Genomic DNA, 144,179 nt, shown 5'->3' with positions numbered 1-144,179 from the left:
TTTCAGCTCCTTGTCTTTGATAGGCTGAAATTCAAGAATATTCTGAAAGTTACCAGTCAAGTCAACTTTGGGGAAAAGAGCTGTTACCGGCTTTCAGCCCTGTTGTTTTAGAGCTTTCTAACCATGCCAGTCACATGCCTGCCTCAACACCAGGGCAAAGCACGGCAATGTCCAGGAAGCCAGGAAGAGTGCACTATTCTTGTCGGCCAAGCTGGCAAGAAGACCATTTGTTTCCCCTCAGTTTCTGGTGCAATTTTATATGCCAGATACAGTTGGGGGATAGGATAATCTAGCATTGCTGTTGACACACACAGTGGCTCACCTGTATCACAAAACATTGCCCATGAGAACAATTTTTGTCCTTGATCCCCATCAGTGGTAACTGCTCTCAATATCTTTCAGAAATGCCAGAGCTGACACTTTATTTTTTTTTAATCTTTTAAAATAACTTTATTGTGGTCTAATTTCTGTACAGTAAACTACACATATTTAGATGTACAATTTGATGAATTTTGATAGATGTAGACACCTATGAAACCACCAGCACAATCAAGATACCTAACATTTCCATCACTCCCCAAGAGGTGCAAATTTTGAACTCCCAATTTACCCCTTTCCACCCTCTTTACTCCCTGGTAAACATAAGTTTGTTCTCTATGTCTGTGAGTGTGTTGTGTTTTGTAAATAAGTTCATTTATGTCCTTTTCTTTCAGATTTTACATATAAATGATATCATATGGTATTTTTCTTTTTCTTTCTGGCATATTTCACTTAAAATGATGATCCCCAGGCCCATCCATGTTGCTGAAAATGGCATTATTTTATTCTTTTTTATGGCTGAGTAGTATTCCATTGTAAATATATACCGTAAATTCTTTATCCAGTCATCTGTCAAGGGACATTTAGGTTGTTTCCATGTCTTGGCTATTGTAAATGGTGCTGCTGTGAACACTGGGATGCGTGTGTCTTTTCAAATTTTATAGAAAGCCCAGAAATAAACCTACACAGTTATGTCATATTGATCTGTGACAAAGGAGGCAAGAATATACAAGGGAGAAAAGACAGTCTCTTCAATAAGTGGTGCTGGGAAAATTGGACAGCTACATGTAAAAGACTGAAATTAGAGCATCACATACAAAAATAAACTCAAAATGGACTAAAGACCTAAATGTAAGACCAGATACTATAAACTCCTAGAGGAAAACATAGGCAGGGCACTCTGACATAAATCACAGCAGTTTTTTTTTTTTCGAACCAGCTCCTGAAGTAATGGAAATAAAAGCAAAAATAAACAAATAGGACCTAATTAAACTTAAAAACTTTTGCACAGCTAAGGATACCATCAACAAAATGAAAAGACAACCTACAGAATGGGAGAAAATATTTGCTGATGATGCAACTGACAAGGGACTTATTTTCAAAATATGCACACAGCTCATACAGCTTAATGTATTAAAAAAAAAAAAGCAAGCCAATAAAAAAACGGGAAGAAAACATCTCTCCAAAGAAGACATCCAAATGGCCAAAACAGGCACATGAAAAGATGCTCAACATTGCTGATTCTTAGAGAAATGCAAGTCAAAACTACAATAAGGTATCACCTCACACCAGTCAGAATGGCCATCATTAAAAAGACCACAAACGATAAATGCTGGAGAGGGTGTGAAGAAAAGGGAAGCCTCCTACACTGTTAGTGGGAATGTAAATTGGTGCAGCCACTATGGAGGACTGTATGGAGGTTCCTGGAAACAAAACTGAAAATAGACTCACCATATGATCCAGCAATCCCACTCCTGGGCATATATCCAGAGCTGACACTTTAGCTACATTAAATTCAGATTAATTATGCAATAACTGATGTTTCTGATCTTAATTCAGTGATTTTTAAAGCAGAATTTATAATGATAGTATGATAAAATGTAACTCAACTTGTGGAATTTTCTGAAGTATTCTGAAAGGTGAAAGATACATCAAATGCAAACAGAAACAGAATTGTCAGCACACTTTTACCAACAGAGGAAACTTCTCTTCTGTGATTTTTCTTGGTCATAAAATATGCTATTCTTCATCTGTTGAGGATAACGAAAGTTATCAGTAGGTAGTAGAACGTGAACTTCTGTCTTGCTGTTACAGTGATGGTAAAAGACCCCATAACTTCAGAGACGCTCTCAGTGACCTCTGTAAGGCAGCTGAACCATAGCCGTGGACTTGAAGGAAGCTCATCAGGCTCAGGAATGATCAAAATTTCAACCTTGGCCCTAATACATGCCGTACTGTATATACTTAACCAGATCAGTTATGGAATCCAAGTTAAGCAACTGTTATTTATCACCATTAAACTGATTGCTATTTTAAAATGGCAATCAATTATAAATAGACATTAGCGGTGGGGTAGAAAGATAACCCTACAGAAAGTCACAAAGAGGAAAATAATAAAGAGCAGAAATCATTGGAAACAAATGTATAGAGAGAGAATCAATAAAGCCACAAGTTACTTCTTCAAAACAAATTATAACATTGACAATCCCCTGTGATTAAAAATAGAGAGCGAATTCACAAATAACCAATACCAGGAATTAAAAAAAGAAAAACTATCAGTGTCATAGACATTAAATAGAAAATAAGATATGATAAAGAATTATATGGCAAACTACCAGTTATAAAATGAGTCATGGGGAGGTAAGGTACACCCCAGGAAATATAGTCAGTATTTTAAAAAGATTTTGTGCGGTATGTAATCTATGAAAATATTGAACCACTATCTTTCACACTTAAAACTAATATAATATTGTAAGTCAACTATACTTCAATAATTTTTTTAAAAGAAGAAGAAATATAGCACCTGACAATTTCTCTAACCATTGAAAAATTGAATTGGGAGTAAAAAAATTTTTTTCCGTTAAAAATTCCAGAGTCAGATGACTTTCCTGGTAACTTTCACCAAACGTTCATACAAGACATTATTCTAATCTCACACAAACTCTTTTACAGAAAAGAGAGGATTCTCCACCCCTATACTGTGAGACCAGCATAACTTCAATACTACACCCAGAGAAGATAGCCAAGAAAGAAAGACAATAAGCCAATCTAACTCATGACCATAGAGGCAAAAATCCTATTTCAAAAAATTAGGCAATGAACTCTAGCATTGTATAAAATGGATAAAATCAGATGACCATGATGGGTTTGTACCACGAATTCCAGGTTGGTTTATCCTTTCAAGAAATTAATTAATGCATTCACAACATTCAAAGAGGAAAAGAAAAACATCATATGGTTGGTTCAATAGATGCAAAAAAGCATTTAATAAAATTAAACATATAGTTATGGTAAAACTTAAACTGAAAACCTGCGTTTTTAGTGACGTGGCAAAAGGTCTTCCTTTGCTATCAGGGACAAGACAAGGATATCTGCTGTCATCACAACTACTCAACATGGAAAGTGAGTCCAGGAAAACGCAGTAAGACAAGAAGAACACAGGGAATCAGGAAAAAATAAATATGGAACAGAGGAAGAGAAAAAGGCCCCGTGGTGTCGGACTGAGGGTGTAATGGTGACTTCTTTCGAAAATATATAAACGCTCATTGCATCACACGTAAACGTTCCCATGTAAAATTGTAACATAAAAAGAGGGTCTGGCTCTCTAGCTCTGTTCTTCAAGGAGAACTTTAACTACACAAATTTGGGGACTGATACTTTTATTAAATTGCCTTTGTCTTTAAAATCTCTAGCCAAAATAAAAAAAAAACCAAACCCCACTATTTATAAGATTCAAGAATAATAAAAATCAGTTTATGTCTTGGAAATGATAATGAAGTCAGAAAACTCTAGTGTTGAAAGAGACTTTAAAGATGGTCTCATCCAAAAGGAGCTCTCTTGGATTTGTAAGAGCAGCTGTGGAGGCGGCAGGCTTGGAAGACCCGATTCCTCCACGCCGATAACGCCAGCCAGTGGAAATGACAGGGCATGACGTCAAACAAAGAGGAACCACCCACTCAGGGTGCCTGATCGTGGCTGAGTGCAAGTACCTGCCTGCTTACTAAGTGGGATCCTAGCACCAGCTAGTGGCAAGAATTAATTAAGACATTATTTGCCAGGAAATGAATAGAATATTTGGCATAAGGGAATCTTCCAGCTCGATTTCTCAACCTCTTTTTAGGTGACTTCCATAGTATGTAATTTCTATCCTCTTGACTAAATAATACAGACATCTTTATTTTAAATGCTGAGGGGTGCTGTTTAGCCAAAAAAAAAAAAAAAGAGCAACTTGCATGGCACGGTTATCAGAATCCCAGGAGGAATTCTGGGAGAGAAGGACGGCAATGAAAAAATCTCTGTATTTGGCGGGGGAGGAAAAAACCACCCTTGAATGTGTAGAGCTGCACGGAGCTTTGAGTACGTAGCAGTTTCTTGGTATTATTTCGCCCTAATTCAGCCTGAAGGATATTCTGGCTGTCCTTGAGAGCAGTTATTAACCATCAGAACCCAGCTCATTCATCACCTCCAGTAGCCTGTGATGGAAAATCTGGAATTTCAAACAGGCTCACCAATCATATTCTGAGCCAGCACTGACACCGTCTTTCTGGGTCTATACAGAGAGGTAAGGACTTGAGCAGCAAGGTTGACGTTGGTAGCTAGCCTGCCTTGCCACGGTCCAGAAGCCCACTTTTGGGACCGTTTACACACCCAGAAAATCTATGGCGTCCACACAACAGCATACAGCTTTAATTCATGATGGTCGTGAGGCAGGATTAAATTGGATGCGATGTGCCTATAAAGAAAAGAACTGGAAAATGCACCTTTGTTATTCAAGGAAGGTCCCTTTCAGTCTAAAACCCTGAGAGTAAGAATTAACCTTGCTGAAGTTAAAACACAGCTGAAAGCATCGTTGTTGAAGAAATGCCGTTTGTGACGGACCTAGAGGTTATCATACTCTGTGAAGTAAGTCAGACAGAGAAAGACAACTATCATATATCACTTGTATATGGACGCTTAAAAAAAATGACACAAATGAACTTATTTAGAAAACAGAAACAGACTCACACACATAGGAAACAAACTTACGGTCACCAGAGGGGAAAGGGGGTGGGAAGGGGTAAATTGGAAGCTGGGGATTTGCAGATACCAACTACTATACATAAAATAGAGAAACAATAAGTTCATACTGTAGAGCACAGGGAACTATATTCAGTATCTTGTAGTCGCCTATAATGAAAAAGAATATATATATATATATATATATATATGTATGCGTGTGTAAGTGAATCATTACGTTGTATACCAGAGACTAACACAACATTGCAAATCAACTATATTTCAATTTTTTTTAAAAAAAAAAGATTGTTATTGAAGAGAAAAACTTCATTGGTAAAACATTCTGTTCTATAGTGGTCCCAGGATTTAATATACATTTCAAAAAAATATATAAAGAAACTCACTATGTAGTTTTTTTGTACCGAGAAGTTATGTATTTGTGTCTACAACTATGTTTATAAAATCCAAACACACAAGGGAGTTCCTATTGGTGTGCGTTTGGCTTCTGAAAGGTAACTGGCTCAACGTACTTTCTAAACAATGTCCTTTAATGACTGTGGCTTGTAGGACCTTCCGATGTTAAGGGTCCCCTTCTTTTTGAGTTCCCTTGTGACCTTAAGCTCTCCCGCGGCTCCTCTGATCCTCACGGGTGGAAGGAGGCGGCTCCCAGACTCTGCTTCTCCAACAGTCAGGCAGGTCTCGGCACCCTGCACGCCTCCCTCAACACAGAAATAGGAGAATTGCTAAGCACCGTCACACCCCAACCCAGCACGTCCTCCTAATCTAATTAGAGTCCTACACGGGTTGCCGCCTCCCCACCCACCTCAACCCGGGCGCTCAGGACTCCTGGCTCATTGACCCCAGAGTGTGCAGTCAGTGGGGCCCCAGTTCTGATCACGTTCCCACCTCCCTTCACTCATCGATTCACTCATTTGTTCAACACATGCTTATTTAAAACCACTACATGATGGGGGGAAGGGAGGGCTCAGTGGTAGACCGTGTGCCTAAGCATGCACAGGGTACTGGGTTCAATCCCCAGTACTTCCATTAAAACATAAATAAATAAATAAACCTAATTACCTCCCCTGCCAAAATAAATAAATAAACAAACAAATATTTTAAAAGTAAAAAAATTAAAATAGCCAAGGGTGGAGAGGGTATAGCTCAGTGGAGCATGTGCTCAGCATGCATGAAGTTGTGGATTCAATCCCCAAGACCTCTGTTACAAATAAATACATAATTACCTCCCCTCCCCACCAAAAAGAGTAACAACTACAGTCGGTGCTAAAATTCAGGAATTCATAATCATACTCAAAATAAACAAATGTTTATAAATAAATTAAAAAATAGATAAAGCCGCTACTGGTGGCTGCTGACGTTTCAGGGATAAAACGCGTGGCCCCTGCCCTTACTGGCTTCACAGTTTCGTGGTGAGAAAGACACATCAACCAGCAAATAATACAGAGAGAAGAGGAAAGCTCTTTAATTCCCCAATTATGCTGGCACCAGGCTAAGAGATTTGCAGGGTTTATCCCATTTAATTCTTGCACAACAATGAGGTGGATCCCATGACTATTTTCATTTCACATATGCAAAAAAAAAAAATGAGGCTCCAGAGAGATGAGCAATTCGCCCCGGATGACAAAGAGATATAAAAGAGGAAATCATACAACTCAGGTCTGTGTTAACACATCTCTAGCAGACATCTTAAAAAAAATAATAAATTTAAAAAGCCTTCTTTTCCTCTAACCCAAAATAGATTTATTTATTCTTCCCCATTTATTTATATTTGCATGGCTCACAGATCATTATTTTATCCTTTGGTTTATAATCCAGTACTTCCTTATTTATTTTGTTGCTCAAATTGTTCCTTCTGGCTTTGGCCATTGGGAGATCTCGAGGCTGGCTCCCATATCCCCTTGGCATATCCCTGTCATTGTATTTTTTATTTATTCGAGCACTGTCTTAACTTTCTGGCATTATAAGATGCTTCAGTCTCATCTGTATTTCCTTGTTGGCCATGTTTAAAAACTAAGTTAATACTATTTGAGCAGATGAACTGTAAGCTACCACCATGTGTAAATTAACACAGAGTTGCGGCTACACGTTGAGTTTTCATATTTCCACCTGTATTTCCACCTTCCTTTTAGATGGAGTCGACAGTCCTCTGGATTTGACCACAAAGCTATGATCCTGGATTTGAACTCTGGACCTAAGAGACGCACTGATTTAACAATAACAGAGTTAGCGCAGTTCTTTCCATTGCTCCCAATAAATTGATGAAATTACCAGTTTCATCATATCACACTCACTATATTTTATATTCTGCTTTTGTTGAACATTTCTGGGAAAGTGTGGACGCCATTCCATTGCAGCAACATGAACATTTAAATCAGCTGTTCTTCTCCACTCTGGAGAAAAATGAGCCCAGAAGAACGTGGCAGTGATACGCCACCTTGCAGGGTTCCTGAACTTCAGCCCCGTGGACATTTGGGGCTGGATACCTCCCTGTTGTGGGGGCTGTCTTGTCACCATGGAGTATTGAGCGGCACCCCTGGTCCCACACGCTAGGTGCCCGGAGCCCTCGCCCACTTGTGAAAACCACAGTGCCTCCAGACATTGTCACATGTATCCATGAGGGCAAAATCACACCCAGTTGAAAACCACTGTTAATAACAATAACCTAAGAGGTTTCTATGTGCAGCATTACCACAGAAAGGAGACTCAAACGTCTTGGAGTAAACAGCTGGGTCCTTTACCATGCAATAAAGCATCAACTTTAATTCACTGGGAAGGACTGAACTGGGCTTGGTCTTGGCAAAGGCAACCTCCAGACTGACAGGGGTGACGTTTGGGTAATTTGAAAAGTGATTTAAAGGCTGGAAAGTCGCTCTGGTTCACTGGTTAAGAAACCCGCACCTAGGTGGTGGCAGTTGACTCCGATTTCCAGCCTACGTGACATTATCTTCTTAGTTTTCTCTCCAATTTCCGCCATGCGTGGGTGCCTTTCCTTATTTCTGTTCTATGCTGCGTGACTAAACCCTAATTATTCTCTTAGCTTCCAGAGATGAGTTAGAGGATATTAATTTCTGATTTGTTTATAATGCTTAAGTTGGCAGAGCACTGGAGGATGAAAAGGACAACCTGAATTTCCCATTTTGGCTCTGTGGGGTGCAATGGTGGAGAAAGAAATCTCCTTTAAGAAGTCTTGCCAAAAGAGGAAAATTAGCCAATAGTTCATAAATCTGCACAGGGCTTCGCTGGATGAAGACCGATCCTAGAGGAATTGAGGAAAAGCCGTATCACAGGGTCCAGCACTTTGCTGTTTAGACACATTTGAAGGACCTAGTGTCCTTGTGTTAATTACTTCCCCCAAATGGCCTCTGATTGGGTGCCCTGCTTGAGCCTGCCCTTTCAGGAAATTGCACCATTCTCCAGACTTTTTTCAATTTTGTTCCCATTGAAACCGCCAGCCCTGTATTTTAACCCCGGCAGAGGCCTGGTCTCCGTGCAGCAGCCGTGAATGGGATAAACCTAGGGCGGCTAGCATGTCCTGGTTTGTCCGGGACTTGCCAGATTTTTAGCACTGAAAGTCTGAGTCCCAAGAAATCCTTCAGTCCTGGACAAATCAGGACAGCTGGTGACCTTACCTCCTCGAAGTCAGCCTCCGTATCTCATCTCCTGTGACCTCAACCCTCTCCTAACACATCTGCTAGCATCTAGGTCAGGAAGTGATTTTGCATCTTAAAAAAAAAAAAAAAAGAGCCTGAATGAGAGAAACGGAAATTAGCTGCAACACCTCATCTGGCCACGAGGGGGTGCGTCGCCCCACATATACAGGGAGGTGAGTAAAGAAAGGAAGAAATGTTCCAGCTTAGGAGGGGTCAAATTTGAAGTGGCTTGGCAGTCAGTGAGGGCATAAGGGGTAGAAATTTTAAAAACCGGCCAAGTCAGTGTCATTTCTGTCTCTTAGAAGAACAAAGCAAAAGCAAAACTCAGTGCTTTTGACGCTGACCTGTCCCTCCGTTCTGAGTACCAGGTCCCAGGGGGCCTCTTTCTTTGCACTGTCTACGAAGATCTCACGAAGTGGGAACCGCCATCAAGTAGCCTAAAGTCACAAAATTGGGTGAAATTTCAAAGGCAACCGCCTTTCCGCTATACATCACCATATTATTTTAAAGAGCCATGAAATGGGAGAATTGAAACTGTTCTCTTGGCTTAAGACTAGGGGGTGGGTGACGGAAGGAAATGTGCATGATGGCGGAAGGCAGCCTTGATCCATAACCACCGCGGGGAACAGGGATGGGGGTGTCGGGCGTCACTTCGCAGCGTGCACCCCAACAAAGGGCTCGGTGGGAAATGGGGGCACCCCAGCCCCAGAGTGATGGAAGGCAAGGATCCCCAGCCCCTGTCATTCTCCGTTTCCAAGACAGCTGAGAGCAGAGGCCTGCAGGGCTGCACCCTGTTAGGGAGCTCAGAGAGCAACGCAAACGTGATTTACGCAGAAAGTTCGAGACTATTCAGCATGAGAACTAAACAGTCCTTAACTCCCTGGGGAACCCAGGGAGGAGGGCCAGGCGGGGCCGCACGTGCGCCAGGCACCGAGCCACCTGTGACTGCCGCCTGCCAAAAGGAACTGGCAAAGCCAAGGCAAACTCACTTCAGAACTGAAATACCAAGAATCCTCGTAGGGAAGAGAGCGGCTGATGGTCGTTAATGCAAAGACAACAGAGGAGCAGGCAGGCCTGCTCATCAGCAATCAGACGTCTTAACCCGGGGTTGGTAGCGTGGTTGCGGGAGGGCTTCTCTCAGAAATCTTTAAATTCTGTTTGATTTAGGTTCCTTACTGCTTTTCACACTTCACGGATGTGTTCAGGGCTCCTGGGGTTGACTTGTTCTTTCCTCTTTCTTTTTTTTAATGAAAAACCTCAGCAAGAAGTTTCACTGTGACAGAATCGATTTTTTTGTTCGTCTCTACCACTTTGACAATCACAGCTTGGGAGACCTGCTGAGCTGTCAGGAGAAGGACTCATCTCTGCATTACTTGAACCAAAACAATTATGGTTTTTCTAAAACTATAAATTATATTACTATAACAGTCCCAACTTCTTTGGCTGCCACCAAAAGCACGAGGCTAACGTTTCTGAACTGCAAATAATCTTTCTCCAAGGATATATTTTTAGCCGGGGCGATATCCCTTTAACTCAAGGCTCGAGAAATAAAGCCCACGTGATTTTAAGAAGAGGAGCACTTTAAAGCTGTGAAGCATGTTGTAGCCTAAAAAAGAAAATTATTCTCTTCCAAGAGCATCATCCATCCAGTAACCAAAGAGGGGGGGAAATTCCTGACTGACAGCTCTTTTCAAGTGCAAATGAGGCTGAAAGCAAGAAGAGGTTTAAGATCTGATTAAGGGTGAAGGTACTTTTGTTCTCTTAATGTAAATATTGATAGGCAATCTGGTTTTCCCCGTCAAAGATCACTCAGGCATACAAATATGCTCACAATTTAATACACGTGTTCTCTGTTCCCTTCCTAAGTCCCGTCGTTTTTTGTTGTTTTTTTTCCTTTATAAAGCCCTTCTCAGAGGAGCAGAAAGTGTGATTTATGGCGAATTTCAAGATGGCAGCACTGAAGAGCAACCAAAAAATCTGCCCATAAACCAGCAAAAGGGCCAAAGTGTTTACACAAGTGGCAGTCTCATCATTTCCCAGTAAAAAGTTTTTTCAGCAGGTGTCTGCAAAAGGGGTCCAAAGATATACTTCCGTATAGGACGGGAATGATGTAAATCCACCGTGGAAGGAAGGAAGGGGATGTGAGGAGGAAGCCCATCGGATTTCTCAAACTAGCAGCATCTATAGAATGTTTAATGGCTGTTGGGTGTACAGACAGCTCTCCAAATTAATTTTAAAATTCAACCTATTTTTTAAGTTCGTTTTAGCTCTTTGCTCTATAAACAAAATAAAGCACATTTTAAAATTAAGAATACTAGTTTCTGATTTCAGTGAACGGGATCGTGCTGTTCCTTCTCTTTTAGGAAGGTATCCAGAGTTTGTTCATGATGGATAGGTTCAGCCAGAAGTCTGGTTCCAAATCCAGTTGGTTTTTTGTTTTTTTGTTCCACTAGTTGCTTTATTGGTCAGTGATTTCTCTTGCCAGTGATAAATCTCAGCGATGACCCCAAACTGCTCCAGACTTACATAACTCATTGCCTGTTTCCGAAAGGGCAGAGAGGGTCTCTTTCAACAAAAACCTTGCAAAAATCTCTGAAAGGGCAGATTGATTACAGACCCATCCTCCCAGATCTAAACTGATCACTGTGCCCAGGAAAGGCTGGACCCACTGGGCAGGCCTGGATTTGTCCCCATCCTTCAAGCTTAGGGTGGCATCCACATGAACGACGCAGTCTGGGAGCAGAGAAAGGCAATTTCCCACAGAAAATTTAGGATGCCATTGTCAAAAGTGGGGTATTATGTCTGGGAGGGGAAAACAACCCTTGCCCTCTCCATGTGCTAAATTAGAAATTCCTCACTAACAGTTTGTCATTGAAAATGGCAGTGAATACTTGGTGGCTGTCTCACATAGTCATGAACAAGTTCGAAGAAGGACCAGACATTACAGGCAGATCTCCCAGGATGTCTCTTTCCAGTGCTCACTTTCCAGGCTACCCCAGCCTCCTCCTGGAAGATTCCATTTCCGCTTGGGAAGGAGCGGAGTGTGAATTCCTGTTTCCTCTTCAGTTGCTGTTGGCACGGGAAGCATTTCTTCTTGTTGTGCTAAGCATATGGGTGTGATATTAATATCATTTCTAACAACACGTCATTGAGTTATTTCTTCACCGAGTATAGAAAAGTATTGATTTTCAAGGAACAACAACAAAAAAAAACTCTTAATGATTGAACCGTGTGCACCAGAGTTTGGCCTCCTAAAAAATCCAGCTCCCTTCTGGATTCAATGTTAAAAATCATGCAATTTCACCCTTAAGTAAGAGGTTCCATCTTGTAAGCTGTGCCGCGTAAACACAGCAGCATTCATGACAGAAGTGGTCTTTATTGGATTGTCACCATTATGAAGAAATGTTTTTTTATTACCCAGTCCTAAGAATTTCTTAATTTCCCTTTTTCATTTCCTCTGCAACCTATAGGTTGTTTCTTAATGTATAGATTTCCAGGCATGTGGCATTTTTGTGGTCATCCTTTATTGTTAAATTCTAATTTTCTTGCATTATAGCTAAAGAATGTGGTCAATATGGTGTATATGATCCTGGCTCCTTTGGAATTTACTGAGGCTTCTTTTATGGCCTAATTCAGGGTCTGCATTTTTTTTCCCATCTGTACTCAGAAATGTGCAGAAAAAGATGGTGTGTTCTGCGTTTTGGTGCACAGTTTGTTCCCTCTCTCTGTATGTTATACACAGCAAAGATCTGACAAGTACAATTAATAAATTCAAGATGTTTATGGATATACTACACGTAGAGACACATATAAATCTGTATATGTATAAATTATATATGCACGTGTGCACACACATGCACGTAATGTACATCGACTCCCACACCAGTGCCTCAGCCCAGCTGGGACTTGTGACGCTCTCAGACACCAGTGGTCTAGGATTTCCATGGTGAAGGGGGAGGTAATCGTTGTTGCAGGGCGTTTGCGGGGAGAAGCAAAGGCAGAACTTGAGGTCTTTCCTCCACCCTGACCTCTGGGTACCACTGCCAGCTGCTACCACCCAGGCTAGAATCACTAATATTCCTACAACCACATCAAGACAGGTTTTAGCTAAAGTTTCTGTTTGTCATTATTCTCTGTTCTTCTTAGTTTCTGCAAGCCACATTCCTGTGAGGTTTTTTTTTTTTTCCTTTTTTTTTTCCCCCAAATAGTTTCTCCAAGATTGGTTTTTGGGAGAAAAGAAACAACAACCTGTATTGTCTTGCCATTTTGATGGGAATCAGAAGATTCTCTTCCAAACCAAGAAATGTATTCAGTATAAAACATTCGCAGTTAAGATATTTCAGAGTCCTTCCTGCTCATTTTATTGCAAATTATTCACGGAATTCAGTGACAGAGATTTGGCTGCCTTTGCAATTTAAAAAATTAAGGTATAATCCACATAAGATTCACTTTTTAAAAGTATACAATTCAGTGATTTTTAGCATATTTGCAACATTGTGCAACCATCACCACTGTCGAATTCCAAAAATTTTTCATCACCCCCTAAAGAAACCCCATCTTTATATGCAATCACTCCCCATTCCTCTCTCCCCCACGACATGGCAACCGCTAATCTGCTTTCTGTGTTATAGATTTGATTCACCTATTCTGGGTACTTATTATAAATGAAACCGCACAAATATGGTCTTTTGTGTCTAGCTTCTTTCACCCAGCATGTTTTCAAGATTCATTCTTGTTGAAGCATGTCTCAGTGCTTATCAGTGCATCATTCTGTTTTATGACTAAAGGATGTTCCGATGTATGAATGTAGCACATTTTATTTACTCATTCATCAGTTGATGGGTTGTTTGCACGTTTGGATATTATCAGTAATGCCATATTGAATATTTGTGTACAAGTTTTTGAGTGGAAATATGTTTTCAATTCTCTTGGAAAACAAAAGTGGAATTGCCAGGTTCTGTGGTAACTCTGATGTTTCATTTTTCGAAGACTTGCCAAACTGTTTCCTAAGCTGCTGCACCATTTTATATTCCCACCAGCAATGTATGAGGGTTCCAGCTGTTGTAACTGTTCCTCGCCAACATTTGTTATTGTCTGCCTTTTGACGATAGCCATCCTGATGAATACGAAGCGCTATCTCACTGTGGTTTGATTCACATTTCCCTATGACCAATGACATAGAACATCTTTTCATGGCTCACTGGCCATTTGCATGTCTTGTTTGGAGAAAAGTCTATTCAAATCCTTTGCCCTTTTGAAAAAATTGAGCTTTTTCTTTTTATTGTTGAGTTACAAGAGGATATATTCAGGATACTAGACCCTAATCAGATATATGATTTGCAAATATTTTCTCCCATTGTCTGAGTTGCCTTGCACTTTCTTGACAGTGACTCTTGGGTACACAAAAGTTTTCAGTTTTGATCTAGTCCAAGTTATCTTTTTTCTTCTTTAGTTGCTTTTGTTGTCACAGATAAGAAATCATCTACTCAAGGTCCATGAAGGTTTACTCCTATGTGGTTAGTTTTCTAAAGAGCTTTACATAAAAAAAAATATTAAAAAATATTAAAAAAATATTTAAAAAATAATAAAAAATATAAAAAAATAAAAAATAAATAATAAAAATAAAAAAATAAAAAATAAATAAAATAAAAAAATAATAAAAATAAAAATAATAAATAATAAAAAAATAAAGAGCTTTACAGTTTTAGTTCTTGCATGGAAGTGTCTGATCCATTTTGAGTTAATTTTTGTGTATGGAGGGAGAAGTAGTGATTTGACTTCTCTCTTTTGTCCACGGCTACCCAGTTGTCCCTGTACCATTTTTTGAAAAGACTGTTCTTTCCCTATTGAATTGTCTGGCACTTTTGTCAGAAATCAATTGATCATAAATATATGGGTTTATTTCTGGACCCTTGGTTCTATTCTATTGATCTGTGTCTGTCCTTACGGCAGTACCACACTCTATAATGTTGTAGCTTCATAGCAAGTTTTGAAGTTGGGATAGATGAGTCAAATTTTGTTCTTGTTTTGAGATTGTTGTGTGTTTATTTGAATATTTCATGCAGACAGCATGAGTTACAACAATGCTTTTTACTCTTTTTTAAGGAACTACTAGAAAATTCTAAATTATATACATAACTTGCTTTATATTTTTATTGGACAGTGCTGATCCGAGATAAGGCAGGTTCCCGACATGCAGGGTCAGACACATGCTCTTTCCTCACCCTCTTGGTCCTTCTCTCTTTCCATATGTAAGCATTCTGTTTAAGCTGTTTTCACTTATGGTCTCAATGACTGCCAGGGAAAATTGGGGTGGCAAGATTTTTTGTTCACGTCTAGCAAGAGCAAAGAAGAGGGAAGGGGACAGAAAGAAGAGACTCTATCAGCCATGGGATTTGCATCTTGCCCTTAACTCCGTTTGTTTCCATAAATGATCCTGTGCCTGACCCCAGTCCAATAACCAGTCTCCAGGAGAATGACACACACTAATTGGCTTAATTCTGGCTTCTCCACCAATTACAGAAAAAGGAATGGGATTCTCCTGATTGGATTAGCCTAATCCAGCTCCACCTCCAAGACTGGACATCCTCTTGGGGAGGATGCCTGAACATAATCTGGCTCCTATTAAGATAAAGAGGAATAGATTCTGGGTAGGCAAATAACAGAGTTTATTCCACCAAACTTTAAACTTCTATCTTTCTGTTGGTCTTTCTCTATTTAAAGACGGCAAAGTTATTCATTCAATTCATCTTCAAATCCCTAGCAACAAGGACAGAATGCTGATGGTGGGACGTGAATAAACGGATGCTTGCCTATTAAATTAATGGCAAAGATCATCTGATTCTGGTGGTGACAAAGCTTCAGTGATGAGTTTGGGGGTTCCTAAGGACCACAGGTGGATCTCACATAACAAGATCTTAATTCCTGTTTTTTTGTGGGTGGTAATTCCCAGGGTAGCCAGGCAGTAGAATGGGTAGTTTCACAAAGCCTCCTGGAACCTTCCAAACCTAAAGTGCTGTGTAGAAATGGAATGGACCAGAGTCCACTCAGAGCCCACCACCCACTTCATTTTTTACATTTGGATTTTGGAAATGCAGCAGTTGGAGCCAGCAGGAATTCCCAACCCATTGCTGGTCTCCAAATCAGACTATCCACATAACTTTTGATATTCAAGAGTAGAAACCTATGTCGAATGAGCAACAGTAATTGAATCTGTCTCAGTGAAATTCTGAGCCAGCTACCATAAGATACATGATGATAATAGCTATCATTTCTATAAATCAAGGGATCTGCACATATTATCTCATTTAATCCTACCCCTGATTTAGGAATTGAGGCTTAGAGAAAATGTGTAACTTACTCGGGGTCACATAACTGCCAATAGTGATGCCAGGACATATGTCTTCTGACGCAGAGCACCTAACCCCCAACAGCACACTGCGTTCGTTTGAATTTCCTTCATCGACAAAGCAAAAATAACCATCGTGTCAGAGCTATCTAAACTGATAACTGCAATGAGCTTTAAAGGAATAAAATCTGTTGTGGGGAGGAGGGTATAGCTCAGTGGCAGAGCGCATGCTTAGCATGCACGAGGTCGTGGGTTCAATCCCCAGTACCTTCATTAAAGAAAAAATAATAATGATAATAAATAAAATAAATAAATATTACCTCTCCCCCCAAAGAAAGAAATAAAATCCATTTTAAGCAGGAACTATTCATGTTACTTTTTGTGGTTTGCTTCTTTGGTACCTATCCCCACCTCCCCACCCTCCCCACACTACCCTGCTCTTCCTTTGGGGAATTTATTCCTCCCACATTCTGAGCCACGTGGATTAAATCAGATAACGCCTATACACGGCACACAATAAATGCTCCAAAATGCTACCGATTATTACTGTTCTTTCTGCTCTCCCGGCAGATATTACTGATATTTCACTTATTTCCTATGTATGTTTAGAATTATCATTATTATTATTATAAATATATCCTTAGGATAATAAACTTCTTGAAGCTACCGGATCTCTGAACATCTTGCAGTTACCAGCACAGCACTTTAATTGAATTACAATTTAAGTAGTTTTTAAAAGTCATGTGTCAAAATATGAACTGAATTACCAAAAGTGTTTAAACAGGCTAAAACTGATTTTAAACGAAAATGAAAACATTACACTAATACTTTAATGCGCCTACTGCAAAGACATTAAAATATTAACTAATGAATATAATATTTATGAATGTCATACAATAAAAATGAATACTGGACCAACTTGCAAAATACTATTTATTGATAAAATAGATAAATAGCAAGACATCATTAAAAATGTGGATATGATCCACACATGCAGTGACAGCCTTCTTTAAGAAAAACCTAAACTAGTATAAGTAGTGCCATAGATCCTGAAAATCCTGACTGTTTTTTGGGGGGCCAGTAATTAAGTTTAATATTTTTGTTTATTTATTTAGGAGGTACTGGGGATTGAACCCCGGGCCTCGTACATGCTAAACACAGGCTCTACCACTGAGCTGTACTCTCCCTCTCCAATCCTGACTTTGTTTTAAGATTTCCTACAAGAATTGTCATGGAATTTAATGCCTAAGGCTGACAAGAAAGTGGAATCAAGACACTAAGACTGAATTTTAAGTGGCTTCACGTTGTAGCCTGTTTGGTGTTTCTATCTGGATCTGTAGTTTTAACAGTTAAATCATTGGTCACTGGGCAACCACGTGACACGGGTGCTTTCTGCAAGTTGACGGCCTTTCTATCCTGCAGCCATGTTCCCGTAACTGCTTTCTTCTCAACTTTAGGGCCAAATTGGGAATAAGATTCACCTCAGTTTCCTCGAGTTAGAAAAGCAGTTTCTGCAGAAGTCATTTTCTCAGCCAAGGATGCCATCAGATGCCTTTCTGATAGCCAGGGCGGCCTCAGCCTCATTTTTCTGCACCCTTCCCAGAAGTTTGCCAGAACTGCACACTGCCTACCCCTTCCATCTTGGGCTCTCCCGCTTTCTGCACCTGAGAAGTCTTGGCTATAACGTGATCCACTGAAAAGCAAGACCACTTCTGTTCTGTGAATTGCTATTCAGAAATTGCCACCGTTGCATGAGATTACCCTGCCTGGATTCTAAAGGAAAGTAACCATATTAGAGGTAACAAATGAGCAATTTGATTTTGATTCTTAAGTTTTTTTTTAAAAGAGGTTTACCTTAAAATAGTTTTCTCTCTGAAATGCTAAGAGAATAAACATTAAATATGTTCGTCTATATTTAGGACCTTGGTGAGGTCCATCCCAGCCTCAGCTTCCTGGGGTTTCTTGCTCTGTGCCTGAGTGAGGGACATGCTCCCGGTTCACGTTCAAAGAGATGCTGTCTTTACAGTACACTGAACTCATCGTCTCATCTTCCGTTTATTCACTCTACAAACATGCTTGAGTACCTGCTACGGGTAAGGCTCAGTGACAGATAAAGAGGAGATAGAAATGGTGTCTCTGTTTAATGAGCATCTTGCTACTCTATGTGATAGACGCCGTGATAAATGTTTCATACGCATTATCTCTAACTTCACGACCTGCTGCTGAGGCAAGATGATGATGAAGAAGATGATGATGATGATTATACTTTTGGTATAATTATTGTTATTCACTGAGGCCTGGAAAGGTTTAGTGAACTTGTCCAAGGTCATACAGCTAGTAAGTAGTAGAGGTAGGATTTGAACCCAGCACTAACTAGGCACAGAGTCCAAATACAGACTTGAGAAGCTTGTTTTGCACCCTTTCAGGTCAAGGTTTTGGATCCAGACTTCCCTACGTGCTTGAGATATGGTTAATTAGATCTTTAAATATGTATGGGAAAACAGGACGAAAGTTGTCACTGAAAACATTTACAGAACTGGAATGTTGGAATGCTGGTGTTTGTATCCCAACTCACTTTTCAAATCAGACCAAATAAGGGTAATTTACTTATCTCATCAGCATCATGTATTGTTTGTGTGGCCTGGTGACAGGTGTGACAAGAATAAACCTAGCCTTGGACTCTGTCCAGAGGTAATTAATAATCTAGTGGGAGAGATATTTTATGTATGCAAATAATGAGGATTACAAGGTAGAAAGTTCTAAATATGATACGAGCAGACCATGAGAGTAGGAAGTACAGAGAGTTTAGAGATAAGCCAACAGAGGGGATTTCTCTCCACTGTGGGACAAGGAAGGACCAGGGAATGGCTCATAAAGAGACAGGTGAATAGGATGTGAACACATGGATTCATGGGAGAAGGGCTTCCTGGAAGAGGAGGATCTGGGAAGAGAACCAGCAATGTGATGGGGACAAAGGGCTGAGTGATGGGGAATAAATGAGATGAAGCTGCAAGGTTAGTTAGTGATGGCACACAAGACCTGACTTTCAGACCAGGCAGCCTGTCCCTTAATCCACTGACTGAATCCCAATCCCGTGGAGGTAGGGCCAGGGTCTGCTTTGCTCTCACTAAGTCTATGCTGAGTGAATGAACGGCTCTGGACTAACTAAACCTCACTTTGACACTTAGCTTAAGTGATGCAGATGGCAACTCGGTCACAACTCTGGCTCAATTAATCTAAATGTGGACATTAGGGTATAATCAGGTAAAGAATGCAAAGCCAAAGGAAAAATATGAAGATAAAGTACATCAGATTCTGTTCCTATAGAATTTCAAGAGAAAAGGGATATTTAAGAGAAAAAAATGTTTATGCTTGATGTTCTATTTATTTGTTTTCTTATTTTTGCTTTTAGATGTCATCTCATATAATATTTTTCCTAATAAATGCTCTGTGTGTGTGTACGCATGCTGGAACAAAAATGAATTTTCCTCTAGGAATTTGAAAGTGTTTTACTGGAAATATATTTCTTTCTACTGGTTGATAATATTTTTTAAAGATGTTTATATAAAAAATAAATCGTGTATGTTATAAATAGTCTGAAGCAGTGACAAATTCTCTCAGACCTCACGTCACGACTTGTCTGAATGCCACATGTTAATCAGCAGCTAAAGAAACGCTAGAAGATCTATAAACATGATGAAGCTTGTCTTTTCTTTGATTTAATACATTTTTTCCCTTTCCGTAGGAATAATCTTCACTAAGAAGTTCACATGCACAGAAGAACAAAGTGTAATCAAATGCAGAAGATTCAGCAGCAAGTATTTAATGCTCCCCTTTAAGGAGAAACATGGTAGATCTGTGAAAAACCAAGTTTATCTGCAAGCATGGCCTCCAATACAGAAATTACTGACAGGAAAGAAAAAAGAATTCTGACTGTACCATTATCTAATTTAATATTACTACAAAATACTTAAGTACCAATGCTACATTTCCATTAATATTAGGAACAATCAGATTTTATTGTATTACTGTATCTTTGTGATGGTTAATTGTATTATCAACTGGGAGGGTGTTTCTGGATGAGATTAACATTTAAACCCATAAACTTTGCATAAAACAGATTGCTGTCCATAATGTGGGTGGGCCTCATCCAATCAGTTGAAGGCACGAATAGACCAAAAAGATTGGCCTCCATAAGCAAGAAGGAATTCTTTAGCAGACTTCCTTCAGGCTTCCTCTGGACTATTGTCTCTCCTGGGTCTCCAGCCCACACTGCAGGTCTACATAAATTGATGTTATTTTAATCTTAGCCCTTTGCAGAATTGCTTTCTCTTATCTATACTTTACTGTTATGTCCCAGCTTGGGGACATTATATGAAGCAGGTGTATCATACAAATCAGGAAAAACATTGCTCAGAGCATGTGGCTTTCTCATGCTTTGGTCTCTCTCTCTCTGAAAGTAGACATAACCCTGACTGGTATAAAAGGATATTAAGGGGCTTCAGTCTTGCTAGTAACTTTTTTTTGACATTTGTTCTCAGATATTATTAATATTAAACTTTTCATATTGCCATCTTTACAGACTGCATATCTAGAAAGAGGCAAGTTCCCTCTCCTGCCCAAATGGAGTCCTAGTTTGCTGATATTTTTAGCTTAGGCAATCACAGTATGAGGAATGAGAGCTTCAGTTTTCTCATTGTTAGGGGTCCTAGTTGGTTTGGGGCAGGCTGCCTCTTTGGCTCTGCTAAGCATAGTCCTGATCTTAAAATGTAGACACATTTGGCATGAATAGAGTTCATTATTAAAAAATAATTGGAGGAAAAATATGCTGCAGATACAACATCCCTATTTTGACAATGTATTCAACCTTTGTACTAATCTTTTTTTTTTTCTCCCTTAATCAGAATGATACTGATTAGGGTTCATGCTTTCTTAACAGGGGCAAAAATTGGTTTCTTGGGGGATACAAAATTCAAGCCATAAAACATTTTAAAATTCTTGGCCATAAATTCTTAAAAGCAAAACAAAATACCAAAAACTTTTCAAAGACTGAAACATATTTTAAGTAGAAACAGGCCATTTTTAAGCCCAGAAATAAACCCTTGTGTATAAAGTCATATGATTTACAAGAAGGGTGATAAGATCATTCAATAGTGAAAAGGTAGTATTTTCAACAAAGAAAAGACCATTCTTTTTTTGGGAAAACTGGATATCCACATGCAAAAAGATAAAGTTGAATCTTTACCTTACACCATATGCAGAAGTTAACTCAAAATGAAACAAAGTCCTAAATATAAGAGCTAAAACTATAGAAGAAAACACAGGGGGAAATCTCCATGACATTGGATTTGGCAAAGATTTCTTGGATATAACACCAAAAGCACAGGCAACAAAAGTGAAAATAGATTAAAAAAAAATAAGAAACAAAAAACAAAAAAACAAAGCAAAAAAAAGTGAAAATAGATAAATTGGACTGCATCAAGATTAAAAACTCTTGTGCATCAAAATACACAATGAACAGAGTCAAAAGGCAATCCAAGAATGGGAAAATATTTGCAAATCATACATCTGATAAAGGGTTTATACCTAAAATATATATATATTTAGAAACAAAAAACCTCTTACCATTCAACAACAAAAAAACAACCAACGCGGTTAAAAAAAAATGAACAACAAACTTGAATAGACATCTCTCCAAAGAATATATACAAATGGCCAATAAGCATATGACAAAATGATTAACATCAATAATCATTAAGGAAATGCAAATCAAAACCACAATAAGATATCACCTCCCTCCCACTAGGATGACTGCTATCAGAGAGACAGAAAGTAATAAATGTTGATGAGGGTGTGGGAAAATAGGGACCCTTGTGTCCTGTTGGTGGGAATGTCAAATTGTACTGCAACTATGGAAAACTTACGGCAGTTCCTCCAAAAATTAAAAGTAAAAGTAAAATTACCAACTGATTCAGCAACCACACTTCTGGGTATACCCCCAAAAGAATTGAAAGCACGATCTTAGATCTTTGTACACCTCTGTTCACAGCAGTATTTCACTAAAAGGTGGACACAACCCAAGCATTTATTGACGGATGAATGGATAAACAAAATGTGGTGAAAACATGCAATGGGATATTATTTGGCCTTAAAAAGGAAGGACATTCTCTCACATGCTACAGTGTGGATGAACCTTGAGGACATTATGCTGAGTGAAATAAGCCAGTCACAGAAAGACAAATACTGTATGATTCATTCCACTTATGTAAGGTAACTAGTGTAGTCAAAGCCATAGAGCCAGAAAGTAGAATGGTGGTCACCAGGGACTGGCTTGCAGGCTGGAGTGGGGAGTTACATTTTAATCAGTGCAGAGTTTTAGTTTTACAAGATGAAAAAGAGTTCTGGAGGTGGATGGTGGTGATGGTTGCACAAAAATGTGAATGTACTTAACACCACCGAACTGTACCCTTAAAAATGACTTGGATGATAAATGTTATGTGTATTTTACAATTTTTTTAGAAAAGCTATTTATAATCTTACCTAGAAGATTAATTTATTCCCTGCTAAAATATTTGTTTGCTCTTAAGTAACTATAGCCATAGAATCTCACTAGAGTGTAAAAACCAGGTGTACATACAGAACATAAACAGATATACAGTATATTTGTGGTATTAAAATGTCATGGTAGGGGAAGGGCATTAGGGAAAAAAATGTCTAAAAAGGCTTCTGGGATAGGGGAAGTAAGGGAAGAAAAAGGCTGAGGAATACTCCTTTTCCTTCTTTTTTTTTTACACTTTATTTTAAAATTTTTTTATTGAAGTGTAGTTGATTTACAATGTTAGTTTTAGGTGTACAGCAAAGCGATTCAGTTATACATGTACATACATGTATATTTTTTTCAGATTCTTTTCCATTATATGTTGAGAAATACTCTAATGAATTCCTGATTCGTACTCCAAGTCAGCAGACAAATGTCTAATGGTGAGACTGGAAAACAGACGCAGAATAATCTACAATAGAGCTTCTCAATATTCTGACATTTGGGGCCAAATAATTCTCTGTTGGAGAAGGGGCTATCCTGTGTGTGGCAGAATGTTTTGCTGCCTACCTGGCTTCTACCACTAGAGGCCGCTAGCACCCCCAACCCAGCTGTGACAATCCAATTCGTCTCTAGACATTGTGAAGTGTCCACTTGGGGGCAAAACCACTGCTCTACAATTAGAGTTAATCATAACTTGGACAATGGATAGGTTTTGACTAGAGCCTCACACAGGTTGATGTGCTTATGAATCTAGTTCAGGTGTCTCCGCCCTGGCAGGTATTGGCAGGTGCTGTCTTGGCTTTGATATGTGTATGGTTGCCTAATATTAAACAATGATGTCTGTGACAAAGGAATGCCATGCCTTCTGAACCTGTCTGGGAGGCTCTGGACAGGTATCATTATTTCTATTGTTAGCCAAAGAATCTGGTGATGACAACAAAGTTTGAATGTTTGGGAGGGGTGGAGGAGGGAAACAATCAAGTTAAATTGGATGAAAAGTGAATTCAGAGTGCAGGCCTATAGTTCTCGCTAAGCTACGGCCAATATGCTTCTGTTTCACAGGCTGCATTTAAATTATAAATCTACAAGATCTTTATCAATCTGTAATATTGATTGAGGGAACACTTGTACTTAACCACTGTTCGGATAATTCGGGCAAGGACAACTGTGTTTTCACTCTCAAGGGGCATAGAATATGTTTGGGACTTAAAATATACATATGCGGTCCCACCATAGTGGGCCAGAGCATTTGATTAATTGCTGATGGTGTTTATGTAGGAATTCATATAAAAATGAAACCACCAATTTGGGCGCTACTCCTGTATTGGGTGAAATAGTGTCACCCCCTCAAATTCATGTCTACCAGGAACCTCAGAACGTGATCTTATTCGGAAATACTGTCTTTGCAGATGTAATTAGTTAAGATGAGGTTGTACTGGATTTAAATCCAATGACTGGTATTCCCATTAGAAGACCATGTGAGGCACAGATAGACTCAGGGAAGATGGCCATGTGAAGACAGTTTGGAGAGATGTGTCCCCAAGTCCCCAAGGAAGGTCAAGGTGACCACCAGCATCTGGGACAGAGCCGTGGAACAGATTGCCCTTTAGAGCCCCCACAAGGAACCCTGTGATTTCAGAATTATGAGAGAATAAATTTCTGTTGTCTTAAGCCATCCAGTTTGTGGTACTTTTTTAAAGCAGCCCTACGAATCTAATATAAGCCCTCAGGGAAGATTTCATCAAAATGCTTGCTTCTGAGAGGCAAAATGTCGATAGAGGAGAGAAAGGGTGATGAGTGAATTCTAGACAAAAATCAAGGAAGAGAAAAACAGAGAGCAAAGCTTTTCCAGAACGTAGGTGTAGCTGGTGAGAAGTGGGGACTTGTGTCACACACGGCTCACGTTGATGCTGAATGAGTGCTGTCTGGGTAGGGAGGATGGGCCATCCTGTCCACAGATGCCCAGTGAAGGGACAGGAGCTTCGGATCTGGGGAAGCAAATGCAGACTGAGACTTCACCACCTCTGCTCTATCTGCATATTTCTCTACCTGATTTATGTTCTGTTCCTTCTCAGGCTGCTTGCTGTTTCCCGCTGAAAAATATTTTCACTTTATGTCTTTGTTGCCAACCTATATGTTTTATTCATGCTCTCATGGCGGTGTGTTAGTGAATTAATTCTGCCTTCAAGGAAGATGAAGTCTTTAATAAACTTCCCTTTGTATTCTCCAGAACAGAACTGCACTGGCCTTTGAGCTTGTTCCACCAGTGGTTCTGAAATAGGAGTGAATGCTGCTCCTTAGGGACATATGTGTGGGAAATTCCGAACTTTTAAACAGATTTATTAATGTGCTTGGTTCTAAAAATGTAGTATTAGAAGTGTGATGGAAAAAACCCGAGAAACAGTGCTCTGATTATTCTTACGGGTTGGAATAAGAATGGAATTTATTTTGGGGGTCATAAATTTGAATTGGTTAGAATGTTAGCATCTTAGAGCAAGTTTTCTTTCTCTTCCTTCTTTCTACATGCTTCTTTATTTGTTGTTGTTCCAATGCAGAAAAGGCTGCTAGACAAACCATAACTGTATAAAATGCTAATCCATTCACTTTTGTCCAGACTCTCCCCAACACCTCTCCTTTTTAAAAAAATAATAATTCTTCCTGTTTCTCTCTCTCTCTCTCTATACATATATATATATATGATCACCACAATAACTCTGGTTAACATCCATCACTATACATACAGAGTTTTTTTCCTTGTGATGAGAATTTTCAGGTTTTACTCTTAGCAACTTTCAAATATGGAATATAGTATAATTAACTATAGTTGTCATGCTGTACATTACATCCCAATGACTTACTTATTTAATAACTGGAAGTTTGTACCTTTGACCTCCTTCACCCATTTCATCCATCCCTTATCACCTCACTTCTGACACCACCAGTCTGTTTTCTGGATCCTTGAGCTTGGCTTTTGTTTGTTTGTTTGTTTAGATTCCACAGATAAGTGAGATCATACACTATTTGCTTTTTTTTTCAGACTTATTTCACTTCATATAATGCCCTCAAGGTCCATCCATGTTGTTGCAACTGAAAGATTTCATTCTTTTTTATGACTGAATAGTATTTAATTATATATATACCAATTACATATATTATATGTGCATATATAAATACACATATATATTTTATGTAATGTATATGTCCACTATCCATTCATCCATTAATGCACACTTAGGTTGTTTTCATATCCTGGTGATTGTAAATAATGCTGCCATGAACATGGGGATGCATATATCTTTTTGAGTTAGTGTTTTAATTTTCTTAGATAAATATCCAGAAGTGGAATTGCTGGATCACATATATGATAGTATTATTTTTAATTTCTGAGGGACCTCCATATGGTTTTCCATAGTGGCTGCATTAATTTACATCCCTACCAACAGTGCACTTTTCTCCACATCCTTGCCAACACTTGTTCTTTCTTTCTTCCTTTCTTCCTTCCTTCCTTCCTTTCTTTCTTTCTTATAATGGCCATTCTAACAGATGTGAAGTGATATTTCATTATGGCTTTGATTTGCATTTCCCTACTGAGTAATGATGTTGAGCATCTTTTCATGTGCCTGTTGTCCATCTGCATGTCTTCTTTGGAAAAATATCTATTCAGATCCTCTGCCCTTTTAAAAACTGGATTGTTTGGGGGTTTTTTTGCTATTGAGTTGTATGAGTTCTTTATATATTTTGAATACTAACCCTTTATCAAATATATTTTCTCCTATTCAGGAGGTTGTCTTGAGGTTAATATTAAAAAAAAAATGAAGTAGGGAGCAAACGCTCATGGAGCACATGGGGACACAAGGGACTTAAGGATGCCGCTCTTGTCTAACCGTGTGCTCTGCTGTGCTTTTGTGAGCAAGTCCAGTCGGCTCCACTAGACCCTAAGCTCTTAGAGTGCAGCTGGTGTCTTTTGTCCCTTTGTGTTCTCCCTGGTGCCTGGAGAGTATAGTGCTAAAAACACACTGATGACTGGGAAGCAGTGTGGCCAGTAGACAGATCACGTGCTTTGACATTGGTGGTGTTCTCGAATCCTGCCTCTGGCACTCACCAGATGTGCCCTCACAATCTGAGCTTCTGCTTCTCCATGGAAAACAGCAGCCACGGTTGTTGCTGTTGTGAGGATTACGTGAGAACATGGGATAAAGTGCCGGGGCAGACTGGTGCTCAGTAAAGGGTCCCTCCTTTCCCCTTCTTATCATTCAGTCTCGCTACTGCTAAGATTCCTCCATAGATTTGGAGGTTGCAGAAGTTTTTGTGAAACTAGGCCATGTCCTCAAAAGTGTTCATCATGTAATAAGTTGTATCTTCAGTCCCAGAGTTTGAGTCTTTGAATTTCTTTATCTTTAATCAGAACCCAGAATCCAAGTGTCAAATCTTCTGCTTGCTGGTGTGCTCACTCAGATGTCATTCTTTGCTTGGGTCAATGATGTGGCAGAGTGACAGCGAGTGGGGTGGGGGACGAGGTGGAGAAACTGGAAGAAGAGTCCCTGGACCTCAGTCAAAACAACTTGCAGTCGCGAGGAAAGGGGGGTTCAGTATTTTTTTTTTAAGTGATGTGTTATTTGAACAAAACAGGATTTCATTTGATGTGGTTGCCCTTAGATACTCATCCCTTTCCCCCAACCATGAGATGTTCTTGCCTGAGGGTCCAGGGAGAGTATTTAGAATGTTTGCTTTACGCAGATATTTAAAAAAAATCCTTCCCAGTTCCTACCCTAGTTATCTCGATTGAGGAATAACTAGTTGAGAGCAGGTAGTGGCAGTTTTCTGTACCAGTTCTCAGGCCTTTTCTCTGTGTGTGTGAGTGTGTGTGTATGTGTGTGTGTGTGTGTGTTAGTTGGGAGAGGGACCGCAAGGTGGGGGTTGGGGGGTCAGGAGGAGTGTACTTGTTAAGCCTGCAGCTTACCAGGGAGCTAAACTGTCTAGGTTCAAAGCCCGGTTGTGTTACTAACTAAGCTTTCCCAGCCTCCATTTCTTCATCTGTAAAATGCGGGCAGTGCCTGTCACAGGAGGCTGCTAAGAGGGTGAATGAGACAGTCCATGTAAACCGCCTAGAATGGAAGCCCGTGGAAAGTCAGTATCATTATCATTCCGGGAATTTTGAGTCGACTTGCTTTTCTATTGACAGTGTGTTGTAAATTCTTTCATCTTGGTTGTAAAATCTTTCATCTTTCTAGGGGCAATGCTGTAGGTCTCCTGGCTGAATGCTCTGTGGTTCCTATTGTAACCATACTCTGTCTTTGGAATGTATAGTATCTTTGGTCCACACATATTTGCTCAAATCCAGCCACATCAGAAGAGGCAGGGAGACTTTGCTCACATTAAAAATATCTATCTAGTCTTTGTTCTATGCCAGACACTGCTCTGGGTCCTGTGATGATGAATGATGAAGATGGCCCTCTGTAATGGTACCGTATGCCAAGGTATGAAACCGGTCGGGACCTGCGTGAGAGGTATCTGTGTAGAGAGGAGTTTCACTCATGTTGTAGCTCTAGACGAAGAGTGCTACTTATAGGTCCCTCCCCTAATACAGAAAATGACCCATGAGATGTGACGAAATGTCTCAAATTCCTTCCCTCATCCTTTAGCAATATATTTCGCCTTTTCAAAGAGACAAAAGAGTAATATTTAGCAGATCAGACAGATAATAAACACTCATGAAGTTACACTGTATTATCAGTAGGTCATACCTTTTTTGGATTAAATTGATAAATATATATAATTATTCATCCTGAGAAGTGGCACAGCTTGAAACATAGAAGAAAATTAAGGAAAATATGCAGCCTAAAAAACACATGATGGCGGATTAAGGGGGATGGATTTAGGAGTGCTGAGGATATACCCAGGCAGGCTAAATAATGGCCCACAAAGATACGTCCTTGTCCTAGTCCCCATACTGAGAAAGGTCTTTGCAGACATGATTAAGGGAAGGATCTTGAGATGAGGAGATGAACTTGGATTACCTGGGTGGGTCCCAAATGCAATCACATGTATCCTTAGAAGAGGAAGGCAGAGGGAAATCTGACCACACACAGCGGAGAAGGTGATGGAGCAGAGAGAGACTTACAGATGCTGACCTTGAAGACTGAGGTAGCCACAAGCCTAGGAAAGCTGGCAGCCACCAGAAGCTGGAAGAGGCAAGGAGTGATGCTCTTCCAGAATCTCCAGAGGGAGTGTGGTCCTGCTGATGCCTTGATTTTGGCCCAGTGATACTGATTTTGGACCCTGGGCCTCTAGAACTGTGGGAGAATACATTTCTGGCATTCTAAGCCACCCAGTTTGCAGTAATTTGTTGTGAGAGCCACAGGAAACTAAAACACCCAGTCATTTTGGATTAATGACGGGGAGCATCACCACTGACCCATCTGCCAACCACCTCCGCATGATACTATCTAGTGTATGTTCTGATTCACTGTGTTACTTCCAACTTAATGTTCCTTTATTTTCCTTTGCAGTCTATTGAATGTCAGATAGCAGATAGCTTTTCTTTAATTTTTTTTACTTGTATGTTGATGTTTTGATTGTGGATGGAACGGTGGAGTCTCTTTCACTTTTTTTTTCCAGATACTCCGGATTATTTTGAAGCACGGATTACACTGGGAGGCACTGATCTAGGTAAGAGATGGGAAAGTCTGATGTCTGCTCTGACCCACAGCTGAGTACACTATTTTAGTGACATGCACACAAGTATCTCTTAGATCTAGGGCCCCTCTCCCTTGAATATCAGTGGAAGAAATAAGCAAATGCTTGAGGTTTGATTTCTTTCTTTCTTAGGCTCTGCGCTGACCCTGTCACTTTTTAAGAACGTGATAAAATTCACTCTAAGGAGGTTACCTTCATTTGTTCACTATACCTATAGGTGGTTAGCTAAAGCATCATCCCTTTACAAGAAGATTATTATACCCTACTTACATAAACGGATTTGTGTGCTATTTCAAAAGTTTCCAAAGCGTCCCTGCCTCTAATTTAGTATGTCTCCTCCTTAGGGTGGGTCCTTTCAACATAGCCTAACGTCATTTCATTTAGATTCTTCCTGATTTCATTCTCATGGCTTTATCTTGAAGTGGTCATGTCTTTAAATTCTACCCATATGCGGTAACTCCCAACTTTCTATCCCATCTCCAGCCTGCGCCGCTCTCCCCGACTTCGGACTCCTTGCCGACTGCCTGCTGGATCCTGATAGACGTTGCTCCTTGCATGTCTACTAGACATCTCCAACACATGTTCTGTGAGCGCATTTATTCCTCGTCACCTAAGCTGTTTGCTTTCTCGTTTGTAAATAGTAAGTTCCACGAGGCCAAGGCCAATGTCATGTTCCGTGCCGTAGCCTCCGCATGTAGCACAGTGCGAGATACTTGGCCGGCAGGCCGGAGATACTCATTTGTAATGAAGGAGCAAAAACAAACTCCCAGCTGCATCTTGGAGCTTGATCTTTTGGGGGTGAGGCTGGACTGGTCCCTCAGAGACGAGCAAAGGACTGGGTCTATGTTTACCACTTTGACAGAGACCTAGTGATGAACCCATTTTCCCTCCCCTCTCCGCCTTTTATTAAAGGCTCTGCATTTCTGTAGTAACTTTCGATTGCGCAGAATTGCAACCCTTTGGTGTGGACAGACTGGTGGTGGCGGACCGCGGGCGCTGGCCGCGGGGTCCGCTGGGTCCCTGCGAGGGCGGCGGGGCCAGCGCGAGCCGTTCCGGCGGCCGCGCGTCGGGGCGCGAGCGGCCTGGGGTCGTCGGAGCCCGCGAGAACCGAGGGCGGGGCCCCGGGACGAACGCGCGTCCGAGGCAGCGCAGCCCGGGTCGTCGGGCGTGTGCGGCCCGGGTCGGGGCCCTGGGGCGGCGACGCGTCGGGATCTGCGCGGCCGGGGGTCGCGGCCCTCGGCGACGGCGCGGGCGGTGCGGGTCCCGGAGGCTCCGCGGCCGGCGCCGCCCGACGTCACTTCCGACCGGAGCCAAGATGGCGGCGGCGCGGCCGCGGGCGCCGGTGCGGGCGGAGCGGCGGCGGAGGCTCGGGCGGCGGCTCTCGGAGCTCTGAGGCGCGGGGCGTGGCGGGCGCAGGTGAGGGGCGGGTGGCTTCTGGGACGGCGGCGGGCTCGGCGCCGGGACGCCCGTCCCTGCCCGCGAGGAGCGAGGAGACGGCGGCGGCGGAGGCGCCGCGCCGGGCACCGGCGCTAAGGGCCAGGCGGGCCGGCGGGCGCGCCCCCTCCGAGGTCTCGGCGTCCCGCGCCCGCGGGGGCCCCGGAACGAGGCGCGGACCGCCGGCGGCCGGGAGGTGGCCCGGGGTCCGTCCCTCCGGCGCTCAGCACCCCGGCCCGGCCTTGGGGCCCGGCGCCGTGAAGTTGTCGGGTCCGCTTTGTCGCCTTTGGTTTGCCGCGCGCTCCGCGGGGAGGGCGCGTGTGGGCTGCGGGGCGGCTGCGACCCCGGCGGGACCCGGGTCCCGGGACAGCGAGGGCGCCCGCGGGGCCCCGGGGCCGTTCCAATTTCAGGTCGTTTGGCTTTTCTTTTTTTGTGTGTTCCAACTGAATGTGTCTTTCACACTTGCATTCTTAATTTGTTTTGTGTCTCGCGTCTTTGTGTTTCCTAAATAGTTTCTGTGCGGTTTAAACCTGGAAATGGTCTCCCTCGATAATCCCATCATAGACCCACCGGTGTTTTTGTTTTTAACAGACGTACACTTATCTGTTACTCATTTTGTAACCAAGGATATCCACGAATCTATTTTTGATGGTGGTTAAGTGAGCCACGGAGTGGACCTCACAGGTCAGTGTCATCCCCACGCATCCCTGGCTCCTCCCGACCCACGCGTGAACCACCGAGCGGCGACTGGCCGCCCTCTGTCGGGGCCCTGAGCTGCGGGAACAATCCCACATCCAACCCGGGAGCCCAGATCCCCTCCCCTACGCAGCTGTAAACCCCCCCTCCTCCCCCGACCAGGACATTATGCTGGCCCCTCTTCCGTTAGGCGTTGTACTGATGTTTTGGGTTTATTTCAGAAGTGAAGCACCTTTTGGTGAATCCCAGCAGGTCTTTAGATGCCTCTGATCAGACCCTAAAAATGGTTCCACCAGAGGGCCGTTAAAATATTTCGTAAAGTTTTTGTTTACTACAGGTTCATTGGTAAAAGCAACCTTAGTGTTTAACAACAAACGAAACCTCCCATTGATTCTCTTAGTTAAGAAAACAGACTTCACTTCATCTTGGTTTGATCAGCTGCGTGAAGTACTGGGGGAAATGTAGGCCTTTACAATTTTTTCTTTTTTTAGCATGTTAGAAATTTGCCGGCCGAATGTAAAGGAGGAGGAACTGACATAATCGTATGTTCCGTTTTAGTAGGGTTTTGTTTCTGAAATAGCATGAAGCTGCCTTTTCATTCTCTAGAAGCTTCCTCAAAAACACTCACTTGACCCCATTCTTTTACACGCAGAATCTCAGTATAGCCTTGAGAAGACCTTTAAAAACCATCCAGCTCCCTCATTTCAAGCGATGGAAACTGAGATTGAAATTCATAGTGGGACTGACATTTGTTCCCAGCTTCTGGTATTCCAGTTTTGTTTTTTTTTTTCTTTTTTTACACGTTTTTTTGTTTGGTTTAAATAAGTTAATACATTTGAAGTGCTTAGGAAAGTGCCAGGCACGTCGTCATAACGCCCAATAGAGATTTGCTTTTGTTGATTCTGCAGGTGGTATCTTTAATTAAAAAGTTGGCATATTCACTTTTGTTTGTCCCTCATTTTATGGACAGTCCCTGAAACAATACAGTTTAAATTTATAATAATGTGTTAGTCTCTGTAAGTATGGAACCTAACAAGAGGTTCTCACGGTAAGACAATTTGAAAAGAGAGGAAAAAACACAAGGAGTAGAAATCAGCCGTACCCTTCCCACTGCTCAGACAACCACTGCGAACGTTTTGACAGACCTCCTCTTCCTTCCTGCCTCTCTCCGTGTATGTGTTTCTTCCCTTGTGTATTTTTATTCAGTTCTATATATGTACATTTTCTACAGGCTTGATATCTATATATGGTTTGTAATTTGTCTTCCCTTATGATATTGTGAACATATATCCATGCCATGGAATCTTGGTCAGTATGATTTTTAATGGCCTTGTCATATATGGATGGGTCATGATTTATTTATCAATTCCGTATTGATCAGTAAGGTTTCTATAGCGTGAGCTTTTTTTTTCACTGAGATTTGTTTAAAAGGCTTGTCTATCGTGAATTGTGAAATTCTCTCGTCTTCTAAGATGTGTGGAAATGTAAATTCTGTTTTTTAGCCTCTAAATACACATTTTTCCTGCTGATGCAGTTTTGAGAAGCAGCACTCAGTTTCAGCTCCCTTTTATTCACCTCCTTCAGCCGAGTCTGTGCAGTTACATACATACATCTGCACGAATATTCTTTTGATGATTATTTTACGTTAGATGTTTATTTATTCATTGGTATGTTTCTTTAAGCTGTCAATCTCTTTTTAAGTTCCAGATCTGATTTACAAACCTTTTAAGTCTTGTTAAATCATAGACTTTCCAGGATGGAAAGCACCTTAGGTTATTTACTATTTTCATGTTTTCTGACTTGCTTTTCATGCTATTTTTAATACCAGTGCAAAAGATAAAAAGCCCGTGGGCTGCACTAGAAAACTCCGTAGTGGGGAGTGAGAAGGGAGGTGATGGGCAGTGGGGGGAAATTGTCAGACTTACGTGGCAGATGTGTAGATCCAGGGAGTTTCCCGATGGCGGGGACGTAACCCGGCAGTGACTTGTGCTGACTGTACTGCCCGTGTCCAGGGCTGTGCGGTTTACCTGGAGCCCATCAGTTATGCTGTCAGTCTTCCTAGCACTTGGTTAGAGGTTTGGGGTACTATTCTAGTGCTCTCTTTTTGAAGTTAGAAGTTTATAGTTAGAGCCGATAAAATCATCTTTGTAGAGCGACTGAAAGCAGTACTTGGGTTCCATTAAAGCAGGGTTTCTTAACCTTATCATGATTGACGTTTGGGGCTGGATAATCCTTGGTTGTGGGAGCTGTTCTGTACATTGTAGGATATTTGGCAGCATCCATGGCCTCTACCCACCGTATACCAGTAGTGCTTCCCCCATGTTGTGACAAACGATGAAGTCTCCAGACATTGCCAGATGTCCCTTGGGGGGCAAAATTTCCCCAGTTCTCAGCCGCTACATTAAAGGAAGGTCCATTTGACTCGATGATTGAATCATTGAAGCAGTTTATGGAATCTCTTTAGTCAAAAAAGTGTAAGAGTGTACTGTAGGGTTTATGTGAGGTCCCCCTTGAAGCCAGGCACCGGACTTACTAGCCCGTGGAAGTTCTTTCCCAAGTGTGGTTTTATGACGTTATTAAATGGTCACTTTCAGCAATTTTGCATTGGCATCCATCCCTTCCGTGGCAGGAGATAAAGCACGCAGGTAACTGGAGACTGGAGGAATTTTTCATGACGTAAGATCAACATTCCCAGTGTGTAGATTAAATTATTATGAACTTTAAATAAATTTGCATAGAGTTGATGCATGGTGAATAATTTAAGCTTGTGGTCTATTACACTGAATAGCACAGAAACAGTGGTCTTTTCTCCCAGAAAATGAGACTAAGTGAGTCAACCCCTTGAAGACTGATGGTGGCAGCCTAATTAATTTTTCTAAAATCCTCCCCCCCCCTTTTTTAAACAACCAATTCAAGGTTATGCACTGAAAGTGATAAATTTGTCCTGAGGAAATAAAGTTTACTTTTGAAGTGCTTAGCTAACTTTAACTTACTACTTTATAATTTAAAGTAGGTTATTGATCTTCATGGCAAACATGCAACTTCCCCTGGAGGAAAAAATATAGGTTGTCAAATCTTTATTTGAATTCTTTAAAAGAATAGATAATACAGATTGAATTTTTATTGTGGCACAAGTAATCTTTAATAGATAAGTTAGAACCTACTGATAAAACATGAAAAAAGAGATGAGCTGTCGGACCACATTTGGTAACGGGGTGGTTTTCTGAACTGCAGGATATCTGAATGTACAGAATCACATTCATTCACTGGAATGAATGCATGTGTCATTTAAGTATTCTTTCTTAAAGAGAATGCCTTTCATTCTCCACCCTACTTCCCTGAAGCATGAGTTAAGAGTTATTGTATGTAATAAATCTGGTCCATTTGGAGTGAAATATTCTTACAATATTTCTCGCAGTACCACATAGTATTTATTCTTAGAGTCTTGGTTCATGTCAGACCTCTGCTGTGTTTTCATTTATTAGTCCTTTGGAACATGCAATAAAGGAGGTTTCACTGAATACTCATATATTTGCCAGCCATTTTGCTGAAAAGAATATTTTGTAGCTCTTGCAATAGATCATGTGATAGGTTTTGCTGTGAAAGAGCTAAATTACTTCTTGGCACAGCAGTGCCTGAAATACGTAAAGCGAAGTGCAACTGTTAGTTTGATTACGGAGGGCAGCCTGTCTGGAAATTGGTAAAACCTACAGATTTTACATGTGTTTAAAAGTAGTTCTACAAAGACTACTTTAAACTCTGGTGGGAAAATTCTGTGGCATTTCTGAGTAATTTAAATAATGCCATCAAAATTTGAAAAGTATTGTGAGATTCACCAAACCCTTAAGTACTCAAGTAGGCATCCCATGATTTACACAAGACCTTCTAAGACAGGATAAATTAAGCATAACTTGGAGTATCAGTATAAAAATGGGATTCTAAATATTTCCCCTTCTGAGAGGCTTATTTTAGGGAGACTTTGCTATAATTCTGAAAAGGCCTAATTTTAAAGTACATCTAAAAGTAGAATTTTAAAAAAGAAGGACTCAGGATAAATTAGATTCTTCGTTGGGAAGCTCTGTTACCTCTTGTTAGAGGTATTGAGCTGGCCAGTTCTCTTGTTTTGGGAGGTAAATACTGTGTCGGTGCGATCCCCTGGTAATTATACTTGAGTGCTGCCTCAATATGCAGAATAAACTCCATCACAGATCAGGTGCAGAGACCTCCTTATTTCCGGTAGTGGTTGGGGTAGGACAGCTGTCCTCTCTCTCTTCCCATTTGAAAAATGGGGACAGTGATTACTTACGTCTTACACTGCAATGTTTTAAGCAGACAGATGAACATATGAGCCATTTGAGATACTTCAGGTTTTTCACAAACATTAATAGCATTTTTCTTAGATATTTTTCTTAATGTAATAGGTATGGAGGGATAACATGGCGTATGTATTGTCAAGGGAAGCCCTTCCAAGTTACCTCAGAGTCCTGCAGGTTTTTGGCCTGCCCCATCCTCCCTGCACTGAGCTTGGCGGAAGGGGTGACTCCTTTCTACTTTCTTCCATGGCTTTCACAAAGCCACATCCTTCGGCTTCTCCTCTTCTCTCTGGGTGTTTTTTCCCTTGGAGATTTCCTCTGTCCGTAGGCACCCCCTTGTGGCTGGAGATTTCTAAATCTTTATCCCCTGCCTTGAAGACAGTCTGTGTTGGGGCCTTTCCCCCCCCATTTGATGGGTGCTGCTTTCCAGGGATGTCTGGTCTCTCCTCAGAGTCTCTAACATGGAGCTCACCGCCCTGCACTTGAATACCACCCCTACTCCCGGCTGCTTTGTCTTTAAAATGCACTCATTTTTCTTGTCAGTCACATTCCAAATTTTGAACTCATCTTCACCATCTCTTTTTACCTCCTGTTCGGTTAGAAAACACATTCTGTTCATTCTTCCTCTGCAGTGCTGGTCGTATTTTTTGTTTCTTTTTAGCTTTCATCAGTGTTTCAAACCTTTATCGCTTATCATCCAGATTCTTAACTAGCTTGCCTGGCCCCAGTCTTTTCTGGCTGCCCTTTCCTCTCCTACCTCCTCACTCATTCCTGCTAGTTTAATCTTCCTAAACTATTAGACATTGTTTTGTTTGTGGCACTTCTCAGTCAGAAGCTCCTTGTGGGGACGTTGCCCACCCCAGGTGGCCGACACTGCCTTCCTGATGGGCAGTCCTGAGAGCAGGCTCTTTCCGCGGCCTCCTGCCTGCATGTGTTCTCGGGCTCTGCTTTTAAGTGTTCCGTCTTGTCTTCCATCTTTCTCTAAAGATCCTCGGGGCTTTTGGAGTGGGTCCGGAGGGAGGCTGGGTGGGATGGTAACTCCTCCTTCACTACTATCTGGGGAACATTACCCACAGGTCAAGGCTACTTTTGACCTGGAACTCACCACCCCCTAGAACTGTCCCATCTAGTCTATGACTGCTCTGCACAGACCCTCATTTGAGTCACACTCTTGGGCTTAACTACAGCGGCTAGCACCAGGGGCTAGTCCTTCATCCTTTATATCATCAATGGGGAGGCATTTCTCTTTATCTTGAAACAAGAACCACAAATAGTTTATTTTGAGGAAACATACTTTAAACAATAAAGACTCATGTACGTACAAGGGCTTCTTAAACTGTAGAGAGGACACAAACATTGCTCTGCAAACAGTAGGTGTTGCTGTTATTTTAAAATGCTCTTAAGGACAGAAGTAGTTACGTATCTAGAGGATAGACTCCAAACTTCAGATTTTATTTAGACTAGAAGAGTCGCTCCCTACCAAATTAACTCTTGGGAGAAGACCTCTAGAATCCGGTAGTGATGTATGTGCCCGGTGCATCTTAGCGAAATAGTTCACTGGTTGCTCCATCTGATGTAACTTGTTTTGCTTTAGGTTGTTCACTTCTGAATTTCAGAAACCTCCTTGTCATTTACGTGTAGTTTGTGGAAGATGAGTTTTCCTGTGTATTTCGTCATATAGGAGAAACCAATAAAGCTGTGAGCCTGTAGGAGCCTGTAAGGTGACTATATTAATGCTCAGGATGTGAGAAAATGAGAGGACTGGTGTGTCACCTTACTGAAGTTTTCTGCTCCTTTACAGGAAATTCAGAAGTATTTTGCAGGGTTCCAGAAAATCTCTTCAATTTTAAATGTTTAAACACAGAAGCAACCTCTGCATTTGCAACTCCAGTGGAAAAACAATAACTCACAGGGGTCAACTGAGAATTCATTTTATTTTGGGAATTGTGGAATGAACTATCATGTGGCACCTTGCTTTAGAAATTTTGTGTTTGAGTCGGAAGCTTGCCGTTTGAGTGTTAGGAAAGAGTTGACTTAATTTTCCTTTTATAATAATTAAAAGTTTTTACACATCTAACAGGGAAAAGTTAGAAAAAGCATCGTTTTATAGGAACTTTTATAATTTTAATGCTGTTTTGCAGAATATACAGTCAATAGTTGGTTAAGTTGTATTTTTCCTGGGAGAGATGGGAGTTGTAGTAATAACCTTCAGTCTGCACAGTTCTCATCAGACAGAAAGGACTGGCTGGAAAGCATTTGTGTTCTTACCCACCTACTTTTTCATGTGGACTTTTATATCTATATTTTTTGGCAATTAGTCTTGAATATAAGGAAATTAACTTTTTTTTTTTTTAAGGAAATTGACTTTAAATTCAAGGGTATTTTGACTGGATGGAGTTAACTTTATCCAGGAAAATTGACAATGATTCCTTGTTTTTAGTACCATGGGGAGGAATATCCTACTGTTACAGTGAGAGTAATAATGTTTTAATTTCTTTAGAGGAACTGGGTATTTTTAATTGTAGGGTTAGTGGGAATTATTATAGAAACCCTAAACAAAACCTGAGATTTGTGATTAATAAATTACATGTTCAGTGTAATATAATGACATAGATATATACATTTAGTCAAAAGAATAAGAGGACGTGTTATAGTAGCCGTCCATAATGTGAACCACATACATGATACGTGATCAGCAATTCCTACACATTTATTGCTAAACTAACTCTTTATTAGTGGATGCTTGGAGCAATATTTTTGAAAAATTCCTCTTTAATCTCCTCCCCACCCCAGTAAAGGAGAGAGAGTCTAGGGGAGGGAAAACCCTAGAGGGCCATAATCTACATTTGGATTTATATTACTCTCCTAGTTTATCTGCTGGTCTCTTGTTTAACGTTCTCCTGTGGTGTATGTTTAACTTAGATATTTCAAACATAAGCTCTAATCAGCTTCATTGTCTTATTGGAGCCCTGTGGCTTTAAAGCCATTCACAACAGCAGACCGTCTGGTTTTCCCCTCACTTCTGTGGAAACTGTGTTGTCAATGTCGAATTCGCCCACCTGGGGTAAATTCTCTAAACTCTTCTTCCTTGTTTAACGTTGGTGTCAGGACATTCTGCTCTATGAATTTGGGGAATGAGGCCCTGGGATATTATCTGGTATTCTGGGCCTCATTGAAGAAACTGATTTATGGCAATGGGAGAAATTACTGATTTATTTATGAGCATTCTATTCTTTGTATCTCTTTATACACTTTAGGTAGGGAAATTCCTCTGTGTGATACTCTGTGTTATATCATTGGCCGGTAGAAATGGTTCTAGAGGGTGAGAGACATGAACAGTTTGAAGCCGTAAGAGTACACACCCTACCATTTACCAAAGAATTATCAAATCTTTGCTATATTCTCAACCTCTTTCTCTACACACACACACACACACACCAAAGAATTATCAAATCTTTGCTGTATTCTCAGCCTCTTTCTCTACACACACACACACCAAAGAATTATCAAATCTTTGCTGTATTCTCAGCCTTTCTCTACACATACACACACACACACACACATACACACTTACTCTCTCTCTCTCTCTCACACTCTCCTTATTCTTAAAATGATAAATATACCAGGCTTGATTTTTTCACTTTAGCTTATTTAATTGGCTAATGTAGTCTGCCTTTTAAAAGGAAAATTGGGGATATATTTTTTAGTGTGAAGCTAGCTGTTCTGGATGATTATTCTTGTGGAATTGTGTTTATTATTTTAGAAAAGGAAAATGAATGGTTTTTCATTTAGCAAATTCCTAGGCAGAGTCAATATTTATGTGTTATGTGCTTTTGCTTACTCCGAGTAGATACTAAATGTTTTCATATTGATATCTAGAATTTATAGATTGTAACTTGGTGATTCCATTCTTCTGGCAGGAATTATGAGTGGTAGTTTTATATGGTGAGTACATTAGCTGTGTTTGTTAGTAAAAACTGCTTTTAAAAAGTTGGCATAGTTTAGATATTTTTTTTTCTAGAAGTTTCTGGATTTGCAGGAATATTTTGGTCAGAGAAAGTTAAGATCAGTGCTAAACACTATATCTACTCCTCTAAAAGCTTAATCATCTCTGTGTTTGCTACACTGATGTTCATTTACAACGAAAGACCTACTTTATATAGTGATTAGTTTTAGAATAACTTTTTATGTAGGCCATGAACTGTCCAGGATTCCTTTTACAAAATGGTATTTTTTAAACTTTTTTTTTTGCATCTAATCCGTGTTTTCAGTGTATTTATGACCTTTTAAATTTTGATACAACCTTGCTAATTCTTACTTCTGTTTTATTTTTTGTTCATAAGCTATATGTTGCTTTCTAAGTCTTAAAAGTTCGTTTCTGGGTGGAGAGTAGAGCTCAGTGGTAGAGACATGCATAGCATGCATGAGGTCCTGGGTTCGATCCCCAGTAACTCCATTTAAAAAAATGATAAATAAATAAATAAAACTAATTACCTCCCCCACCAAAAAAAAAAAAAAAAGAAAGTTAGTTTCTTCTGAGTCTTGATTTTACAACATGGCATTTGTTTGTAATCTAAGAAAATAATTATAAAATAATATCAATGACTTCTAAGTGAATGTTACAAATTTGATTATTTTCCAAGACCAGAAACATCTCAACTGATCTGAAAGAATAATTATAAAATAATGTCAATGACTTTTAGGTGAACATGCAAATCAGATCAAATAATTATTTTCCTAATCCTTTCCCCTTCCTCCCAGACTTAAACTAATCTCCTCTTGCTTTTTCTTCAAAGGTTTTTCATATAGCTTTGTAGGCTTAACAGGTCTACAAAGGGCTGACACGACAGTTTAGACAATTTAACATGTTGTATATATTGCATTAATGTTAGTTTGTGTCTGTCTTTATTAATCTGTCTTATTGCAGAGGATGGGTCATAGAGGTATGGCTGGGGCTGTAGGGCTGGTCTGACCCAGAGACTGAGGTTTCCTGCATGTCTCTAGATTTTCTGGTCTCTGGTCTTCATGTCAGATGACAGCAGCTTAACCCTTGTTGAGATTGTCTTGACATTCTGAGGGACCAGTGTTTGAATAAAGGCTGTAATTATTTTATTGTTGCTGTATTTATACTGATTTATGTGTGTAACCAAATCATCTTTATGTTATTAAGTTAAATATTTATCAGGATGATTGTCTTAGAATTTGGAAGTAGTATCTTGAAAAGTTAAGTACATGTATATTATTAAAATGTTGGATCTGTAAAATAAAGGTCAAGCTCTTTTTAGTTTTCTGAGAGTGTGCCATTAGTAAAGTATAGTTGGTGATAAAAATTCACACACTCTAAATTTGTATATCTGCCTAATGTACTTTATCTGAAAAATAACAACAAGGTGGAATGGGAGGGAAATAGACATATTCAAGAATGTTTAGTCAGGCATAGAAATCCAAAAAAGAAGCTAAGACATAAGCCTGGGTTAGAGAAATCCAAGGATTTTACAATTTTCATGACTTACCATTGGAAAACTGGAGGCACTTAATTATTAAACACTTCTTTTCAGTTTGATAAAATTGTTAAGTTTCAGTGATAGGTGTGGAGAGATTCTTCTCTGCCTATACACTGATAGAATCAATACGTCATGTTCTCACATTTGATAAAACTCAAACCTTGCGATATCTGTGTTAGACAACGGGGTATGTAAGTCAGTGCTGTTGAAGTCAATGCGGAATGTGAAAGTTGTGAAATATGAAAGCACTCCCACGGGGGTTTGCAGCCTTGTAGGAACCTTAAGGAAGTTACTCCAGTAACAACTTTTTAGAGTCTATAGTTGCTCTAGAATATATTATTATTGCAGCTATGATTACTGCAGTTCAGAGATTCTGCACTGGGAGGGTATCTGGGAATGTGTGTAGTGTTTTCGATTGTCAAAATCATCAGAGAGAATAGCTGGCTTTGATTACACAAGGCGGCGCTAAGTGGCCTTAAGGGAAGGGACAGTCCTGCATGAGAGTTGTCCAGCTCAAAATGCAGTGGTTTTCTGTTGAGAGGGATGGCCAAAATCTCAGTCTTTTTTGTAGCATCCCTTGTTTTCAATATAGTTTAATAAATCTAATTTAAAAATATAATTTGAGAAGTCAGTGTCAGATTTGCAGTGTTTTTGATATTGTAAAAATATTTCAGAGATATAACTTGACAATGTGAGTAAAGAGGGACAGAGAAAAAAATAAGGGTCTGATTTTTAGCAATTAGGATTAGAAGTGATAGAGAGGAAGGTCCAAGCTTGTAGGCGCCTAGTGAACTCTTAAAAAAAATAGTGCTAAGATACATCTGTTCTCTGGAAAGAAATGACGTGTGCATGGGTGAACAAAGGAGGAACAGACAGTGTAGAAAGTCACAGATTATTAGTCTTGTAACAATCTGAATTGTATTTGTAAGTTTTTTATTAAGAAGAAGTTGAGATTCCTTGAGATAAATGAAAGAATAAAATGTCTTAAGTACTTTGATATTTTATGCATCTGTAGATATCATAGTATCCCGGTTGTGTGATTTGTTCCTGTGAGCTAACACCTAAAAAGGGAGGAAAAGGAAGGGAAATGTGTTAAAGAGGGAAAAACAAGTGAAGAGCAGATGGAAAGAACAAGGCAGCATCTCAGAAAATGGCAGCTCCATGCTTCATGTCCTTAGGATAAAAACCCTGGTGTCATCCATGACTTCCTCTCTTTATTTTTTTCATACATAGCATTGAATCTGGTAGCAAACCTGAGGGCTCTGTTTTAAAAATCGATCCAGAATCCAGTGTCTTCTCTCATCTCTTCTACTACCTGGGCCAAGCCATCATCATCTCTTGCCTCCAGGGGGATGTTAGCCTCCGAAGAGGCTGCTCAGCCCCACCTTTCTCCCTTACAGTCTCCTTAACAAGGCACACGAGGTCACTTCTGCCACCTTGAACCTCCCAAGTGGCTTTCCATCTCTGGATGGAAAAGCTAGAGCCACTGGGGTGAAACAGTGCTTACTTTGCAAAGCTTGTGCTTGAATCTGCCTCGCCTGTTCCCGGACCCCGCCCCCCACCCTGTGCCTTTCTGACATCTGCCTGCACTTTCCCTCATCTGCTGCGCGCAGGTCTTGCTGCCTTACAGTGCTGCCCCCCACCTCCCCGACTTTCCTGACTCTCAGCTCTTCTCCTTCCAGCTTTTAGCAGATGTCCCTTTCTCAGGGAGGCCTCCTCTGACCGTGCTGTCGGATTCACAGGCGTTTGGCATAGAGGCAGATTGTAATCCCCGTCTCCCTCTCCTCCCTCTCCTTCTCCTGTTTTTCTCTAAAGCGCTTTCATTATCTGACATACTACCCATTTTATGGACTTACTTGTTTATCATGGTCACCTCCCTTAGAGGGCAGGGATCGGTCTGCTCACTGCTCAGAAATAGTGCTTGGCTTATAGTAGGTGCTTGAAGGGAGGCAAGAATAAAAAGTTGGTGATTGTGGTGTACGCCAGAAATCGACACATGGTAACTGACTGTACTTCAATTTAAAAAAAAAGCAGTAGCAGAAATCAAAATCATGATTCCCTGGATGAGTTATTTTAACCTCCTTGAATCTGTGCTGTTAGTTGAAAAACTAACTTTGTGAAAATTCGCCGAGCTGATTTATGTGAAGGAAGCTCAGTGCCTGCTAGTCTTAGAAGAGCTTCGTAAGTGATACCAGTGATTCTTATGAGAAGGAAAAGACAAACCAAAAGAAATGGTAAAGCATCTTTCCAAAGATCTTTCTCATTAAAGCATTTGCATTTTACTGCAGGTTTTTTGTTCTGTTACTCAGAGAGAACTCCCTGTGGCCAGCATTAGTACATCCACCTCTAAAAGCTTAGTGAGGGCAGTGAGACCCCAGCCATTTCCTCCATTCCCGGGGGCCTGAGGTGTCACACAGGGTCCTCCCGGTGGAGGCTTGTGTGGTGGAGGAAGTCCGGCATGCACGCCTTAGGGTCCACTAACCTCACCACTGCTGGACACCTAAATACACATTTTTAACATTATAAACATTTCAAGTGTCATAGAAAATGATTGATTATATTCAATAAAGGGTGTATACTAAGGAAGGACATGTTAAATATATGTGAGAAAGATGCTCAGTATTAAAATTTAAAGGATTGGACTTCATGGGTTAACCGCCAGATTCTGAAATCGTATTCACTGAGTATTGTATGTATTACATTGGTGTGGCTAGTACCAAGCTCTCTAGCAAGTTGCACGGTATTGAATACATTCCCTGTGCCAGTTATGAGTAGAAACAAGTTCAGGTGGCCAGACCCTCACTAAAACATGGTGCCTTTGTTGATTAAAGGCGATCAGGTGAGTGTGGTTAAAGAGCTCAAGGGAGAAAACTCAACACAAGCCTCATTAATGAAATGGAGTGAAATGTCAAAGCGCTGTTCTTTATGATAGTGGGCAGGCAGTATATTCTGGGATGGAGAATGTTCTTATACGTTCCTTGGTTTATTAGCCGTTAGAACATGAAGTTATAACGTGAGCCGACTCTTGTGGGTCTAGGAAGGAAACATAAATAAAAGTTCATGAAGAAACAGAATTATGCTTAATGGTGTGTGAATGTATACATGCTGAAAATGCTAGGAATATTACAGTGGAAGTGATACTCTCATGATTTTCTTGTATTATGAATGATGTCAAATGACTCCTAAGACATTGCAGAAAAGACCATCTTCATATAGATTGTTGTTTAGAAACAAATATTTCATTTGCATTTACAGGAAATGATTTTGTCTTCTCGTTATGATACTATGAATATACTTAGGAAAAATTGTAAAGGAATGATTGTAGTTCTTTTCAAACAGATTTTATTAAGATACTTGCATTTTACTGCAAGGTTTTTGTTCTGTTCCTCAAAGAACTCTCCATGGATGTTAGTAAATGCAAAATGTTAGTAAATCTACCTTTCTACTTCAAGAACTTGAAAAAAATGAAATAATGTAAAGGGGCCTGATTGTGTTTGTATCCAGCACAGTATTGATATACATAAAAGAACATTTACATTGTGTAAGTTACTCAGCACTGCTTTGTGTTTCTGACTATTAACAAAGCTAAATTATTTCTTTGTAGGCATGATTCAATTCCAAAGCAAAAATTTGATGTCATTCTGATGAGTCTGCTTTCAATTGCAGAGTACAGTGAAGCCCCAGTAAAGAATAGTAAGAAGTCTATTTTATTGTAGATAATAAATCTGCAAAGTAAGTTCTCAGCATAGACTGAAGTTGATCTGGCACGGAGTTGCTTTATGAATAGCCCTTTGAGCAAACTCTACCGTTCTTTATGTGGTTTTAAATCACTGTAAATTTGTAGGCAGGTACATATCACAATTGTCTGTTTTTCTTTTTAGGGCTCATGTAATCAAAGAAGTTTCTTTGTTGTGTGTATCTTTTCAGAACACAACAGGAATTGAAAATGAATCAGGTGAGTTTAAAAATAAGAATTTATACAAATACAATACCTAGATGTTAGACCAGTTCTTGATTTTTAAGATAGTAACACACACATTCATTCGTCCCAGATTTTCCTTCCTGTTTCTTAATACCATTCATTAGTTCATCACTTTCATAGTGTCCGTTTGTTCATGGAATGGAGTGTGCATTGTTTTGGCATGAATTGGCATTTCTGTGGAACCCTGAATAGAGGACTCATTCTTAGGGACCTTAGTTCAGACTTTCTTTTTTTTTACCTTCCCTTGTTGCACTCTAGAGTTAATTTTGTTTGTTTGTTTTGAAGCTTATTAAGCCTTCATTTTTAGTACTTTTTATTTTGTAATAACTCATTTGTTGCAAAGGGAAAAATCGGAACTTATTTTTGGAGACTGAAAATGATCAAATGGGAAACTTTAAGCATTCTGTCCTTGAAAAACTCGTTCTTAGAATAAAAACAAGAGGGCAGATACTGAAATGTAAGATGTGTTTCTTCTTACAGGAGGGTGTGGGGTTACCTGGAGATTAGACAATTCTGCTATGAATATTTCTGCGGCCTCAAGGGTGTAGAACCAGTTATGTGGATTTGATATTCTAAAGTAGGATTCTTATTTTTTGGTCTTAATATCATTTCACTCACATTTATGGATATATATAGAGATATCAAAAACCTCTTTTGAAATCTTTATAAAAACATTTTTTAAAAATATGAAGGACAAAACTTAAAAATGTGAAGTCTGTAATTTTTATTGCTTTGCATAAAACTGTCACACTTGAAAACATTTTGTACCCTCATCAACTGAAGCTTTGGACATCTTTTTATCATTTACAGGTGCCTCTAACTGGAAATCACAAGTCCCCTTTCATTAGGTGACCAAGTTTAATAAACTCATTCCTGTGTTGCATTGAGAGATGTGAAATTTTTGGAATGGATTCTTTTGATTTCTTTTCATTACTTTCTTTATCAAAAATACGTTTATTTTAAGGCCGAGGACCATACATCATAAAAAATCAATCTGGCAAACGTATGGGGCACATGGTTTCTATTATTTTAAAACTTGCAGATTTACTGACATGCTTTTGAAGGCAAATTATTTTTGAAATGCTAAGATGGGGGAGGGAAAAGAGAACAGTGGATTTTCACAGTCATTGTCCATCAAAGTTGTATGCATAGATGTTGTAGATTTCATTTATTCTCCCATTTTAAGCTTGATTCTTAATGCTGGTCTCCCCATGGAACTTGCTTTTCTGTTGCCTTGAAACTGTTGGAGGAGTCTCGATTCTGGATTAGAATAATGGGGAATGCTTCCAAAGTGGAATCTAAATATTGACTTTGCTTAGGTTGCATCATTCTTCAACAGTCATTTATTTCAGGTGGCTAATCGTATTAAGCTAGTAATATTTTATTTCAAACGTATTTAGATCTATTTGACACATCACACTGTCGCTTTAATATTCCATTTATATCAAAAGAACTTGTGTTTAAAGAAAGTCCACATGCCACTCAAAAGAGTTGTAGCAATAACCGTTTTATTTTTTTGGCTCTTTTACAATTCGTTTTGACAAGTTTTAACATCAGGTCTGCAGAGGACTGCCTTTGATGCCAAATGCCGAGTATCGATGGAAAAGTGTATCTTACGTGTCTAATGGTTAGCACATTTCTGATTTGGGTGTAATTTAAGTGTTCTGGTAGTAATGGAACTTTTATTTGGATTATAAAAATTGTCCACTCTTTATAAGTAAAATTTTCAGCCTCTTCAGTTACAGTTTTATTATTTGAGAAGTATTAGTCCCATGATACTGAAACCAGATTATTATGTCATGACATACAATCAGTGAGTGTTTTTCAACAATTGTCTCAGTGATTTTTTAGAACTAAGAATTGTTTCGGGACATTTTATGTTTTTCTGTCTTGTATTTATTTTTACTTCCAGCCAGTGAAATTGTATAGTAAGTGCTTGAAAAGCTTCAAAACAACTATTCAAAAATTCAGATATTAGAAAAGCTTTAACTGGAACCAGACTGATTTTTAATTAAAAATCTTGATGATGAGTTTAGGGTTAGATTTTTCTCTCCAGGGACTGACCAGCATTGTTTTGATGAATTTTAGCTGTCAGATCTGTTGTTTGTAATTAGTGTAGTCTAAGAAAATAGCACAGAGTCATTCATTCATACATACCCAACAGTTGAGTTTTAGGGACTGAAGGATCCTAGGAGTGAGTAATAGTGTATTGTTTACAAGTGAGTCCTTCAGAAACAACAGCAGAGTCCCAAGCCTCCTGGCATTTTAAGCACTGATTATTGAAGCAGCGTTGTCAGCTGCTCAGGCTTATCAGTATGTTCCAAGTCCTTCCTGGTGTAGCTCGCCAGACTCTCCCTCTGTGCTCAGCTCTGGGCTCCATGAAGCTCCAGACCCACATGCTGTTTGTCCTTCTTTCTCTTCCAGTCTCTTCTCAACATTTGCCCCTTACTGTCTCTTATCTTCCCAATGTGAAACCCAGCGTTCGCAGCCACTGTACCTCCTCCCCTCACTCTGCGTTTTCTTTTCTCTCCATTTTCAAATCACAGATACATCCTTTGCTTGCTTCATTATTATTCCACACTCATCTCAATTAACTTTTGAGATGTTCCACTATTTTTCTTATCTTTTCCTAGATTTATCTAAGAGAATCCAGAGATTGGCTGTCTCATTGGATAAAAAATTTAGAATGCTTTGCTTTACAGAGCATCCAAGGTGAACGAAGTTCCGTAAGGCAGATATCCTCATAGGAGTTTAAGTAGATATGCTGAGGTTTGCTTGCTGTCTAGGCAGTTCTTAATCAACGTGCCGGGCACTGCAATGTGTATTACATACACGTTCTCATTAATTCAGTCTTTGCAACCCTTCTGTGAAGAGTAGGTGTTAGAACTGTTTTATGGCTGAAGACATGAAGGTCCAGAGGCCCATGGTCACTTACGCAGTAAGTGATTGTGCTCTGATTCACACCCAGGCCGTCAGATTCCAAAGCCAGGCTCTTGTTCAGCTTGCTGTATCAGTCAGGATAAGCTGTGTTTTGCTGCACACACGAAAAGGCACTCCAAAAGCTCAGGGTGTTACAGGGCAGCCATTATTTCTGGATGCACATTCAGTACGGATCTGCTCTGGTAGTTGTTTAAGAACCAAGGATGGTGGAGACTTTGTCTCAATACACATTAATTCTATGTATATTTAATTGGCCAAAGTTAGTCATGTGGCTGCATCTAACTTAAAACTCAGGTGAGGAGAGCAGTGCAAACCCATCCAGTGCTTGGGAGGAGAGAACTGTCATCTTTGGGTACAGCCTGCTTTTTTCCTGCTTTACTGAGATATAATTGACATAGAACAGTATGTAATTTTAAGCCCTAATGATTTAATACAGCTGTCTTGATTACTAATTTTTTGAGTCACTTTTTTTTAAAGAATCTCCATAGAGCTCAAATTGCTATTAATATATGAAACTATGAAACTTTCTATCAATACAGTAGTGTTATGATTGCAGTGTCTGCATACCGATCAGTCGTCTCTGATTTGCCAGTAACATGTAGCAAAGAAATTCTGCAAGTTAGCCTTTCAAACTAGCTTTAAGTTTTATGTAATAAAATAACAGAAGACGCTTTTAATCACAGATCCTGCAAAACCAACCTGAGAATGGTGGTCAGCCATTCAGAGGTGCATTGTTTTAGCTGTTCTGAGTGTTCTCTCATTCCCTCGTTCATCCTGCATAGACTGCATCCCTGCGTGTTGTGGATTCTGCCTGCAGTGACCCAAACACGCAAGGGCTCTGCTTTGCAACTTACTTACTCATAGAGGGAGACAGTGAAAAAGCAGGACGGCAAACAAGATAATTCCAGACAGTGAAAAGTGCTGTGAAGACAGCGAACTAAGGTAATGTGCTGAAGATGGCGGGTGAAGGTGCGGGGACGTGCTCTGGATTCCAGGGCCAGAGAAGGCTGTTCTGAAGAAGTGATAATAATAGAACAGAGACTCAAGCAATAACCAAGAACCAGATATATGAAGATCCAGGGAAAGAGAATTCTAGGCAGAGTGTGCAGTGAGTGCTGAGGCTCTGAGGTGAGAATGAGCTGCAGGTCCAAGGAACAGAGAGCAGGCCAGAGGCTGGAGCCTGGCAAGCATCGGGGACTCCAGGACAAGATGGAGTTGGTGTGAGAGGCGGGGGCCAGGTTTCTAGGGCCTTAAGGACCATGAGAAGAAGCTTCTCTTTTTATACGAGTGCAGTGAAAAGCCACCGGAGAGAGACATACTCTGGTTTCCATTTGTAGAGTAGCACCCCCACGGTGCTGCACAGGCTGTGTTTGTTAGGAGGCAAGGTGTAGTCATATGTTTGTTCACCATTGAGATTAACACCGTATCTGAGGACTGTTTCTTCAGTTGGGCGACTTAATGGACCTGCCAGGTTTTGAAGGAGGGGACTTTTTTAATGTGTCTCAGATCTGTTTGATTGCTGTCCTTTTCCAAAGACGGTGTATAACGTTTTCTTGTCCTGTGTCCCCGTCTTACTGTTATTGCAGTCATACTCTCCGTTTTGCCCCACTGCTTGCCACCAGAATGGTGACTAGGAGTATTGTTTGCAAGTCTAAACAAAGAGGAGTTGTACATGGAATTTCAGTGTCTTAATACTCTTTGATTCTTGGGTGTCTTTTGCTGGTGACAACAGTTACTATGGTTGTTATTAGTAGTCTGTTGTAGCAGTTCTGTGTGGCATAGTGTGACTATACTCTGATGTGCCTAATATTAAGGGGTGTTGACTCTGATCTCTCCTGTCACCTACTGTTATTGCTCTCCAGTGTTGGGTTGATCAAGTCGATACTTAAGAAATGAGGTACTTTAATTAAATAGGCTAAAACAGATAAAGTAATTTACGGTCAGTCTCTGGGTGAAGTGTATAAAAGGAGTTACTGATACAAACTTAAATGAAATACCAGTAAAGCTTGCTTATTCTTATATTTTTAAAAATAAAGTCCTGAGTGCGCGTTGCCTCCGTGAGATGGCACTGGCGGCCTGTGCAACAGCAGCCAGTGCCAGTGCTCTGCTGTGTCGGAAGTCACCTTCCTAACCCCAGTGACTGTTCATCTGAGAGTGTGAGGAGAGCGGAGTGGGAGGAGGAGTGGGAGCAGCCTGGCTCCGAGGCCACCGTGCCTGGAGCAGAGCAGACCAGGTCAGAGAGGGGTCGAGTCAGACCTGTGGTCACTGTAGGGACTAGAGTAGACTTTGCTCGCGGAGGTGGGACACCTTTGGAGGTTTTTGAGCAGAATGCTTAACTTGGGTTGAAGAAAAATCTTGATCTAAAAAAATTGTTTTATCAAGAGGTCCCCGGTTCACATCCGGGTGCCCCCTCCAAAAAAAAAAAAAATAAAATAAAATAAAAAATAAAATAATTGTTTTTCTCTTATGGCATTGGTATTTTTGTTCTTTTTTCCCTTTGGGACACGAAAGTTTCATTTTAATAAGATATAAAGAGGAGAGTGTAGGATTCATTTACTTATTTTACTTGAAAAATCAACTTTGAGTTATTTGTAGTAAATATACTCATTTGAAGTGCTGAGTTTTGGCAGATATCTGTACTCATGTACCTACCACTACTGTCAAGGTGCAGGGCACTGCCATCCGCCCAAAAAGTTCCTTCTTGCTGCTCTGTAGTTAGTCCTCCCCCTCCCACTCCCACCGCAGGCAACCACCCAGCCGCTTTCTGTTTTTGTGGTTTGGGTTTTCCCGTTCTAGGATTCCATGTATAGTATGTGCTCTTTTGTGTTTGTCTCCTTCTGGTCAGAAGATTGTTTTTGAGATCCTCCATTTGTTGTGCATATTAGTGCTTTATTCCTCTTACAGGAAATATTTTATCAGAGACCATCTGACCATCTAAATAAATCTGTTCGTAATCATATTTCTAAAGATTTGGTGAAACTGTGGGACGGCTACTGTCTTTCATTTTAGGTGTTGTCCCTGCTTTTTTTCTAATCCTAAAAATATATGGTGTAGAAAAATCAAAATCACTTTTGCTGTTGTAGTATAATTAATATAGAATTGTATTCTTTATAGGTAATTATAAACACAAATTTTATATTAAAGACTTTTTTAAAAAAGACTTCCAAGTTAGGTGATTCCAATCTGTTGTTATAACTTAGACCTCAATTATTGAATGTACAGTTTAAAAAACTAATGCATCGAATAATGAAGGCACTTAAATCTCATTTTGAATCATGTATTCTACTAGGTAGATTAGCAGTTTTTATAAAATTGGGACATTGTCTTTCTGAATGAAAATACTAGATTATTTCTGAAATTTGAAAAAAGAAATTAGCGACTTGAATAGCCTTTCCTTACATAACTGTGGGAAGGAACTGTGGCAAGAAGGCTTACCTTTTTTTTTTTTCTATTTTTTTTTATTGAGTAATAGTTATTTTACAAGAAGGCTTACCTTTTTTGTTGTTCTGGTATTAATGCTTTGGTAGAGAAGTAGGTTATAGGGTGGTTTAGCTCTGCCTCACCTTTGCTGTCTGGTGACTGGCTTTGCACCTCCAGCCATGTGGTCTTCGGCACGTCACGGCACGTCACTCCCCTTCTCGGGATTTGCTTCCTTACCTGTTCAGTAGGGGTAGCAGTGTGCCCGCCCACTGCGCTTGTGGGCAGGAGTTAAGTAAGCAGGAAACATAAGGCAGTGAGGCTAGTACCTGGCATATAGGAAGCACTGTAAGTACTATTGTTACTGTTTTCAGCCAGTAACCAAGTCTGGATTCTGCCCTGTAAAATACGTTCTAATCACTGTCGCTGCTTGAGTGCAGACCCAGACATCCCTTGTTTGGACCAAACCTCCTAAGTGATGGAGCAACGGCCTTTCTCTCCTCGTAGAGCCATTCTCCACGTGCCTTGAGCACTCTGTGTGTATGGTGTGAAGCTGACCATACAGGAAATCAGAAAAGTGGACCGTTGTGCGTTGTTTGGAATGTCTTCATGGAGGACGTTAAAGTCACTGGGATGTGAACCGGACTCGGAAGGATGTAGAGGGTATTGAGGGTCAGAAGGACCAGTGGCTGGGGTCCTTGAAGGCTGGAAACCTGGACTGTGAGAGACCCAGAGGAGTAAGGTCCCCAGCCGGTGAGGGCGGGAGGAGCCAGAGGGTAGTGCCTGTAGGGCCGGGGTGGGGGAGCTTTTAAAAGTAAAATGGGGATTTTTCTTCCAATAGCATTTTTTTTTTTTTAATCTGTGGGTAGACCAAGCAAACTACCTGACTTGAGAGGCCGTATGCAGCTCCAGTTCACTGCGTTGGACAAAGGTAGTTGGAGAAGCCGCAGTGTAGTCTCACCACCAGCAGACTCACGGGGAGGCGGCAGCAGGTTCCTTTTCCCGCTCACCCCCGCCCCACGCGCACCCTGCGCTGGCATCTTCCGGACAAGGGGAACGGGTGTGTCAGGGTGAGAAAGCTCTCACCTTGTTTTCTTTGCTTCCCTTGAACCCTGAAAGTTTCTAAAACCAGTAGAGGAGCTACAGGATTTTGTGCAGAACGTTCTTAAAGAGTTTTGAACCAGATGCTTTACAGGAGGCAGAGTGTTTGGAGAAGTTAAATGTGGAATAGCCTGGAAGCCAAAGACTTCATCACATCTTGTCACTCCCCTGCCCCGGACCCTGTAGTGGTGTCCCCCTGCTCTCCAGAGGCCGTCTGGTCTCTGTGCCTTGGCCGTCCAGGCTTGGCAGGTGCTGGTGGTGGCCGCCTCCGCGTCCTCCCTGGCTCCCTCTGGCCTGGCCGCACTCTCCTCTCGTTCTCTGCTCTCTGGTCTCATCCACTCCCCCTGGACTCCAGGACCAGGTGAGTCCGTATCCTCTTACAGCCAGCTCTGTGCACCCAGACCTCTTGGCACTGGACTGCCAGATGCTTGTCTGCTTGTTTGTTCCCAGTGACCACTGCTCCGAGGTCGGCGTCCTGTGCCAGGCTCTGGGTGCGGTGGCCAGTGAAATGGAACTGTCCCGGGTGTCTGCGACCTCACCTTGCCTCTAGTGGAGAGGCCGTTAACCAGGCCAGCTCGGAAGTGCTTTGGAGAGCAGGTGCAGGGAGAGCGGAGAGTGCAGGAAGCGGGCTGAGGGGGACCATGCTGGAGGGCTGTGGGGACAGGCTTCTGCTGGGTGGGGCAGCGGCCTAGCATGCGAACCAGACTGGCTCCCTTAGACGATCCTCAGGCCTTGATACGGTCCCAGCCCCACCATCTGGGCCTAAAAGCAGAGGGTAGGAACTCTCTTTGTTCTTCTTGTCCATCCATGCAGGAGCCCAAACAGGCGTCAATAAGTTGTTGCCTATAATATTAATAGTGTATTTTCCTTGTTCTCCTCTAGTGATTGTCAGTGAAACCCTTACAACAAGGCAACCAACCCTCATGCCTGTAGGGAGAGCAGCCTCTCTAGCCGTACTCAAGAAGCTGGGGCGGGGGCCAGGGGTGGCACAGATGCGAGGGTCCACATTCAGCTTCCCCTAGTGGTAGGTAATGTCTTACTTAACTCTAGCGTGGTATTAGCACCAGGGATCAGCTTGGTACAGCGATGTTAGTTAGACTGTAGGCCTTATTCATAAGTCAGAAAATTTAAAATATAAGATTCAACAATCACACATTGAATTAGCCCGTGGAATGATGACACCGTCACATGTCACAGCCTCCAGATTAAGGTGATACAAAGAGCGCTTGAAATAGTGTCTGACTTTCCTGAACTCTCCATCAGTGTTAGCTACGATTATGGTGTGTGGAAGTGCTCATTAGCACAGAGCACAGCCCAGAGGAAGAGTTGAGTGTCCTGCTCCCAAAGCTCCTGGCATCCAGCATGGAAGGTCATCCTGGGCCAAAGAAGAGTGTCAGAGGAAAGCACAGAAGGACCTTTAAGAGGCTCTGCAGCCAGGTCGAAACCGGAGACTCAACATACCACTAAGGCTTCTTGTGTCAGGAAGCAGAGTCAGCCGTTCCTTTAGCCGGTGAGCCTGTTGAGGAGGGGGCCTGCATCAGCTTCATTAACCATGTGTCTTCACCACCAGCCCAGCGCCAGCCCAGAGCACACCGGCACGCAGGAAGTGTTTGTGAGTGACTGAGCGATGGACTGAGTGCAGGTGGGACGCTGTGGCCAGTGACTGGGGGAGAGAGGGAAATTGACTCTCTTTAAATTTGAGGTGGGAATTAACGAGACCAATTAACAGTTAATAACTAACTTATTGACTTAAACTTACTGCATTAAATTTCCAGGTCAGTTGATTGATAGGTTTGGAGACTGTACTTCACCAAGTAGGGAATTAAAGCGTTCTTATGTTTTCTGTTACATCACAGGAGAGTTCTCCTAACCTCCTCCAAGCTTATCTGAGTGGTCAGTGTTAGGGAGGCTGTTCTTCCCCCGGAAGGAGGAGCAGCCTGGGCCCCATGCAGCCTTGCCTCCGGTTGGTTCCTGTCTTCCCCTCTCGTTCTGTGTCTACCTAACCCTGCCTCCCTCCCTCCCTCACCCCCCAACCCAGCTCCTGCTACTTTTCTGCCCCCTGATCTGCTCTGGACACAGTGGTCTCTGCCTGTCTGTTCTCTGAACACACCAAACTTACTCCTAACTCATCAAGGTCCTTTCCTGGCATAGTTTCCCCACATATCATCACACGATTCCCTTCCTGTTCCTAGAGAGATCTTCCTTAAGCACTCTGTCTAAAATAGCACCCTCCTCCTCCTCTCGTCACTGTGTCCCCTTCTTGGACTTGATTTTTCCTCAGAGCATCAGTAACTACCAAGCACTGTATGCCTTTGCTTGATTTTGTCTGTCTTCCTCGCTGGAATGACACATTGTTAAGGCAAACGTGATGCTTAAAACATTGCCTGGCCCATAGAAGGGACTCAGAGATATTTTAATGAAAGGATTCTTATATTGACCCAGAAATACCTACTTCAGATTGAGGAAATCCAGGCCCACAAAGAGGAAATGCTTTCTGATAGGTGACCCTGCTGTTTTATTTGTTCCTAGCCCTCTTTTTTTCTAAAATAGGTTTAAGTTAGCTTACAAGAATCATGATTTTATTCAAGTACTTAAGTGACAACAAACATTTCATGTCTGCTGCCGAGCACTGGGAATGCAACATCAAGTAAGATGGACACTGTCTTCACTGCAGTCTGGCAGGGGGTACATCAAACACATAATTATACAAGTAATTATTTTGAAAGGTGATAAGACCTCTGAAGGAAAAATAAGGGAGGGGAGAGGGTAGTTCTGTTTAGGCAAGCCATCCCACCACCACCTTCTCCTTCTCAAATCACTGATTTTCTGAAAACGTTCCACACCGTTTCCAGCCGTAGCCACTGCCATGGGGATTCCAACAGCCGGAGATGGGGAGGGTGGCCCTGGGGCTGGCCAGTGTCTGGATGGCGGTCCTCCTCATTGAGCTGAGGCCCATTATAGTGTGAAGGATACTAAAATAAACAGGAAAAAAGCTTTCTTCTACTAGGTAAAGGGGCCGAAATGAAAAATAATGGGTTTGCTGAAAGTAACTAAATACGTGCATGGGGATTTTCCTTCTTTCGTCTTGTGGCAGCCCTGCTGAGGTCCCTTATAGTCACAGGCATCTCAGAAATTTTAACATAACGTGGTCTCCAACTTACACTCGTTGCAAATTTCCTATGGGAATGACCATTCCTGCCTTAGGTGCTGTCTCCTGTTGACATTTCTATGAAAGTTTGGAGGTTTTAGGGCAGAGGTTCTCACATTATGTTCCAGCAGAATCTTTTCTTTTTCCCCCTCCCAGCTTTCTTGAGGTATAGTTGGCGAATAAAATGATAAGATATTTAAAGTGTATGTACGTTGTGATGGTTTGATACACCTATACGTTGTGGAAGGATTTCTGCCATCTAGTTAATGAACACATCCATCACCTTGCATGTTTATCTTTTTCTTTCTGTCTTTTTTTTTTTTAACTTTGGTGGAAATACTGAAGTTTTGCTCTCTTAGCAAATTGCAATTCTATAATCCAGTGCTGTCAACCATAGTCACCATGGTTTACGTGAGAGCCTCAGACCTGATCGAGCAGAATCTTAACTGGAGACGCCGCAGTGGTATGGACTCGGACTCTGGGGATTGACAGACAAAGGCTCAAATCCTGTCCCTGCCTCTTGGGCTCTTTGGAGTAAACTCATACACAAACACAAGACATCCTTTTAAGTCTTCATCTGTGTCCCATCTGGGAAGAGAGGAAAACTCCCGTTTCCGGTGCTAAATGGCCGTGTGCTGATAGGACTCGTCACTGCGGCCAGTACTTGTTGACACTGTTTAGTTTATCCATGCTAAAAATAATGATTATATAGCCTAGGATACCAGCTGCCAGTTTAACACCTTTTCTCCCTTTGGAAAAATTTATTCACTTTCAAAATTTCAGTTTATAGATTAAAAATTTTTAAGTGGGGGCATTGTATTTAGAAGTGAGAAATTTGTGTGCTAAATTTATTCACCCTTTAGCTAATGAAAAATACCATATGACCATGTTCTGGGCAGTTTTACTATTCCCATATGTTGGAAAGCATCTAAAGTGTGCTTGGTGATACTGTCAGGACCGAGGTGTGAATCGAACTGGATTGAAGCATTTGTGCTTCTGAAGTGTGTGTGCACTGTGGGCTTTGCCCATCCAGGGAATGAATGCCAGTTCCTTGATGCCCACTTCTGTGCATTCCAACTCAAACTAGCAGAGAGTTGACCTTCATAGTGACTTGTTTGTTGCCGTGGGGTTTATTTCTCTCGAAGCAGCCTATTGATATTTTTTAAAAAATGAAACGCTGAGAGTATGAAAATTTAGATGATATTTTCTTGGCATAAAACAGTCTTAAAAACTACAAGAACTTCATTGTTGTAGGAAAATTAATCTTTTTAGCTTGGAGTTTTGCTTTTTGCCCATGTTGGTTTCTTTGAAAGTCCTTGAGAAATGTTTCCCTTTGCAGTGAACTGAAAAACATTCAGACTACAAAACCCATCATTCTTGGTGGTGTCATGATCTGCACATCAGTTCTTTAGAGTATATGTGGAGCCAGTTAATAGCCACTTGGTTTTCCTTTGATTTGAAAGTTATTTTTAAAATGACAGTCATGTTTTATGGGTTGGCTCCATTCCTTTTCATACATAGCTAATAGTAGTCTTATTTCTCAAGATTACAGTGAATATATGGCATATACTTTGGTTAGTAATTGTGTAAAATTCTCTATTTTTTAGAAACTTTGTGATATTGTGGGGACTTTGCTCTATAATTACTTGGTATACGGTGCAAATTACTGTTTCCTGGAAAGGTCGCACTTCCATGGAGGGCCCAGAATAAGTTGTAGTGTTGTCGCTTGGACGCATCAAGTCCCTGTCAAGGGGGTTTTGTTGCTGGAGAGATGAGTCCTGTTTGGGATGGGGTCTGATTGACTGGCACGGCCTTTATAGCATGTGCCTGAAAGTGTTCGTTTTAGTGGGGAGTGGGTTTTTTTTTTAGTGTTCTAAAATGCTGATAGTAGCCTTTGACTTTAAAGTAAGCTTAAGCTATATTTTGTTGCCAGATTTTGTGGGAGTTTAAAACAATATGGTGCCCGAGATTTACATATTTTTAAAATGGCCACAGGTGGCGGGAACAAAATAGATTAACACAGACACGCTGGAAGGTTACAGCGGTTTCCTTTGGAGACTCAAAAACAAGCCTCAGAGCAACTCCTGAATTGCTTGACATCATCGTCTGAGTCTGACTTGCCAGCTTCGGGTTTCAGTTACAGTTTTGCATATTTGCTTATTGGACCAGAAAAAAGTCAAAACGTGAGCTGGGTTTTCTTCCCTTTGCTGTTATCCTTCTGTTTCTTAACTTGCAGAGCGCAGCTGAGCCTGTGGCGGCCGCCGAGAGCCTGGCCGAGGTACCCGAACATGTGCTTCGAGGCCTTCCGGAGGAAGTGAGGCTTTTCCCATCTGCTGTTGACAAGACTCGCATTGGTGAGTACTGGGTCACAGGAGGGGACGGGAAGGGAGAGCAGGCTGCAGCGAGGCTTCCTTTGGGGCCTTTCAGGTAAGGAGCTCACGGTAAAGCCAACAGACTTTGAAGGTTATGTTTTCCAGTTAAGAATCTGGGGTGGACATAGATTATAAAATTAAACCAGAAACACCTCCAGTCCCATCCACCATCCTCCATGACTCAGCCTGAGCAGCCCCTTCCTCCGTGTCTCCCCAGCTCTTCCTCCTGCAGAATGTATCACTCCCTCCTCTCTGATTCACCCTGGTTTGAGTGTGATTATGCGTTTATATTTATTTCATTATTTTGTATTTGTTTTCACATCTGTCCCTGTCACTGACTGTGAGTTTCTTCATTTCTTATTTATCTGTATGTCTCTAGTACCTGATGCTTCATGGACCTCAGTAGATACTTGAATGAATTACAACCTGAGTGTATTTGAATGCTTCTAGCTGAAATTTCTTGTTGAATGCAGCCAAGCTTTTTTGTAATTGATCTTGCTTTTGTGTCCTAATCTTTAGAAAGAAGGCTAAGGAAGTAAATTAAAAACTTAATCAGAGTACAGTCTTGAAATATATCATGTTTACATCCTGTTTCCTTTTTTAAAGATGTATTTCTCATATTCTGGTTTATGTATATATGTGTGTGAATAAATCTTTAGTAAATACTTTTTCTAATTCTCATTGAAAATTATTCAGTGAGTAATTTGACCATTTATATCGTTCATAAAAGTGGTTTGATTTATTTATCTCCACTAATTGATTATGAGCTGTGATATCAAGTGGGATTCATGACAGACTACGGTAAGTGGAATTAATGCATCAGAGCTGGGCAGGACTGGCCAAGACCACAGCCTCCTTCTGTACAGGAGGAAACTGAGGCCAGAAGGTGGGGGAACCTGTTGAAAGTGATGCTGTCAGTGGGAGTCACCTTGACGCTGGTTCCCTGGACTCCAGGGCATCTCCTGCTGCTTTACCCACTGCTTCTTCATCTTGTTTGTTTTCCTTGTGGTCAGTGTAGAGAAAGTAGAAGCACCCCTGAGAATGCCAGAGAGCAGCATAACTCTTGGTTGTCTGAAACTCTGAAAAGTGGAAATGTAGAGAGGAGAGGGTTTTCCACTTTGAGTAAATGAATTTCAAAAATATTTATTCATAAAACTGTATTTCTAACCCTTTTTAAAAGCAACTTATGTTCATTTGGGACAGTTTGAAATCTGTAGAAAAGTAGAAAGAGGAGTTTAAAAATTATTTTTAGTTTTATTAGATTCTAATATCTTTTTCTTTTGATTGTGATTGTGCTGTCTGGGTAATTTTAATTAAAAATTAATAAAAAATATGAAATATTCTTTCGTATTTATAAAACAATATAGGTTCTTTACAGGCTTTTAGGAAAATACAGCAGAATATAAATAAGAAAAATAAAAATCCCATTGAATGCTTGATTTAATTTGACTGCAGTTGATTTAACATTACCTTGCTTTTAGGCTCTCTAGTCTTTTAAATATTTCGTGGAACTGATTTGATTTTAATGCTTTAATCTTTAAATAACCACGTACATTATAACAATATTGATTTTATTTTCTAGGTGTCTGGGCCACTAAACCAATTTTAAAAGGCAAAAAGTTTGGGCCATTTGTTGGTGATAAGAAAAAGAGATCTCAGGTTAAGAATAATGTATACATGTGGGAGGTAAGAAATAATTCTGGTCCTTTGTTTATCAGATTCTATACGTTTTGTAAAGAAATCATTCTATGCTTTCAGAATTTGACTTGTTGAAATTGAAATAATCATCTTAATGTGTTCTTTAAAAATCAAGATTATTTTTATTAAAGAGAAAAATGTGTTTCCTTGGATACAGACTGCTGTTTACATGTGTATTTTGGAAGTGCTTGGCTGTCCTTAACAGTAAATGTCACGTCGACTTTTTACTTGCCTTGTTCAGGGTGCTCTGTTTTGCAGCCAAGACTTAGGTCTGCCACTTTACTAGCTTGCAGACAGACACCGTGAAGGACACTCCAAAGTGGCGCAAATACCACACTGTAGGGTCTTCTCTGTATTTTACAAAGTAATCTATGTGTTGCTGGAACATTCAGAGTTGGATATATTTAGCACATGGTATATTTATATAGTGCTTTGAACTTTTAGGAAGGCTTTCGTTCTGTTCTTTTCACATTCTCGTAACGATCCTGGAAGACGGGGAGCGTTCACACACTCCTGAGGGAAAGCCATCCGGGACAGAGGGAGACGGCTCCTCCCCGTGGGGTCCACGTGTTGAGTGTTGTCAGTGCAGAACCAGAACCCACGTCCCCTGTGTGACAGTGAGGTCGTTAAAACTGTTTCATTGGATTACCTGGGTTCAAATCCTGCCTTTGTGACTCTGGGCAGGGTACATAATCTCTGGGCCTTAAAAATGGGGAGAATGAAAAAACAATAGTCTCATTAAGAAAGCTCTGAAGATAAAATACCTTGTTATGATTTCCTGACGTGCTGCACGTGAACTGGGCGTCTCCACTAAAGTTAGTCCTCATCGTGTGATCTGGGGAGCTCCTCCCTGCCCCGTAGAAGGAACTCGGTGGTGTGACTCCTTTTTAAAACAAGTGAAGGTTTTCGGTGGTGAGGAAAAGCGTTCCTATCAGGATGTCTTAAATTCCATCTTAATTTACATCTGTTTCACGTGTAAACATATAAAAGCCTGAAAATAAAATGCGCCTGGGAAATGTATGGACACTTTGCATCAGGAAGTTCCCTGGCGTTTGTATATCTGAGGTGTGCTGCTGTTTTTCTCAGTGCTACGAGTTAGTGTTTCTTACCTTGAAAATTCTGACGACTTCTCTCATTTTGAATCCCTTATGACAATTAACCCAAGGAGACTTGGGAAATGAGGATTTACCACGGGAGTAATTGTTCTATGCTTTTTAAGAATTTTTGAGTTAAAAGAGGGCTGTTTGTGTAGAAAAACTGCCCAGCCCCCCCCCAAATTCCTCAAGACGATGCCTGAACAATTAAAAATGTCTTGACCACAAAATTATATTCCAAAATAAACTGCGTTTTTAATTTTAGAAGTTTCCCAAGGGAAACCAACAAATTTGGTCTACCAGGTTAGCATTCATCCTAGTGAGGATAATATCAGGGGACCAGAAAATTCTTACTCTAATTCTGGGTATATTAATGCTGGGATTGAACGAATGTCATTAATATTAAACCTAAGTTTATGGTTCTTGTTTTACTCAACATAACAATTTGATATCGTTGGGTATATTGTATAAATTATTAAGGATGCCTTTTGTAAATTAAGCTTCATTTGTACTGAAATTCATGCATAGTATGAATCCATGGGAGTTTGATGCAAATGGTAACTTGGAGCCATGACGTATTAGAGATTCCATTTTTACTATAGACTTGTTAACATCCCATTGCTAATTTAAGACACTTCTACTTATATGCTGTTTGTGAATCCTTATGACGTTGCCAGCTCTTTTAGTTAGGTTTAAAAATTTAGTTCTTGTTAAGGCTGGCTTTTCCTTCCTGCAACTAGAAAAAGTCTGGATGTCATTCAGATAGTTTGGACTACGAGGTATGTATTCCACACAGAAAACTTTAAACCTTTTGTTCTGTTAAAATAAAAGTAGATACACACATATGACATACACATGTAGAAGTATGTATTTGGCAAAGCATAGGAAGCATAAATTATAATGGTCATATTTCTTCTAAAGAAGATAATAAAAATCCAGGTAAAATTAAGTGTTTCCTCATTAACTGATTCCAATCTTGGTCCTGTCCTGGCATCAGAATGCTTCTTATTAATGTAACAGAAACTGCTTATCATTCAAATCTCCTCTTGGCATTTGTTCTTTCATTAAAGCCCCTTAAGGCCAGTTTATCTTCTAGCAGCCTGGTCTTTTGCCTCAACTAAAACTCCATTTTAAAGCTAATCTAAGACAAAGTGGTAGCTTGCTTTTCTTGAGCCCTTGACTATCTAACGCGGTCTTAAGTCCTCTAAGCTGTCACAGAGGACATTCTGATAAATCAGAAATAACAAAGAGAAACAGTGCGGTATCCTCAGGGTGGGGGCACAAAACAGATTCTGGAAAGAGGAGAGCACTCTTTGATCAGTTCCTGGTGGGGACTGCTGGCCACCTTAATGCTGGGCTTCATGTAATACTTCCCTTGTCACCCCCCCCCCGACACACACACTGAGCAATGGGCAGAATTCTGACACCACTTCTGATAAAACACTTTTACATTCACATCTGTGGGGCTTACATTGTTTCTGATGAACAAAACTTTTGAATTGTTTGCCTGTGAATTATTTTAATAAGTCTTTTTTTTATTCTTTATTTTTAAAGAGCAGTTTCAGGTTCACAGCAGAACTGAGCAGAAAGTACAGAGTTCTTATCTCCCCCTCACCTCCACCCAGCCCTACACACACAGCTTCCCCCACTACCCACATCCCCACTGAAGTGGGACATTTGTTAAAACTGATGACCCTGCACTGACACCCAGGGTCCATGGTTTACATTAAGGTTCGCTCTTAGTGCTGTACCTTCTAATAAGTCTTCTTTAGGTTATAAAAGTAATACATGCTCATTGCAAAATAGTATAAACACAGAAAACTATAAGCAAGAAGGTGAAAATCACCCATGAACATCTTGGTAAGCATTCTTTTAACTTCCTGCTTCTCACACACACACATCATCACCACATATAGATATTCACACAGTTGAGATCAAACAGTGTATGTATGCAGTTCTGTAACGTGCTTTTTTCTTTCAGTGTGTTATAGACAGGTCCATGTCAAATACTTGTCTACATTATCGTTTCTTATAGCTACCTGGAATTCCATTGTATCCTTCCAGTGTTCAACCAGTGGGCATTTAAGTAGCTTTAAGTTTTTTCATGGTATTAACAGTTCTTCAAAGTATGAAACTTGCTGTGTATACATATTGGCTGACTTGTCTGGTTATCTTCGCAAGATAAATTCCTAGAAGCATAACTGTTAAGTCAAAATTTATGTACATTTTACCTTTTGGTAAATTTTTTTTAACAGATCTCCAAAAAGATTGTACTAACTTACATAACACCAAGAGTAAATATTTCTTCCTAGCTTTTTAAAACCCAATATTGTTAATGTTTTTAATAGTTTTTTCTCCCATTCTTATAGATGAAAACTGATAGTTCACTGCTTCTGTTTGCATGTTATTCATTCAGGAACAAATTTTGAGTCAGCAGGTTGGAGGGAAGAGGTAGGACTTCATTTCCGTCAAAATTGATAGATTGTTTTTGCGTAATGAGAAGACTTAAGTGTAATTTTTTTCAAAGTGAAAATGAACTTTTTATCATTTAATTATGTTATGATCAGATATTAACAGGTACATATCTATTTGCCATCTCAATTCTCCTAACTTCAAATTATTTCTAAGTTAAAAATGGAGGCAAGAAGATAAAGAGAGCAGAGAAGTCAACCAGCTGATTCTAGTACCTTTTTTCAGAGAGTACCTTTCAGGCCTGACTGCTACTTTCCAACTTCTGAACCATGCATCATAGTCCACAGACCAGGGGGGAGAATTCCAGCCTGCCACCTGTTTTTTACAGTCCTGGAGCTAAGAATGGTTTTTACATTTTTAAGTGATTAAAACAAAAATCACCTGTTTCGTAACACATGAAAATTATAGGAGATTCAAACTTCAGTTCATTAATAAAGTTTTATTGGAACACAGTAACACTAATTTGTTTACATATTATCTGTGGCCACTTTTGCCCTACAGCGGTTGAGTAGTTGTGACAGAGATCATCTGGCATGCAAAACTGAAAATATTGCCAGGACCTTCGCAGAAAAAGTTTGCTGAGCCCCGGTCCCAGCGTGTAACGAGGAGGAGCAGTGAGGGCGGGTGTGGCGATGTCTGGTATCTCAGTGTCCGCGCCTGGAAGCGGGCTAGCCGTGGAGCTGGTTGTCTTAAGAGACTGCCTGGCCAGTCCTAGGCTTCTCTCAGGAACTTGTGGGCAGATGAGGACCTTGAAGGACACGTAGCTAAGCATAAGGGATCTTCCTGAGTAAGTCAGCTTGTACTCAAATTGGCAGCTTGTTATGGTGCAAAAAGGAAAAATTACCTTTGAGAGTTTATTTATTTACTCACTTAACCCCTGTCTGTTAAGCTCTTGCCATGTGCTGGGCACTGTCTCAGTTCTGAAGCACTGAGCTGGCATATAACGTGTGGTATCATATAGGCTACTGGAGGACCCATGGAGATTTGTGTTTGTGGAGTAAAAAGGATAATAGAAATGCCCTAAATCTTCCCACTGATGAGAAATCTGAGTGCAGGTGGCTTGCATGATGTCCGAAAGCTGTCAGTCAGTGTTAGAGTTAGGGCTAGAGCCCAGGTTTCCCGGTTGCGTATTCAGTGCTCTTCCCATTAGCAGGGCTCAGAGATTCTTACTCTTTTTTGGGTTGTAGGCCCTTTTGAAAATCTTCCCAGAAAATATACAAATGTAAATATATGCGCAGAATTTGGCATATGATTTCTAGGGTTGTATGAAATTTTTAAACATCCATGGTCCAGAGTTAAAATTTCTGATTTAAGATGAGTTATCTCATTTATCCAGTGGAGGTTGATTAGGGCCCTACTTCGAACCCGTTGGCATTTATTGAGCATCTGTTATTGGGCAGTTTTCCAGAAACACTTGTGTAGTTGTTGGTCTGAAACTTACTCAGAATAATTTCAAGTGAGGGTCAAGGGTCAGGCAGTGTGGGGCTTTGCTAATAATGGCTCTGGGATGGGGTTTTGCAGGCCTGAGAGACCCAGCTGTTTCGTTTTTAGATTTGTATTTTAGAATCACCCACAGATTGGCTTATTGTAGTAAAATGTGCCACCAGCTATTAGGTCTTTTATTTCCCTTATTCTAGAATCTTCAGAATATTTCAGATAGAGTGATGCATTTGAATGGCTCTTAAAAGAAGCCCCTGGTTTTCTGAAGCAATCTGAGGAGTGACGTGGTTGGTACCAAAGACCCATTTTTGTCTGTAGTTCCTGGAAGTTACTCCCATTGGGTGGCTGTCTTACCAGGTCCTTAACAAGCCCTCTGGGTGTTGACCTCTGTAACTCACAAACAAGTGCGGTCTGGACAGGCCACGGAGGTGTGGTGTTTTCTAGGTAGCAGTGTTAATGCAGTTCTTCATAACTTTTATTAAGTGTTTTCATTAAAATGCTCTTATACCAAAGGGACGTTATCCTTTTTTTCTTCATCATCACTTTTAAATGAGGATAATGAGCTCCTCATAGATTTATCCGGCTGCAAAAGAGATGATAATATATGAAATCACTTAATGTAGATGAGTCTGGCTAAGTAAATATTAGTTGAACTGGAACATCGAAGAGAAACATTTGAATGATCATGTAAAGGATAAATTGAATTATAGTTGATTTATAATGTGTTAATTTCTGGTATACAGTATAGTGATTCAGTCATATATATATATATATATATTCATTTTCATATTCTTTTTCATTATAGGCTATTACAAGGTATTGAATATAGCTCCCAGTGCTATATAGTAGGACCTGGTTGTTTATCTGTTTTATATATCACTTTTTAAAAATGTTTGAGTACTTTTTAAAAGATTGCCAATCTTCATTTTTCTTGGACTTTCTCTTCTAATGTTATGTATGGGCTGCATTTGAACCAGAAAATCAGAATACTATTTGGGGGGAAATCCTGGAACTAACTTTGGAAAGCACTGAGAGTAGTTATTTACTTACGGAAGCTCATCGGAGGTAACACTGTGGACCAGTGGGGATGCGAACCCCCTGTCTCCCTGTTACTCCTTTTGTCAGTGTAAACACGCGGAATAATTAGATAGAATTAGATACTGTCTGTCTTGCAGAACAGACAGAGAAAGTGAGAAATGATCATAACGTTGGAAATTTGGCAAGCTCGATCCCCAGAGAAATTAAGATGAAAAGGAGCCTCAGGCAGTGTGACAGGCCAGAGCCACTGAATGGAGCATAGGCCTCCAGAAGAGGTTCTGTGTCCAGCATCACTGTGTTAGAGCTCTAGGCTCTGTGCAGGTGGAGGGGCAAGTTCGGAGAACAGCCAGTGGAGTGGCGTGATTTCTGTAGACTCTGTGGGGACTGGTCTGGATGAATAAAAGACTTACCTCAGCATCAGAGTTGCTACCGCACGAGGCGGTGTCTTCGTTGCTCTGCCTTAATTCCTGGGAGTGATCCTTTCTGTCAAATTAAGTCGGTTACTGCAAGTTGAGGTTGGGTGAGGACCTAGGAGGCAGACAGTTGAGGGTTTGAATGATGTTACATACACACTAATTGAGTGAAAATTGTTTTTAATTTGCAAATTTGAATGAATACATGTCCAGTATAACAAGTAAATGATAAAAAAAGATATCAGTTAAAACCCTCACCCCCAGCCCGTGAGGTAATAACTAACTATATTTAACAGTTTGGTTTGTTCTTTACAGGCCTTTCTCTGTATATCATGAGGATATAATTTTTAACGTGGTTTTAAATTGGAATGTGTACTAAAGTGTGAATTTAGATTATTATTACGGCTTTTGAAATGACTGAATTAAATTGGGTGGTATGAAAATTGCATTCTGTTTGACAAAGAGTTAATACCCAATCTGTTTAGTGGTGGGGGCAGAGTGGAGGTTAGGCCCAGATAACCTGGGGGAGGTTAAGGATGGGAGGAGGGGTTTGGAAAGAGAAAAAAGTAGAAATGGAGGAGTAAATGAGGGACCAGGTTTGAATCCTGGCTCTGGCTCTTAGTGACTTCAGTGTTCTAGTAAAATTACCAACTTCCCTAGTATCCTCATTTATGAGGGGCTTCATATTTCATAGGGTTCTTGTAAAGGTTAAATAAAAATAACACATAGAGCATCTAGCCCAGTGCTTGGCACAGAGATGCTTCCCTTTCTTCAGTTCTTTCTCTCCAGATAGGGAATTTCCATGTGAAAGTTAACTTGTAAAAATTATTTTACAGTAGTACATAATCAGGTCCCCTTGCTTTGTTAAAAGGGACTTTTATAGATCCCATGAGGAAAAATTATTGATTATATGAAAGTATGTCTCCTTGGGATCAAGTCAGCTGAGTATTTCTTGATCATTAGAAAGATTTGGAAATAATTTGTTATACATCGCTGTTGAGCTTGAACCAGCGTGGGAAGTTTGACGTGCCTTTGCACTGTCTTTGTCTGGAAGGAAGGGATTCTGGTTCTCCCTGTCTTTCCACTAGCCTAACCTCACGGTGTTGGGGTACTTGTGCAGTCTAGTAATTTGTAGTTACACTAAGCAAAATTCGGTCCCATTTTAAAGATTAGGTTCTGTGTATCTGTCACTGAGGTTAATTCTGATTGGAAGCCAAGGTTTGACCAACTAAGGTAGGAACTGTATAAAAACACATTTCCATCCCAGTTCCTGATTGTAAGGTTAGACTCTCAATAAAAATGAGAAAGCTGCATACTTTAAAAAAAAGTCCGTGTATGATGATTCTGATGGGAGGGGAGGTAAGTCCAGGACTCAGCAGACCTCAGCGGCCTTCCTTCAGCCTTGGGTTTTCATTTCGGAAGACTAACTGGCTCTCCCCGCCCACTTCCCTGTTTTACTTAGAGCTAATACTATATCAGTGGAGGAAAGGTAGAAAATTCAGATGAGCAGAGGAAAGAAAATAAAAATTATAGATGATTCCACTTCTCAGAGAAATCCATTAATAACATTTTTATGTATTAAGTTTCAGATTCTTTTTCTTTTCATACATTCATATGTTTAAAACAAAAATGGTGTCATATAAGCCATCCGTTATATAAATAGCTTTCTTCAGTCATCAGTGTAGTGTGACTGTCTTTCATACCAGTAAGTATATTTCCACAACTTCTGATCATCTTTGTTGTCCCTTAATTATAGAGATCATGTGTGTTTACTGAAAAGACTCTTAAGGAATACAAAAGTAACAGAAAATAAAAGTTTCCATGTAAGTCAGTTAGTCATTCATACAACAGTACTTTTTAAGGTCTGCTTAATATTCTACTACATGCCTGGGTTATATACTGAGCTAATCTGTGCTACTCTCCATTTAGCAATTAATTGGAAATAGCCTATAGTGAACTACACTGCTAAGAGCATCTTTGCACATACATCTTCGTATGATTGCCCAATTATCTCAGACGTAAAGAATAAATTCCTACCAATGTATATGCTGGTTAAAGTGTATGTACATTTAAAATTTTTCTTGTCAATATTGCTTAATTCCATCCACAAAAATGGTACCGATTTACTCTCTGAGCAGTATTTTTAGGGAATGTCGGCTTTCTAATCTTACTTTTGGTTTTCCCTTAAAAAAATGAATAAATATTATTTAATTTAAAGTTATTTTTGATTATTAGGTAAATTTAATTTTTTTTCCCATAAGGTTTTGGCCTGGTGTATTCCTTTTTGAATTGTTTGTACATTTTAAAAAACTGAAGTATTCATCTTTTTTTATAAGACTAACTATTTTGATTTAAGTATGACTTAGCAGATTCCTTCATCTCTTCTGAAACAAAATGAGCTATCCATAAATAATTCACTCACGTGGAACACGTTGCTCTTTGTGAAGGTCTTTACTGACCCAGGAGCCAGGACGTTCCAGTATAGCTGTGTTGTTATCTTTGGGTTGTAGGTAGACTCTTGATGCCTGCCTCCAGCTGCCTTCTTTAACTGTGTGCGGTTTTCCAGCACCATCTCTGCGTTCATCTGTAGCCACTGGTGTCTGTAGCTGTGTCAGTATGTGTGTAGGCGGTGGGTGGGACTATGCTATCTACTGTGATAAATCAGAACAAGACCTTTTATTCCCAAGCTGGTAAAAAGGAATGAATATGGACTGATAATGCTAAAAGACCAACTAACCACTCCCTTTTCCTTATTTTATCATGCTGGCAAATATATCTCTTAAACATTCAAGCAGCTTATATTATTTTGGTGTGGAAAGTTTAAATGTATCATGATGCTGTCTCTTCATAACATACAATTTGGGACTGCTCTTTCTTTTTGTTTCGAAAGGAGAGAAGCGTGTGTGCCTCTGTGTGTGTGTGTGCACGCACACACTTAAACGTGTATAAGCTGAGAGTGAGTGTGACAGTGAGTTTGAAAAGGAGACAAGTGTGATGTGGATAACCTCTTTTTAGAATGGTGCAGATAAGTGCTTTAGTAAACAACCAGTTTTTTCAACTCACTGCGTACTTACAGGAGAGTGAAAATATTCTCCTTGACACTTGGTAGTGATTAAATAAAGTAACCGCAGAGCACCTTCTAGCTTGGTACATGTCACATAGTCGTGTTCGTGAAATGATGGCAGTTGTACATTCGTGTATAACTATGTCCTTTCATTAATTTCATAGTTATTTGTTGAGAGCCTGCTCTATGCCAGGCACTGGTCAAGGTCTTAGAAGTACTACAGTGAATGGAAGAACTAAAACGTTATCTCACAGGGCTAGTACTCTGATGTGGGGAGACTGTCACTAAGTAAGTAAGTAGATGATCTCACACTTTAAAAGAGCACAAGTACTATGAAGGAAAATAAATCGGGGGAATGACTGGGGGTGCTGATGGGAAGAGAAGGATTCACAGTTTTAGCTAGGATGGTCAAGGAAGGCACTGGTAAGTGGAGTCAGGTAGAGCTGGGGCCAAGCCTGTCTTCACTACTAATTAAGTGACTTTGTGAAAGTTATTTACCCTTTGATCCTAAATTTTCACATGTTAAAAAAAGAGGTAAGGAACCTGATGCATAAGGTTAAATGAGACAATATGGAAAGCATGTAGCATCATGCTGGCCATCTGACTCCCAACAGGAAGAAAGAGGTGTTAGTGGCCGGTAGGGTGGGCGCTGCCCCCGCAGTCACAGGCCGGGAGACACAGGCGCGCCCCGAGGAGCAGAGAGCTGCGGCTTTGCTCCAGAAGGGAAGCTGCAGTCAACCAGAGTGTGTAGTGTGGGTAGGCGAGAAAAGAAGAAATGAGTGGTGAGTCTTGACGGAATATGTGTGTATAGTCTAGGCAAGTGATGGACGTATCAGGAGTCTTTTTCTCCCAAAAGAGAAAATAAAAGGCTCATTTCTTTTGCTTTGATTTTCACAGATCTTCACCTTTTGATTCTGCAGTTCTATTTCAGTGCCTCATCAAGTGCTTTACAGTCTCATTTGGGGGAAGTAAAACATAGATAGATGTACATATATATACAAAGAATAAGTTAAAAAATATCTGCTAAGTAGATTTTCTGTAAAATGAAGGAATACGTGCTGGAAGCTTCTGGGAGGAGGGATTGAGAGGGAATGATCAGGGGAAGCTTCTTGCAAGAGTAGGCGTGGTCTGACTCCTGAAAGAGGGGTCGGGGTTTTTGGTCTTTTTTGGAAGGACACAGATGTTCCCCAGGGTGCGGGGCCCCTGGATCGGGAAGCTTTTAAGGTCAGCTGAGGTTGCAGAAGCATGGTACGCTGTCGCGCTGTCACCCACATGGAAGCTCACACTGCCTGTTCACTTACTGAGGTTTTGGTCAGCCCCGCAGTGAAGGATCCTGCGGAGCTGTGAACCCCAGCAGGGCTGGGCCCCCACACGTGACTTGCAGAGCAGCCCAGGGGAACACGGCTGTGAGCCCTCTCCTGCCCTGAGTTACTCATGTCCCACAGAGTTGTCGCCTGTCTTTGTGTACATATTTGCAAAGCATTTGGAGATCATCAAGCATATTTACTATATAGCACTTTAGGAGAAAAAAAATTACACCCAAATAGGAAAATAACTAAGGAGAATGATACAACTTTGGACCTCAGTTTTCGTCTTTATTTTTCTTTTTCCTGTTGCTAATTAATTTTGTTCCTATGAAACGCTTTATAGAGTGATACAAGAATTGCCTGAGAAGTTGAAAACGGAAATGTTTTAAAGATACTCCTATTTTAATAAATGTGTTTTTCCCTCTCCCAAGGTCTACTACCCTAATCTGGGGTGGATGTGCATTGACGCCACCGATCCTGAGAAGGGGAACTGGCTGCGATATGTGAACTGGGCCTGCTCAGGGGAAGAGCAGAATCTGTTTCCACTGGAAATCAACAGGGCCATTTACTATAAAACGTTAAAGGTAAGAGTGTTAGAATGAGTGTGCTGTTAGTTACTTGGCATGCATATTTGCAAATACTGTCCTTAGTCGTGACTGACAGTAACGACTTTGCAGACCTTGAAAGGGATATATTTGAAAGTGATCCACCAACACACTGAAAGGTCTGTGGTTTAAATATGCCGTTGCCACTGCTTCACGTGAGTAAGGGCGCTAAGGCATGAAGATTGTGTTCAGTCTTTATAGACACTGATGAGTTAAGTGTGTGGCAGCCACTTCCCTCCTCTGAAGATACAAACGCGTTGGGAACCGTCTGACTGGCAGATGAATCTAACTGTAAGGAACTCTGGTTCTGTGTTCACTAAAAACACATTCTTAGTCTTCAGTGTAATGTAGCCTTGGATTGGCTTTCCTTTTCCCTGAATTTTACTCAGAAGAGAAATTAAACTGAACATGTTTCTTCTGCCAGATTTTTATTTGGAGACATTAATTGTTGAGATGAAAAGAAGAGGACAGTCATTTTATAGAGTTTGTGGTGAGGTAAGAGGTCACTTAGGGAAGTTAGTACTCCGAAGCATTGTTATTTCTGCAACAGGAAGCCCACATCTGTCTCCCTCGTTTTGATGTTCTGGAAGGCAAATCTGCACTCAACGTGCATGGAGATGTTCTCTAAGGTGAAGTCTTGAGGCTCTAAAAATAGATGATTGTTGCTTTCTGGAATAGGTATGTTTGCTGACATTACTGTAAGGCAGATTTTTCTTTATTCACTTACTTCTATTAAAAATGTCATAGATTAGGGGACAGTCCATGGAAAAAATGATCTCCATGGAGCTGAAAGCTCTTGATGAGCAAGCATTTCCGATGAGGGTCAGCTCTGCAGCATACTGAGTTTGGCCTGTGTGGTGGCAGTAGGACTTCTGGAAGCTTAACTTACAGCTATCTGATTTTCCTTTGCTGTATTTGTCCTGGCATCTTTAGCCAGTTGGATTGCCCTTTACCTCTTATATACCCATGTCCTTGCTTCCAATCCCTATAGGAAACATTTGTGTGTGTGTGTGGTACTTTCTCACTTAAAACTTCTGTAATCTTCTTTCCCATTTTCTTTCTGCTGGATTGTGATAGCATGATTTTCTAGTAGGTTACACTGGAGCTTGAAATTGGATTCAAAATTTGATTCAAGAATTAATTCTGTTCCTCAAATGTATTTAAAGTGAGAGTTACATCGGGCTGAATCAGTGAGGCAGAGTCTTGGTGGAGGTGAAGTACCAGCCAGGGGATGGCTATGAGATAGCTGAGGGAGTAGAGAGAAGGTCCCGGGGGAGGACAAGCCCAGGGAGGTCCTGGGACACTTGGCAGTTCCTCCATCAGACCTCAGGTTCAAATGTGTTCATCGCTGATAGCAAAGCCGGGAAACATAGAGAAGCTAGAAAGAATAGTGTCTGGGAGTTAAGTCTGGAGCCAGATTCCTGGGTGAAATCCTGACTTGCTATGTGACCCAAGGCAAGTTATTGTGATTTTAACTAGCTGTGAAATCTTAGACAAGTCACTTTCTGTGCCTCAGTTTCCTTACTTGTAAGATACACGTAATTATAGTATGGATCTTATAGGGTTATGATGATTGCATAGGAGATTGTGAGTAGAGTTCTAGCACCTAAAAAGTGCTGAAGAAATGGCAGCTGCTCGTTTTGGCAAGGCAGTGTAGTGTCAGGTCAGGAGCGGGAACTCTGGAGCAGGCTGCCTTGTGAGCAGATTTTGGCTTTGAGATACGTGACCATAAGAAGTTACTTAAACCCCGTCTTAGTTTTCTCATCTGTAAAAGTGGAGGTGATAGTAAAATTAATACATACAGTTGTTGTGAAGATTAAACAAGCCAATATGTATACAGTTCTGTGAACAGTCCTAGTCTAACCCAAGTCCTCAAAGTGTTAACAAGCTATACGACTACTATTATTATTTTTACCTGATTTTGTTCGAAGTAAAGTAGCTCTGATCTTTGCAGACCCCGCCCCCCCACCCTAACCTTTGACATTTGCTCAAGTATGCACAAGACCTTTCAGATTCCTTGCTAGCGATTATCTAACTATATTCTTATAGACTAAACTTTCTGTGGATTAGGTTGTGTAATAAATTACATGTGATGTTCTCTGGGTCTCTGTAGCACCTTGTCAGCTATCACCTAGATAATTCGGAAATCTCAACACTGGTTTTGTTTGTAATATGATTAAAAACTGCTTTAAATTCCTGAAGGTTAATTGTTAGCCTGCTGTCCATCCATTCATCTGTTCATTAGTTCATCAAGTATTTATTGAGCGTCTGCTGTGTACCAGCTATTGATAGTAGTGAACAGAACAGACAAGGTCTCTGGTCTCATGGAACTTCTAACTTGTGGGGGAGGTAGCAGATAATAAACAAGTAAACAAGTAAACAAAATAATTTCAGATATCGGTAAGTGCTCTGAAGATAAGAAAATGTGATAGAAATTGACTTGGTGATGGAGGGCTACTGTAGTTCTGATGGGTCAGGGGAGACAAGACATACGGACACCAGCCCCACTCCCACCCCCACCCTCCCCCACTGGCGTGAGAAGGATCCAGATACACAGAGATCTCTGGAGCAGTTCAGGGAGAACTTCCCTGGCAGAAGCAGAAGTATGGAAGTAGGGATGATCTATACTGCGTGTGTGTGTGCGTGCGTGTGTTTGTGTTTTAAAGGAATTCAAAGGCTTCTATTGGTTTGGCTGTGTTGAGGAGAGGGATGGTGAATGAGGCTGGTGAGGTGGGCAGGGGCCAGATCAGGGAGGCCTAAAATACTATGCTGGAGGATAGATTGTAGTTAGGTAAGCATGGATATGCTTTGTGTGTTCTCATTATTCTGGAATATTTCTCTTAATTTGACCTACTGCCAGGAATATTTATGGGAACCCTTGCCTATTCCTAAATCGATTTGGTAAAATTTCAAGTTTATATTTACTGATATTTAGAGAAGAGAAAATGCTTTGTTCTGTAAGCCTTTCTGAACCCGAAGGAAGAATTTAAATTCGTTTTGTTGTTATTTTTGTTTTTTGTTAAATGTCAAAATACAACATATAAGAAAAGGTTGCTTGAACTTTAGACTTTATGTTTTAAAATGTGGGTTTGTATTTCCAGTGTTTAAGGACATACATTGTCTTCTGACATTTGACTTACAAAATCTTAAATGTGCTAAGCAGTGCAGAATTAAAAACAGTGCAGTGCAGAAGCAGGCAGTCATTGATTTTAAAAGATGTATTATTTTCCTCTTGGTAAAATTAAGACTATTATTTGTGTAGCTGTTTTAATACAAAGCTGGGAAGCATATTGCTTGATAATATAATCATCTCAGCTGCTAACACTTTTGGGTGTAGTTTAATAACTAACAAATCAGGTTGTTCTTAATCTAGCTATTCACCAGTTCATTAACCATTTAGAAGTTTTACTTTAGATTTGAGGTAAAACATATTCTGGTATGTTTTTATGTTGTGTTTTTGTTGTTGTTGTTGTTTTTGTAACAACAAAAGAGTACCCTCCTAAGTAGAGAGTCTGTGTTGGTGTTTAACTCCTCCCAGTTGCTAGCTAGTATAAGTGGTAACTCTGCAGAAGGCTGGAGTGGAGTGAACAGGGAAGCTTAGGGCGCTGAGTCTGGGAGGAATCTTGAAGATGTCCAGTGGATTCTTCTAGCCAGTGTTCCGGTTATGCTGTTTGATTTAGAAATATATGGGGAATATATTTTTCCTTACTCCTTTCCATTTTCTTTTTTGCTTTGGTTTTATTTAGACTTTATATATTTCTGTAAACCCTAATCACTTCAAGGAGTATATGATACCAACATTTCATCAATATGTGACTTATAACAAAAATATGGAGAAGTAAACTATGTATTTGGAACTAGAAATAGTTTAAATAAAGAAGCCTATTCCTTCAGCAGCAATAGATTAGCTCATAAGAGTGCCAAAAGGCATCTGTAATGGCTATTTTAACTCATTAAAATCTTATATATTAAGTTTTTTGGTTTAGGTGTAACTGATTCAAGAAGGAAAATAATAATACATTGGTTTAAAGATAAGAAAATAGCAGGTTTTAACTGTCCTTGGGGAGAACAAAATAAATAGTGGCTTTAAAAAAAATCTTAACTTAGAATATTTTAAAATTTGGACTATATAAACATTGAGTTCTGCAGAGAATGAAATAAAGTAATATTTACTTTCAAGGGCTTTATCTGGGCTGAAAGGTATGTTGAAGTGAGGAACTACCTCTAAACTGACATCTTGATGGACTTCTACCTGCCCCGAAAAACAAGGGTATCTTCCATAACCACAGTGCAGTGATCAAAATCAGGAAACCCACAGTGCAGTGATCAAAATCAGGAAACCCACACTGGCACAGTATTTTATTAGCTAATCTATAAATCTTATTCAAATTCTGTCAATTGTTCCAATCATGTCCTTTTAGGAAAAGAAAACTCCGTTGCATTTAGTTGTAATGTCTCATTAGTCTCCTTAGTTTGGACAGTACCTCAGTCTTTGTCTTTTATAACCTTTCAGTTTTGAGAAAACTGGTCAGTAATTTTGTAGAACGTCCCACAGTTTGGCCTTCACTTGTGTTTTATCATGACTAATTACATTTGCACATTTTGGGCAGAAATCTCCAGAAGTGATGCTGTTATTTTCTGTGCATCATTATCAGGAGGTATATGATGTTGATTTGTCTCGTTGTAAAGGTACTGTTTTTCCCATTGTCATTAATAAATGTTTTATGGGGAGATATTTTGAGACTATGCAAATACTGTTACTTCTTTGACTTTTATTCGCTAGTTTTAGCATTAACTGATGATTCTTGCCTGAATCAGTTATTACTCCGATGATTGTTGGTCGTTTTATAATTCCATTACTTCTTTTTCACTGATTTTTTGGGATCTACTGAAGGGAGAGCTTTCCTTATTTATTTATTTTTATATTCGTTCATTCATTCATTCATATCAGTATGGACTCATGGATTCTTATTTTATTCACTGGGTTTTAGGTAGAATTTTACTTGTGTTGATACTCTTGGAACTTTTGAACAGATGAATCATTATGAGAGAAACCAATAAGCCATTTCTTTGCATTTTGTTTGGGAGTGTAATCTTCCCACTCAGTGTATTTTTTTCTTCAAGACCTTGTTCTCTTGGTATAGTCAGTATGATGTGTGGTCCTTGTCCTCACTCCTCACAGGGCTGTTAGAAGTGAATGTTTTAGGAGCGTGATACATGTGCAGTATTTTTAGGCATTTCTTTGTAAATATAAAAGTTCCCTTGTAAAGCCGATGTGCAGTGCTGAGGGCGAGGCAGCGGACCCCCGTGGGCCGAGCAGGCTGGCGGCGGTGCAGACGGTGCCCTGCCGGGCGCTCGCGTCCTCCGCGCCACCTCTTCCGTGGGCACGTCCGTGGTGTAACGAGCCGTGCGTTTACAAACGTGCGGTGACATGCAGTTCTTACCATGCTTAACTCGCTCTCGGACTCTGAAACCTGCGCTGACAATTAGCTTTCGGCACGTCTCTTTCCAAAGTGCCTGGCTCCTTTCGGTTATGCTTTATATTTCCCTTCAGCTTAGATTTCGTGGGCAAAATGGTTCCATAGTTTATTTTTCCTTGTGCGTGGATAGTCGTGAGGCTTTGAACGGTGAGATCCCGTGGCATATGTCAGGTTTGAGTGTAAAGCGATTCTGTCAGATGCCGACGTCCACCGGACGGACTCCGTGGAGCCGAGACGGCCAGGAAGTGAGGTCCTCCTTCCAGCAGAGGGTTCCTTCCCGCGCCGCCCAGGCCGCGGCTGCCGCGCTGGAGGAGCCCTTCCTGCCGGGCTGGCCTCCGGCGCGCCGCCCCGCTGGGAGCGCCGCCCCGCCCCGCCCCGCCAACAACCGCCGCTCTGATTGGCCCGGCGCCTGTCTCTTCTCTCCCCGCAGCCAATCGCGCCGGGCGAGGAGCTCCTGGTCTGGTACAATGGGGAAGACAACCCCGAGATAGCAGCTGCGATTGAGGAAGAGCGAGCCAGCGCCCGGAGCAAGCGGAGCTCCCCGAAAAGCAGGAAAGGTAGGAGCCCGCCGCCGCCCCGGCTCCCCGCCGCCGCCCGGCCCGGGCCGGATCCGGGCCCCGGCGGCGCCCGCGGCCCTCGGTGACCTTTCCCGGACACGGCGCCGGCCCGCGGTGCCAGCCCCCCCGGCCGCTGCTGAATCACGGCGCCGGACGCCGCGCTCGGGCTCTTTGCTAACTTGGGGCGGAGCAGCCGGGCGCGGAAAAGTGAGCGGAGCGGCGCGCCGCGAGGGCGGCCGGGCCGGCTGTCACCTCCCTCGCCGCCGTCTCCATAGCTGGACTTGCGGGCGGGAGCGGCTGCCGGTCTCTCGGAGCCCGGCACGCCGGTATATTCTTAGCTTTTTGTGCTGTTCGCCAGCGACGCGTCGTAAAATGTGTTTCGAGAGTGACATTTCCAGGTCCGAGGAGTCGGTGGCCTGTGTCCACCCAGACTGTGCGGGAGGGCTGGGCGCGCTGCGGGGCCGGAGAGCCGGCCGGGCCGGACACTGCTCCGCGGCCACCCACTCGTCCCGGGCCGGGCCTGCCACTCCGGCCACCGGGCCCGGCCGCCCGCCGCGCCACCCCACGCGAGGCCGCGCTGCGCACCATCGCTTTACTCGCGATGGGTGAAGGTTTTAGCGCAGAGCTTCCCGAAATTTAGGCCATTATCAAAATGGAAGTTGAACAGTGTGCTGTTTTGTCACTTTTGACTCAATTCCAATAGTTTTATTTTGTTTATGATGTTTTCAAACAAAAGGTAAGGCGTAGTCACACAGAAGGCAAGGAATAATTTCTGGGAGGAAAATAGTTTGATTCGATATATCATGTTTCCAGCTGGCGCTCTACACGTTGTTGTTTTTTTTTTTTTAAAGAAGAATTTTAATACGAATTCGTGAATTTTTCGGAGAGCCGAGTTTGAATATATGCCAAGGCGCGGTATGGTTGTTTCTTATTAATGTAACCCCCACCCCCCTCCTTATTTTGCCCGCCTTAGGTGTTACATAAATTTTTGTATCCATCTGGACTTAGGCTGCCATCCTTTACTCAGAACATTGCAAAGTGAATTGGAGTCATACTGTATATAAAATCATAATGTAGACTTGATTTTGGAAAAACATGAAAGTAATATTTTAAAATGTAGGCAAGAAGTCCATTCTGATTTTTCTGTTACATGTTCTTTGTGTTTCACAGTGTAATGCAAGTGCAGCTAACCCATCCAAGGGACTTTGTTGGAGCCTTTTACTAAACACATGTTCTCTGTTTATCTAATGTGATTTTTGTCACAGTTTTAGGACATAAAATATTTTGATCTTGAGTCAGTTAGATGATCACGGTGTAGAAATTTGCCAGGTGTTTTTTGTTTGTTTTTTGTTGTTGTTGACTGTTTTAACAGGGTATTGAGATTTTTGTTGATATTAGGCTTAGAGCATAATTGTTTGCTAACTCTTCACATAATTCAGATTGTTCCCCTATTTAGCGTTCTTTTGTTTGTAACTAATGTCACCAGCCTTTCCAGGTAAGTTGTGTTTTGCAGGGGCTGGACTTTGGTGGGGGAGAGGGAATCTTGACTCTGCTACCGAGCATAACTAACTCACGTATTTAATGTGTGTGCATAGCTTAATAGCAAATTCATGCTAAGGCTTTCCTCTGTTCAGCATATTTTGGTGTGCATGTTTGAAACATTCCATTACTGTAAGTTTTCTATTTATCCCTTAATTGTTTTTCTTTTTGGATGTGGAGGAAAAAACTGAAAGTAAACTTTTTGCTTTATTAGTGATATGTGAACTTACACATCTTCCTGTTTATACCTGCCCGTATTGCTGAATTTTGACATTAAGTAGTTCATATTTCTTGTTATCCTTTTATTCCTATTATTTATAACTACTCTGAGCTGAGTATAACCCACTGAATCTTAAGTTTTAATTAAAGTGCTTGCATGAAACTCACTCTTCAGCTTGACAGTCTGTTTTTCTGTTTTGAACAGCTTACTGGTAAAGAGGCCTGTTTGCTCTTTATGGTCTTAAGTTTGGAGGGTTTAAATAGTCCAGCCGTTTTGTTTTTAAGTCAGATACTCTATAAAAACTAAGTTAGCTTACAAAGACTTGAAATGGAGAATTTTTTTATATTAATTTGGTTCTGTTTAGGTCCTAAGTGTGATCTCAGACATTTAAATATATTTTCAGGCAGTGATGTCAGAGAATAAATCAAGATAAGTTTCATTCGGTAGCAATGTTAACTTAGTATTTCTGAAAGCCAGATGTTGAAGACATTCAGCTGGCAGGTAGTAGACAGGCAGTGGCCCTAACTTCATTTCGGCTGGGAGGCAGGCGGAGAGAAACAAAGGGCTGAATTCCTCACAGTTCTAGGGCTCTGCTCCTTTGCATGACAGCTGCCGTGCCTACAGCTGTGCATTGCATGTGGTGCCTTTAGAAGTCATCAGATCGCTGGTGGATCATGAGGCGTGTTGTGGGCAGTGAAAAGCCCTGATTCCTTTACATACAGAGCAGCCCCTTCTCCTCTCTCTCCCTCTCCCTCTCTATCTCTGTCTCTGTCTGTCTCTTATTCATTCATTGAACTGATGTCTGTTAAGCCCCTGCTGTGTGCCAGGCACTCTGCTAGGTCATACCAGGCGGGCAATGGTGAGCAGAAAAGCAGCCGTGACTTTTTCTCCCAGCGCCTGTGGTCTAGCGGGGGAGACAGGCGATAGCTACATCAGTAAATTGCCAATCATGGAACAGGCCCTCAGTAAATATTTGTTGATTGACGAACAAAGACGCACACAAACCTGTGAAGAAGGAAGAGAACACACGGCTGTGACCAGGGAGCATGCAGTTTTGCCAGGGGCCAACGGTGTACATATGTTACGCATTTCAAACTAGAATTTTGGTGTCTCACCTTTGTAATTCAGCCTAACTTCTTAACGTGTCTGAGCAGCCCCTATAATGAGGTTGAACGTGAGAAGTTGCTTGGATGGACAGATGAAACTTTTCAGATAGAGAGGAAGGGAGGGTTTTCAGTGTTGGGTGTTTCAAGTAATTCTCATTTGAACCATGGGAAGATTAGAACCTGTGAAGTAACATAGAAAGGCCAAATTTAGAAGCATTTATCATCTTTATTTCTGTTCCTTGTTTGTGAGAAATGAGGGATTGAATTTGCTCATTAGCAGTAAGTGACTGTTGGCAAGTGTTCTTTTAAAACACAGACTTTTAATAGCGAAATGTGTTGCCCTGCTCTCTTGGCTACGTAGGAGCCTCACCTGAAGTTCTTTTACTCTAAAGAAATAGCAGTGTCTGGATACATGTGTGCTTAGTGGAAGGAATAAAAGGTGTGGGGCCCTTGGGTTTTTACTAGGTGTGTCACTGGGCAGATCATGTCACTTTTCTGGGGTGCCGTTTCCATAGCCGAAAAACCAGGTGTCATAACACAGAATGGCCCTTGTGCTACCTAACCTCGCAGACTTGCTGTCAAGAGCGGATGAGATCATGAAAAGGAACAGCTCTGCAGCATGCAGGTCCCTGGTACCTGTAAGTGCCACCGACAGAATGTGGCTGACAGTGACTTGCACGGGTCTTGCAGAGGAGCTGCCGGGTTTGTGCATCACTTAGTTGTTGGTTTTCATGTGGCAGCTGTGAAAGGTATGCGGTGGTCTGTCCCTCTCCCTTCCCGTGCAGAGCCTCACTCCAGGCTGATTCACCCTTATATTAGGCCTGCTTCTAACCTGTTGACTTTCCTATCCCATAGCACATTAGAAGGAGGAAATTAGGAGAGTTATTTATAGCAGCAAGTAGTTTTACAGCTGATAGCTAGACAGTTGAGAGACAGAAAGTTTATAACAAAACCCGTAATGAACTATGAAGAGCACAGTTCCTTGAGATCACTTAACAGGTTCAGATAATCTTTGATTAAAAACTGTAAATAGTCCCAGAAGATCAAATGAACTAGATCTTAGTATTTATCTAAGTGACTTTCAGTCACCACAGAACAGTTAAATTATAATCCACTAAAAAAGCAAATATATCATCTATTTCTGCAAATAAAGTTGTTCATATTAAAAACCTAGGTTTGTGGAGAACACAGAATATTAAAGTTGCACCTTTTTGAAGTTCTTTCTTCTCTAAAGTTGACAAAGCCTGTAGAAATTTACGGTCCATTTGTGGTGGGGTGGGGAGTGGGGTGGGTAAGAGATCCACATGCAAAATAAGTTAGTCTCAGGCATTTTAAGAAAAAAAACAAGAAGCGCTAAAGTAATGGTGCAGGCAGTAGGACTGTTGATGCTGAGAGCGGGAGAGGGACTCTGCACTGGGATGCCTGCGAGTCTTTGTTTAGAAAGGGTGGCAGGATGGGGGCATTTAGAACCTGGAGAGGGGCAGGGAGGACACGCAGAGGGCGCTTAGGGACACTCAGGTCCAAGAAGTTGTAAATGGGTGATGGTCCGTGCCGAACCCCCCCCCCCCCCCATTTAACAGGTGTTTGCTCTGTGTCAGACACGATTCCAGGTGCTGAAGTTACAGTTGAGAACTAAAACAATCCAGGTTCCTGTACTCACGGAATTTACATTCTGGAAAGTGAGGGCACCACCAGCCAACAGGTGAACAAGACAGGTCTTGAATGCTAATAAAGTGTGTGTGTATATGTGTGTTGGTGGTGGTTAGGTTTGGTGTGATCGTCAGGGGTAGCCTTTCAGAGACTGTGACATGAATGACACCATCTCTGTCAAGTTCTCGGGGTGGAGAGCTCTAGGAAGGGGGTCCAAGCTGGGTGTTCTTTTAGCAATTTGGGAGATTTACTGTGGGGGTGGTGTGTAGAGAGAGCCACCTAGAAACCCGCATGAGTCTTTCTGTATAAAACTCAGTTCTGCAAATGGACACACTGGCCCCTCCTCTGCCAGCACTGTACTTAGCTGCTGGACTGGTAGGGGAGGTCAGAGAGGTGAATAAAACATCCAAGGAGGAGCTTACTGTCTGTTTTATGGCAGCTTAGTATGGGTCACGCATACTAGATGTTCTAGGTGATGTGTGTGCAGGCTCCAGGATAGGGAGGGCTTGACAGGAGCCCTGTGGGAAAGGAAGTGATGCTTTGTGGTCGAAAAGCAGAGCACAGTGGGGAGGACTCCTGCAAAGGATATTGAGGAGGAGGAGAAGGAGAAGGGAAGAGTTAGGGAAAGACAAACTCACAGGCACATGAGAGGTCACAGGACATTGCTGGACAACAGGTAGAACACAGAGATGCAGCAAGAGGCTCTGATGAAGAAGCAAGCCCGTGGGCAGAGGTGAGCAACGCCCAGCCAGCCGGAAGAAGGAGCCCCGAGCAGTGCTGAGTGGTCTTGAGCCCCCTGTGGGTTTTCCTGCTGAGCCTCTGCTTCTGCGTGGTTGGTCTGTACCAGCTCCACGTGAGGCCGCAGACACCTAGGGAGGGTGATAGCTTGTCCAAGCTCTCTCTGCCAGTGTCAGAGTCAGAATTTGACCCAGGTTTTCCAAGCCTTTTCCTGTACATAGTATGCTGTTTTCTTGTCCACTTCTACATTCAGTGGGCAATTGCAGTAGAAGTGACAATGCTGGTTCCATTTAAAATTACAAGTAGAGAATACATTTAATAAAAGCAGAGAACTGGTAGGTTTCAGAGGAGTTTGATGTCTCAGCCTTCCCTAGCAGCCGACAGCTCTGTTTGATGCTCCTTGGCAAAGCTGAAGGGTAGAGGCCTGGCCGAATGATAGAGCCCTGGCCATGGTGCCTGAGGATGATGGCAGATGGGCCCTGAGCCTTCTGGGTGCCTGGTGGGCAGGTCCTGTGCCCACATACAGGGCATTCTTCATATTTCTTGCTGGCAGGTGATGGAGCAGGGCGTGGAGCGATTAGAGGTGGCTACGATCCTGAGGAGATACGGCCCCAGCATTAGATGTTGTATGGCTTGCAAGCTTGTCACTTTGGGCCCAAGTGAGCAGGATCCTGTTTGGTCCCCAGGGGAGCTCTTGCCTCTAGCTGAGTGATGCCTTTGCTGAGCACCGGTTGATAGTTAGAGATGGTTGCCTGTCAGGTTGATTCCTGCTGTTGTGGTGGTGGTCTAAGTTTAAAAGCTCAGTGCAGTTTTAATATCTTTTCAATAGTAAGAGTCAGGGAATTTTTAAAAAATTTTAATTCTGCTGCTGCTACTGAATTGCTTCAAATTTAGGTAAAGAAGTTGGTCAGTATTTTTGTGCCTTTGATTCTTGCTGTGTATAACCTTGTTCATACGGAAATTACGTGGATTACTTAAAAATTTTCAAAGCATTTTGCAGATTTTGCAACTGTGTTTTAGTGGATGAATTTGCAAAAATCCTAATATGTGCCATGATTAAAAACTGCTTCAAACTTTATAATTGAATGTGTTGGGACATACACTGTGCTCTGAGGTTGCTATTCTGGTTCTTCTGTCCATGGTGGAAACTGGAAGATGAGACTTGCTAATACAGGGAAAAGGGGTTAATTATGATTAAGTTTTCTAAAAGGTAAAAAGACCCTTGATGTAGGGACTTCAAAATAGTTTTTGAAAATCCAGAGTAATTTAAAAGTAAAAAGAACAATTTGCTTTGCTTTCCCTAGATAAAAATACTAGGTTCTTTTTCTAAATTACAGACTCTTTATTATTTTTAAAATTCATTGAGTATTTCCTTTTCTTAGGCAGTTTTACTTTCCTGTTTATAGGTAGGCTGTTATGGCACCTGAATTTCATGTTCATAGTAGAATTACAGAGAGGAGAGTGTGTAAGTTTTATATTTGAAGTTGTCCCTAAAGAACTGAGGAATTGGATAGATACTCCAAGGATACCCTCATGCTGGTTAAAAATTAATAGACATTTCTCACATTGAAAGGTTGTGGGGGGAAGGGGAAGTTGCAGCTTCAGACAGGCTGGCACAGTGCTGTGTTGGCACTCAGAGCATCTGCTCCTACTCTGCATGCTGCCAAGGACAGTTCTAAAGTGTGCTTTTATTAATGTTAGTAATTTGGTTGACATAGTTTAGGAAGCTGAATGATTTGGAGAAGCAGGAGTTATTTGAAAACATGACTGATGTTTCTCAAAGTGAAAAAAATAAATACTGAAAGCAGCTGTTCATTACCACTCAGGTTAAACCAGCGTCAGACATTACAAGAGTTCTTGGCTGAACTCATTCATTACGGTATACTTTGATATATTCATGATTTGACACTTAACTACTCATCATGTCATTATGTGATGAACTGCTGTTTTCTGTTGATGGTGGCAGTGAGCGCAGTTACTCGTTTCTTCAGCAGGTCTTCGTATACCTAGTGCTGTGCTTGGGGCTCCATATACCGCATGCAATCCTGCCAATAGTCCTGAGAGGTAGGGAGCACTCTCCTTTGTGGATGAGGACCCTGATGCTGGAGGGCTTCTGCGGTTTGCCCAGGTTCACCCAGCTGCTAAATTGTGTGGCTCCGCCTTGCCTAAATCCAGCGTTTGTTTATAATGTTTCTAAGTAGGACAGATATACTGAGTAAGTAGCAGTGTTTTATAAGGCTTTGCTAATTAGCCAAGATAAATTTTCATACTCACTTTAGAATTGCCCACTTTAATCCTGTGTAATAAGATAGTGTGATTAAATGGAGTCTTTGGTATCGGAGAGCTAAGTTAGGTGAGAGCTCATAATGCCTTCAGTTATTTTTGCTTTGGGGTTTATGGGTTGAGTAGATCGATTGTAGGCCTTTGAGCACCTCAAATAAACAGTTTTTTCAAACATTAGATTTTCAGCCCTTTCTAGCTCTTGTCTGTTAAGTGTTTTTTTAATGACATATTTGTTGGTTTGGGCTTCCTATGAATATTTCATTTCTCTTAAGCTTTATATTATTTTTGAAATCAGCCTGGAAACCACGAGAACAGAGTGAGACGTTGCCTCGGCCTGACTCCCTCTGCAGTGCGGATGGCAGAGAGCTTGCATCTAGGGCTGTGGGCTTCTTTCATTTTGCTTTATTGTTGATTTCAAGACGCCGGTAGCTTTTAGCTTCCTTCTCTGCTCCAGTGTTCTTTTGTTGAGAATGACTGACTATTCCACTGAATAAAAGATAATTTAAAAAGTTTTCTTAGGCTCAGTGTTACAGATCATGAACATATGTTAATTAGCATACTTTCAAAATTAAATCTAGAAACTGATTTTAAGTGTAATTCTGATGTGTTTGTGGTATAATTAAAGTCATGCTTGTTAGATTCTTTCACTGTCTTAAGATATGACAGCAATAAAAGATACATATTTTTTAAATTTTGTTTTGTCAAAATGTTTTTTGGAGGGGTAGTTTTTTGGTTTTTTCCTGTTCCTTTAACAAGAGTTCATCGGAACTGTTTGAAGCAGTAGCTTCTTAAGAGGTTTTGTTTGCTGGTAAAGCCGTTCCTATTCTAGAGGCTTGAGTCACTTCTGAGGAAAAGCAGAAAAGGAAACAAGAACGAGAAAGGAGTTGCCCTGACCTGTCTGTGTGCGCTCCTGAGTTTTCCTCATGTGGGGCAGGGGTTGATCGTTGCGTTTATCCCACAGTAGCATCTTCAGGATATGTGTGCGTGTATGAAAGCTTTAAAACTTCTTGGAGCTGTAATAAGATACAATCTGACCTCTTCTACCTAAACTTTTACTGAGAGTGCTTTATTCAGTTGCTCCTTAAAGGTTTAGTTAGGTCGTTAACACCCTCCCCTCTGCCTCACTCACACTGTAGGCTGGACAGACCATTGCTTAGGAATCTGTGCTTTCATTTTTCAGACTTCTGAAGCACTTTTCTTTCTGTCTTATCCTTCTCTCTCAAAATTAAGAGGAGGCAACTTTGTTTAAAAGGTTAAAACCTGACACATATATTAAGAAAAAGTCCTGAGGATTGTAAGGGACTAGAAAACTCTTGAGTGTTCTGAGGCACTTTTTTGTAGCTATTTATTTCCTCTTCCCATTTTTATGGTCATGATCCTGAAATTTAAAAGTATTTTTTGACAGAAATTTTCATTATTATACAGTGGTAAACGTATAATTATTTTAATTGTTATATAGTAAATTTAATATGTTTTTAATATACAAAGAGTAGTTGAATAGTTTCAGAGAGGAGAGATTAATTCTAATAACAAAATAATGATATTATATGTGCATGGTGTTTAAAAATACCTGATTCTGAAGATTATGACAGCCGGAATTCTTGCTAATTTTGATATTTTAAGAACTTTAAAGTTGATATGTTCTTATTAGTTTAATCGGTGTCTGAATGACCAAACGGAATTTACCCTTAATGAAAGAGCTGTGTTTTACCCGTTACATAGAGTTGCAGAGGATTATCTTTGCTTTGGTTAAAAAGAAAAGCAGTAAGTGCTGCTTAGGCTAAAATACCCTCCTCCCCCTTATTTCTGTTACATCTTCAGTGATAAACAGTCTTTTCCTCTTGTACTTATAATCCTGCCTCTTGGTGCAGTCTTTTGTAGGTTTCCTGAGACACCACATGCCACAAAAATGAAGGCAAACTGGTTTGTTCACCCTGGTTTAGAACCCCAAAACCGAATCATGCTCAGTGTTTGTGGTTGTAGGAGGCTGTAGGACAATTTAGAACCGGCAACACCGAAATTCCTATGCCTTTTGTTAATTTTCTACTGTTTGCATTCTCAGGTTCAGTTCTCATTCTCTTGCCAGTTTGAGGTGTAGAGTAAACCTCTCTGGTTCTGTTGGCTGTATTTTTTTTTAATCTGTGAGATTTTCAGAACCTGTTTCTCTGCAGTAAAGTGACTACTGGCTTGAAGCAGAAAGTCTTAGGTCTCTGTGAGGAGTGGGAGCATCACTGCCCACCGCCTCCTCCCTTGGTCCCCTCTCCATAAACGTGTTGATGCCAGCATCAATGGAAAGCAAGTCTCATGTTCATGTCTACTGGGTTCATGCTGCAGGCAGCAAGCATGGTGCTGGTTAGTTGTAGTTTTGATCTATGTCTGTTTACACATAATGTATTGTAACATTTGTACTATTAACACTGGAGTTGAAATTAAAGTTTCCCTCTCACTGTCATCCAAAACAAGTAATAGAAAGGAGTAGCTATCAGTAGCCTCAATTTTGGCTGGATTTTTGAACAGGGGCTTTAAGATTCCAGATTTGCTTGTTTTTAGAAGTTTTATTAGCTGCTCAGTGTATTATCCAGAAAGTATCTTTGATCATAGAAGTATTTGATAACAAGATCAAATTTGACTGTTAAGCATAATATCTATTTGTGGTTTTGATTCCATCAAAATTATAAATTCAGGCATTCAGGCTGGAAAATAATGTAAATTACTGTCTGTATGCCAAAGCAAATTAAATTCATGGTGATCCTTAACTAACACTGTTTCTGATCCTCTTCAGTTTTAGAGAGGCAGGGTTCTCTAAATCTCACAATTGATTGTCAGAAAGTACATGGAACTGGTAAACTTTGTTTTCACAGAAAATGATTGTTATGCTCCCCCCAACTTCAGTTTCTCTGTTAAAGCTCATTAAGTATATTTACTCAGGCTTCACTGTTGCTTCTGTATTAAATACAACTGGATCAGTATTTTGTAAATAGATAACTTGCTTAAAACGAGCCTGATGTGAGTGTACGTTGGATGGAGGAGAGAAGGGAAAAATTGTTGGCCCAGTTATACCTTTGAGTGCTGGGAGATGTACAGGATGTGGACTTCATTGTGGCGTGCTGGAACTTAGCCTTGGAATTACAAGGCCAGGTTCAAACCCCAGCTCCACCAGTTAACAGTAGTGTGACTTTGGAGGGGTTACTCTACATATATTGATCTTTGGTTTACTTGTCTGTAAAATGGGATAAGACCTACCTTGTAGGGTTACCATGAGCATTAAGTGAGAGCCTCATAGGAGCGGGTGTGGCATACCAACCTGGGTCTGTTGTAATTGGTGATTGCTGGCAAAATCAGCTGTGTGGTAATAACTCTGCCTGTTCTTGACTTATTGTGGCACTTCTGGATTAAAAAAAAAATGAACAGCTTCAGCATCTTCTAACGTGTTTTTTGAAGATCCTTATGTTTTGCTTTGGTGACATGGAGTGAATTAAGTAGATTGCAAATTAGGTGAGACAGCAGAGCTTTGGATCTGCAACTAGATACACATCAGGACACTAGAGGATTCCTCTGGTGTCGGGCATCTGCTTCTCTCTTAAAAGCTGTCTTGTTTCACTAGTTACGCAAACTAGGACACCTGTGGTTACACAGGTTGGTGGCTTGGATAACTCTTGGAGTCTGATGTGTTGCACGGGCAGAAGTAAATGTGTTTCACTGCTTGCTGCCCAAATGAAGGGTTTACTGTTTTCTTCCTGCTGTGTGTCTTAGGTTTATGTGGTCCAAACCACTCATAACTGTACTTGGTTATAACAAAATTTTATGCAGGTGACATTTTGGATGAAATTTGAATACATTTTCTTGGATATTATCAGACGGCCTTGAAGGTAACTGTGTGGGAGCTATTTCAGTGCTGTATATGACAGATTAGGAAATCTGGATATGAAATCAGGGAAAAACAAAAGTTTGAAAGAGCTATTTTCTTAGGAGAAGTGACTGATTAAGTTGATGATATGTTTTATTTATTATGCACAATTATATATTGTACATCATTAAGTGTCCTGATTATCTGTGCAACATGTTTATCACGCAGTCTGAGGCACTGGGGCTTTCTTTTCAGGATCACGCAGGAGTACTGTCTGCGCATATTCACGTGAACTAGCAGCTTGACTGTATGGCATCACAGGTGGTCTCAGCCCCAGAAGTTGTGTTTATGGCTGTTCATGACTGTCTGGGGAGAGGAGCCTTAGGTGTTAGCTGATTTTCAAAGGGGTCTAAGGTTTCTTCTTCTTCTTCTTCTTCTTTTTTTTTTTTTAAATCCCATTCTCTGCCCGCTACAGACCCAGAGGTTCTGCTGCAAATGGTCTGGGGCACATCCTGGGCCCCAGCATTTTTCTGGATGTTCTCCCAGGCAAGTCTACTTTACATGTTTTTCTCAGTGAACACGTTAGCCTTGAAACATAGATGCGCAGGCTGTACTCCCAGGTGTGGGTGATGCGGGAATTCCACAGATTAACGTGGGCTCGGTAGGGCCCTGCGTCCTCCCAGGTCAGGCCGCTGATCTGCAGGGAGCGGCCTGGCCCCACCACACTCAAACGACCCCAGTATGGCGTTTCCGCTTGGTGAAAGGCATCTGGCCCTCCAGCTTCTACCAGGGTTATCGTGGCTATAGCCCTGGGGACCGAACGACACATCCAGAGGATGCTCTCCACCTGCTGTTCATCCTGCAGCTGCAGGGGCAGAATGACAGACCCCCCTAGGGTCCCAGTTACCACCACGGGGGCTGAGTCCTCTCCGGAAGCCCCTGGTCCTGCAGACACAGAACAGAAGCTTCAGAAGCAGCTTATTACGTCGGAGGCTCACAGCAGGCCTGAGAGTCAGGGCAGTGATTATTATTCCTATTTTGCAGGAGAGAAAACAGAGACCCACGGAATTTAGTTGCCTTGCTCAAGACCACACAGCTAGTTCATGATAGACTAAGGTTTCTTCTTGAAGAGATTAGGAACCACTAAAGGGAACTAGTATGCTTAATTTAAAAAATTAAGCAGAGGGTGTTTGTTAGAAGCAATAAAATAAGTGGGATATGGACTTTAAAAAAATGAGGTGTGCTCACAATTTCTGCTATTAGAGCATTTATACATACTGATAGGGATGTCAGCGAGTGTTTGATGTAATTCTTCTCTCAGTGAAACGTCTGCCCCACTGGACTTGTATGTTTCCGTAATGATACCTGGGTGGGATTGTGTGAATCGTTGTAGAACAAATGAGCAAAACAAATGGATGGATTCGGGTTTGTTAGTAGAAGCAGAATGTCATTGTCTTCATAAGAGGGAACATATGCTGACAATTTGGACTTACAGGCATGGGGTTTCTGTAATTTGTTCAGTAGGATCCACTGTGGATACTCCTTACAGTTGATTCCATTTATTGAGTCTGTGTCAGGCACTGTGCAGAGTTCGTTCTTTACGCACATTATCTCCGGTTCTCCTCCCAAGGACAGTATCGGGCAGTTTTCACCGGGATGTGTCGTAGTCACTTCCCCTCTGCCCTGAACAGCATTACTTCTCATTATTCAAGTCATAGTCCATGGCTGCGCAACTCAGTCTGAGTTTTGTGTGTGTCCGTTTTGAGGGCTTCTGTCCCCGAGGCCCCGTTTTATTCACAGTGCCGCCTCAGCACCGGAGGAGGGGAGTAGGGAGAGCCCAGTCCCGAGCCTCACTTTAGTTGAGGTCAGCTCTTTGCAGGGAAGATGTGTGACCTTGGGGACACAGAACCCTTTTGGGGGCAGGTGAAATGAGTAGCTGGAATGAGACTGAGACCCCTTTCCCAGCGTGGACCTGGCCTGGGAGACAGCTGTGTTTCAGATCCCCCCTGTGTGAGCCCCTCCTCCTGGGCTTCCTGGTTGGCGGGGAGCATTATTTTACCCTTGTGTTGGCAAAAGAGAGAAGCGTCAGCTCAGGACCCTGTGGGATGATCCTTGGAGACCAGCACTGTGCAAGATTTAGTATCTCTAAAAGGCTGTGATCTCAGTGCGAGAGCCCCTTGGCTGTGCTCCTACAAGAGCCGTAGCTTGTAGCAGGGCCAGCCGTCCCCTGAGCCTCCCAGCTTCGCCTGGCTGGAGGGCTGTTTACATCCCCCTCGCCACCCCTCTCAACCCCCCACCCTGCCTCCCGCAAATCCATCTCTCTGTCTCTGTCCCTCCAGCTCTCTCCCCATCTCCCTGTCCTTCCCTCTTCCCTCCTGCCTGATTTCCTCCCTCCTGCATTCCCTTCTTTTTATTTTTAATGAAATACAGATTTTTCTGGAACATTTTTCCATTCAGAATTTGCTTTTTGTCACTAATAGGGCCTTTCTGCAAACGGGCTTGCTTTTCACAGAGTTAGACGTATAATTTCCGTTTTACATTCCTTTGGGCCAGACTCTTTGTCGTAATATATATGTATTCCCTGTAGCTCTTAGCAAAATGCCTTGTAGTTAGTAAGCACCCAAGAAGAATTATCTAACTACTTCTGCTTCACTGTTATTCCAGAAACTTTACAAAGCAATGTAGAGGAAGAATTAATCTAGCAAGAATAATGAGCCTGGGCCAAATGTGAACAGTAGTCTGATGTAGGCTAGTACATCTGAGAATGAGATGAGCTATTAAATAGGCTAGTAGGATTTTGTACTTAGGTGGAGAACTGAGAAAAAAATTTGAAATTGAATTTAAATGTAATTTGTGATTTACAAAAATAACTACCTTATGAAGAGAACACATTTTAGATCTTTCTCTGCTTCTTGAATCTGAAAGACAGCCTCGGCAGTTTTGAGTTTGTCAGGGGGTGAATTTTGTGCTGGCCTGTGTGCACGCGCAAGCCCTGGAGAACTCCAGGCTCTTTTCTGATGGAGCAGAGACACATCTGAACGTGCAAAAGCAGCTGGAAGACAGTGGAGGGCTTAAACAAGAGGGCATGAGCTCATTTAGCAACAGCAATGAGAGTCTTAATAAGTATACTGGAATCAAAGGGTCTCATTCCATGGTAGGTCCCAGTGATTAGGTAGTTTAGTTACCTGTAAGTTCTTTAATTTTTGTGAATAAATTTCTTAAACCTCTACCAAAATGTGTCATATTCAAGTGCCATGGCCTCATTTTTACATTTTAGGAGAGGCAAAATAAAAGCTAGTGAACAAGACTCTGACTACCAAAACACTGACCCTCAGCTTATACCTGCGAGGCACTCAGCGTGATTGTTTAAATTAGATTTTTGATTTACATAATTATGGGTATGGTAACCAAGTGCATTGAAACAAGAGGAAGAATAGGAGACATGTGGCTGTTCCAAAGGAGAAAAAAAAATCAATTTTTTGTTTGCAATAATGTGATCACAGGAAAAAGCTGAAGGATATACACCAAAAGGCTCACAGCGGTAATTTGAAGGCTTAAGCAGTTTGGGCTGTTTAAATAATGTCTTGTTTTTGAATATAGTTGATCCTCGAACAACGTGAGTTTGAGCTGCATAGATTAACTTACATGCAGATATTGTTTTCAGTAGTCAGTAGTAAGGACTAAACTGAGGTTGGTTGAACCCAAGGATGCGGAAACATGGATAGGGAGGACCCGAGTATACGCAAGGCTGGCTGTAAGTTATCCACGAAGCTGCCGCTGCCCGGAGGATTGACACCCTGGACCCCCATGTTGTTCAAGGATCAAATGTACTTTAAATCCCTTTTAAATCTTTGTGTCTCTGTTCTGGACTTGGTATTTCTGGGGAAGGTCTGTTTTTCTGTGCGCTATACTAGGATGTACAGGTAGGAGATGGCAGAGAAAGCACTTCAGCAGTGCCTCTTGCTGTGTGGGCCAAAGTAGAAAGTTGAGGCCTTTTCCAAATTGTACTGATGTAAAATTGCATGTGTTTATCTCCACCAAAAGAAACATCTTCAATTGTCTCATTAATTTTGCTTTTGTAAGTATATCTTTAAAAAAATCATTTTTTAATTTTTTTGGCATCATGTAACCAAATGTTCATCTAGAAAAATTAGACAATACAGACACATGGAGAAACAGGTACCATACCCTCATCAGTAATGTCGTCACTGGGTGCCACCCGCCAGCATCTTAACGCAGATCCTCTTGGTTTACATCTATGGATAAACTATAGCCTGACTTTTATTAATTAGCGATATGGCTTGACCACTGTTCCTGTGAGCATTTCTGTACACAAATGTAAAGAATGAATTTTATATGTTGCAATTGTGTTGACTTAGATTTTTGTATGTAGATTTTACTTCCTGAAAATATTTTTAAACTAAATTTTATTATTATTTCACCAGGATATAGTGTTATAAAACTTATTGTGGACTTTGAAAGGGAAAAAAAAGACTTTGCTTGTAGCTGAGACTAACCAATTCTCGAGGGTGTGGCCGTCCCCTCTGTTTTAGGGTTGCCATGCACTTTTAACACACCGCCTCCTGCGCAGCTCCCAGGCCTGCTTTGTTTGGCCACCGGGGACTGACACCTGAACTTGAATTAAGTTCTTTGCAGTTGCCAATTCACTTTTTATATGTAAGGTTTTCAGGCTTTAGAGACACCTTTTTTCCCTGTAAGATAAAGGCTACTGAAATTCCATGAGAAGAACTCTAGAAGTGAAAATGATTATAAAGCAGAACAGGCTAGTAGCTTGTTTAAGTTTCAGAGGTATTTAATTAGTCTCCAACATTTTGTTTATGCCATAGACTTTTTGAGGTTCCCAAGAGTGTAAGGAAATTTAAAGCTTCCTTAGTTTGAAATTTCTGAAGTTTGTTTGGGGAGCCATTTCTAGTATTTGGAATTAACCAGTCAAAGCTGCTAAAAGCCTTTTTAAAAAAAGAAATTAAAGGCTCCCTTCAGATGTAATCTTTGCTGTCCTCCCATCAGCCTGACATTTGGAAGAGTTGGGGAGCCAGAGCCTCCCCAGCGGCAAAGGCTGTACACCCCACCCCCTCCCTGCGCGGGATGCAGGCATTCCAGGAATTTATACTGTGATCCACAGCACTGAAAAATCCAGAACTTTGTTCCATTGTTTCTGTTGAAGCAAAGCCTAGAGTCCTGTTTTAATACCAGGAGCAACTTAAAACCAGAGAGGTTTTATTTTTATAATTTGCTTCCAGGATTACAGGCAGCTCTGGGTGAGGAGTTTACAGAAAAAGATTTGAAATTATGCCCAAGGAGCTTAACAGAATTTTTTTAGTACCAGGTGCATTTCAAAATTATTCTCTGTGCAAAAGCAATCTATAGAAAACATACAGCATATTGCCTTCATAAAAACCAACTATTGCAGCATCTTACTGCTTCACATTTCTCTCTGAAACATCGTGGTCTGATGGAGCCAAGGCTGAAGGGGCTCGCTTGCCCGCTGAGCTCACCGTGGCCGGTTGTAGAGGCCACTTCTGATCATCAGGCAACGGGTAACGCTGTCGGCCTTTACCAACGAGGAAGACTTTTCTGCTGGCAGTTTCTGAGTCCCTGTTCTCTCCCCAGTCCTACTGCCGCAGGCTCCCCCCTTGTCCTGTCAGGGCCTTTTGATGACTTCCAGGGTCACCAAGTCATTATCTTCGTCGTCGTCGTCTTTTCTAAGCGTACGTGAAGGATATTGAAGTGGACTGTTAATTCCTAGTGGAAAACCTAGTTTCATATCTGTTTCCAGCTTCTCTTCTCTACTCATCACGCCAACTGCAGCATGTTACCCACTGCCCCATGTGAAGCAGTGCTGAGGCCTAACCCTGCCCACCCTCTGCAGCTCGCACAGAGCGTCCTTTTGGCCATCCTGTAAGCGAACAGTTCTGCTGTTGTCTGCTGGGTCCCTTTCTTGACTACATGATGTGTTAGAGGTTTGGGTTTTTCTCAGTCCTCGAAAGAAATTACTCAGCATGGACGTTACGCTTTTCCCCGTAAGCGTTTCATCTGGTTTGGGGCCTGCCGTCATGGAAGAAAACCACACTCTTGCCTTTCAGAAATTCAGAAAGATGTGTAATGAGTTTGTATGTTCATGATGAATTTCTGGAACTTGCATGGAATACAGATGGCACAGTTAATCCTTTTTAAGGGTGATACTGGAACCCACACAGTGTCACTAACAAGGCTGGTAGAACACGGTGGATAGAATAGTGAGTTGTTTGGGAATTAAAATCGCAGCTTTACTGCAAACTTGCTGTGAGAGTTTAGGTGGTTCTTGTGATGAGATAAAGCTCAGAGGAGTGTGTGTGTGAAGTTTGGCTCAGCCATCTTCAGGGCTCTTTCTACTTCGGATTCAGGGTTCTCTCTCTTACCTTTTATTGTAGCCCATTCATTCCATTATTCCATATCATTTCTGTTCTCTGAGGTCTGTACCCTCTGCTTAGCTGAGTACTTTGTTGAAGTCTTTCTTCAGCCTTGAGTGAACTCATGCTTCCAGTCTTCAGATTTCCTTTGTAGGACCCTCTCATTTTGGGGCAGGAAGAAGAGAAAGATTTTTGTAATAGAATGGTCACGAAGAGAGGACATTCCAGATGGTAGTGTCACAGGGCTGGGGAGAGAAATTTTCAAAATGTAAATCCCATCAAATGCCAAAGAGGAACTTGGGGCAAATAAAGAAATCTGGGGTTTTGTAACTACCAGGTCAGAAGTAACCATGGAAAGTGGAGTTCCAGTAGCATGGGAGGATGAGAATTCAGTGGTAGGGATGGCGGGCTGAGTGAGTGAGACCTGGAGGCTGCACGCACAGCCCCCCTCTCTGGGGAGTCAGGGCTGGTCCCTGTCCAGGGCAGCCCGTTTCCTGGATGACCACTCATGGTACGATGTGGACCCTCCCAGGTGGGGACTTGCCTGGTTTGGAATCATCTGTGTAATCTGAGTGAGGTCGCCAGCTCCCCGAACACAGAAGAGATAGACCTGCTTTGGTGCTCTCATGCTGACTTCTGGTTTTATGCTGTAGAGTTGGGTAGCTCCCCAGTGAAGAGGCAGGCGGTGCATGTAGAATTACATATGGTTCTAAATTTAATTCATTTAAATCACCAAATGCATGAGCCTTCACTGTTGTGATGAATTTTTAATGTAGCTTGAGCAAGCCTTCTAGAATTTTGCATTCTCTCTGATGCCTGACCATTTTAAAGTGAAACATTCTTTAGAATTTCCTAGGGTTTGTCTAGTTCATCAGAAGAGTAGAACATAGTCCAGAACCTAAATTATTCATGTGCTGCTTTATGCACCTTACATTGCAGGCACAGCAGAATCATGCTACGCGTTGTCTTTAAAATGTACTCATTGTGGCTGTCAGATTTCTTTATATGGTAGCTCTTTCTCCAGAAAATCTAGTTTTACTGATTTTATTTAGCAGTGAATCATATTTGCTCAGATGGGGGTTCTATGCTGTTGACTGATAATTGTTTCTGGCATAAGATGAAATGGGAAAAAAAATCTGCATTCCAATTTGATTGTCCCTTTTCTGTAAATGCAGTAAAAGTCTATATCACTTTTATTTGCCCTTGAAACAGAGTGAAATAATGGTTATAACGTGCTTTGTAAAGAATAAGATTACTCTTACTATGTCATTATCGGTCTTAAGAACTGAACGTGGTAGAGCACTTCAGGTATCATCATCCTCAGGTTTGAATTTTAACTCCAGAGATGACTTAGGTGTGTGACCTCGGACGGATGACTTTACGTCTGTGATCCTTGGGTATCTGTAAAACAAGGGGCAGGGATTGGGACTTCAGGGCTTCCTAGCAGAATGGTACTTAAGAGGTAAGGGCATCAGTCTCACAACGTGGGCAAGGGATAGGCCTGAGAGTAAGTATACCACATCCTGCCTGCCACGGAGAACACAGAGATGATTCTGGGGGTCCGGGAGGGAGAACCTTGATGCAGTGGGTAACTGCTGTTTTCCCTGTCTCAGTTTTCAGTTTCCTTCATCTTTATATGTGTGTTTCTTTTCCTCATATACATAATGTTTTGTCCTGTCTTCGTTGTGTTCTTTGTCATCGTTTCCATTTCACTTTCCTTGTGTTTCATTCCTGTATCTTTCTTGTTTAGACCAAGTGGAGCACGCAGCTGGCAGAGCCTCTGTGTAGGACCCTTCAGGAACCTGATGGTAAGTGCACACGTGTACTTACCAGGCTCGCAGCGGCTCTGCCGGACCAGTTCTCCAGGCACCTCCTGCCTCGCAGCCAGAAACTAACACATCCCCCTCCCTGTGTAGAAGTCCTTTCAGGTTGTCTTTGGTTATAAGTTTTTTTTCTTTTAATTTGATTACATATAGAACAGAAACCAAGCATCAGGCGGGGAAATGTATCGATAAAAGGAAACGTGCAGCTTCCACCAGCTGTTAGTACGCTCTTTGGCTTTGAGCGACACCAGGCAGACCCAAGTGTGAGTCAGGTGCCCAGGTTCCAACTTCTGTCCTGTCACAGACTTGCTGGTTAGTCCCCCTGGGACCCTGGTCTTCGTTTCTGTCACAAAATCGCAGATAGGACAGGTGATTTCAGTAGCCCCTTCATCTCTAGTCCATGGTCCTAATTAGAAGTAACTCGAGTGTTAGATGGTTCTGATAGAGATTGAGAAAATCATTTCATGTATCAGACAATCTCGGTTCCATGGATGAGTGGTAACTGGATTCATGACAGACTCATTTCTGTCGTAAGCTAAGTCTGTCGTGTTCACCCAGGCACATAGGAGGTAAGTTTAATTGTCCATTCCTTAGCTTTTAGAATCGATTTATCAGTGTTATTCAGACACTTTAAAAGTTGTAATGAGTGTGTAGACCGCAGAGCCCCGTGTGTCTCTGGTGACCTGTGTTGTGTTGGTTCAGCCCAGTGGTTCTTAACCTGGAGGGACACTTCCTCCCGTTTTTGGTGAGACCTTTGGCCGTGTCACAACTAGAAGTAGGGGGATGCTATTGGCACCTAGTGGGTGGTGGTCAGGGGTGCTGCTGGGCAACCTCCGGTGATGCCTTGGACAGCTGCACGACAGAGTGTGGTCAGGCCCTGAGTGTTGGCTGTGCTGCGGTCGAGACGCCCTGGGAATGCAGCAGCCTGTGGTGGGTACTCTTGTTCGTCCTTGAATGGGATGCTCAGGTCCCTACTGCACGTGGCTTCTCTTCAACAGGACATCAGGGTTTCCTGGTCACGGTTTTTAGAGAGGAGGTGGGGGAGGGGTTGGAAGGAGTGGCAAAGCTTCTCACTGATTGTGTTTGGAGAGTCCAAAAATAGACATTTGATACTAAGTATCAGCTAGGTGTTCTAACATTGTTTTTATGCAAGGAAAAAAACTCAGAATAGCACTTTTACCTTTTGGTTATGTGATTTTATCCTTAGTACATATTAACAAATGGTATTATTAAAGTTATGCTTTGTTTTATTACAAATCTAGAAATTTTACTTATTTAATACTCTATTTCATATAGGCTGGTTTACTCTTTTTGTACAACCTGCTTACCAGCTTCATAGACTGTGCTTGAGACGTTGCAGAAAAAATTTTGAATTGCTTTTGTAAGGGATCGTATTACAACAAATCAACATCTGTTTTTCTGTTACATTTTACTGTGTATCTTTTAATTGAAAAGTAAGGTTTATGCATAAGAGGGAAGATTTAGACCTCCATTTTTACTTTATTTTGAAAGTTCATACCTGTACAAAGTAGAAAGTAAAAGGTTAGTAAGAAGGGGTCATAGGCTTTGGCTTGTTTGGGGTACCTGTGGTGGTACTGATGTCTTATGACAATTTGGGGGTTTTGATCCAGGGAAAAACCTTTCTGAATATAACTTTTGAATCCAGTGTCTGAGGGCCCTTTACGTGAACCTCATGAGACATGAACGGCAGTACTGGAGCAGTTATGCTGGAACCAGGTAATCATTTATGTTACCTGCATTGTTTGCTACCAGTAGTCTTGGATGCACTGAGCATCTCACACAGGGAAGAGCGTGTGTCATAGTGAGGATAAGGAAACTGGCTGGATCCAGATTCGCTTAAACACGACTGGGTTTCTCAAGGCCTTTGTTAACAGATTTGAGTGAAGTGCTGTTAAGTTGACCAAAGGAGAAAGACTTGAAAGAGGAGGTTACGTCTCACGACATGAAAAGGTGGTTTCGTGTCCTTGCCCCGTGCGGCGGGGATTGCTTTATAGCCCTCCCACCTGGAGACGCAACTCGGCCGTCTCCGTGCAGACTTCTGTTTCCACCAAAACATGGTTCCAGTGAAGTGTGTGCCTGTATCCTCAGTTCCCCTTCAAGCTGCCTTTAGAAATGAATGGATTGGCATGTTACCAGGAATTTGAGAGAAGGTCTTATATAGTTGCAGAAAACATCTTCTGTGCTTTTTATGGACTGAAGAATCAGGGACTTAAAACGGTATTTTAGAATTTACTTTTTAAGGCTAACAAGTTAAATGGCTGCTTATTAAGTATTTTATACTTTTTTTTCCTGTGCATTTCTCAGATATTTATCAGAGTCTGGTGGTGGTTTTTTAGGCTTAATGTTTGCTTTGTATCATGACTGATGTTTCTGTGTTTAATCATTGTGATCTTTGCAGTGATGATATTTTGTGTCTCTGACCTCATTTTTACCTGTTGTCTACATTTTAGTTAATTATGCTCTTCTGTAGTGATTCTCTGTTCTGGAATGCCATTTTCCAGAAGCTATGAGTGTGGTTTCTCACTTGTCATTTTACTAAATCAGAGATAAAGCTGGCAAGAGGCTTGTTCTGAAAGAGAAAGGACAGCTCCGGGAGCGACTGAACCCTGGTCCGGGAGAACACTGCAGAAAGAGAAGGAAAGGTTTAGGACCGATCAGTAGGAACTTACTCTGAATCTGAAAACTGAAAAAACAAAAGCTACTAGGAATAAGAAACACAGAATTTAAAAAATGGAAAAGTCACAAATTCTGATTAAATCCCCCAAAGACCGAGCTCCCCAGCCTTCAGTGTTAGTGCTTCTGTAGAGAAGTTCTGTAGAGTTGTTGATCCACATGGAATATCTTGGTGACTTTCGTCCATTGCTCCAGCTTGTCAGAAATGTGTTGCATTTAATCTTATCTTCTGGACTGTGTTATCACTTGGAATGCAGTTAATGTTTCCTGACTTCCATTCTCTGAATTGTTAATGAAATATTGAATTGTACTGGGCCTCAAGTCACGTCCCTCAGGACCCTCAGAGTGCCGTGCCGTGCCGGCCGACAGTGAATTATTCATAATCACTCTGCTTTTGATATTTGAGCCCTGGTGCATGGGTAGCCCTTGCAATTCAGCATCATCTCGGCTTCTGTTGTTTTACTTTGACAATTCTGGATAATCTTACCTTAACTAAAAGGGCCCCAGGTTATACCATGTTGTTTGTCTCTAATGTGCTGCTTACGAATAACCAGACTTCTGCCAGTTCCTATTACTTGTGTGGTGTTGAAATGTAGTGCCATTATCTGATTTGCCTTGCACATCAGTATTGTTAACTTTTCTAGAATATTAGTTTGATAGCTATTATAGCTATGAGAGGAACTGATTGATGCCCAAGATTCTCAAAAATGCAGGATTTATAAGTTCTTTTCTTTGACATGACTTAAAAGTTTTCGTTTTCATCATCTGTTTCTTTCTTTAGATATCTGAAGTGTTAATGACTTAGAAATCTGCAGGGTGCTATGTTTGGATTAGTAATTGTCTCCTTCAGGAATTCAGGATAATGGTGATGGAATGAACGAACAAACAAACAAATAAATAAATACTGTGTTTCAGGGAAGAAAAAATCCCAGGAAAATAAAAACAAAGCAAACAAAACTGAAGACATACTGCTGAAGACAAGTGAGCCAGATTCCACCCCTGCAAATATGAGAGATTCTGTGGAAGGTAAGCCTGGGGGTTGGGCTTGTATGATTCGGGTGTGTATTGCCAGCTCCTTTAACTTTGTATCTCCTTGGAATGCCCTTCTGAGACTCATCTGAGAGCCACAAAGGGTTAAACAGCAAAAAGGCCACCAAAATTTAGTGTGGCCAGCTGAGCCTTCCACATCCCACCTCCCCTTCAAAAAAATCATTGAAGCCCTTCCTTGTTAAAAATGAAGATATTTCTGGGTAAAATAAAACATACTATATGATTACATTTATAAATAATCTGTAAAGTACCAAACCATCAAAACAAGTCTATGGTGATAGAAGTCAGATTGGCAGGGACACGAGGCTTCTGGGTGCTGGTACTGCTCCATCACTGAGCTGGGGGTGGACGTGACAGTGTGTTTACTTTGTAAATATCTGATCTTGCTATATACTTCTGATTTACACACTTTATATATGTTTTGCACTTCAATCAAAAATTCACTTAAAAATAGCAAACACCTTCGATTTTATACATCAGAATGAAAAGTGTGTAGAATGAAAAGTATTTCTGTTTTTTGGTTAGAATTTAAACTCCCCCTTTATCTCTTTGTGTTTCTTTCCACAAGATTTTCTTCTTTATAGCCCCTTCTGGGAATTAGTATTCTCGGCCCTCCATGATCTTAGAATCCCCAGAGAGGTGGATTGAGAGGCCCTCGGGGAGGCAGGCTGTCCTGTGCTTGCTGGGGTTCAGGCACCGTACTGAGACTATTTCCATTAGAAGTGAGGGAGTTGTGTCTTCATTTGTCATGTGGCGGATTTATGCAGAGACTGGAGCTTGCCCAAGAGTTGTTCGTAGTGATGCAAATAAGCAAATTTTAAAATACAGGCTGTGACTTTGAGAAAACATTTGTAGAGAAAATAACCCAATAAAATATTGCAGATGCCTGTTATAATCATTTTATTAGCCCTGTTTGTGGGGATGACGTTCGTAAAGGATTGTAATTTTCTGTGGCATTGTATGAAGCAAGAATAGACAGGTTTATTTCCCAGAGCCTTATTAAAACTAAGTCCTGCCTGCTGATAGCAGGTTTGCCAAGACATTTGTTTGAACAAGAACAATAAGAAAAATACTTAAGAACCTTAGTGCCTTTAGTGGCAAAATTTAAAAAAAAAATCCAGTAGATCCCTCCTCCCTCCCTGCTTCAGTAATTCAGGAGTTATATTTTCCTGATACAACATCAGGTCCTATGAAAAAAGATACTTAATATTCACCTGTTTGTGAAACAGCTGGTCAGTATTCCACTGGCTCTGTACCGTATGGTGGCTAGCTTCTCCTGAATGTTCTGTGTGGTCCTCAGAAAGTGGACTATACGCTGAGCAAACAGTCTGGACTCTTCCTTGTGTTTCCCAAACCTTCCTTTATGTTTAAAACTCACCAGGCCTCCCCCAGCGTGTGGGCACACTCTGGTTCATAGAGTCGTGCACGTTTTGGTTCATATTAACTTTGGACAGTTTTAAATCTGGGATGGTTTACTTGTCTTAGAAATAATTTTTTTCATTATGAGAAACCACGCATTTTGGCTGAAAATGAACTCTATATTTTTGAGCCTTAGAGGTGTTATTTTCATTTCTGTTGTCTCATTATGACTTTTTTTTTTAAAGCAGTATCCTGTGTCTTTGTTGAAAATGTATTTTGAAAGGGAGTTAGTTCCTAATTTGAAATACCACCGTCAAATGACTGGTCTCCCAGTTAGTGGAAGACTCATGGGACTTAAGAAATTTGGGGGAGAGAAGGCTGGCGTCTAGTTAGAGGCAGAAACCTCACTGCTAGTGGATGTAGTGGAAGGTAGAAGTGGGACCGATGTTCCTAGGAAACAGCAGTGGGGCGAGGCTGAGTCACTGAGCTTGTGCCAGTGCCTGCCTGTGCGGTGCTGGGAAGGCCTGGCCTTTTTCACCCCTCCTTGTCCCCTGTATCCAGGCGGTCACCAAGTCTGTTACCAGGATTCTTGTATCGACAATCGGGCCACTTTTTTCTGCCTCTTCTGTTTCTTTCCTTTTGCATCTCAGTGTAGGCGGCCACCATCCTCTCCCTTCTTATACCACCACATCAGTACTGGTTTTCTGCCTCCTCCCAGTCCCTTAATCCACACTGCAGCCAGTCTCCCAAATGGCACTCTTCTACTTGAAAGTGTCTTAATGGCTCCTGTTGCCCCCAGCTAAGTCCATACTAGTCTCCAGTGTGCTGCATGTTTGGGTTCCTCCTGCTTGCTTTCCCTCTTCTGTCCTGGCCTTCAGTTTCCACCTGCTCAGTGCTTTCTCTGAGGAGCCTTCCCTGGTTAACCAAGCCACTGGGTATTCCTCGTGTGCTTCTGTAGCAGCACGTGCTTCCCTGACATGCGTGACTTCATGCATTTTCATAGTGTGGCGGGCTTGCCTAGCTCCTGTGAAGTGGAGCTCTGTAATGATAAGGACCTTGATGGTCCACTCACCTGGTCCTGATGAAGGGCACTCATTTGTCCGGTGGAGGGGAAGACCCTGTTCCTAGGGCCAGGAGAAGTGGGAGCAGCTGTGCTTCTCCTCCGGAACCTAACTCTTCGGGAGCCTGCGGCAAAGGGGTGTAACTCAGCAGACATGGACGTGGAGCACCAGTGCTCTGTGACAGCTCCTGCCGTGGAGCCCTTGCTGCCCTCCCTCTCCTTCCAGCCACCACCCCATTTCTCTGCTCTCCTTTACAGCTAAACTACAAAGAGTCACCTGTAGTCTCCTGTCTCCCCCTCCTCCTCCCGTTCTCTCCTGAACTCCATTAGGCGTTTGTCCCCACCACTCCTCAAAACCTGTCATGATGACCACCACACCTCCACCTTGTAAATGGAATGCTCGGTTCTCAGTCTGCATCCTGCCCAGCCCACCAGCAGTTCTGGGCGCAGCTGACCCCCTCTCCTTGAAACCTTTACTTAATTTAAGGGCCCCCGCTCTCTTGGCTCTCCAGATACCTCCCTGGCCATTCCTCTGACCCCAGGTACCAGAGTCAGTGGGGGTCACGGTCTTTCCTTCCGAGGACAGGTGACCTCGTCCAGGCCGAGGCTTCAAGTGCCATTTCTGGTCTGAGGACATTTCCAGGCTTAGCCCCTTTGTCAGACCCACTCACGCGTAACTACTTAATCTGTTTTCTTGGCTGTCTGTCAGGTACCTTAAGCCTCAGCACATCCGAAGTAGACTCCAGTCTCCCGCCAGAACACAGAGACGCCCACAGACCAAGCTTACCTTCCCTCAGTCTGATACAGCCTGGTGATCAGGTTCACTGCAGTCGCTGTGGCATTGTCCTTGACCTCCCCCTCCCCCCTCCCTCATCCACCACAGTCCACAAGCCCATCTGGTCAGCTTCATCCCCGAGATACATCCAGAGTCTGAGCGCTTGCCATCCTCTTCCCCCCGCCAGCCCTTCCCCCGGAGACTGTTGTAGCCTCCTCTCCTGCCTCCCTGCCTCCCCCTGTCTACCTAGAGCCAGGGTTCTGTCTTCCTCGGAGCAGCTGGGCTGATGCTCTTGCAGTTCAGTTAGGCATCTTTATCGGTGACAACTTTTCTGGTAGCCCCCTGTTTTCACTCGGAGTAAAGGCCAGCAGCCCATGAGTTTCCGCCTGAGCCAGCCCCATCTCCTGCTCTCCCCCCACCCCCACCCCCGGGTCCCCTGGCCTGAACTTCCTTGCCGTTGCTTGAACTCAGAGCTCACGCACTCGCCATTTCCTCTGTCCAGGGGCTTCTCTCCCCCAGATATTTGCATGACTCATTTTCTTTACATCTTTGCTCACCTGTCAGTGAGTCCTTCCCTGATCCCCTGTGTACCGTTTACCTCAGATTGGGCTGGGCTGGGTTTCTCCTGGGCGCAGAGACTCAGAAGTGACTTCAGATTTCTCTTTCCTTCCTGAGTGCTCCTGCGTTCTCAGTAATTTAGTTGGGCTTGGAAGAGATGCTCTCTGGAGGTACTTGAACAGTTCTGAGCACATGACTCTGGAAAATGTGCGAGGTCCAAATATATAATTTTAGTCAGACAAGAGAGAGAATCGTTCCGTTTAAGAGAGACCACTAAGAATGTGACCTAGTCATATGTTTTGCAATTTCCCTGTTTCAGTTTGGAACCATGAAAAATAGGAATTCACAACTAGTGTCTTGAATTTCAGTATCGGCTACGGCAACACAGTTTTAAGCACTACAGTTTCTGTAAACAAAAATATGTTTACAGACCTGTGACTGAACACGGAAAACCTCAGCTCCTCATGGGTGTTGAGGTCATGTTGTGTCTCACTGCCCACCAAGTTGGAGTCGCGCATACACAGCAGGTGCTCTGTACAAACATCTGTTGAATGCAGGAGACAGATTTATATCCAGCAGAACTTCATATGTGAGAAAGTCAAATCGTTTACCGTGACGCACGGTCTGCCTTACACACCTTAGGGGATAAGAGAAAGAACGTGAATAGTAAGAGTTGATGATAAAGGCTGGTTTTTGCCTCCCGCGCTTTCTAGGTCCCAAAGACGAAGACGAGAAGCCTTCAGCTGCCACCACCGAGCAGCCGGCCGAGCCTCAGGAGGCGGTGAGTCCGGAGGTGCTTCCGGAGCTTGGCACCCCTCCCCCGGCCTGCGAGCCACCGACAGACCCGGACGTGAAGCCAGAGGCAGCAAGTTGTGAGGCCAACGATGTGGAGGAGGAGGAGGAGGAGGAGTATGAGCTGGAGGACGAGGGGGACGAAGCTGCCGAGGTGCCAGATGCAAGTCCCGTGAAAGAGCCAGAGATACGGTGTGACGAGAAGCCGGAAGATTTATTAGAAGAACCGAAATCTATTTCGAAAGAAGTTCTTGAAGACTCTCCAGATGTGACACCTGTTATCAAAATTCCCAAAGCTAAAGAGGAGGCCAATGGTGATGTGTTTGAAACATTCCTGTTTCCATGTCAGCATTGTGAGAGGAAGTTCACGACCAAACAGGGGCTGGAACGCCACATGCACATCCACATATCTACCGTCAACCACGCCTTCAAGTGCAAGTACTGCGGGAAAGCGTTCGGCACCCAGATCAACCGGCGGCGGCACGAGCGGCGCCACGAGGCGGGGTTAAAGCGGAAGCCCAGCCTGCCACTGCCGCCCGCAGAGGACGCGGCCGACGGCCGGGCAGCCGGGGACGCCGTCCCCGCCAAAGAGGACGCCGCCCCGCCCGGTCTTGGGCCAGACTGTCTGATCGTGAACTCAGAGAAAGCTTCCCAAGAAACGGTGAATTCTTCTGTTGCAGAGGAGAACGGAGAGGTGAAAGAGCTTCATCCCTGCAAATACTGTAAGAAAGTTTTTGGAACTCACACCAACATGAGACGGCATCAGCGCAGGGTTCACGAACGCCACCTCATTCCCAAAGGTGTGCGGCGAAAAGGAGGCCTCCTGGATGAGCCGCAGCCCCCGGCCGAGCAGGCCGCCCCAGCCCAGAGTGTCTACGTCCCCAGCACAGAGCCAGAGGAGGAGGGGGAGGCAGACGACGTGTACATCATGGATATCTCTAGCAATATCTCTGAAAACTTAAACTACTACATCGACGGTAAAATCCAGACCAGCAGCAGCACCAGTAACTGTGACGTCATTGAGGTGGAGCCCGGCTCGGCGGACTTGTATGGTATCAACTGCCTGCTCACTCCGGTTACGGTGGAGATCACTCAGAGCATAAAGACCACGCGGGTCCCAGTGACCGATGAGCTCCCTAAAGAGCCTTCCAGCAGCACGAACAGTGAGTCCAAGAAGCGGAGAACAGCCAGTCCTCCCGTGTTACCCAAAATTAAAGCTGAAACTGAGTCCGACCCCGCAGCACCCTCTTGTTCCTTGAGTCTGCCTCTCAGCATATCAACGACAGAGGCGGTGTCTTTCCACAAAGAGAAAAGTGTATATTTGTCATCGAAGCTCAAACAGCTTCTCCAAACCCAGGATAAGCTCACTCCTCCCGCAGGGATTTCAGCCCCTGAAATACCTAAATTGGGGCCTGTCTGCGTGTCCGCTCCTGCCTCGATGCTGCCTGTGACCTCGAGCAGGTTTAAGAGGCGGACCAGCTCTCCTCCCAGCTCTCCACAGCACAGTCCTGCCCTCCGGGACTTTGGAAAGCCAGGCGATGGGAAGGCCATGTGGACCGAGGCAGTTCTGAGTTCCAAAAAACCCAAATTAGAAAATCATAGCAACTCACCAGCATGGAGTTTGTCTGGGAGAGATGAGAGAGAAGCCGGGAGCCCGCCAGGCTTTGATGAGTATAAAGTGTCTAAAGAGTGGGCAGCTAGCTCTACTTTTAGTAACGTGTGCAACCAGCAGCCGCTGGATTTATCTAGCGGCGTGAAACAGAAGGCCGAGGGTACGGGCAAGACTCCGGTCCAGTGGGAATCTGTGTTAGATCTCAGCGTGCATAAAAAGCCTTGTAGCGACTCTGAAGGCAAGGAATTCAAAGAAAATCATTTGGTGCCACCAGCCTGCAGTGCTGTGAAGAAAAAGAAACCAACCACCTGCATGCTGCAGAGGGTTCTTCTCAATGAGTACAATGGCGTCGACGTGCCTGTAGAAAGTGCCCCCGAGGCGACCAGGAGCCCGAGTCCCTGTAAATCCCTCGACCCCCAACCGGATGCTGACCTTGCTCCTGACCCTGGATTATCTGCCCCTGCTGTCGGGTCCCCACCTGACGTCTCTCCTTCGTCACCTGCCCTGCAGACGCCTTCCCTTTCTTCCGGGCAGCTGCCTCCTCTCTTGACCCCCACAAATCCCTCCTCCCCTCCGCCCTGTCCTCCTGTGTTAACCGTTGCCACACCACCCCCTCCACTGCTTCCTACTGTACCTCTCTCAGCCCCCTCATCCGGGGCGTCCCCTCGTCCCTGTCCCTCTCCACTCTCGAATACCACCGCACAGTCCCCTCTTCCAATTCTCTCCCCGACGGTGTCTCCCTCGCCGTCTCCCGTTCCTTCCGTGGAGCCCCTAATGTCTGCTGCTTCGCCGGGGCCTCCGACGCTCTCTTCGTCTTCCTCCTCATCGTCTTCATCTTCCTTCTCCTCTTCATCCTCCTCCTCTTCCCCTTCCCCACCTCCTCTCTCAGCAGTGTCATCTGTTGTTTCCTCTGGGGATAATCTGGAAGCCTCTCTCCCCATGATATCCTTCAAACAGGAGGAGTTAGAGAATGAAGATCTGAAGTCCAGGGAAGAAGCTCAGCCCGCCACTGAGCGGGATGTTGTCCAGGAAACATTCAACAAAAACTTTGTCTGCAACGTCTGTGAATCGCCTTTTCTTTCCATTAAAGATCTAACCAAACATTTATCCGTTCATGCTGAAGAATGGCCCTTGAAATGTGAATTTTGTGTGCAGCTCTTTAAGGCGAAAACTGATTTGTCAGAACATCGCTTTCTGCTTCATGGAGTTGGGAATATCTTTGTGTGTTCGGTTTGTAAAAAAGAATTTGCTTTTTTGTGCAATTTGCAGCAGCACCAGCGAGATCTCCACCCAGATAAGGTGTGCACACACCACGAATTTGAAAGTGGCACCCTGAGGCCCCAGAACTTTACTGATCCCAGCAAAGCCCACGTAGAGCATATGCAGAGCTTGCCAGAAGATCCTTTAGAGACGTCTAAAGAGGAAGAGGAGTTAAACGACTCTTCCGAAGAGCTTTACACGACCATAAAAATAATGGCTTCTGGAATAAAGACAAAAGATCCGGATGTTCGATTGGGTCTCAATCAGCATTATCCAAGCTTTAAACCACCTCCATTTCAGTACCATCACCGAAACCCCCTGGGCATTGGTGTGACAGCCACAAATTTCACTACACACAATATCCCACAGACTTTTACAACCGCCATTCGCTGCACCAAGTGTGGGAAAGGTGTGGACAACATGCCCGAGCTCCACAAACACATCCTGGCATGTGCTTCCGCTAGTGACAAGAAGAGGTATACCCCGAAGAAAAATCCGGTGCCCCTGAAACAGACTGTGCAACCCAAAAACGGTGTGGTGGTTTTGGACAGCTCTGGGAAAAATGCCTTCAGACGGATGGGACAGCCCAAAAGACTGAACTTCAGTGTTGAGCTCAGCAAAATGTCCTCAAATAAGCTCAAGTTAAATGCGTTGAAGAAAAAAAACCAGCTTGTCCAGAAAGCCATCCTTCAAAAGAACAAATCTGCGAAGCAGAAGGCCGACCTAAAGAACGCTCCAGAGTCGTCCTCGCACATCTGCCCATACTGCAACAGGGAGTTCACGTACATCGGGAGCCTGAACAAGCACGCCGCCTTCAGCTGTCCCAAAAAGCCTCTTTCTCCTTCCAAAAAAAAAGTTGCCCACTCGTCCAAGAAAGGCGGGCACCCCTCCCCTGCAAGTGGTGACAGAAGCAGCAGCCACCGCAGACGGACGGCGGACACGGAGATCAAGATGCAGAGCACGCAGGCGCCTTTGGGCAAGACCAGAGCCCGCAGCTCGGGCCCCGCACAGGTCCCCCTGCCCTCCTCGTCCTTCAGGTCCAAGCAGAATGTTACATTTGCAGCTTCGGTCAAGTCCAAAAAACCAAGCTCCTCTTTAAGGAACTCGAGCCCAATCCGAATGGCCAGAGTGACTCACGGAGAGGGCAAGAAACCCAAAGCTGCGGCCAAGACACGGGCGGCTCAGCTCCCGGGCAGGGCGTCGCGGAGCCTGCACGCGAGGGCGCAGAAGAGCAGGGCTGTCTTACAGAGCAAAGCTGCCTTGGCCAGTAAGAAAAGAACAGACCGCTTCAATGTCAAATCTAGAGAGCGGAGCGGGGGGCCCATCACCCGAAGCCTGCAGCTGGCAGCTGCTGCCGACCCGAGTGAAAGCAGGAGGGAGGACAGCAGTGGCAAGCAGGAGCTGAAGGACCTCAGGTAAGCCGTGCCTTCCGGGGTTGGAGGCGTGCAGCGCTCCGGAGCCGGGGGGCGAGACTGTTGGAAGAAAACACTATCCTTGCCCAATGGCTTTTTTTTTCTTTTTCCTGCACAATTTTGACATAAGCGTTTAAAGGAAATAGCAGTTGCTTAAGGTGGGGGCAGGCGTGAGGCAGGCTCAGTGCCTCGGCTGCCGTAGAGACGGATACGTGGCTTTTATGTGAGACCTGGGACTCAGAGTGGTGCCATTTCTTTCATAGGGCCAGTTGTGAATTGAATTTGAAGCCACATAAAGTTCCCCAAAGCACCCCACGATGAAAAGATGAAATGCGCTCACACTTTTTCCATGTCTTGGGTGATGTCCCGGTGTCACCGGTATTATTTCCTGATCGTAGATCACTTCTTAGGTGAAGACGGTTCAGGGATTTCATTAAAACCACGTTGAATCTTGCTGAGTGTTTCTGTGACTAAAGTGTGCTTCTCATACCTGAGACTGCTTTTACCATTCATGTTTTCTGTGACTGTGTTTTAATTTTAAAAACTTGCCTCTTGGTTCAAATAAACACACCGCACCCAGTTCCTTTTAAAATGCTGCATGTCCCCCCACCTGCTCCCGCCTCCAAGCGTAGGGTTGTTAATACACAGGCCAGACCCGCACGGGAGGAAGGGGAGGAGAGGGTGGTGCTGAGAGCTGGGCAGCAAGGCTGGACATTTAGGTGCTTTCAGGCGTGAGCAGGGACCCAGGACAAATCGTCCCGTTTGTCGCTGCCTTTTTTCCCCCAGTGGTGAGGTCTGAGCTCATCTGAGGTTGGAGGTGATTTCACTGTTTATTCTATGTTCTTTCTATATGAGGAACTGTTCTTAGCGAAGGGTAGAGACATAGGGCAGTAGTTAGTTTGTTACATCAACTTCTGAAACTAAGTTACTTCAAACGTGAGTGGACATTCCTTCTACTTCCTGAATAATGCCTGCAGGTTCATCTCAGGTGAAATGATTAATCCTCAGCTAGACTTGCTGCAAAGTATTTTTAAATCTTGTCTCTTCAGAGTGAGCTGCATGGCTCTAGGCTTTCTTGGCTATAATTTTCAGTGTGTCACAATTCTTTGGTGTGTTTTAAGGAAACAGAATCAGAGTTAACGGGGTGGGGAAGGGGTAGCTGCCGTTTGGAGAAGTCACGAGGACCCAAAGATGCTTTATCACTGCTAGGCTGATGAGGTAGCATTCTTGGTGCTGGTGCGCCATATGTCCTAGCTAAAGATGTGGACAAGAATCAGTAGCCAAGGGCTGATTGGAGTGACTGGCAGTAGGAATAAAAGATTAGCTTTTTCTCAAAAGCTTCTTTATAAAAGTACTAATCAGTTCCTGTAGAACTTCTTCAGCCTCTGGTCCCTGGCCCTGGCACGTGCGCAGAAGCATCTTGGAGCTTGGTTAGCCCCAGTGACAGTAAGCGCGTGTTTCTCAGCCGCCCCTCTGTCTGCCTGTAGGAACCTCCCAGTGTGCCTCTCTGTACTCAGTCTGTGTTCTGGAAGTTCCACAACAACAGGACATTCTTGAACTGGCCTTTCAAGGTTGAAGGACCCAGAGCATGCCATCATTTTCATGGCTGTGCTAAAACACGTTTCCCAGGTGGCTGTGCTGTAGAATATACTGTGTGTTCCCCTCTGTGTCCAATGTTACCCGAAAGAACCACCTGTTTTGTACTGGATCTCATTTATACAGTTCAAGGGCACAGTTGACAGGAGAACATTAAAGCGGTGTAAAGGAAAGTCCTCTGAGTAATGATAAATTTGTGACGTTCATTCAGTGCTCTTGAAGAACCTTTAACATTGCCAAGGACCAAAGGGCCTGATGAAATAGTGTTTCTATTCTTTGCTCCAGTTAATTATTTTGCTTTGTTTGAAAGTTACCCTTGCTGGAATGAAATTTGGCCTAAAAGGAAACAAGGAAGAAACAGATAATGTTCTGACCGTAGAAGGTGGCAGCGGGCTTCCGTGGTAGCCGTCCCCACTCTGTGTGAGTCACTGCACTGTGCTGTGGGCACGTCTGAAGGATGTGTGTCTCTTTCACAGGGGTCCACTTACAAGTGACTGTAAACTTGGGGAGTATTTTTGGAAATTACAAAATGAATGCTCGGTTGGGACATGACACTTGGATTATCTGGGCAGAAGGGTGGGCGTTTCTTCAGAGGATTGTGGTCGTCTGAGTACCTCGTAGTGAATCTGGTATAGAGCGTGGAGGACGCGGCGGTCTGTCAGGGTCAGCCCAGGCCCTCGGCGGAGGCCTCACCCTCAGTCCACGTCTGTGTGTGCTGCACTGGCAAGGGGTTGTTGGAACTAGCGTCTCTTTCCCCTTTCAGTGTATTTCTCTTGTAAATTTTATTCAGGGATGACTTCATGGCACGTGTTTGGAAATACCCGCTTTCACTCTGTTTTTAGTGATTTCTCTGTACCTGCCCCATTGCATATTCAAGGACTTACCCTGGAACTGGTAGCACACCCTTTCCTGTGTGTTTCATCATATCTGTGATTAAGGGCACCTCCTCAACACTCAGGCATTTTACGTTCAAGTGCCAGTGTAGGATTCCACAGGTTTCCAAGTGCACGCTTGCAGTCAGCTGTGTGAACGAAGTCTGAGTTGTCTGTTCAGCACTAAGGGCTCGAGAGAATTTGCCATTTGGTCATTTCCTGAAGCACAAGCCATTGTGCCAATCAGGGTGTGAAAAAGACGTGTGCTCCAAATCCCATTGTAGGACAAAGCCGCAGAGGACACCGGGCACACTACTGGCTCGCGTCCTCCTCTTACCGCCTCAGTCCGGCGGACCGGGCGTCGGGCTCCGCTTCCAGCCCACCTGGGTGTGTTGCTGAGGACTCCTTTCCTTGGCCTTGTGACACAAGAAGACGAGGAAAGAGTACATTTTCTACTCCCTTCTTTCTCATCTTTGGTCTTTGTAAATCCCAAGGTGTTCTTTATATTCTTCAATGCTGCTTCTAGAGCAGCTTTTTTTTTTTTTAAATACTGTATTCCCATTGCAGCCAGTTAAGGACACTTAAATATCTGATGGAGGAGCAAAGCCAAATTCCAGACCAAGTTTTCCCATTTACCATAAATTGATTTAAAAAATAAAGTGATGCTGATTTCTCACATACCCCCTGGACCACGCCACTCACTCCCCAGGCGACCTGCCCGGGTCCCTACCAGTTGTCTCTTCCGAGTAGGACACCCATGTTCCTGCACACCTTCAGAGTCATTCTGTTGCCGTCTTCACGTTTGTCCCATGGTCTACTCACCTTTTCTTTAACATGCTCAGTTCATACAAGGTTGTGTTACGTTGTCATTTATCTTCAGTTTTCTTATTTTCTAGGAACTTCCTGTAGGAAAAACCCCAAAACAAAACAAACCTTAATTGACTAAATAAAGATAATGCATGCTCAACTTAGGATAAGCACTACGGCAAAGGATATGAAATCTTCCAAGCTTGCAAGACCAGTTGAAGCTGACTCAAAAGTCCTAGCACACCACTGATTGCAGCAGGCTTCTTGTTGCCCTGGTTAGAGTCGGGCATCCGCTGCCTCGGAGTGCCGGGCTCGCGGGTGATTCAGATGCAGAGGCGGGTGCTGTCAGAGGGCTAGCTGAACTGGCTCGTCATCACGGGACTGGGAACTGAGACCTGAGTGTGGCCCTGGTTTTTGGCACATAGCAGAGAAAGGGATGATTTGAACCTAACCTTGCAAAGCAAGTTCTCTGTTGTATCAGTAGTTTGTGGTAGATTTCAGGGATGACAAATTCTGATGCACTCATCTTAAAATGTTTTGGTCGTACACCAGCTCTTGATGCTTGATGCCTTTTCTTTCTTTCTTTTAAATGAATTGTAGACAGAGAGAAGCGTTCAGCTTCTTTCTTATTAGCCTGTTTTTTGTTGTTGTTGCTGTTTGTTGTTGTTGTTGTTGTTTTAATCACAAGCAGATTGCCAGTATACTGGAGAGGAAACCAGATTGGATATGGACTTTTTTATGCCCCTTCCAGTGTCATGTGTACATATCCAAATGGACATTATCCTCTCAGATTATTATCTGGCACTAATTTATAACTGTTATATTTTTGGAGACTAGCAATATATCAGTGCCCAGGATGCATCACAGGCCTGTACAGATGTGTGTCTACATGTAAGTGTAAATTAATTCACATATCAAGTTTTACACTAAAGTCTCTAATAGAGATTAAAAGGAATGACAGATTGGCCTCTCCCTGAATAATATAGATACCGTTTCTCCCTGCATTATATGCCTTCCCCCTAATTAATGACTGAGTTGTTGGAAAATGGCTAGGTTTTATTCATGGGTTTTTTGTTTGTTTGTTTTTTGGTTCTCAACTTTAAAAGTAATCTACCTCTTAAATTTTGTAGTTAAAAATACCTGTTTGGTGAATTTGTGCCACTTTAACCCTTTCACTATCATTCCCATTTTGTTATGTTTCTGTTATGGGGACTTTTTGTTCAAACATTGTATAAAGCATTTGTAGCAGTTTAAAAATAAAATATTTAAAATTATTTAAATTGTTTTGGATGCTTCAATTGTATTATATGTGATTTACACTTTACGTTTTTGTTTGCGTTGTTAATCTGGAGAGTGTTCTTGTATTGACGTTTGCTGTTAGTTATTTTATTGTTTTTTGTTGGAGAGTGATATAAAAGACTATTCTAATGAAACCATTAAAATTTGCAAATTGACGAAAGGGGTGTCCGTTGATTTTAACCAATGTAGCCTTGAGAGAGAGAGAGGTTGATTATAGACAGACGATTAAGAATGGTGTTTGATGTCTTTCCCCTTCCAGCATGAAGTAAATCATTTGAGCTTGTCAGATGTCCAAAAAGTTTTTTTATGCTGTTGTTAGCAAGCACTTAATGACTAGGGGGAATTCAAGTGATGCATTTTATATAATTGTAACCAATAAAAAAAACTTTATAAAAGCTTGTGAAAGGACTGCATTTTGTACATCACTGGGAGCAGTTAAGGGGGGAACGAAGGTGCACATGGGGGTGCTGTTCACAGGCTGCATCTTTAAAGTGCAGTTGTGGCGTCCCCCCAGCTGACCTCCCTTGTTTCCATTTGGCGTCGATGGAATATTTGTTAATGCACGTTGCTTCTGTGCCACCGAAAGGGTAGACGTGCAGTCGGACGGTGGTGCCAAGAAGTGCGTGGAGAACTTACTGTTTGGTAAGAGGGAAATGATTCCATATGTGGGCTCTCTGCTTCCTGCGTGCTTGCTAACAGTTCACTCTAGTTTGGAGATTTTTATTTTTATGGATCCCGGAAGAATGAAACAAAGAAGTTGTAAGATTTGTATTAGGTTGACCTAGAATTGCTGGGTTTTTTAAAGATTAAAAGTGGCTGAAAGAAGCGGGGGTTTCATGAAGTCCTGCGTGGTAGCCTCGTCCTTATACTTCCTGTGTGTGTGTGTCATTCCTGCTCAGGGAAAGGTGGTGAAGCTGACGGTACTGTCAGCCTCCCTCGGCGAGATGTTGACACTTCTGGCTGATGGATTCCCACCTTAGAGAACCCCAGAAGGGAGGAGGAGGGTGTGCAGGAGGGAGAGGCGGGTGCGAAACGGCCTTCCGCAGGAGCCGTGCGAATGCTCTATTAACAGCACCGAGCACACACTGCGCCTGCACAGGGCTTGGACGCGATGAGCTGGGGGGAGCCCTGCTCTGGGAAGGGGGGCCGGTTTCCGTCTTGACCCATCTGCCTACCCCTCGTCCCTCCAGGCTGGCAGGGAGCCAGCATCCAACAAGCACGCCTCTTCTCTGTCCCTGCTTTGGTGGCTTATCCCTGGGCAAGTACTTTCCTTGTGGCTGCTAGTGGCCAGTCTGCCAAAACTGGGGATGGGGAGGGGGTCTCTGAGCTTTCCTCCCAGCGGGAGGCCGTGCTCCCTGGTGTGGATGCTGACAGACTGTCTCGTGGGTTTGAAAGAGCAGGGCGAGGTCTGTTTCGCGCCTGGGTCTTAACAGCAGGGCCTGGTTGCGGCAGCACTCGGAGATTTACCACGTGGAGGAGTCCCCAGGAAGGCGCTCCCTCTCGCCAGGAACGAGCTGCCCCAGTGTGGTTGCTTTTACTCTTCATAGACTTAAATATTTTAAAAAATCTTTAAAGCTAATAACTGAAGCCTTATGTCCCTACAGCTGTTTTGAAGGATCTCGCAGCATTTCTGATTACAAATCCTTGTCTAGGCTGACTTTTAATCTGGATGTTACAAGTACCTTCTGGCAAGGTGTTTTACAGAATCACATTAATTTATCGAGCGCCTGCTGTATACCAAGCTGTATTCTAGGTGCCTGGGTTATACCAGTGGACAAAAATCCCCGCCCTTTGTGAAGCTATAATTTGCATGGTGCTTTTTTTCCCCCATTTTTTGTATTTTATATTCAAAGTGTCCTTCACTTTGACACAATTCTCCAGAGGCCAGGTGGTCAAGAAGGTGCTTCTATCTTAATATTTGGGGGCGGATATCTAGATGACTGCGGACTTTTAATACTTACATTAAAATGACTTGTAAAATTATAGCTCACTTAATGCTCTTGATGTCTTATTTCTGTGGGTTTTGATTTGATACTGAACCTCACTTTGATTAGATTGACATATATACATAAAATTTTTTTAAAAGGACACTTTGCCTTGAAAGAAGGTTGACTCGGATATAAAGGCCACACTTAAAAGTAGTCAGAGGACCAGGCTGATAAAATGGTTTACCATTTTGTACCTGGCCTCCACTCTCCCTGGTGGCACCAGCCCCGCAGCTGCCGGTTCGGGGTCTGTCTGCTCTCTGGGCTGTCGAGGTGAAGCAGTTCTGGGAGCATGTGCATCCAGGAGCCTCCAGAGTGTGGTCTGGCTACAGCCTACCCTGAGCACAGTGATCCTCCAACCCAGAGCCAGGCTCCCAGCTCCTAGGCTCCACCAGCAGCCTTTTAAGTGAGACTGTTTGGAGATGAGGCCTGGGTGGTGTGCAGTGTGAAGTCCACCCCCCTCCCCTCCAGTAATGTCAGTGCACACCGAAGAAGTTCTGAATTTAATGTGGAGAAGACGAATGTAGCTCTTAATGGCTAAGTGCTTGTGTCTTCTCTTTTGAGCCTCAGGTGCCTCACATCTCATCCTTAGAGTCACTCTGCAAAGCAGATCCTGTCATGGTTCCCGTTTTCCAGCATCTGGTGGGCAGTGGGCGGCAGGAAGGGCTGTTCCGAGTCTAGGCTTGAGCCTGGGTTACAGACAGGAGGAGGCCCAGGCGACGGGCCTCAAGGAATAAAGGATCGGCCAGCCTGCTGTGCGGTTTCTTTCTCTACATGTTTCTCAAGGCCAGAGCCCTGTTGGGCCCCACCTTCCTAGTGCTTTGACCCTTTTCTCGGAGTTTGCCTACAGGGCCTTAAATATACCAGTGCTGTGGGATTAAAACAAGAAAACTAAAATGAAATCCAGATTCGTGGGAATGGTGATGTCAGTAGCACCATTAGAATTCTTTATAGAGGGAGTGGGTACAGCTCAAGTGACAGAGTGCACGCTTAGCATGCAGAAGGTCCTGGGTTCAATCCCCAGTGCCTCCGTCAAAAATAATAAACCTAATTACCTCCTCCCTCCACCAAAAATAATTAAACAATACAATAATAAATAAAATATTTTTTAAAAAATTCTTTATAGACAAGTAAAATACCCAGTGTCCCAAAAAAAAACATAGAATGGAACAAAACTTGAGGTTTGAGTGGGTGCGATGTAGGGAAAAAGTGAAGCTGCTCATTGGTTGATCCCTCCAGGCAGATGCCCAGGAGACCTGCTGGGGGACCGTCCAGGCCCCCCCACCCACTCCCTGCCTCCAGCCACACCGCTGCCCTGTAGGTCTTCCTCCCCCTCCCGCACCTGGTGATACTTCCTCCAAGGGGTGGTGAGAACCATCTGACAACGCCCTGGGGTGAATTTGATGTAGCTTTTGGGTGCTTTCTATGTACGATGTACTACGCGAAGCATTTTTCAGACTTGCCAATGACACCATGACGGTGGTGTTGTTTACTGACCCGGGAGAAGTGATTTTGTTCAAAGGTCACCCAACTCTCAAGTGGCAAGCTGGGACTCAAACTGCCTCCGAGCTACACCATCCTATTGATCATTTTCATAGGTTTTTTTTTTTTTTAAGCTTCATTTTCTCTAAATGTGGGATACAACCTTGATACCTTCTCTGTTAAGGGCTTTTCCGGCATTAGTGAACAAGTAGGGTGGTCACTTCCAAGTAAGGCTTCCCGACGCAGCAGGTCTGGGTGAGCACGGAGCCGCTCCTGGGAACACATAACCTGGCTTCACTCCTAAGTGTGGAACGTGCCCCGTTGTAGCCCTTTCAGGTGCAGTGGGCTTCATAGATCAGTCTGCCGAGTGAACAGTACTCTATTTAGTAGAAACCAAGCACCTTATAACGATACTCTTTGATTTCGGAAGTGGTTCTAAAGAAGGGGCCGGGGGTCACGGGGAGTGTCCTCAGGTGTCACTTGAGAAGCCTGACCTCTTTTGGGCCAAAACCAAACTTGATGGGGGCTTGCCTTCCCACCTCCGCAAAGAAGACCATTGCGTGCAAAGCAAAGGGTTACGTTTCAGCCAATAGTAAGTTATTTTTAAAGTAGAGGGTTAGAGCCTGGAGGGTGTCTGTAGGTTTTATTTACTTTCTGGATTAAGAATAAGAATTGGAAAAACCATCCTGTGTTAAATTATTTGCAGGTGCAAAAATTACACTCAGTTGTGAGCCGTTGAAAGGGGCTTGGAGATACTGTTGAAGGAATAAACTGGTCAAACTGTCGGGGTAACAGGATTTGTAGCTGCTTCCATTTTCTGCCTCACTGGTACCAGCTGGATTCCTTTTCCACTGTCTCTTACAGAAAGCGACCTGAGATTCAGGCGGGATGGTGTTCTAGAGAACGTAAGCCTTTTATGGAAGAAGTTAGTGCCTGAATGTGCCTTCCCGTGTCCAGCTTATAACGCACAGCAGGAAGCTAGGCAAAGAACCAGCGTTTCGAACATCCTTTTGTAGATGTTCCCTGAGGTGCTCAGTGAGGGGGGAGAGAACGGAGGTGTCATCTCAGTAATGACAGAAAAGCTACCGGATTTCAAAGCATCAGTTTATGTTCTAAATCAGAACATATTTAAGCTAAGACTATTTCCATATCAGTGTTTAGACAGGAGCCCACTATATAATCTGGAATTCTATGTAGATAAGTACCGAGTCTTAGCCGTAAATCTAAATGTAAATTTTGAATAGAAATCATTTTTTAAAAGACCTAGAACTTGTTTCATGGGTAAGTTAATAACAAAAGGGGATTGAGGCCTAAGGATACAATTGTGGCGATTTAAAATTTTTTAAATTGAAATAGAACTTCAATGTAAAATACTTGGATTTGTTTCAGTATTTGATCCTTGCCGAAAATGTAATATTTTAATATTCTCTGTTGGAATGAAGTTATTTAAGACTCATGTGGATTCAGTTTTCCTTGCAGTAACATTCTCTTCTCACTTGCTTTTTATAATCACATCCAGTCCTTGCCAGCCAGGCTCCAGTGTAGGAACATTTTCAGATGGCTTCTATTTCCAAGCTATTATTGGACCTGTGAATTCAGGCACATTCCCCTGTAGTGAGTCAGTGGGTCAGCCATTCAGAAAACATTTCTTTAATGGTCAGTCTGGATCATGTAGGTGTTGGTCTGTAGATCTGACGGGCTGTGTACCGGGGCTTTCAGAGGGCCCTTGGGATGTCGCCGGCCACCAGGGAGGGAGCTGAGGGTGCTGCTGGCTGTTCTAAGTGCCTCGCATGGCTTAACTGCTCGGAAGCGCTCTCACTGCCTGAGAGAGAGCAAGTCTCGTCGTTTACAGACAAATGGATCGAGTCTGAGAGAGGTCACATCACTTGCATTTTGTCCCACAGCTATAAGTGGGGCCCCAAACCCGGCCATCTCATTACAGAGCCTCACTCTTTACTGCAGTGCGAAACCACCGAATTCACTGTGCCCCCTGGGTTTTATGTAGGTATTGTGTCCCCCAGATGACTGGTGCTGATGTCATCGCCCACAGGGGGCTTTCGTTGCAGAGGGGTTGGGTACCACAGTGGGGATAAACATAGGCCTTGAACTCCCTTGCCATCTGGGTTTTAACTCCGTGGCTCCCGTTTGTCACTGAGGTAGGGCACGCTGCTGGCTGAGCCTCGGCCTCCTGGTCCGTAAGAGCCGTGCTAAAGGAGGCGGTGCGTGTTCTTAGGATTCAGTAACTGATGGCCGGGGTGGTGGGGATGACAGGGACTGCTGTCGTTTATATAATACATAAAGTCCTCGATGGACCCAGGAAAACCTCACGAAGGAAACTCAGACGGTGTAGTAACCATCCCTGGTGGAAGAAAGGGAAGAAACTCAGAGGGTGTAGTAACCCTCTGAGGGAGGAAAGGGCCAGAGTTTGGATGATGATCGCCAAGGAACTTTTGGAAGAGGCTGCTGTTGAAATTGCCCGTGCTTTCAAAGGCCCAGAAAGAAAAACAGATTCCTTCCTGGAAACTGACGAACACCCGTTTTTGTTAGTTTCAGAGAATGCGTGGTTACTACCTTTGGGGAGGATAGAACTTTTGTCAGAATTTTAGAAACACTCCCACAGGCTTCCCGGATGGTGTCCGCTCTCCATCTGGGCCCAGGAAAAGTGAGTGAGCCCGGGGCATTTGGAGGTGCAGAGGTGTCCGGGGAGCTCCCGGTTTTGCTGTGACTTCATTACAGGCAGTGGCATGTAGGTAAGGGCACTGATGGGCCCTGGACCCGGAGCTGCTGGCCAGCTGTCCATCCCTGACCCTGCCCTCGTCCCTCTGCATCTCCACACTCTGCTGCTCATGGGAGCACTTAACTCATACACACGCTCTGTTCTCAGTTTGTTAGATTTGTTTTCTAAATGTCCCCACTCCTGGAACAGACGTTCTCCCTGGGCAGGAACTCGGTTTTGTTCACTGCTGCGTTCCCAGCATCTGCAACAGTGCCTGGCACGTAGTAGTTGCTCAGTAAGTATTTGTTGAATGAATAAAAAATTTGAATCCTGGCTTTATCACTTATTAGCTCTGTAACCTTGGGCAAGCTACTTACCGTCTCCGAGCCCCAGCTTTCTTTTCTGTAAACGGTGATAACAATCGATTATCTGACCCAGAAGGACGGTTGTGAAGACAACAGAGAAGCCTGGGAGTTCCACAGATGTGCCCACTGAGTAAGTGCTGCTCTTACCACTGAGAGGTGTCCTCTGGAGTCTGGATTTGAATCTGATTCACGGCTGTGGCTGGGGCTCGGAGCTGACGGCCACGTAGGAGGTGTCACGGCCGCACAGGTTGCAGTGGCCGGAACCTTCCCCCAGCTTCTCTTGGCTCCGCCCAGAGAGAAGGTGCCCAAGTGGCCCAAACTCCTGGTTCTGCTGCCATTGACCACAGGCCCTTTGCTGTCTCTCAGCCAGGGCTGTGCTGTTCATGTACCAACCATAGCCGCTCCCTTTCTCCCAGCAGATACACAGGATGAGCTCTAAAACCGGAAGTCATTTTTAAAATCACACTGAGAAAAAAGATGATTTATTCTAACACCCCTCCGTATAACTTTCTCTTGGTTTTGAATTTCAAAGACAAACTAAAAATTTTAAAAGCTGGATGCAGAAGAAAACATTTCCTTTGCTCTCTGAAACCATGAAAATGCAACCAAGGGGTCCCCGTTCATTGAAGTAATAACAATGTAAGAATGGTCACGAATGTGTTCAAGAGCTTGCTAGCCGCAGGTTTTAAGGGCTTTACACACATTGTCCCATTTAATCATTATAACCATGCTATGAAATAAACACTTTAATGTTCTCCCATTTTACAGATGGGAAAACTGAAGCACGAAGGTTAAGGAATTTGCTTGGTCACAGCTAGTAAGTGGGGAGCCAGGAAACAAGCCCAGGCAGTCTGGCTCCATCTCTCAGTCAGGAGTCTGTCCTGCCCCTCATCCGCTGGTTCTCTGGGAGTACATGCCCGGTTCATCTCCTTTAAGAAGCAGGGAGACATGGCTGGTTGGTAGGTATCTGCCCAGGTGTGGACAAGAAGTACCTGCTGATTTGAAGGAGCTAAAATATATGCTGGAGGTGAACGCAGGTCTGGGTCCTTCCTGGTCCTGGTCCAATTTGTAGGTCCTTGGGAGACCATCCTGAGCAGTTTCAGCCGGGTCTGGCATTCTGACCCGCCGCATCTGCCCAGTGCGGTTAGTGAAGGAACAGATAGAGACTGCCTCGTCCAGAGAATGAAGCCTTGCTCCCTGGTCAGCTTTCTGTTTTTACCTCCATTTTCTGCTTTCATGGAAATCTTTCCCAGCCACGGTTGGCAAGTAGGTTTCCATCTGTGCAAGGGGGAGCAGCTGCCTGGGGTGCTGTGAGCTGGACTCCAGGCGAGGTCACGCTCGGATAGAGGCCGGGCTGAGTGCCCGGGGTCCGCCTTGGACGCAGGAAGGGAGTGGCTCCATGGCACAGGTGTTTGCTGTCTGAGGTCTAACGAATCTGCTATTGCCTTTTAAAAACTACACTGGACGTAATTTCACCTTCCCTGAAGGCTCAAGATGACCACGAATTAATATGTTGTTGTGGAGACATGACACCTCAGAGAGGGTCCAGCATACGAGGTCATACGAGGTCCAGGAGCTTGAGGTGGGCTTAAAAATTGGGGGAGAAGCAATACTGGATACTGTCTGCACTTCCTGGCAGCCTTCAACGGGTGTCTGATGGGGGTCCTATGAATAGGTTGTGTGGGTAAAGAGGCTGTAAGCCCTGAGACCACCGAAGTACCTCCCTTGTAAGCAAAGTGCATGGTGGAGAGGGGAGGGGTAAGTGTTAACACACGCAACACGCGTGTGGACTGAGGCTCCTAACCCCCATGTGAGTTAAATACACCTTCTGTGGAAAGAATAAAAGGGAAGTTTGGGTGACAGTACACAACTCACGTCCCCAACGAAGGTGTGTCGCCGGGCAAGCACCTTGATTCTGAAACAGAGTAGTTCTCTTTACCTGATGCCTCGGTCTTTTATGTTGAAGATAAATGTTCTCTTTGGTGCCAGGTGCTCCCAGCCGGTTGAGTCAGGGAGGGTCTGGAGTTCTTTCCCTCTTAGTATTTGCAGCTCAGGCTGATGGACGTGCTCCGGGACTGGGTTTTCCTCTTTTGTTCACGATATTCCCCCCAGAAGCTTTTCAGAGTTTTTCTAATAACCAGTGTGTAGGTTAGTAGGTGTTCTATACTCTAACCTTCTTCATTCACGTTTATGCTCTTTTGAATGAATTTTAGAAGTGAGTTTGGTGAAAAGTCTGTGTTAACTTTGCCTCTGCAGAGGAGCCAGCCCTTATGATGCAACCTCAGTAAGTTGGTGTCAGACACTGGCGTTGACTTGTAGGCTCTGTTAAGTAACTTCATTACGGTAATTAATGGCATGTGGATTTTCTTTAAACTATTGATAAAAGTTGCAGATACGGCGCATGGGTGCCAGCCAGCAGCAGGTGTTCTGTTAAGGTGATGTCCTGGATTGTGCTGGGCAGGTGCTTAGGTGAAGGGACAGTACTGCTGGCGCAGTAGGACCGTCTGGTTAATTTCAGCCGGAGGCCATGCATCGCCTGTCTGTGTTCACAGGTGTGTGGAGGGGCTCTGCTTTGGATTATCTCACGAGGACGTTCACTCAGTGGACCACCTGCATCACAAACCACCTGGGAGGCTTATTAAACATTCCAGACCTACTAAACCGTCATCTCTGGGGGTGGGTCTTTGAAATCTTCGTTTTTATCAGCTTCTCAAATGAGTCGTACCCAGACTTCAGAGTTCCCCTTTGGGTCTTGTAAAGGGGCAGAGGGGAGGAAGGTGACATGGTACCGCCACATCTCATCATTTCATTTGCTCCCGGTTTTCATTTGAAATTTTTTTCCTTTGCTTATGAACAGTCTCCTTGATATATTGACAACATTTTTCAATCCAGTTGTCAGTGAAGTCACTTACACTTAACCACCCTGTGACAGACGAGCCAGGGCTGCTGGAGAGTTAGGGTCACTTCTGAGTGTCAGAGCCGAGGTGGAGCTGAGGATTGCTGGCCCTGTCCGCTCTTGCTCTTGGGTATCTTTTTGAGGGGAATAACATAATCTTAGGTCATGAACTGGGATAAGCCTGGGGTCGTGCAGTGACCGCCTGATGCGTGTTCCCTCCACCCCAGCACCTACTGCAGCACCCAGCACATGGTGTGCACTCAGTAAAAAGAAGAAAGGACGCCATCTCCAGGATTATTGGAGCCAAAGCTGCCACTCCCCTTCAGTGACCTCTGACCTGACCCTAACTCGTGACTTCAGGTCTTAACACGTGAATTTGGGGGCAATTAATTGTTAGCAGCTGAACCAGAGTGTCACTTTGATAAGTAAATGGGCAACTAAAGTCAGGTTGAAAGGAAAGGGTCGGTTGTTTGGTGGATAGTTAATTACAATTGGTCTTAAAGGCTTACTACCTGGGGGCACAGGCCTCAAGGTTGAGAATGCGTAGTGAAAGGCCATCAGTAAACCGCAGAGACTGGAGAGAAATTGTGCGCTCGAAGCCCACGACGGCACGGCTCGTTCATCAAAGATCCTGGTGAAATTATATTCTCCCCTCCCCGGTCCTCACCGCCACACACACGCAGGCTGTCTGTGAATAACTAAGCATCCTGAACTGCCTGGGGGAGAGCTATCCACATCTTCCTTCACAATTTTAAATCCTTTCCCCCAGTTTTTGGCTCTGAAAATAGGGTCGTCTTCGCTCTACCTCCAGCTTTAGTCCTTGACACCTCCCCAAGGGGTCCCTGGCTGGTAGAGCCTCCAAAACATTACGCGGCAGTGGATGCTTTTCCTTGCGTGTTTTTTTTCTTATTTCTGCTCAAAACGATGAATCCCTTCCTCTTCGAGCTTCAACGCTGATCGATTTCACGATGCCACATGCACCAGACGGGGCTGTTGCGCAGACTGGGTTCACAGCGCGTCATCACTCACCTGGGCGGTTTCTCCATCACGCCCGTGAGTCAGAGCTGCTGCCGCTCTGGAATGGGATCCAGCTGGCGAAGTCAGAGGGCCGCCCACGAGCCCGTGAGGAAGGAAACGCAGAGGTCTCAACCGTGTAGTCCAGCCTGCTCACCGTCGCCTAAGGAATAATTGGCGTGAGAGTATTCTGCAGAGGACAGGGCCTGGGAGGGTCGGGTGGTACCAGAAAGCTCTCTGAACGGTTGTTAGAGTGCCAGCTGTGGATAAAATGAAACACAGTGGAGGCTCAGGTAATTTCCAGTGTAACCAACCTGGCACATTAATAGATGCTCGTGGCTCCCCGTGGAAGGCGTCTTGGTGACCCTCACAGGGCGCACCCGGGCCCTTCGGTCACCAGCAGTCAGGTTAAATGCTGCCAGAGGTCAGCTGTGTTTGTTCCCAAACCTGTTTATGCCACTGTTCAAGTGTTTTATGCTAACATGAACATAATACGTTCATAATAAACATAATAAATTTGCGAATATCTATTATTATATGACTTGATTTAATAGTAGCCAGACCGATGACATATGAACACAGTCGTTTGTGAAAAACAAGTTAAATGCTTAGAAAGGCTCATAGCAATTTGCCTAGAAACTGCCGTCCAATGAGGCGTGGCTGAGAAACCATGAGATGTTTGCACAAAGACATAGAGACATTTGGCACTGAAATGGCTCTTAGCTTCTTAAGTTCTTGCCCCGCGTGAAACAGTAACTAGAAAACAATAACTAGGTGGCGCCCTGTGGGTGTGAGCGAGTCGAGAAAGGGTGCAGCTCTGGGCCTTTCACTTGTTCGCGCATTTTATCATCCGTTCCTTCCAGAACGAAGGCGTACTGTTAGGTGCCGGGTACCCATTCTTAAGGGGATGCAAACAGAGTGACAAAATCCCCCACCTTCTTGGAACTCCCATCCTAGTGGGGGGAGACGCAACGAACAAGCACATGACTGTGGAGAATGTCGGATGATGAGTGCTGTGGACAGAAGCGAGTCAGGGAGAGTGCTGCAGTGAAAACGGGGCTACCGTTTAAATGGAGGGGCCAGTTCCTTACAGAGACTGTAAAGGGAATATAGACAGAGTGCGTGCAGGCCTGTGGGCACAGTGTGGGTGGAAACACTCCGGGCATGCTCGGGGGGACCGGCAGGGGGGAGGACCAGGGCACGAGGTCAGGGAGATAACTAGGAGCCACTTTATATCGGCTCTTGCAGCCATTAGGAAGACTCTGCCTTTACTCGGAGTGGGAATCCCTGGAGGCTTTTGAGGGGAGGAGTAATACGGTATGACTTACCTCTTAAAGACTCACCCTGGCTGACGTGTTAAGAGTAGGCTGAAAGGGGCCAAGAATAGAAATACAGACTGGGAGGTGAACACAGTGAGAAACGGTGGTGGCTGGACGGGAATGCAGCAGTGGGGTGGTGAGTAGCAGTGGAACTCTGGATGCCTTGAGGGGAGAGCCATGGGATCTGCTGGGGGTTGGATGGAAGAGGAGTCAGGGATGACAATGGGTTTTTCTGCCTCTACATCCAGACGGATGGATGGGGTTACCATTAAGTGATGAGGTGATGGAGGCAGTTAGTGGGGTACGTGCGTGCTAGGGATTCGGTTTGGGGCATGTTAAGTCTGAGATGCCATTAGACACCTCGGGGCGGGGTAGTTGAGCACACAGGTTTGAATTTCAGAGGAACGGACCCTGAATGGATGTATCAGTCTAGGGGTTCTCAGAGTACACATGATGCTGAAAGCTGTGAGTTGGCATCCCTGGGGGGCGAGTACAGATGAAGAGGTGACACCCAAGCACTGAGGCTGGGGGGCTGGAAGAGCCTGGCAGGGTCCTGGGCCAAGGGCGTGAATGGGGCCGATGTGGCATCTGAAGGAGGGGACCTCCGTGCACTGAAGGCTCCTCTCCTGGAGTCTGCTTTGTACTTCTAAGTAGCTGTTCTCTTCACCATCACAGAACGTTCTGGGGCCTTCACGCCTGGTGGAAGTGGCCCCCTGACTCATCCAAGTAGACACACCGACCACAATCATCCCCATCTTTGCTGCCGTTTCTCCAGGTGCTCGGCTGTTTCCATCTGAAAAACCATCAGCAGCAAGCCAAGGTGACCCCATCAAAAATGCAGGGCTGGTGCCTGGCTGCTCACAGACCCTCAGCTCGGCTTCTTGTAACAAGCAAAAGACCCGTGTAACCAGATCTGTCACTCAGGGTTCAGAGAAAGGGCCTGAGGGAGAGTCTTGATGAGCTCCTACCCCAGGCTTGTTCCCACTCGCAAGCTCCCCTGCTCCCCGGGTGTAAAATCTGGCTTGGAGACTCAGGCACCAGGAAGAGGGCAGGAAAGATGTGGAGGTGAGGGCAGGGAGTGACGATGCCCTCTCTGTCCCGAGGAGTGGCCTTCAGAGACAGAAATGACCAATTCTAGAAATCCTTTGCCTCTTGAGGGGGTAAAATAAGTAACACATTCTATGTTTTCTTTTCCTTCCCTCCCCCCTCCACCCCCTCCCTCCCCTGCAATAAAGTGAAGCAAAGGACAACATGGTAAAGTGAAGCAAATCCTGAAATGTGTTTCTGATGTTCCGCAGAAGCCAAGTCTCAGGTCTGTGCGTGCAGGGCAACACCCCCCCGGCCACACACACACACACACACATCACACACACGGTGTTTATGCGGTAAGGGCCCTTGCTCTGAGCTCTGGTAGCTTCTATTATTTCTCTGTAATGCTAATCACATTCTGCAATTTTGTATTTGCTCATGTATTGTGTAAGTAATGACCTTCCCCTTCCAGAACGCGTGCCCAGCGTTCTAGAGACCAGGCCTGTTTTCTGTTTGCTATCCTGCTCTGTCCCCGGTGCCCAGCACAGGGTCAGGGGTGTCACAGGGGCTCGGTTATCAGGACTGTTAATCACGGGAATGCCTGGTCTTGTCCAGCGTGTGCACGAGGAGGCCTGCACGGCCTAATAGGCCGGAGGACATCGTTCCATGACGGCGCCTGACGCGGAGTTGGAAATCTGGCCCCCAAGGGGAACACTAAATCAAACTTGGGACACATATGGCTGATCTGAGATAATTTCTGTCTGAAAAGGTTAAAATAAAACTGGGGGTTGGGCCAGTGCTCAGCACAGCCCAAGCCATCCCTCTGCAGAACTCTCGTGCCTTCAGAGATCACATCTGCCCGGCGCTCCACTGTGCCCCTCGGAACCTGGCACGGAGTAGCCAGTCCGTACATAGTTGTCAGATAAATGGGGAAAATATGTTTGGTGTAAATGACATCCTGTGGCTTTTGGGGAATTTACACGACCTGTCGGCACATGAAAGGCTCAGAAGTCCTGCAGAGGCTTGTCCTTCTGACTTCGGGAGCCCGTGCTCTGGAGGTGAATGGCTTGGGCTTCAGTCCCGGCTCTGCCTCTTGCCAGCTGTGTATTGTCAGGCAGGCGGCCAAACCTCTCTGTGCCTCTGTTCCTCATGCGTGAACTGCGGCCGTGCCCATCTCATAGAGGTCTTGTGGGGGCTCCGTTTGTCGTTGCCCGTCAGATAGCAGGCACCGTGCTTAGCGTACAGTCAGCTCGAAGTCCCGCCGTGGTGATGGGGCAGCCTGTGTGGCTTCTGGGAGAACCAGTACCACCCAGCGTACTTTGGGAAATGCTGGTAACACGGAAGGCAAAAGGAGGGGTTCCATCCCACTCCTGCCACCACCTGGGCGTGAGTCCTGCGTGGGCTCCCCAGCGGTGTCTGGCTAGGCACTGTCTGCCCACTGCAGGCAGGCAAGGAGCCTGTTGGAGAGGCCTCAGCAAATGAGCGGTTCCCAAACCAAATGGAGTGTGGGACCCTGGTGAGGCCCGTGGAGCCCCCAGTGGAGTCACACGGCCTGGGTCCAAGTCATGTCACATTTGCAGGCCACCTCTGCCTCCCATTCTGTAAAAAAGGTTGAACTGTCCCAGCCCCGACCACCTGACGACAGCCTGTCCGAGGTTTCAGGGTGACGACCTTGGGGACAGCGGGGCAGGGGTCGGGGGCAGCTTCGGTATCCAACCCCTGCGCCCTCGAGGACGAGGCCTCCAGGCCCTCAGCCTTTAGTGCCCCTGCCCTTTGGGCTGCGTCATCACTCACTGACTCACACCAGTTCAAGTGTGTAGCAGACGTGTCTGCCCTGTGGCAGTGCCAGCCCCGCGTCTGGGACGCCCTGCCAGCCAGGCACGCCCGAGCCTCCTGAGACAGGCTGGTTGAGATGCCTTGGGTAGCACGGAGGCCCCTGAGCTCCCACAAGGCTCTCCATCAGGACAGCCACCCCTTCTCTTTGGCAGCCTCGGAGGGGCACCAGGCATTGAGTTCTAAAAATCATGTGATCAGAACAGATGCCTCATACCGGCTTCTCAGTCCCAGCAACTCCAAATTATGCAACGGTTTGTCCCTAGAGTGGACAATCTTTTTAACTTCTTTAGCCTAAGTCGACTGTAAGAGGCAGGGTGGCCATCATCGTCGTCTTAGTGTCCTTAGAGAATTTTACCATTGAAAGGAGCTTCCCCATATGGACCTCATGGGAGGCCCGTCAGCCCCTTTCCTCCCTGAGTTGGGGACCTGTTTTCTGTGCATCCGTCGGTCGGGTCACAGTTGCCTTTGTTCCTGTTTTCTTGTTGTTTTTCTCTCCCATTCCTTAGAAGTTTCCTTTGAAGAAAACAGACCGTTTGGGCTCAGCTAGAGGGGAAGAGAAGGGCCGGCATCTGGTCTAGAACACGGTGGCTCTGGGGGAGAAGTGCACTGACAGGCATAGACGCAGCCGGGACAGAGCTGGGTGCTGAGGGGGCCGCTGCTCCCTCCTGCCGGGGCTCCCCTTGCCCGAGCCGGCCCCGCAAGGCTGCGACTTCTCCTGCAGGTGTGACGTCCTCTGGACTTGACCCCCTGCACCGAGTGGAGCGAGGAGAGTCTGTCAGGGAGGCCTGAGGCCTGCAGAGTTGGGTTCAAAGAATTGTCCCGTAAGTGGGGACCCCGGTTGGGGTGGGGCCTCATTTTTATTGGGCATTCCTGAGTTTTTATTGTTGCTGCCTCACCTCCCTGGCCCCAGCGTCCCCAGCCCTCAGGAAGGCCCTGCAATGAGAGATCAAGTGTGGGCACTGCTCCCAGTGACATCACCTTCTGCCCAGCAACCCCGTGAGGTCCAGCTCCAGGAAGACCGGTCAAGGTGCTGACCTTCCCCTGTGACTCCCTAGCTTGTGTTGATGCCCCAGGCAGACAGGCCAACCCTGTCAGATCCTTCTCGGGCCCTGCTGTCACTCTCTCTGCTCGGGACCTGCACTGGAACCTTCCCCATGCCACCCTTCTGTGTCCCAGAAGCCTGTGTGGCAGGACCACCATGAGTCTAGGGTTGCTCATGTCTACACTCATTACACTTGGGGGTCTGCTGTCCACACAGCTCAGAATTAGGTGTTAAGGCTGTGATGATGAGCAGACCCAGCCCAGTTCCGCAGTCCTAGACCCGCAGTCTCGGTGTTCACCAGGCAACCTCATAGATAACATGGACCCGCATGTGGGGGGTGTGTGCGGAGAGGTCAGGACCCAGGCCGTTTAGGCTTGGAGGGCGGCCTCGGGAGCGTCTGCAGAGCACCAGTTCCCATCCTGGGCCCCACGCTGACATCACTGGGGAGCGTAAGGATGCTGATGCCGGACACCACCCGAGAGATTCTGACGTCATGGGTGTGGCGGCTGCATGGGCCGAGGGCCATGGGGAAGAGGGCTCCTTGCGGATGTGCCAAAGGAAGCCCTGTGGTGGGGGCCGCCGGAGCAGGACAGGTTTGCAAGGCCGGCGGGGCCAGGCTGTATGTGTAAGAACTCAGCCCCACCGGGAGCCCAGGGTTCAGGGACATCTCTGATGTATCTTTAGGGAAGGGGAACAGATGGGAGGGGAGCCAGCGTGGGAGCGAGGAGGGGGCCTTGATGGCAGAAGAGAGGGAGGAAGGTAGGCGGAGCCGGCAGGGCCCTGGCCAGCCTCCTGCTCCGATGCTCCCTGTCGTCACAGCTCCAGAAACATCCCACTTGTGCTGAATTCTTCTCAGAAGGCAAAGGGCCCTTGTATCCTGGTCCCCAGGACTTTTCTTAGCCCTGCCGTGCATCTGCGGGCTGCAGGGATTGTCCCATTTTACAGACAAGGAAGCTGAGGTTCAGAGGCGGGAGGCCAGAGGGTTGCACAACCAGCGAGTGCGAGGATGGGAACTCACCCTGCGGCCTCCGATGGCTGGGCTGCCGCCTCCAGGGTCAGACTCCCCCTCCTCACCACAGCCACAGTCAAACACCATGCTCACTGATACTGGACATACTCATCAGGATAACCCTGTGAGATAAAATCACCCTTCTCATTTTGTGGGTGGTCAAACTGGAGCTCAGAGAGGTCTGTGACTGGCCAAGGTCACACAGTCGGTGACTGGGGAACCGAGAATCACGAGGTCCTCGTAGGGTAAGCGTAGCCGTGCTGAGGCCTGGAGAATATCTGGGTGCTCTCACCTCCCTCCTCAGCTGCGGGCAGCCACTGGGCTCTCAGGAGTTCTCTGACCAGAGAAAGGGTTTCGCGTTCAGGAAGAAGACTGTCCTGCCGGACACCACCGCCCCAGTCCCAAAAGAGGAAACACCCAGGTGGTGACTTGGTGCCACCCCCCCCCCCCCCGAAATTGTGGCCCATGGAGCTGAAAGGCCTGGGCTCTTCTCCCCCAGGAAAATCTCCATCTGTCTGAGCCTCAGTCTCCTCATTCCATGGAATGGATATAAAAGCGCTTGTTCTTCCGACCTCGGGGGCTGCTGACAGATGCCAGAGGTAACAGCTGAGAAAGCACTCGGGAGTCACGGGCTGTTGTGCACATCAGCCTGTGGGGGCCTCCACGGGGCCAGGCGGTGCCTTTGGGGGCCTTGCCCTTGATCGCTAGCGCTACAGGTGGGCGCCTAGGGCTGGGAGAAAGCCTGCTCCCTGGTGGAGGTGGCCCCGGGGCCACAGGAGCCTGAGGGTGGAACGGAAGCAGGAGGGAGCAGAGAGACGCCTGACAGCTAGAGTGGACTTGGAGGTCCGCGGTGTTAACTCCGTTCTCATGACTGGACTTTTGAATGTTCGATAGATGTGTAGTGACGGTAAGGGAGAGGAGGGAGCTAGAAACGATGATGCCAGCCCGTTTGTCCCCAGAGCTGCTGCTCGTCCTGCTACATTCTGCTGGAGACATGGCCCGAAAGAGGGGACAGTGCAGGGGGCCTGCGATGTGCCAGGACTGTCCCTTATTCCGTAGCCGGACAAGGGCGGGCAGGTCATCTGAGTTTCCAGGCAGCCTTGCAGGTGACTGTCGTCTCCCAGCGTTGGGTCGGCTGGTCAAGGGGTCGTGCCCCCTGCAGGCCACCTCATGGGCCTTTTGGTCCCATGGGGGCGCCGACTTGCCGCCAAGTGTTGGGTCTCAGTTTTCTGCCTTGAATCTTGCTCAGGCCTGATCGCACCGTGAGGGGGAGGAATTCAAGTGGGGGGCAACCCTGAGCCTTGACAGCCAGGCCCTCAGACAGAATCTTCGTTTGTGGAGAGAGCAGAAGTCTTCCCTCTGGCATGCTCTGTCTGTCTGTGGATACGTTCATCTGTTCTAGCCGGGATGTGCGAGAGCTCCTTGGTCAGCCGCGGCTTGTTAGCACCTGGGGGTGGTCATTTGTCACGGGGGCCATCCTGAGCCTTTAGGATGTTAAGCAGCATCCCTGGCCCTACCCACTAGAGGCCAGCGGCAGCGTCCCTCCCCGCAAATGTGACAGCCCCAAATGTCTCCAGACATTCCAGGTATTGCCAAGTGTGCGCCCTGGTTGAGAACCACGAGTCTAATCCCTGATGTTTCAGCTCTGAGGTGGACCCCACTCCCAGGACTTGCTCCCTCAGATGGAGAGGCTCTGGGCCAACACCTGGAGCAGGTGCGGTCCCTGGAAGTGATGTCCTTTCTGCTTTCCCGCCCACCTCACTTCCATTCTTCTACCTAGAGATCCAGGCTTGGGACCCAGGACAAGTTACTTAACCTCTCTGTGCCTGCTTCCCCATCTGCAGTTAGGGCTAATAAGAGTCTCCACCCGGCTGGGCTGTAGGAAGAGTAAGATAGCTGATACGTGTAAAATACTGGGCACAGTTCTGGGCACCATATATGTTGTTCTTATTCAACAGATACTTATTTTTGTGGTGCTAAGCTGGGGATGCAGCCGCGAACAAGACTGGGGTCCTGACCTTGAGGTCTCATGATTCCTCAGGAAGGCAGACACACGATTCTGGGCACCATATATGTTGTTCTGGGCACCATATATGTTGTTCTTATTCAACAGATACTTATTTTTGTGGTGCTAAGCTGGGGATGCAGCCACGAACAAGACTGGGGTCCTGACCTTGAGGTCTCATGATTCCTCAGGAAGGCAGACACACGATTCTGTGATTGCAATTCAGCATAACAAGGGCTCTGACATGGGGCAGTACGAGGGGGCAGTGGGAGCCCACAGGATGGTATGCCTCGTCCAGGGGTTAGAGACGGAAGGCTTCCCGGAGGAGGTGGCATTCCAGCTGAGATCTGGAAGCTGAGTACGCGTCAGCTGGGTGAAGGAAGGGGAGGAATAACTAACAGTCTGGGTTGCCTATCTTTGAAAAAAAATTTTTAATGTTTTCCTGAAAAAGAAACCCAGTTTAATGGGCTGAACTAGCAAGTAGGACCAAACCATGTCACAGGATCCAGGTTTATACCCCCTCTGAGATCCCGGACACTAAAGTTCTTGGCACAGTGAGGCCGGGATAGGTGCCAAGTGCAGAGTTAATGGCTTGGAGGGGACCTGCCCCCATCCCCTGTCCCCCCTGTAGGCAATGGTTGTAACTTGGTACCAGAACCTCCCCACATGCTTTTGTGGGAGAACAGTGCCGGGTGGGGGGCAGGTAGGGAAACAGTGAAGCTTCCGTCTGTGCAGCGAGCATCCTTTCCCAGCTTGCCTGCCCGTGCAGCGGGGGTCCTCCAGGTGGGCCTGCTGGGCGCAGGGTCTCGGAACCCGGCTGGTCGGGTGCTTCTGCTGGCCCGTCGACTCCGAGGGCAGAGAAGAGGGTGGACGGAGCTTGAGGGAGCTCACACTGGCTGTTAAAGCTCACGTCCCATTGGCTTGCAGAGAGGCAGTGTCAGCACCAGGGCTTCCCGGGTGCTGTCGGGGACCCCACCGGGCTGGGCTCCTGGTGATGGTGTGTGTTATTCCTCTCCCCCGCACAGCTACAGTCTCCGCCTGGCGTCCCGGTGTCCGCCGCCAGCCGCCCCCTACATCACCAGGCAGTGTAGGAATGTCAAGGCCACAGCTGCAGCCCCGCTCCAGGGATCCCTCTTCAAAGAGTAGACGCTTCGCCTGCTCCCCGACAGGTACGAGGAGGGTGGAGCGGCGCTGGGGGCCAAGGGGCTGGGCCTGGGCTTTGAGGTGGGCTGGGAAGGAGAGAAGGGGCTGGGTATGACGGCATGTGGGGCACCCCCGTGTGTAGGGGGGCACGGGGCCTCCTTGCAGGGAGGGCACAGTGGGTGCGGACTCTGGACCACCTGGGCTCGAGTCCCAGCTCTGCCACTTACAGGCTGCAGGGCCTCAACAAGTTGTCCTTACCTCTCTGAGCCTCAGTTTCCACATCTGTAAAGTGGGGGTGACAGCAGTACCTACTGCATGGGACTGTGAGAATTAAAAGGGTCCGATGTGTGCGAAGCACTTGGCACAGCGCCTGGCACATAGTAAGCATCAGGTAAGAATTAGCGATCGTTACTGCGATAATAATAATGATAAAAACACTCAGCACTTAATCGAATCCTTCAGAAGCTTTAACCCAGAAAAGAGGGCAGAGTCACTGTCCCCACAATATTATTTGAAAGGAGAAGTAATACTAATCCGTAAAACATTAAACTTAGGTTTACGTTGAACCAGAAGTCTCTTTCTAGATTTCCTGATGGTAAAACCTGAATTCTTTCATAGGAGCTGGACTTTTCACCTCTAGGAGGCTGGGCTCGGCCAGTGACCTCGAGGCTTGGGTTTCCCTGTTGGTGACACCGTCTGTTTCTTTCCCTGTGTCCGTGTACCAGTCTCTCAAGCATGACTAGGGCACCGGTTAAAAATAGACCCCAGGGTCCCACTCCAGTTCACTGAACCAGCACGCTGGTGCGCGGGGGCCTGGGAATCTGCATTTGCAGGTGCCCCCGTGGCTCTGGGATGCCTGCTTAATGCGGCCAGGGGCATTTGGAATGAGAGCGCAGTTGTGAAGACATGATGGGCTGCAGGGGTCTTCTGTGCTGTGCGCGCCTGTCCCCTCACTGATAGCTTGCTCAAGCTCCCCTCCTCAGCAGTGGGCGTTTCTGCACGAGGCTTTATTTCCCTGGAGGTCTGGGAGGGGAGTGGACATAAAATGAACTTTCCCCAGAGAGTCTGGCGCAGCCAGAACTGAGCCCGCCTCTTGGGAACCAGCTCCCCGGAGGGGACGTGAGCGTGAGCTGTGCAGGAAGTGGTGCAAAGCAGAAATGGATGCCACCTGGGAGACCATGCCCTCCCCCTCCCATTTTGCAGGTGGCAGAATTGGGGTCTGGATCGGGGGGTGCTCAGCTAGAGCCTTCTGGAGAGCGGCGGGCAGTGCCAGGAGGAGCAGTTCCCGACTCTGGGTCCCTACCCGACTCACGTCCTGGGATCCTCCCTCGGGCAGGGCTGCATGGACTTCCGTGTTGATGGGTCCGCAGGGTGTGGCTTCCAGCTCCCAGCAGGTGTTTTTTGCAGCCTGAGGGAGAGCCAGGCGCAGCTGGCCAGCTTCCTGCACAGCCGGGCTGTTTCTGTTGGCCACTGAGGCGACCCTAGACAGACGCCTTCTCCCTTGGTTTCAAACCTGTGCAGCTTCCCAAGCTGGGCGCTTGGATGAACGGAGGCCCAGTTTAGTTTTCGTCTGCAGCCAGCAGCTTCTGTTTGCTCACCAGCAGTGACGCTCAGAACGCAACGGTCTAATTTCAAAGTGATGAACTTGCTCCTTAAAATCGTATTTAACTTTTTTCTAATTTTCAAATTTTTATTTATAATAAGTATGTGATGCTTACGTTACTGTTTTAAAAAAAGATGACCATTAAAAAAAAAATCTTACGGATACTATTTGTCTTAATCTGCTCTGGCTGCCATAATAAAATACCAGAGACGGGGGTCTTAAACAGCAAACTTTTACTTCTCAGGGATCTGGAGGCTGCAAGTCTGAGGTCAGGGTGCTGGCATCATCGGGTCCGGTGAGAACTCTTCCTGGCTTACAGACACTGCCTCCTCGCTGTGTCCTCACCTGGCAGAGAGAGGAAGCTCTGAGGTGTTTTCTTAGAAGGGCACAAATCCCATCGTGGGGGCCCCAGCCTCATGACCTCTTCTAAACCTAACTACCTCCCGAAGGCCCCACATCCGAGTACCATCACACTGGGGGTTAGAGTGCAGTGGTCGGGGGTACACGGTTCAGTCCACAGCATTGTTTCACAGTTCCAGGAACGTGTTTTGAAATGGCACGGCAAAGGATTAAGTATGGGAAGGGACGTGTGGGCCAACACCCTCATTTTACAGGAAGGGAGGCTGAGACACAGAGGGGCAGGTGGCGGAGCTGGGGTCAGTCCTCTACCTCCCCGACGGATGACGGGCCTTATGTGGTCTGCCCACTGGACGTGCGCTGGGTGGGGACTACTCTGAGGAAAGGGTGACCTCCTCAAGGCGCCCAGGACTGCGGTTCATCCTGCTGCCCCTGCTCAGGTAGCAGCTTTGTCACCAGCTTCCAGGACAGTCTGCCCCGAGTGAGGGACCATCCCCGGGGATCTTGGCTTTCCTCCAGTGTCTGTTCCCACTGTCCTCTCCTGTGCCTCCCTTTTCTGTGCTCTCACCGTGTCTCAAGCAAAGCCCAGAGCCTCTGCTCGCTTTTAGGCATAAAAAGGGCTGTACTGCCTGGTCCAGTGTGCAACTCCACTGCTCGTCCTGTTTTGTCTCTGTCTCTTTCCAGTCCAGGGGGGCGAGGGTCTAGGAGGGGAGATCCAGGGAAGGGCGGGCACCTCTCACTTGTCTGGCTGCCGTCATGACCCTCCTCTTGGCTGTCACTACTCCTTTGGCTGAGACTGGCCGACTTGGGGCAAGCGTCCTGATGCTGACCTCCCATGGGGTCCCACGAGCGGGATGGGTGGGGGGCCTCTGTTGCAGAAGAGCTCCCCTCCGGCACAGCCTCTGCCAACCTCCCCCCAGCTCCAGTCCCAGGGGTCCAGCCACAGCCCTTGCTGCTGGGGTCCCCTCCCTGGAGGGGCTGCCTCTCAGGTGAGGGGCTGGCAAGGGGGCTTCTTTGTGGATTCCATTCAACGACCTGCATGAGCCCCGCCAGACGGGGGAGTGCAGGCCCCTCCACATCTGGCCCAGCCTCTGCCTTCTCCTCCTGCTGCTCTGCCTAGGTGGACGGGGACACGTGCGGGCTGCGGGGAAGGGCGGCTCCCTCTCCGAAGGCACCCTGCTCCACAGTGACAGGCGTCTCCCTTTCCAGCCCCATCAGGAGGTCTCGGGGGTTGGAATTGACATCATGTGGTGGTTGAGGGCACACTTTCTGGAGCTGAATTTCTGCTCCAGTAATCCTGGCATGTTCTTCACTTTGCCCATCTGTAAAATGGGTTAATAATACCATACTACACCATTTTACGTAAGGGACTCAAACATCTACGGATTTTGATATCCATGGGGGTCCTGGAGCCAATCCTCTGTGGATACCGAGGGACGGCTCTACCTCTCTCGTGGGCTTACTGTAAGGACTGCACAGCTTAGTATATGAAAAGCACTTAGGCAAGTGCCTGGTGTGTAGTATGTCTTCCATAAATCAGCGCTGCTATTATTACTCTTCTCATTGAATTATTATTAGTATCAGCAGTAATAATAATAGTGGTTACCAGTAGCAGTGATGATAGTGATGATGGTCAGGTCCACTGGGTGAGGGAGCTGAGCCCCTGAACTTGGCCCCCGCACAGTGCCAGGCTCATCTGCAACCCGGTGCAGCAGACGTCATGAAGCACTCGCTCCCGTGCCTGGCTCCCTGGCTCTGTGCCGAGTACTGTGATCGGGGCGTCCCTCCGTGGCGGAGGAAGCCGGTGGGCTAAGCCACTCCCTCAAGACAGAAAGCACACGCAGGCTCTGGAGGGGGCTTGTCCCGGGTTCAAGTCCCACGTCTACCACTCGTCGTCAGCCTGAACTTGTCAAAGCGCCTTCTCTCTGAGCCTCTATCTCTCTTCTTCGAAATGGGGATCCGTGTCACCGGCCGCCACGGTGGTCTCGAGTATTAGCATGAAGTTAAGGGGTAACAGTGTAACGCCTTTGGAAGGCTGTCAGCCAGTCTCGGCTGGAGCCGCACAGGTGCCTTCCCCAGGGCCCAGCAGCTACACTGCTAGGGATCCTCTCAGCAGAAACGTGTTCTCGTGTGCACCAGAGGACACATCTGGAATGTTCCTGTGTGATACATGCACACCCTACTGCCCAGCACCTCCACTTGGCATAAACATGTGCACGTGTGCACCGTAGTGGCATCTGGACATACATTAGAACGTCCTAGCAGTGTGACTCACGATGGCCCCAAGCTGGGAACCACCCAGTTGTGCACTGGCAGAGGACTAGGCCAACGACAGTGGCCCGACCCTGTGCTGGAATCCGATAGCAGGGGGCCCGAAAGAACTACAGCCTCACACTTGGAAAAGGTGAATCTCACAAGCACGTTACGCAGAGGAAGTCAGACACAAAAGGATGTGTACTAATTGGTTCCATTTATTTAAGTTAAGAAATGGGTGTAACCCATCTATGGTCAGGAGCGTGGTCACTCTGGGGGTGAGGAGGGTGGTTACCCTAGAAGGGGCCCGGCCGGGGCTAACGGGAGGCTGGTCTCGCTGTTTCTCGAGTTGGGGGCCAGGCACGCAGGTGTGTTCACTAACAGTGCATCAATCCGTACCTTTCCAGGTGGGTTGTATGCTTCCAAAATTAGTTTAATTAGAGAAATGAAGCCAGATCTTGCTTGAAGGCCCTGAATATGCCACTGTCATTATTTTTCTGTTCTGTTTCTCCCCAGCACCTGAAGTGACCTGGAAGCAGTGAAGCCAAAGGGACTGGCCTTCCGCCCCGGAGGGAGCGCCGACCTATTCCAGATCCATGAGCCTGCAAGAGGGCGGGAGAGAGCGTGTGTGTGTGCGTGTGTGCGTGCGCGTGCACGTGTGTGGTATGCGGACGAGGGCCCTGGGCCCCGGGGAGGCAGGGAGGCAGCTGACTCCACCCCGTGCATGACACTTGGGTGCCGCCCCGGGACTGTGTTCTGCAGCTCAGCCTTCCTGCTGGGATGGGGCCCCTCCTACTATGCAATTTTTCAAGAGCTCCTTGATCCTGCTTTTTTTTTTTTTTTTGCTTCTCCAGTTGTCTTCTGCCTCAGCGGGGACCTGGGCCTGGGCCTGGCCCCGGGGTCAGCTCTAGCCCTGCCAGGGAAGGCCTTTGGAGGAGGCCAAGTTCCCCTTCCAGCCAGCCCTGCCCCCGCCTTCCCTCGCCCCCAGCGTCTCTGGGAACCCTTAGCGTGTAGACACATTGGAGCCTTGCTGACCATCCCCCCTTGGCCCACGCACTTGGAAAACTGCCGTCTTTGCCTAAGCAATCTGAGCCACTGGCTCCTGAGTGTTCTCCAGATTTGCCATTCTCGGCAGTCCCCAGCCTCTGGGAGCAAGTCCTCAACTCCATTTATAGATCAGGCTCCTTCCTCCTGTGGGAGAGGCCGGGGCTGGGATGCTGTGGGGGCCAGGGGGAGAGCTCCCCATGTGCTTCTTTGCCTCGCTTGGAGGGACCATCAACACCTTTAGTATCGGAGCTTCTCAGATTGGCTGAAAAGGGAAACAAACTAACAAAACTTGGGAAATGAAAAATAAATGGGAGGATTCAAAAGCCTAGGCGGGGAGAGAAAGTGATTTCCAGAGGCCGTCCATCACCTGCCAGGGAGCGATGGAGTTGGCTCCATACCTGGTGGAACAGTCCATGTCTCGGAGAAACGGGTGAGCTGAGCTAGGAGTTTGGACCCAGTTCAGTGAGGGTCTTGGGTTTTGTGCCTTTGGGGCAGGCCCCAGACAAGGATGTCTGAGACCTCTTTGGCGCAGTTTTCTCGGCCCCATTTTCAGTGGGGCTACATACATCAGACTGAAAGTGGAAGGAGGGGGCTCTGAAGACTGCACACGAGTGGTCATGCAAAAAACAAACAAAAAAAGGGACTTTTTTTCAGGGCTACTATGGTTGATCTTGCAACTCTGTAAATATGTACGTAGACACTTTTAAAAGCACGTATTTATGTCCCTGACTGTAAATGCCCCCTTTTTAAAGTTTTATAACTTGTGTTATTTAATTAATCAGTCGATTGGCTGCAGTGTGGGGTCTGATAACGGTCCCGGACAGAGAAAGGTCTCATGAGATCCTCACATGGGCAGAAGAATGCTGACTGGTGGCCCGCGTCACAGGTCTCCTGTTTCCCACCCAGCTAAAAACCGTGGTGTGTCTTAAAGTCTCACAAACTGGACTCCTCCGGCCCGCTCCTCAAATGAACCCTCACAAGCATGAAACCCCGTGGCTGTTCCTTGTCCCAATGATACGCTCTCGCCCCGTCAGCATCGACACTTGTGACCTGCACCCCGGCCTCTCAACTCATGAGGGCTTTCCTTTTCAGCAGCGAGGAAGGCCCACGAACCCAAAGCCTGGAAAGTCACCGGATTCAGCCAGTGGCGAATTCTGGACAATGCGGTGGGGGGCCCGGGGGACACTCATTTTTTTTTTGCATGTGTGAACGTGCTGGTCGGCCTCCGACACTCTCAGACTGTCAGGAATACCATCATGAATGTTCCCATCAGGAAAAGAGTTGGGTGGGTTTTATTTTTAAAGAGCGGTGTCTCCCGGTCAGTGATGGTCTTGGAGCATGGGTCTGGATTGGGGAAGAGGAAAGTTCTATGTCTGCCATGTGAAGAAGATGGACAATAAAAGTGTGGAGCGCGGTGGTGAGGAACATTTTGGTTTCCGGGTTTTGTGTCTTCTGTTTCGGTGTCTGTGGGGTGCGGGGGGAGGATTCCCGAAGGCTTCATTCCACAGGTTTCCGGGAAGCTCACTGTGGAAAGATCCTAGCTGCTGAGCAAGGTCACTCTGCCTCCAAGCCACTCTCCCACCTGTCAGCCAGTGAATTAAGCCACTTCGCTGAGGCCTGAAGGGCCTCCTGTGTGATTCCAGATAAATTCTTTCCTTTAAACAGCTTCACTGAGATCGAATTCAGATACTGTACAGTTTACCCACATAGGTGTACAAATCACTAGTTTTTAGTACATTCAGAGAGTTGTGCAGCCATCACTGTGGTCAATTTCAGAACATTTTCAGTCACCCCCAAAAGAAACCCAAACCCATTAGCAGTCACTTCTGATTTCTCCCTGGGCACTTGGATCTCGGCAACCACAGATCTGCCTTCTCTCCCTGCAGATTTACCTATTCTGGACATTTCATATAAATAGGATCATACAAAATGTGGTCTTTTGTGACTGCCTTCTTACACTCTGCATAACATCGTCAGCCTTATCCAGGTGGTGGCGTGTATCAGCACTGCTTTCCTTTGTACGGCCAAATCTCACATTGTATGGATAGACCACATTTTATTCATCCATTCTTCAGCGGATGGACTTTTGGGCTGTTTCCACTTTTTGGTTGTTAAGAGTGCTGCTGTGAACATTCCTATAAATGGTTTTGTGTGGGTATAATTTTTTTTTTTAAAGTATAGTGCCGGAAGGGAATTGGTGGGTCATATGGTAAATCTATTATTTAACATTTTGAGGAACTGACAAACTGTTCTCCAAAGGGGCTACTTTACATGCCCACCAGCTGGATCTGGGGATTCCAGTTTCTCCACATTCTCACCAGCACTTGTCATTTGTCTTTTTAGTTTTCACCATCCTTGTGGGTGTGAATACAAATAAATTCTTTTGAAGGACTAACCATCTGTGGGATCACACGTCCTAGCAAAGTTAGATATCAGGGACTTAAGAAGATGAGGATGAGAACAGGTGAATTTTGATGGGAGGTGAGAGAGAAACGCCTTCTTGGGCTTGGGGGTGGGTAGATGGGAGGAGGTCCACAAATGGTCTTTGCCCACATCCAAATATTGCAGAGGGGTAGGGGGAGGAGCCCAAAGTTCTGCCTTTTCACTGAAACACTTCATCTAAAAAGCTGTGATGTTACCGAGTCCAAACTCGTTCTGCTCGCCACATGACAGGCCAATAAATCGGGAGATGAGGTGTTGGGGCAAGGAATAGTGACTTTATTTGGAAAGCTGGCAGACTGAGAAGATGGCAGACTAATGTCTTGGAGAACCATCTTCCTCAAGTCAGAATTCAGGCTCCTTTAATACTAAAAAGGGGAGGGGTGGGGTTGCTTGTTTCCAACTTCCTGGTGTAGGAATTTGTTCTTGTCGCTGTCCATGTGGGTCAGGTCATGGTGCCCCTGTAAAACCTCTAACAAAACAAATGTTACTTTCTATTCTGCAACTTGTTGTCCTTATGTAAGTACAAAAGTGTTAATATCCTTAAAGGTCAGAGCCTTGAGAATAGGCTGTCCTGTATATTTCAGGCTAAAAGCAACATTCCTTTACACAAGGCACAGAGCTAGCAAGACTAAGCCTAGAAAACAGGGCACGGGGTTAAAGCCAAAGAGACAGATCTCATATGGAGTCAGAGTTGCTCTTTTCTGCTATAATATTAGAGTTCTGCAGAGACACAGAACCAAAAGGAGATAATTAATTATGGGAATTGACTCATGGGATTCTGGAGCTTAGGAAGTCCCATGAACTGCCATCTGTAAGCTGGAGACCCAGGAAAGCTGGTGTTGTAATTTATTCTGAGTCTAAAACCTGAGGACCAGGGGAGCAGATAGTGTGAATCCCAGTCCAAGGGCAAGGTGAGATGTCCCAGTGAGTCAGGACCAAAGGGTGACTTCTAACTTCCTCTGCTTTTGATTCTATTCAGACACTCAGTGGACTGCGTGAGCCCACTTACACTGGGGAGCGTGACCTACAATACTGAGTTCAAGGATTCAGCTGCTTATCTCAACTGGAAACACCCTCACAGACACACCCAGGAACAATGTCGAATCCGGGCACCTCACGGCTCACTCAAACTGACACAAAGTAACCCTCACACGATTTTCCACTCTCTGGAGGAAACTTATCTAGAAAGCAAACAGCAGAACCTCCTGGTGAGGGAAGTCCGTGCATCAGCCTCATCAACCCTGGCTGACCCCGGTCTAGGTCTGCAGAGATTAATCTCCCATGGGCCAGGCTACAGATGGACTCACAGTGGTGGTGTTGGGGGTGGGGGTGAGGTGTCATTTTGGGAAATGAGACGGGCTGGTGCAGAGCCCAACCTTGAGTGCTTTGAGAGCATGGAGGTGGGAGCCCTCATCCAACCTGGGGCATTAGGGAGGGCTTCCTGGAGGAGGAGGATTCTTATAGATCCTGACAGTTCTCCTCACCTGAGCTCCATAACAGCGTCCATGAATGGACTATTTTTCAGCTCCATCGCATTCCCTCACATGCATGATTCCGTCTTTTAAAAAACTTTTTTTTGGGGGTAGAGGTAATTAGGTATTTATTTACTTATTTGGAGGTACTGGGGATTGAACCCAGGACCCTGATGCATGCTGAGCATGTGCTCTACCCTCCCCAACCCCATTTCATTCTTTTAAAAAGCCTTGAGGTGGACGGGGCAGGTCTAATGTCTCATCCTACCGATGGAGCTCTGAGAGCAGGCGACTCACCTAGGTCATGCTGGTTCAATGTCAGCCGGGACCTGAGCCAGTCCCTTGACTCCAAGGCCAGGGCTGTCACTAGCAGGCACCATTTACCGAGCACTGCGACATGCCAGACGTGCCCTGCGCGTTCCCTCTCCTGTTACAGAAGCCCAACTGCATGGTGCCTCCACAGCTGGTTCACAGATAAAGAAACCACCTCAGACACGTTAAGCAGTTTGTCCAGGGTCGCACAGCTGGCAGGAATTAGACGCAGGCCTTTCAGGCCCAGCGTCCACTGTTCCCCGCTCTCCCATCCTGCCCCTCATTGCTCCTTCTTCTGCCACCAGATTGGTTCCTCCTGCTCTCAAGACGCCTGCAGATGGAAACGTCACTGCTGAGGTCAGTCCCCACCCCCAGGACGCAGCAATCAGCTGCCAGGCTTTTGCCCCCTCTCGGACGCGTGGCCGCGGGTACATGGGTTTAGAAGCACAGGCTCAGAGGTCACCAGGCCTGGGTGAAACCCAGCCCTGCTCCTTACTGGCCGTGTGGCCCCGGGGTGGTCACTGACCTCAGTTTGTGTCAGGGATGATCACAGTACCCACCTTCTATGTTCTTTTTCTGTTCTTTTCCATTATGGTTTATTACAGGATATTGAGTATTCCCTGCACCTTCCTATGTTCTGAGTATAAATCTGCTACCACTGTGTCTCCTTAAGATAACTTAACTAACTCGCCTCTGGGATCACCGAGCTGACTGTTAAATGAGAT

The 144,179-nt window shown here is 44.2% G+C and overlaps 1 protein-coding gene across 7 annotated transcripts; it reads left to right on the top strand.

Annotated features, from left to right (window-relative positions):
- Nucleotides 1-30,578: 30,578 nt before the first annotated feature.
- PRDM2 (PR/SET domain 2) lies at nt 30,579-140,653 on the top strand. 7 transcript variants are annotated; one of them, XM_072975341.1, is made up of 10 exons: nt 30,592-30,706; nt 45,119-45,192; nt 58,062-58,179; nt 59,780-59,883; nt 71,155-71,307; nt 77,239-77,365; nt 100,591-100,701; nt 105,191-109,556; nt 133,851-133,994; nt 138,698-140,653. In XM_072975341.1, the coding sequence occupies exons 2-9, from the start codon at nt 45,184-45,186 to the stop codon at nt 133,969-133,971; spliced, it is 5,109 nt and encodes a 1,702-aa protein (XP_072831442.1). In that variant the 5' UTR covers nt 30,592-30,706; nt 45,119-45,183; the 3' UTR covers nt 133,972-133,994; nt 138,698-140,653. The 7 variants fall into 7 exon arrangements, with proteins under 7 accessions (XP_072831446.1, XP_072831442.1, XP_072831445.1 ...); XM_072975342.1 differs by lacking the exon at nt 30,592-30,706 and adding an exon at nt 31,348-31,408; XM_072975345.1 differs by lacking the exon at nt 45,119-45,192 and having other exon boundaries at nt 30,579-30,706.
- The last annotated feature ends 3,526 nt before the right edge of the window (nt 140,654-144,179 follow it).

The sequence above is a fragment of the Vicugna pacos genome, chromosome 13 (assembly GCF_048564905.1).
Source record: "Vicugna pacos chromosome 13, VicPac4, whole genome shotgun sequence".
NCBI lineage: Eukaryota > Metazoa > Chordata > Mammalia > Artiodactyla > Camelidae > Vicugna > Vicugna pacos.
The sequence above is the reverse complement of the archived record's forward strand: the minus strand, read 5'-3'. Positions and strand labels throughout refer to the sequence as shown.

Excerpts from the sequence above, each read along its gene's own strand:
- PRDM2 (XM_072975341.1), top strand. Across the intron at positions 59,884-71,154 it reads ATAATGTATACATGTGGGAG|GTCTACTACCCTAATCTGGG; the intron begins GTAAGAAATAAT and ends CCCTCTCCCAAG. Across the intron at positions 100,702-105,190 it reads TATGAGAGATTCTGTGGAAG|GTCCCAAAGACGAAGACGAG; the intron begins GTAAGCCTGGGG and ends CGCGCTTTCTAG.